This window comes from Pleurodeles waltl, chromosome 4_1 (assembly GCF_031143425.1).
Source record: "Pleurodeles waltl isolate 20211129_DDA chromosome 4_1, aPleWal1.hap1.20221129, whole genome shotgun sequence".
Lineage (NCBI taxonomy): Eukaryota > Metazoa > Chordata > Amphibia > Caudata > Salamandridae > Pleurodeles > Pleurodeles waltl.
The window spans coordinates 883751729-883895907 of record NC_090442.1 but is presented as its reverse complement, the minus strand read 5'-3'; positions in this window follow the sequence as shown (position 1 = coordinate 883895907).

Here is a 144179-nt window from a genome sequence, read left to right as displayed (position 1 = left end):
AGACTCAGATACCTCCTCCGATGGAAGCTCCCTGGTGGTGGCGGACACTTCTGTGACCACCCCAGCTACAGGTACAGCCACAACCCCCGTACCAGTACCACCATCCTAGCAGCCCCTCAGCAAGTTGCCCGTGCCCACTCACCCAGGAGGGTGGGCATCTCCTTCACCCCAGGCACCTCAGGCCCTGCCCCATTGAGCCCTGCTTCCCTGAGTGAGGAAGCTATTGACTTCCTGAGATCCATCTCTGTAGGGCAGCCAACCATTGTGAATGCCATCCAGGGGCTGGCATCCCAGATGCAATAATCTAATGCATTCCTGGAGGGCATTCACACTGGATTGGTGGCCCAACAGAGCTCAATCCAGGTTCTGGCCTCCTCTCTGATTGCAGCCATTGTCCCTGTTTCTACCGTCCCCTCTCCAACTACCACTTCCCAGTCCCATTCCCCTCAACCCCAACCCATCCCAAGCACACAGCCAGACGAGCATGCACACAGGACAACACCCAAGAGTGTCACAGGAAAACTCAAGCACCACACTTCATCCCACAGGCACTCACACAAACACCATCCAGTTGCAGACACAACAACATCCACTATTTCCACTGTCCCCCGCTTCCTCCTCCTCCACATCCCACCCAGTTATTTCCACACTCACACCTACATGCACTTCATCAACATACACTACCTGCATCATCACAACACCAAGCAGAGCACACACCTCACTGGCAGACACCTCTACAACAGCCATGCACACGTCCCCTGTGTCCTCTCCCACTGTGTCTGTCCCCCCTCCTAAAGTACACAAACGCAAGCACCCAGACACTCAACAGCCATCCACCTCACAACAGCATACAGCCCATGCACCAGCACCCAAATCCAGCAGACACCTCCAACAACCACTCCCTCATCCACCGCTCCCATAACTTCTCCCTCTTCCTTCCCCAATGTCCCTAAAAAGCTTTTTCTTTTGACCATTGGCCTCTTCTCTACCCCTCTCCCCCGTCCTGCACTTATGGCCTGGGTATCACAAACCCAGCCAAGCACCTCAGTCACACAGTACGCGGGCCCAGTTCCATCCGCACCTACTCATGGTGGAAAGGATTCCAGGCCATATATAGTGAAGGGGAAGGAGCCTGCATCAGCCAGCCGAAAGGGGAAGGAGCCTGCACCTGCATCCGAAAGGGGAAGGAGCCTGCACCAGCAGTCAAGAAGGGCAAGGAGCCTGCAATAGCAGGCAAGAAAAGGAAGGAGCCTTCACCTGCCACCTGAAAGGGGAAGAGCCTGCACCAGCAGGCAAGAAGGGCAAGGAGCCTGCACCAGGAAGCAAGAAGGGCAAGGAGCCTGCACCAGCAGACAAGAAGGACAGGGAGCCTGCACCAGCAGGCAAGAAGGGCAGGGAGCCTCCACCAGCAGCTGTCAGAGAACCCCTACCACCAACCGTGGCTGTGCAGCCATCCGAAGGTGCAGGGGCTGTGCAGGAGCCTCCCATGAACACCAACAGCACCACCACAGTGCAGCCATGTGAGGTGCAGGGGCTGTGCGGGAGCCTCCCGACACCACCACCAGCACCACCACAGTGCAGCCGTCACCGCTGACGGACGCAATGTGATCCTGCCTCTATGGACTGTTGTGCGTCCTGTCCACTCCAAAACCAATTGGGAAGATACCCACTCGAGAGACTGTGGCCTATCATTCTCCCAGAGCCAAGCACAGGGCATGTTTCCCCCTCCAGAACCAGTGGGGAAGATACCCACTTGAGAGACTGTGGCCTATCGCTCTCCAGGCTCAAGCACAGGGCATGTTGCCCCCTCCAGAATCAGTGGGGAAGACACCCACTCGGGAGACTGTGGCCTATCACTCCCCAGGACAAAGCACAGAGCATGTTGGCCCCTTCAGAACCAGTGGGGAAGACACCCACTCAAGGGAATGTGGCCTATCACTCCCCAGGACAAAGCACAGGGCATGTTGCCCCCTCCAGAACCAGTGATCTTGTTTCTGCTTCCGGCTGAGGTGGCCCCCCTCCCCCTGAGGTGCCTGCCTATTTGCCAACTGATGACCCTGCAGTGTTCTCTCTATATTGATGCAGGTGACAAGTGGGGCCTTGGACTTTGCCCTGTGGCCATGTGGCCCACCCGAGCTGAGGACTGGGCAGTGCCACTTTTTCTGTACATTTGTAAATATCCGTAGCATTGGCTAAATTATTATTTATACTGTGTTGATCTTATTACAATCACTTTGGTACATTCCTGTTGTCCTTGCATTATTCAGCTGATTCAGGGGGATTAACTTGTTTTCTTGTGCAGCTGGTTGTGTGTATGGTGTGTGTGTGTGTGGGGTGTGTATGGAGCGTGTGTTTGTCACTGCTGTTTTCCTCCCACCCTCCCTTGTGTGCTAGGCAGGTGTACTCGCCGTCGTCATCTTCGCCGGCGTTCGTGGTGGAACAGAACGCAGAATATCATTGGAAATACATGCAGTTCTGGTTCCATGGTGGCGTGGTTCTTCCCTGTGTCTCTAATGGTGAGTCCTTTGACTTCTGAGCTGTGTTTCCACCAGGCTTTTGATGTTGTTGGTACTGCCCTGAAAAGGTGGCAGATTGTCTGGTCATAATTTGGTGGGCGGAACTTTGACTTCTGCCTAGCTGTAGGCGGCTACCGCCGTGGTGCATGTTGTTTCCGCCCTGGCAGGCGGTGTGGTATATTGGCTGTCTTTCGGAGATCTTTCGGCCATGGTCATAATTTGGCAGTAGTTACCGCCGGCCTGTTGGTGGTATTACTGCCACTTTTTCACCGACCACCAGGGTCGTATTGAGGGCCATAATCTTCATAAAGTGGTAATAAATAGGGGGAAATATCAAACCTAAAACTTACCTGTATCTGAAGGCATAACACAGAACACAGCCAAAGTGTACTTAAAACAGCATGGCTGCCTTTAGCTTTTGTAAAGGCGGTCATTAGTCAGTCAATTAATGACTTGTCATCGCTATGTAGAAATGCAGGCTGTAGAAAGCAAAGTCCAGTCCTTTCACTCCCAGCACAGAAGCAGCAAGCCACAGACTAGCACAATAAAGCCTCAGTGCGAGGGAGATTTGCAGTCCCTCCTATTGCACCCAGCTCTTCTTCCTTGCAGAATGTCCTCAGTCCAGAAGAATTCTAAATCTTTGTGCCTGTGATGCTATTATTTTTGTTTGACCAATGACTTTGTGTTTCACCACTGCGCATATTAGTTGCTCAATGTTCACCAGTAGCACATTATGGCCCTCATTCCAACCCTGGCGGTCTCTGACCGCCAGGGCGGAGGGCAGCGGAAGCACCGCCAACAGGCTGGCGGTGCTTCCAGGGCTATTCTGACCGCGGCGGTAAAGCCGCGGTCAGAAAAGGGGAACCGGCGGTTTCCCGCCGGTTTTCCCCTGGCCCAGATTCCGACCCCCTTCCCGCCAGCCTGTTTCTGGCGGTTTTCACCGCCAGAACCAGGATGGCGGGAACGGGTGTTGTGGTGCCCCTGGGGGCCCCTGCACTGCCCATGCCACTGGCATGGGCAGTGCAGGGGCCCCCTTACAGGGCCCCACAAAGATTTTCACTGTCTGCTTAGCAGACAGTGAAAATCGCGACGGGTGCCACTGCACCCGTCGCACCCCTGCAACTCCGCCAGCTCCATTCGGAGCCGGCTTCCTCGTTGCAGGGGCTTTCCCGCTGGGCCGGCGGGCGCCCTTTTGGTGGTCGCCCGCCGGCCCAGCACGAAAGTTGGAATGGCCGCCACGGTCTTTTGACCGCTGTGCGGTCATTCGGCGGTGACCGCATGACGGGCGGCGACCGCCGCCCGCCGCGGTCAGAATGACCGCCTATATGTTTTGTTCAGCCTAGCCGCCTATCTATATGTTTTGTTCAGCCTAGCCGCCTATTGGCTTTGACATGGCATTAGCCATTACTTTCGGTGTTCAATTTAGCTGCCTATTGGCTTTGACATTGCATTAGCCATTACATTCTGTATTCTGCCTATTGGCTTTGACATGCTGTATTCAGTTTAGCTGCCTATTGGCTTTGACATGATATTAGACATTGTATTTTGTATTCAGTTCAGCTGCCTATTGGCTTTGACATAATATTAGACATTACATTTTGTGTTCAGCTCAGCTGCCTATTGGCTTTGACATGATATTAGACATTGCATTTTGTATTCAGCTCAGCTGCCTATTGGCTTTGACATGACATTAGACATTACATTTGATATTTAGGTTATCTGCCTATTGCCTTTAACGTGGAGTTAGACATTGCAGTTGAGAATCCAAGCTGTATTTTTCCAAGCTGTCTTTTTCCACAAGATGAACCAAGCTGTTTTCTTCGCACAGCAGACTAGACATGATAAGAGAGAGTACATTTGGTGTTTTCCTTTCTGCTCAGGCTTGGGAAGAGGAAAAGTCTAGGAGATCTGGCCAGTCTCCAAAGGCTTGCGTAGTTTTCCCGAGTCTGAGAGGAGGGGGCACGCTGTTGTAAGGATGGCTCGGGCTTCAGAGAATTAGATTCGAATCTGCCTGACTTCGGGCTGGAACTTGGTGCCAGTTGCCAGTTGCCAGTCTCCCGTGTGGGTAGATAATCTCTTTCTCGCAGTTGACCGGAGTCATCAACTTGCAGACCCCAGAAAGATGAAGCTGTAAATAGTTTCTCACACGGTGAAGTATTTGTTTTGCTTTGCATTATATATATAACCTGCTGTGTACATTGCGACTGAGAAGTACTGTGATATATTTTGTTTTCATTGCTGCGACGTGTGCTTGAAATCTATTAATTCGTCTCTCACGAACTTGTGGGTGGGGAAGAATTAACAACAATAAAGGTCTTCTTTGAACTCAGAAGTGCATTCTTGATATGTTCTGTAAGCTCTGATAAGAGATAAGTAGGAAAGCAGAACATTTTGGTACCAGAAGTGGGGTAGGGTCAAATTATAGATTTCTACGTGCACAATTTAAAAGTGTAATTGTTTTTTGTTGTTTGGAGAATTACAGAAGCACGGCAGACCATGTTTGAAAATGCATGTGTAGTTAAACTGCCTGATGGTGCTGTGAGAAACATGTTTGTTTGTTGTGATGAAGCATATTTAGAAAATGTGCCTTTTGGAAGCAATGATGTTCCTTTTGTTTTTGACAGAAGGGTTTGGATACTTTTATCTGCTTACAGAGAAATGCAGGAGAAATGTAGGCAGTTGGAACATGAAAATAAGAATTTACGTGAGCAAATTAGCCCGAATACATTAATGCAAGATAATGCTGAAAGTTATAAAACTGCTGTTTTAGAAGAATCTGTCTTTTCCCATTCCAGTAATGAGGGGGTTAAGACAGCTTGGAGCTACTCTGAGCCTCCGTGTGAGCCAGGTTTTTTGGCAGTCAAAGTGCATTCCTTAACTGATAACACGGACGGAGCTCAGAATGTGATTTACGAGTTAGCATCGCAAAATGCACAAGTAAAACGAAAGATTTTAGAGTTTTTTACTGTTTGCACCAAGCAAGAGACACCGAGTTTCATTAGCTTGTTTGATTTTTGGAAACAGAATAGTCCTCATCTGAGTGAAATCCTAACACTTTGGTATAACGTCAATATGCAGCTGCGCGCTTGTGATTTGGCAAAGGAAATAATTCAGACTTTAGGTTTCTGCGCAGTGCAAGAGGGAAACACTGATGTACATGTAAATCAGGAACAGGGGAAGAAAATAGTGCCCCTAGCTAGGATAATACACTGGATCTGGTACCTGCAAGACAGGGCTAGAGTACCACAGGTAAAAGAGTCACTAGTGAAATTGAGTGCACCATTTGAATTCGTGTCCACTGAGGATAAAAAGCATGTTTGTTTTACTAATGATTCATTAACTGAAATGTTGTTTTCTGGCACAGGAGAAGGAACAGCGTTGTACAATGTGTGTCAGATTTTAAAGCAAGAGCTGCGTGAGATGTGTCATTTTTACGCTGATTCTTGGTTCATTGCCAATGGTTTAGCCGTTTGGTGTTCCACATGGCTTGTACCTAACTGGTTCAATTCCGTGGCAGATGTTGAAGAGAAAAATTCAGAGAGAGAAGTGTACACCCAGAATTCTGACTTAGTGGGGATGGCTAAGTGGGTGCACCAGAAATGTGAACAGCTGGGAGAAAAAGCCACTTACAGGTGGGCAGAGAGGAGTGAGATGCACATTCCCCTAGATTTGATAAAAACTGTGCAGCACGCACAAGAGCAATCTTTCCCACAAGCAGTCACAGAGAGAGGAAAGTTACCAGGACAGATATGGCAAATTGATCAGGTTTTAGGGCAAGTGATTGCTGCAGATTACCAAGGAAAAATAAAAATTTGGCTGATAACTAGAAAAGAATCTGATTCATTCATACAAATTGGAGACAGAATGGCCCAAATTGTCAAAAGTGCAGTGAATGGAGGTTTGGTAAATAAGGAGTCTACCCCAGCCCTTCTGACAGTGCAAGAAAAGGGAAACTGTGGTGCAGCAGATAAAAACCTCTGTGCTGAGGTGTGGGTTGAAGCCCCAAGTGACCCTCCAGAATCTGCAGAAAATATAACAAAGGGCCCTAAAAACATCCTGCTGAATATAAAACAGGGAAAAGGGAACATTTCAAATGACAAATGTTATTTGCAAGAAAAGTCATACTTTTTTCTTTTGCAAATCCTACCACGTTTCGCCACTGTCCCTGAGTGTGCTGTGTGGTCCCCCTTCGGGTGTGTGCGTGTGGGGTTGGGGAAGGGACCGAACCCCCAACCTGAACCTGACTGAGTAAAGTACAAGCACCATGGATCCATTTTGCGCAAATGGCACCTTCAGTTCAAGTTCAACTTGTTTGATTGCATTCTTCCACTGGAACTAAGCAACCTTAACCGCTGACTGTCTGTGTTTTTCCGTGTGGAACTCTGACTTTCACTTACCTTCCAGCAAACCTTTCAGGTGGACCGTGCACCTTTACATGAGTAGTACTCATGCTACATCAAATTGTTATTTTAGAGACACTATAATCTCATTCAGAGTATAAAAGTTTCAGACTTTTCAGTGTAGATGTATCTGATGTGAAAGGTTATGGGATCTATATGTTAATCCACTTCCATTGCTTTACAGTGATTGCTTTGATCATTAAAATCTGATTTGCTGATAATGTTTTTTTTTTTGTGCTGATGTTTTTTTTTTTTTTTTGTTTGAAACAAGAGATATGTGAAACAAAAATTCATTGGTTATAGGGTGGAATGTGATGCTATTACTTTTGTTTGACCAATGACTTTGTGTTTCACCACTGCGCATATTAGTTGCTCAATGTTCACCAGTAGCACATTATGGGGGTGATTCTGACCTCGGCGGTAAAATGCCCTTACCGCCGGTCATAAGACCGCCATAACACCGCCGCGGCCGCGGTCAACCGCCACGGTCATTCTGACCCACAACGGCCAAACCTCCAAAAATCCGTCCTCCACTGCAGCCCGCCACATCGGCGGGCAGCGATAAACTGGAGATGACCAAACCTCCACCGTCACGCCAACAGAAATACGCCCATGCCATTACGACCCACGAATCCACCGGCGGTCATTCAAACGCGGTATTCCATTGGCGGTACACACCGCCGCGGTCAGAATACACACACATCACCAAAACACAGCCACATTGGACAATTTGAAATACACACACCTGATACACATACACACACCACTCCCACACAATCAACCAACTATAAAACACACACCCACATCACCCACAAACCCCTGCGACCAGAATTACTGAGAGAAGGAGAGAGAGACACAGCAGACAATTCAAAGCAAGACACACTGAGGCACACTACACCATCACACACACAACACAGTAGCACAAAGCACCACTCACCAACATACTTATCATCACATACACCACCCCACACCACACCCACACCACCCCATGGCACCCCAAAGGCACCCACGCTTTTCGGACCAAGAACTCCGGGTCATGGTGGAGGAAATCCTAAGAGTGGAACCCCAGCTCTTCGGCTCGCAGGTGCAGCACACCAGTATAGCCAGGAAGGCGGAGCTATGGCAGCGGATCGTGGACAGGGTCAACGCGGTGGGACAGCATCCCAGGAATAGGGAGGACATCCGCAAAAGATGGAATGACCTACGGGGGAAGGTCCGATCGATGGTCTCCAGGCACAACATCGCGGTCCAGAAGACTGGCGGCGGACCCCCACCCACCCCTCCCGAATTCACATCGTAGGAGCAAGAGGTCTTGACCATCCTGCATCCTCAGGGCCTCGCTGGAGTAGCCGGAGGAATGGACTCTGGTAAGTCCCATCTCAACTACTATATCCCCCCCACCCCACCAGCATGCCAACCCACACCCCCACCCTCACCCCCAAACCCCCAGCACATATCCTCCCTGACAATGTCTCACCAGCACAACCCACCCATCCCAACACCAACTCCTGCATGCCAACACAAATCATGGGCACCCATCACCTATGCATGACCACTGCACTAACCCCTCCCCCCCACTAAATACCCTCACAACACCTCCCTCAAGGGAATGCCTGCACTGGGGAACAAGGGCACCCATAACACGCACGCTATTGCACACACAGAAACAATAACCAAACTCTCTTACCCCATGCAGGACCCGAAAGACAACACACCAGCCAGGAGGGTCCAGAAGTGTCCATCCCACCACCGGAACAGGCCCACACTGAGGATAGCAGCTCTGTCGACAGTGAACCTGATGACCAGCCCGGACCATCGGGGACCTCTGGGCAGTCGGTTCCCCTCAGGCAGCTACAGGCCACACCAGACCCGACCCCCTCTGCCGACACCAGCACAGCTCCCACCCAGCGGGCCCATGCCTCTGTCTCTAGGACAGCTCAATCAGCGGTGTGTCCGCCACTACAGGGCACCCAGGCTAACCCAACACCCCAACAACAACAGGGACCTGGGGGCAGTGGGAGCGGGCACACCGGCCAGGGGACAGAGGCCGGGGGAAACCGGGCAGCTCGGAGGGCTGCTGTGCGACAGGGGGGGGAGGAGAGGCCCAGGGAACCCACTCTCCAAGAGGCCCTCACCACCATCATGGCAGCCTACCACCACTCCCAAGAAACGATGGCGACGGTACTGGCCAGGTTCACTGAGATCCAGGCACAGCAGGAAGAACGCTACATGGGGTTCAGGGAGGAGCTGAGAATCATCGGGACCGCAATGGGGACCATCGTCCTGGCCCTCCACAGGATAGAGGACGCGTTGCGGGACCATGGTGCACCACACAGGGCCCCTGTCACTAGGCCGGACCAGGAACAGCCTACCACCTCCGCCGGCGCTAGTGGACAGGAGGTCCCAACACCTCGACAGCCCCCCAGAACCCCACCTCCTGCTGAAGAACAACCACCCCGTAAGAGGAGCCTGAGACCAAAGAAAAAGACAGAGTAGGATGTCAAGACCCCCGCCAGCAGGACATACCCCCTGAACTCTTCCCACTGTCCCACATTGCCACCCTGTCCAACCATGAACTGCCTATGCTCCATCCTTCCCCAGGCAAAAGAACAATGCACCTGTGAGACTGAGAACTGGACTCTGCCATGGATATTCCTCCACCCCCACCCATCACCCTTGGAATCACATGTACCGATATCTAGCACTGTGAATAAATCACATTTTGCACAATAATCTGTTTTGAGTCATGCTGTCTTATTAACAAATGTATTACATATTACTGTTCAATTTCTGTTCTGTCAATTAGTCATGACAACATACCAATGTCAATACGCTGTATTTCATGGGCGAACCAAGCAGAAGTCAGGTACTGAGTCAGACAGCACTGAGAAGGGAAGGGAAAGGCAAAAATTACTGAAAAACATCTGTGGGGAACTACAGAAAGTACAGATGCAGGAGGCTAGAAGCAATTGGGAAATGGCGTGGGTGATTCTTACCTGGGTGTCACTGGAAATACTGTTGTGTCACTCTATCCCTATTGTCTGTGTCGTCCTCTGAGTCTTCCTCCTCTTCACTCTCCACAGGCTCCACGGCTTCTACAACACCACCATCTGGACCATCCTCCTGCAGGAAAGGCACCTGGCGTCGCAAAGCCAGGTTGTGAAGCATACAGCAGGCCACGATGATATGGCACACCTTCTTTGGTGAGTACATTAGGGATCCACCAGTCATATGCAGGCACCTAAACCTGGCCTTCAGGAGTCCAAAGGTTCGCTCAATCACCATCCTAGTACGCCCATGGGCCTCATTGTAGCGTTCCTCTGCCCTTGTCCGGGGATTCCTTACTGGGGTCAGTAGCCACGGCAGGTTGGGGTAACCAGAGTCACCTATTAGCCACACACGTTGTCTCTGTAGCTGCTCCATCACATTGGGGATGCTGCTATTTCGCATCACATACGCGTCATGCACTGACCCTGGGAACTTGGCATTTACATGGGAGATGTACTGGTCAGCCAAACAGACCACCTGGACATTCATCGAATGATAATTTTTTCTGTTTCGGAACACCTGCTCATCGTCTTTTGGGGGTACCAAAGCCACATGGGTCCCATCAATGGCACCAATGATGTTGGGGATGTGTCCAAGGGCATAGAAATCACCCTTCACTGTAGGCAAGTCACCCTCCTCGGGGAAAATGATGTAGCTCCGCATGAGTTTCATCAGGGCAAACAACACTCTGCTCAAAATCTTAGAAAACATAGGCTGAGACATTCCAGATGACATGGCCACTGTGGTCTGGAATGACCCACTGGCCAAAAAATGGAGGACTGACAAAACCTGCACCAGAGGGGGAATCCCTGTGGGTTGGCGGATGGGGGACATCATGGTTGGCTCCAGCTGGGCACACAGTTCATGGATAGTGGCACGGTCAAGTCTGTATCGAAGTATTATATGGCGTTCTTCCATTGTCGACAGGTCCACCAGCGGTCGGTACACGCGAGGATTCCTCCTTCTCATCGCAAGTCCCAGCGGACGGTGCCTAGGAAGGACAACATGGAGCACAGAGTCAGCCAAAACACAGGTACGTACAGACAGCTTGCACAGTTAAAGAATGGCAATGGGTTGAAAGGCGTGTATGTGTGGCAATGCAAGGCCTAGGCCTGTGTGTCGCAGTCAAAATTAAGCCATGTGGGCCCTTGAAATGGCGGCTGCCTGACCTGTGAAGTGGGACAATGGGATGTGAGGTCAATGCGCTGGCGGGGCACACCGTGGCGGTAGGCGGTCGCAGACCGCGGCGCAAAGCCGCATTGGTTAACATTGAAGCCTATGGGTTTCAGGAGCCAATAACGAAGTGCGCCGGCGGTCGCGGTACGCACCGCCGCGGTACGCACCGCCGCGGACGTGACCGCCATTTTCTATCTGCTTAATCACTCGAGACCTGATCATCCACAGGAGAGGACCTATACTGCAAGTGCTGCTGTGACCTCGGTCTGGAAGATACAATGGCTGCTGCGACTGGGGAAAGGGCCCCTGCCTTCACGTCTGAAGAGTTGGACAAGCTCGTGGATGGGGTCCTCCCCCAGTATGCGCTACTCTACGGTCCTCCAGACCAACAAGTGAGTACACCGGGTGCTAATGGAATGGGCTATGCCTGTGTGGATTGGGGTGGATGTAAGTTGGTGGGGTGGGGGGCGAATGAGGAGTGCAACGCCCGACAGATGAGAGCATGTGCCATATGGCAAAGTGGGTGGGGGGGGCCAATTACATCTAACATGCAGGTCATTGATGAGTTCCTCCTTTCCACCCTGTACATGTCTAATAGGTCAGCGCCCATCAGAAGATCGACATTTGGCGTGCCATCGCCAAGGAAGTCCGGACCTTGGGGGTCCACAACAGACGGGGCACCCACTGCCGCAAGAGGTGGGAGGACATCCGCCGCGGAACAAGGAAGACCGCAGAAACACTGCTGGGGATGGCCTCCCAACCTAGGAGGGGTGCCAGTCGCACCATGACCCCCCTGATGTCCCGGATCCTGGCGGTGGCCTACCCTGAATTGGATGGGCGCTTTAAGACATCACAGCAGACACAAGGGGGTGAGTATCAGCACATTCTCCTATCTTTCTGCGCAGTGGAGGCGTCTGGGTGGGGGAGGAGGGCTGTGGATGACATTAGGCCAGGGCGCTTTCTGTAGTGTAGTCCTCTCCCTTAGGCATGGCCCTGTGCCCCCGGCCCCCACCTCGGTAGGGTGACAAGTACAGCCATTGAAGGTCCAGCATCTCCCATGTGCGCGTTTGACGTCTCTTGGCCTGTTGTCTTAGTCAGTAGTACTGAGTAGTGTACCCCGAATGCGCGGCTTAGTGCATTAGGCACCTGTGTCTGTCCTCTCCGCCAACGGTGTTGACATTGCATGCACTCAACCTGGTCTTCTTTTTTCTCCCCCCACCCTTTCTCTTCATCTTCTTGTGCATGTGTGCATTAGCATCATCAGGCGGAGGAGATATGGCATCGGAGCACGAGGGAGCTGCAGGACACAAGGCCCCGGTGGGCCCAGGAACAGACACCGAGGGCACCAGTGATCCGGAGGGCGAGGGGAGCACCACGACGGGGACCGCTGGTGAGAGCAGCGAAAGCGACACGTCCTCGGATGGGAGCTCCCTAGGGGTGGCGGCAACATCCGTGCCCCCCGCCTCTACAGGTACAGCCGCCACCCAGCGCATTAGCCCCGCCCTCCCAGCAGCCCCTCAGTCTTCGCTCCGTGCCGGTTCGCCCAGGAAGGCGCGCGTCTCCTTCGCCCCAGGCACCTCAGCCCCTGCCCCTGTTGCCCCTGCTGCCCTCAGTGCGGAGCTCATTGACCTGGTAAGGACGCTCATTGTTGGGCAGACGACCCTTTTGAATGCCATCCAGGGTGTGCAAAGGGAGGTGCAACAGAGCAATGCGTACCTGGAGGGCATTCATTCGGGTCAGGCTGCCCATCAACGAGCGTTCACTGCTCTGGCCTCAGCACTGACGGCAGCCATTGTCCCTGTTTCAAGCCTCCCTCTTCTGACTGCCTCCAGCCTGTCTCTGTCTCCTGTTCCTCAGCCTATCCCATCCACACCATCAGACCAGCCTGCACACACCTCAACACCCAAGAGCAGCTCATCCAAACACAAGCACCACAGATCCCGCAAACACTCACCCGAGCAACACCCAGATGCAGACATGCCAACAGCCACTGCCACCCCTGTGTCCCCCTCCTCCTCGTCTCCCTCCTCCCTCCCTGTGACGTCTACACTCACACCTGCATGCACCCCAAAATCAGCCAGTGCTTCCATCACCACCTCACCCTCCAGTACAGTCCACACTCGTGCAGTCACCACCCCCACTGCCATGTACACGTCCCCTGTGTCCTCTCCCACTGTGTCTGTCACCCCCTCTTCCAAGACACACAAACGCAGGCAGCCACCCACCCAACAGCCATCCACCTCACGACAGCCTACAGCACCAGCACCTTCACCCAATGACAGCACACCTGACTCTCCTACAACCACCTCCTCTACCTCCACTTCCATCTCCACTTCTCCTACCTTTTACCTTGGCCCTAAAAAACTTTTCCTGGCTAACCTTAACCTCTTTCCCCCCGATGACCTCCCCCATCCATCTTCAAAGAGTCCCAAGAGCACCGCAGCCACCACCAGCCCAGCTTCGGGTGTCACTGTTGTGCCTGGGTTCTGGAGCCCACCCTTTGCCAGCAGTGACACATCGAGCTGCAGCAAGGACACGTCCAGCCCCCCCCCCGGCAAGAGGACCCGCAAAACCAAGGACCGCCGTGCGAGGACCGACAGGGCTGCCCCCAAGGAGCAATGTGCGGCCACTTCACCACCCACACCATCTGGGGGAGGCAAGGGCCCGAGAGCCCCATCAAAGGAGCGGAAGGGCAGCAGGAGCGCGGAGAAGGTGGACCCCACATGCCACATCCCAGCTGGGAAGGAGGACACTAAGGAGGCCAGGAGTCCGTCCCCGAAGGGTCCAGAAACGTCACGGTCCGAGGGCGACTGAGCAGGGAGTCGAGGCCAGGTCTGGCTCCCTTGACCTGCTGGATGAGCACCGCTGAACAGGGCCCGCGGTGCAGAAGCGCACCGCTGAACAGGGCCCCGCCGTGGAGAAGAGCACCGCTGAACAGGGCCCGCGGTGCAGAAGAGCACCGCTGAACAGGGCCCCGCCGTGGAGAAGAGCACCGCTGAACAGGGCCCGCCGTGGAGAAGAGCACCGCTGAACAGGGCCCGCCGTGGAGAAGAGCACCGCTGAACAGGGCCCGCCGTGGAGAAGAGCACCGCTGAACAGGGCCCGCGGTGCAGAAGAGCACCGCTGAACATGGCCCCGCCGTGGAGAAGAGCACCGCTGAACAGGGCCCGCCGTGGAGAAGAGCACCGCTGAACAGGGCCCGCCGTGGAGAAGAGCACCGCTGAACAGGGCCCGCCGTGGAGAAGAGCACCGCTGAACAGGGCCCCGCCGTCTCAAGCACCGCTCCGCTGGGCCCTTCTTCTCAAGCACCGCTCCGCTGGGCCCTTCTTCTCAAGCACCGCTCCGCTGGGCCCCACCGTCTCAAGCACCGCTCCGCTGGGCCCTTCTTCTCAAGCACCGCTCCGCTGGGCCCCGCCGTCTCAAGCACCGCTCCGCTGGGCCCTTCTTCTCAAGCACCGCTCCGCTGGGCCCCGCCGTCTCAAGCACCGCTCCGCTGGGCCCTTCTTCTCAAGCACCGCTCCGCTGGGCCCTTCTTCTCAAGCACCGCTCCGCTGGGCCCTTCTTCTCAAGCACCGCTCCGCTGGGCCCCGCCGTCTCAAGCACCGCTCCGCTGGGCCCTTCTTCTCAAGCACCGCTCCGCTGGGCCCTTCTTCTCAAGCACCGCTCCGCTGGGCCCCGCCGTCTCAAGCACCGCTCCGCTGGGCCCCGCCGTCTCAAGCACCGCTCCGCTGGGCCCTTCTTCTCAAGCACCGCTCCGCTGGGCCCTTCTTCTCAAGCACCGCTCCGCTGGGCCCCGCCGTCTCAAGCACCGCTCCGCTGGGCCCTTCTTCTCAAGCACCGCTCCGCTGGGCCCTTCTTCTCAAGCACCGCTCCGCTGGGCCCTTCTTCTCAAGCACCGCTCCACTTGGCCCCGCCGTCTCAAGCACCGCTCCGCTGGGCCCTTCTTCTCAAGCACCGCTCCGCTGGGCCCCGCCGTCTCAAGCACCGCTCCGCTGGGCCCTTCTTCTCAAGCACCGCTCCGCTGGGCCCCGCCGTCTCAAGCACCGCTCCGCTGGGCCCTTCTTCTCAAGCACCGCTCCGCTGGGCCCCGCCGTCTCAAGCACCGTTTATGGTTCACTGTGCCCACCATGCCTCCTCCTTGACCAGTGGAGACTGTCATCCACCTGATGGACTGTGGCTTTGCACTCCCCAGGATGGCCCAGTGGGCAGCCCACCCACTGTAGAGACATTGAGAGACTGTGGCTTTGCACTCCCCAGGATGGCCCAGTGGGCAGCCCACCCACTGTAGAGACATTGAGAGACTGTGGCTTTGCACTCCCCAGGATGGTCCAGTGGGCAGCCCACCCACTGTAGAGACATTGAGAGACTGTGGCTTTGCACTCCCCAGGATGGCCCAGTGGGCAGCCCACCCACTGTAGAGACATTGAGAGACTGTGGCTTTGCACTCCCCAGGATGGCCCAGTGGGCAGCCCACCCACTGTGGAGACATTGAGAGACTGTGGCTTTGCACTCCCCAGGATGGCCCAGTGGGCAGCCCACCCACTGTGGAGACATTGAGAGACTGTGGCTTTGCACTCCCCAGGATGGCCCAGTGGGCAGCCCACCCACTGTAGAGACATTGAGAGACTGTGGCTTTGCACTCCCCAGGATGGCCCAGTGGGCATGGTGGCTCCTCGTGGATCTGGCGTCGTGGACTCATGTGGCTGTGGTGCCCCCCCCTTCCCTTCCCCCTGAGGTGCCTGTAGTTTTTACATCTGATGCCCCTGCAGTGTTCTCTCCAAAGGACTCAGGTCTCCTGTGTGGGCTTTGCCCTTGTTTCTCAAGACTTTGGCCCACGGACATGCTGAAATCGTAGGTTGTGCAGGACTTGGTACTTCAGTTATACACTGATGTGTGTGTCATTAGTTTTGTTGTGGATATCTTTCATGGTTGTACGCTAATTTTCTGGAGCTTTTTGGTACATAAATATTTATTCCAAATATGATTATGTCCTAGCATTTTTCAGGGGTGTTTGGGTGGTGTCACTGTGACTTGGTGCGCTGCATTGGTGAGTACATAGTTGGGGGGGGGGAGTCGCATATGTGTGTGGCCGTAACCTTTCGTCCTCCCCCTCCCGTGTGTCGTAGGTGCAGTACTCACCGTTGTCGTCTGCGCCGGACTTCGTACTCGTGGTAGATGAGAAGGTAGACGAGAGCAGGTAGGATGTTTAATTCGGGTTCCATGCTGTCCTCCTTCCTCCTGGAGTGCGTAGTGGTGAGCGTTTTCCCGTCCGTAGTCTGTTTCCGCCGTGTTTTTATCGGCGGTGCTCCCGCCCCGGAAAAGGTGGCGGATTGGTGAGTTGGAATAGTGTGGGCGGTACATTGTCTGCCGCCTGTCTGTTGGCGGTGACCGTCGCGCTGTTTGTTTGTACCGCCGTGGCGGTCGGAGTGTTAAGGTGGCTGTCTGTGTTGGCGGTTCCCGCCAGGGTCAGAATCCCATATTTTTTACCGCCAGCCTGTTGGCGGGTTGGCCGCCGCTTTAACACCGACCGCCAGGGTTAGAATCACCCCCTATATGTTTTGCTCAGCCTAGCCGCCTATTGGCTTTGACATGGCATTAGCCATTACTTTCGGTATTCAATTTAGCTGCCTATTGGCTTTGACATTGCATTAGCCATTACATTCTGTATTCTGCCTATTGGCTTTGAAATGCTGTATTCAGTTTAGCTGCCTATTGGCTTTGACATGATATTATACATTACATTTTGTATTCAGTTCAGCTGCCTATTGGCTTTGACATGATATTAGACTTTGCATTTTGTATTCAGTTCAGCTGCCTATTGGCTTTGACATAATATTAGACATTACATTTTGTGTTCAGCTCAGCTGCCTATTGGCTTTGACATGATATTAGACATTGCATTTTGTATTCAGCTCAGCTGCCTATTGGCTTTGACATGACATTAGACATTACATTTGATATTTAGGTTAGCTGCCTATTGCCTTTAACGTGGAGTTAGACATTGCAGTTGAGAATCCAAGCTGTATTTTTCCAAGATGTCTTTTTCCACAAGATGAACCAAGCTGTTTTCTTCGCACAGCAGACTAGACATGATAAGAGAGAGTACATTTGGTGTTTTCCTTTCTGCTCAGGCTTGGGAAGAGGAAAAGTCTAGGAGATCTGGCCAGTCTCCAAAGGCTTGCGTAGTTTTCCCGAGTCTGAGAGGAGGGGGCACGCTGTTGTAAGGATGGCTCGGGCTTCAGAGAATTAGATTCGAATCTGCCTGACTTCGGGCTGGAACTTGGTGCCAGTTGCCAGTCTCCCGTGTGGGTAGATAATCTCTTTCTCGCAGTTGACCGGAGTCATCAACTTGCAGACCCCAGAAAGATGAAGCTGTAAATAGTTTCTCACACGGTGAAGTATTTGTTTTGCTTTGCATTATATATATAACCTTCTGTGTACATTGCGACTGAGAAGTACTGTGATATATTTTGTTTTCATTGCTGCGACGTATGCTTGAAATCTATTAATTCGTCTCTCACGAACTTGTGGGTGGGGAAGAATTAACAACAATAAAGGTCTTCTTTGAACTCAGAAGTGCATTCTTGATATGTTCTGTAAGCTCTGATACGAGATAAGAAGGAAAGCAGAACAGTGCCAGAGGTCTAGTATTTATTCCCATTTCTGCCTTTGAAGTAGGCAAACCTCCAAGAGAAGTCTTTGTAGTGCACAAAACCCTTCCTTTCCCTGCCCTGGGCCTGGACACACTGCAGGTGGTTGGAGGCTGCTTTGTGTGAGGATAGGTACAGCTCTATTGTGGTGCAAGGGTCAGTCCTGTCACCACTCAAGCTCAGTAAGACCCATTGGCCTGGTGATGGGCCATCAGGATATTCAGGGCACACCTCAGCTACCTTTCTGTGACTGTCTAGAGTGAATGCACAAACACCTCAACTGTCATCCTGACCCATATGTGTATTCCACAGACAGGCAGAAGCACAGAATGGTTAAGCAAGGAAATGCCCACTTTCTAAAACTGGCATTTTCAAACTTACAATTCTAAAAACAACTTCACCAAATGTTGTATTTTTAAATTGGGAGTTCAGAGACACCAAGATCCATTTCTCGATCTGCTCCCAATGGGAAATTACATTTAAAGTATACTTCAAGCCAATCCCCATGTTACCCTATCAGAGAGATGCTCCTTTCTATTATGAAAAACAAATTTAGCAGTAGTTCACTATCAGGACATGTGACGCACAGCAGTACATGTCCTACCTTTTAAATGCACAGCACCTTAAATATGGAACTGCCTGGGGCCTACCTTAGGGGTGACTTACCTGTAGTAAAAGGGAAGGTTTGGGCCTGGCAAGTGGGTGCACTTGCCAGGTCGAGATGGCAGCTTAAAACTGCATACACACACACTGCATTGGCAGGCCTGAGACATGTTTACGTGGCTACTCATGTGGGTGACACAATCAGTGCTGCAGGCTGACTAGTAGCATTTGACTTACAGGCCCTGGGCACACAGGGTGCACTATACTAGAGACTTACTGGTAATCAAATATACCAATCATGGATAAACCAATCACAAATACATTTTAGACAGAAAGCATATGCACTTTAGCACTGGCTAACAAAACTGTTTAAGCCAACAAAAATAGGTCAGGAAAAATAGGAGTAAACAGGCAAAAAGTTGGTGATAACTATGCAAAAAGGGCCAGGTCCAACAACTTTTTTAGGAAGGGCTGCAACATGTTACCATGCTTGTGGGGGCTATGTATGGATACCTGCCTTGTGGGGACTAACCTTTCCCAATATTTTTAAAGTATACCAATAACAGAAAAATGTCAAGAACAAATTCATGATACAGGATCCTGCTTCAAATTTGCAGAAATATTGGTATTTAATCACATACACAGAACCATGCTTGTGAGGACTTGAACAGGTGCTACTATCCTTGTGAGGACTTTGGTCCTCATTACAACCCTGGCGGTTGGCGGAGAAGCGGCAGTCTTACCGCCAACAGGCTGGCGGTAAAAATTTTGGAATCATGACCATGGCGGTTACCGCCATGGTCATCCAACACTTCTCCGATCAGACCGCCAGGGCGGAGACGACCGCTGGGCTGGAGACCTGGGCCTCCAGCCCGGCAGTCGTCACAATACCACCGGTGGTATCATGACCCAGCTGACCGCCATGGATTTCATGGGGTTAGAAACCGCCATGAAATCCATGGCGGTGAGGACTATCAGTGCCAGGGAATTCCTTCCCTGGCACTGATAGGGGTCTCCCCCACCTCCCACCCTGAGTCCTTCCCCGACACCCCCCACCACCCCTGCCACCCCCAAAGGTGGCAGGACCCCCCTCCCCACCCCTACCCCCAACATTACATTACACATTCACACCTGACACACAGGCAGGCACCACCAACACACATACCCGCACACACACCAACAAACATGCCAACAGCCACACACACAGTCATGCACACAAACCCACATTCAGACATACAAGCACAAATCCATACAGACATACATACAGACACGCACTCATTTCCAAACACACAACACCCCCTGCATGCATACACGCACTCACACCCCCCCTCTACATACACACACCCCCATGCACGCACACAACACACAACACCCCCCACCCCGTCCCCTAACGGACGATCAACTTACCTGGTCCGTTGATCCTCCGGGAGGGTACGGGATCCATGGGGGCAGCTCCGCCGCCAGCACCCCGTCAACAGAACAGCGCCACGCCGAATCACAGAACGTGATTCGGTGGGCGGTTTTCTGTTGACGTGGCGGTGGAGGTGGAGCAACCTCCACTTCCCCGCCAACCACCAGTATGACTGCTGGCGCCTCTCCGTCCGGAAAAGGACGGAGAGCTGCCAGCAGTCATAATGCGCCAAGCGGAAAACCACCTGCACTGGCGGTCTTCAGCACGGCGGTCCCTCGGCGGTCTTGTAAAAAGGACGCCGAGGTTGTAATGACCCCCTTAATCTATAATGACCATTGGTGATAGATTACAGTCGAAGACACGTCTAAATATTATTTTAACAACAATATACACAAATAACATCACAATCTTTCTCTATTTAAATGAAAAACATGTCCTTGTGATACACAAAAGATCAATTATGCTTATAAAATGTCAGAAAATATTATGCATTATGATTAGAGAAAAACATGTATAACTAGATTTAACCCACTTCTTAGTGTTCAAATCTTAGGAGAAAGGGAACTGACTCATAGACAAATTAACAGAGGGAATCAAGTAATGTGGTTAAGTGGAACCCATAGTTTGATTAGTTACTTACATTTTTGCCGAAGTAGCTATTGGACCACAACCCCCTAGGGGTAGCATGTCATTTTATTGTCTTCATAGGGATGGTGTGTGATGATACCCTCAGAGGATGTATGTGATCACTGCACAGGCATGGTAAGTGATAATGCCCACAGAGGTGTTATGTGATCACAGTAGCACCACAGTCTATACAGAGATAGTTTTTATAGTTGTGATGAAAGTAACCACAGAGGTAAAGTGGGAAGATAAATATAATCAAGCTCCCACAAAAATAGTGTATGACTATAGGCATCTTCAAGCCCTCACACAAATGGTGTGTGAATGTAATCATGTCTTAGTCGACACAAAGATATTGTTTGATTGCAACAATATTCAAGTCCCCACAGAGATAGTGTGTGGTAATGAAATGTTCAAGTCCACACAGAGATAATGTGTGAAGATTATTCTGAAATTGTATTTAAAAACAATGCCCAAATCCTCACATGCAGTGTGAATATACTGATGTTCAAGTACCAACAGAGATAATGTGTGATTAGAGGCATGTTCACGTCTGCACAAAGATAATGTTTGATTATTGAAATGTTATACCCCTCAAAGAGATGATTGTGGAGTCAATCTTATTCACTTCCCCTCAAAATATAGGGGCAGATTTACAAGAAAGTGACGCATCATAGATGCTGCACCACATTTCTTGCACCCCATTGCTCCCCCTAACAACACCATGTGTGTGCTGTATTTACAACATGATGCACCATCGCGCACATTAGGAGAATAGCGTAAAAAATGTTGGCGTTATTGTGGCACTTTGGTGGATTAGCACCTAAAATTATGGCACTAATCCACCAAAGTCAATGGAGGCCCAGTGAATACAATGGGAGCGTCACTTCAATGCCTGCCTAAGACAGGCATTACAAATGACATAAAAAATGGCTCAGTGAAATGTTGTAAATTTCATTGTGCTGTTTCTTTGGGCCTCCCTACATGGGAATGCCCCTTATATACATTATGCCAGGCACAGGCATAACATGGAGCAAGGGTTTACAAAGTGGTGCAATGCATGCATTATGCCATTTTGCAAATATGGGCGACAAAAATGCCTCCTCAATGCAATATTAGCATTAAAAGAAATTATGCTAATGTGGCGCAAGGGGCTTATAAATATGCCACATAGTGTTTTATTATATCGATGTTCTAGTACCCAGCGAGATATTGTACGGTTATTGTGATGTTCAAGTCTCCACAAAGATAATGTGTTAATATAGACACGTTCAAGTCCCCACAAAGATAGTGTGTGGTAATAGGGATGCTCAAGTCCCCACAGAGATAGTGTGTTGTCATATTGATGTCAATGTCCCACAGAAACAATGGCCCTCATTACCAGTTTGGTTGGTGGCAGCGGCCGCCCGCCAAATTCTTACACCCTTCAGGCCACCTGTGCGGCTTGAACCCTGCCGGCCCTATTAGGAGTTCACAGCAGGGCCAACAGGTGGAAAAAGCATTTCCTCCCGCCAGCCCTGCAGTGAACAGGGCTTTAAAATTGACACGAGCTCCTAATGGCGCTGGTGCCAATGTGGCGGTGCAGCGGTTGCAGCAGCACCCATTCTGCATTCCACTGCCCGTAATTCAGGCAGTGGAATGAGCAACAGGGCTGTGCGTGGGAGCCCCTACACTGCCCATGCCAAGTGCATGGGAAGTGCATGGGCCCCCAGGGCCCCCCCGATGCTCCCATTCCACCAGCCTTTCCATGGCGGTGTAAACTGCCATGGAAAGGCTGGTGGTATGGGGACTCATAATCTCCAGGGCTATGTTGCAAGCAGCGCTGCCCTGGCAGATTAAAACCACTGGGACCACCAGAGTGCCGGCTGGCGGTGTCGGTGGTCCGACCGTGGTGGATCCGCCATGGTCATAATGTCGCGGTCTCACTGCCAGCCTGTTGGCGGTGGGACCCCCACAGCAAGCCTGACGGTCATGCGACCGCCAGACTCGTAATGAGGGCCAATGTGTTGGGTGTACAGACAAAGTCTGAGTCATCTTACCAAAAGAGTGTGCTAATAATGATTTTCAAGTCACCACAGAGCTAGTGTGTGGTTATTGTGATTATAGTCCGTATGGAGATAGTGTGTGAAGACAATCATGTTTGAGTCTGCACTGAAATAATGTTAAAAGACAATGGGGGTCATGACAACCCTGGCGGACGGTGTTAAAGGTGCTGTAATACCGCAAACAGGCCGCCGGACAAAAAAAGGGAATTATGACCCTGGCGGGAACCGCCAACAAAGACAGCCACTTTAATACTTCGCCCGCCACGGCGGTACAGACAAGCAGCGGGGCGATCACCGGCAACAGACAGGCGGGAGACAATGTACCGCCCACAGTATTACAACCCGCCAATCCGCCACCTTTTCCGGGGCGGATTCACCGTGGATAAAAACACGGCGGAAACAGCTTTTGCAATGGGAAAACGCTCACCTCAACACATCCCACGAGGAACGAGGAATCCATGGAGCCGGAACTACAAATACTCCCTGCCCTTGTCTTTCTGCTCCTCTACGACCAACAGCTACGTAGGCGCAGCAGACAATGGTGAGTACTGCACCTACGACATGGGGGAGGCAAAAGTTAGGGGGACACACACCAAACACCCCCACCCCCACCCTCGCATATTACAACATACACACCAATGCATTCACAAAAAATCACAGTAACAACCCACAATCCCCCCGGAAGAATGAATACACAAAGCGAAAATCGGTCAAACAATATAATGTGCCAATATACATGTCATACAAAAATATACAGATATATATTTGAAAACCAGTCATAAGTATATACAATACGAGATGTAGTGCAGATATGTACACAACAATGTCCGTGCACCATCAGTCCAAAAATGCATGGGCGAGGCCCACAAACGATACCTGACCACAATCGGAGAGAACACTGCCGGGGCATCAGGTAGAAATACTACAGGCACCTCAGGGGGAAGGGAAGGGGGGGCACCTCAGCCGGATGACTGCAAAGCCAGATCCACAACGGGGCTCCATGCCCATTGATGTATCCTGGGGAGTGCAAAGCCACAGTCCCTCAAGTCTATACAGTGGGTGGGTTGCCCACTGTGCCATCCTGGGGAGTGCAACGCCACAGTCTCTCAAGTCTATACAGTGGGTGGCTTGCCCACTGTGCCATCCTGGGGAGTGCAAAGCCACAGTCTTTCAAGTCCATACAGTGGGTGGGTTGCCCACTGTGCCATCCTGGGGAGTGCAAAGCCACAGTCTCTCAAGTCCATACAGTGGGTGGGTTGCCCACTGTGCCATTCTGGGGAGTGCAAAGCCACAGTCTCTCAAGTCCATACAGTGGGTGGGTTGCCCACTGTGCCATCCTGGGGAGTGCAAAGTCACAGTCTCTCAAGTCTATACAGTGGGTGGGTTGCCCACTGTGCCATCCTGGGGAGTGCAAAGCCACAGTCTCTCAAGTCTATACAGTGGGTGACTTGCCCACTGTACCATCCTGGGGAGTGCAAAGCCACAGTCTCTCAAGTAGATGCAGGTCTCTACTGGTACTGGGGGGGACTGGTGCCCAGACTGGATGAGTCTCCCCGTGAAAGGTCGTGTCCTGTCACTGTCCCAGCTGCACATGGGATAAGGATGCCTGATGTGGCGGTCCATTCATTCCTACCCGGTGCATTGCCCTGTTCAGCGGTGCTTTGCCATGGCGGTTCAGGACTGTTCAGCGGTGCTTTGCCATGGCGGTCTTTGCCCTGTTCAGCGGTGCTTTGCCATGGCAGTCTTTTCCCTGTTCAGCGGTGCTTAGCCATGGCGGTTCAGGACTGTTCAGCGGTGCTTTGACATGGCGGTTCAGGACTGTTCAGCGGTGCTTTGCCATGGCGGTCTCTGGACTGGTCAGCGGTGCTTTGCCATGGCGGTTCAGGACTGTTCAGCGGTGCTTCGACATGGCGGTTCAGGACTGTTCAGCGGTGCTTTGACATGGCGGTCTTTGCCCTGTTCAGCGGTGCTTTGCATGGCGGTTCAGGACTGTTCAGCGGTGCTTTGCCATGGCGGTTCAGGACTGTTCAGCGGTGCTTTGATATGGCGGTTCAGGACTGTTCAGCGGTGCTTTGCCATGGGGGTCTCTGGACTGTTCATCGGTGCTTTGCCATGGCGGTTCAGGACTGTTCAGCGGTGCTTTGACATGGCGGTCTTTGCCCTGTTCAGCGGTGCTTTGCCATGGTGGTCTCTGGACTGTTCAGCGGTGCTTTGACATGGCGGTTCAGGACTGTTCAGCGGTGCTTTGACATGGCGGTCTTTGCCCTGTTCAGCGGTGCTTTGCCATGGCGGTTCAGGACTGTTCAGCGGTGCTTTGCCATGGCGGTCTTTGCCCTGTTCAGCGGTGCTTTGCCATGGCGGTCTTTTCCCTGTTCAGCGGTGCTTTGCCATGGCGGTTCAGGACTGTTCAGCGGTGCTTTGACATGGCAGTTCAGGACTGTTCAGCGGTGCTTTGACATGGCGGTATTTGCCCTGTTCAGCGGTGGTTTGCCATGGCGGTTCAGGACTGTTCAGCAGTGCTTTGCCCTGGCGGTCTTTGCCCTGTTCAGCGGTGCTTTGCCATGGCAGTCTTTGCCCTGTTCAGCGGTGCTTTGCCATGGCGGTTCAGGACTGTTCAGCAGTGCTTTGACATGGCGGTTCAGGACTGTTCAGCGGTTCTTTGACATGGCGGTCTTTGCCCTGTTCAGTGGTGCTTTGCCATGGCGGTTCAGGACTGTTCAGCGGTGCTTTGACATGGCGGTTCAGGACTGTTCAGCGGTGCTTTGACATGGCGGTCTTTGCCCTGTTCAGCGGTGCTTTGCCATGGCGGTTCATGACTGTTCAGCGGTGCTTTGACATGGCGGTTCAGGACTGTTCAGCGGTGCTTTGACATGGCGGTCTTTGCCCTGTTCAGCGGTGCTTTGCCATGGCGGTTCAGGACTGTTCAGCGGTGCTTTGCCAGGGCGGTTCAGGACTGTTCAGCGGTGCTTTGCCATGGCGGTTCGGATAAGGACATTGGTGTGTGGCATGACGTTCTCTACACTGGACATTGGTGTGTGGCATGACGTCTTTTACACTGGACATTGGTGTGTGGCATGACGTTTCATCATTGCCCAGCGGGGCTGTGGCAGCCGGGGCCCTCCAGGGCACTGACTCCGGCGGTGGCAGTGGTCTCCTGACCAGTGACGATACTTGGGCCCTCCTGGGCACTGACTCCGGCGGTGGTCTCTGGGCCAGTGACGATACTTGTGCCCTCCTGGTCAATGACTCCGGCGGTGGCGGTGGTCTCCTGACCAGTGACGATACTTGGGCCCTCCTGGGCTGTGACTCTGGTGGTGGTCTCTGGATCAGTGACGATACTTGTGCCCTCCTGGGCTGTGACTCTGGTGGTGGTCTCTGGACCAGTGACAATACTTGTGCCCTCCTGGGCTGTAACTCCGGCGGTGGCGGTGGTCTCCGGACCAGTGACGATACTTGGGCCCTCCTGGGCACTGACTCCGGCGGTGGTCTCTGGACCAGTGACGATACTTGTGCCCTCCTGGGCAATGACTCCGGCGGTGGCGGTGGTCTCCTGACCAGTGACGATACTTGGGCCCTCCTGGGCTGTGACTCTGGCGGTGGTCTCCTGACCAGTGACGATACTTGGACCCTCCTGGGCACTGACTCCGTTGGTGGCGGTGGTTTCCTGACCAGTGACGATACTTGGGCCCTCCTGGGCTGTGACTCTGGCGGTGGTCTCTGGACCAGTGACGATACTTGGGCCCTCCTGGGCTGTGACTCTGGCGGTGGTCTCTGGACCAGTGACGATACTTGTGCCCTCCTGGGCTGTGACTCTGGCGGTGGTCTCTGGACCAGTAACGATACTTGTGCCCTCCTGGGCAATGACTCCGGCGGTGGCGGTGGTCTCCCGACCAGTGACGATACTTGGGCCCTCCTGGGCTGTGACTCTGGCGGTGGTCTCTGGACCAGTAACGACGGTGTTGGCGGTTGTGTCTCGACCGCCGGAAATGATGGCGCACTTCTTCGCCGTGACACTCACAACAGGCTGGGGAGACTTCCTCTAGCCCTTCCCCACCTTTGGTGGAGTCACAGCTGACTCTCCAATCTCCTTGGAACCCATGTCAGTTGTTTTCCCACCAGGAGTCTTAACACGGTCCCGTCGTCCACTCTCCAATTTTAGAGCCTTTACGGGGGTGGGCTGCCAGTGCCTTGACTTCGGGTCCTACTGCCTGCCCTGGTGGCCAGTGCACTCCAAAAACCTTGAACAGGCACCACTGGTATTGGAGGCTTTTTGGCTGAGGCGCTATGACGGGCCTGATGAATTGGAGGGGGGTGGTGGGGGCAAAAAGGTCAACTTTACAGAGGGACAGTTTCTGGCAAACATTGGGATGGGTAGCTGGAGGGGGTCTGGGAGTGGAGGAAGAGGAGGTGGTTGTCGGAGGTGTCACTTTAGCTGTTTTGGGTGTAGGTGCAGGTACTGGAGGCTGTTGTGATGTGGATGGATGTTGGGTGAGTGATTGCTGGCGTTTGTGTGCTTTGGGAGGGGGCGTCACAGACACACTGGGAGAGGACACAGGGGATGTGTAAATGGCAGTGGAGGTGGTGAGTGCAGGTGAGCGGCTTGAGGTGCTGGGTGTCCTGGTGCGATTCATGGTGCCTGTAGATGTGGTGCATGCAGATGTGTGTGTAGACGAGACTGGGAGGGAGGAGGGAGAAGAGGAGGAGGGGGACACAGTGGAGGCAGTGGATGTTGCTGTGTCTGTATGTGTGTGTTGCTTGCGTGAGTGCCTGTGGTGTGTGTGGTGCCTATGTCTGCTTTAGCTACTTGTGTGTGTTGACTTGTGTGCATGCTGGTCTGTAGGTGTGCTTGGGATGGGCTGGGGTACAGGAGATTGGGTCTGGGTGGAGGAAGTTGGAGGGGGGAGGCTAGACACAGGGACAATTGCTGCCATCAGTGCTGAGGCCAAAGATTGCAGGGTTCGCTGAAGGACAGCCTGACCAGAATGAATGCCCTCCAGGAATGCATTACCGTGTTGCAACTCTCGTTCTACACCCTGGATGGCATTCACAATGGTAGACTGCCCAACAGTGAGTGACCTGAGAAGGTCAATAGCCTCCTCACTGAGGGCAGCAGGGGTGACTGGGGAAGGGCCTGAGGTGCATGGTGCGAAGGTGATGCCCACCCTCCTGGGTGAGCGGGCACGGGGCGAACGCTGAGGGGCTGCTGGGAGGGCGGTGCTGGTAGGGGAGGTGGCGGCTGTACCTGTAGAGGTGGGGGGCACAGATGGTGCCGCCACCACAAGGGAGCCCACATCGTCGAACGAGTCCGTGTCTCTGCTTGGTGATCCGGTGGCCGACGTGAAGCTCCCCTCGCCCTCCGTCCCACTGGTGCATTCAGAGTCCATGGTTTGGCCCTCCATGGCCATGTGGGATGCAGCTCCCTCGTGCTCCAGTGCCACTGTACCTCCGCCTGTTGATGTTGATGTACAAAAGGACAGGGAGAGCAGAAAAAGGGGGGGAGACAGAAGAAAGAGGGTTTTAGTGCATGGCATACCACTACCGTTGGCGGACAAGACAAACGCATCTGCCCCCGGCATTACGCCGTGCTCCTGCCCTCTGCACATGCATTTACTGGGATATGGCCTATATGGCAATGGTGGACATCTGCGCACATGGATGCCACAGGGGCAAATATACCTCAACTTGGCACTCTGATGAGGTGGGGTAGAGTGCGACATGGCCTACATTGCGGAGGGGCCTTGCCTACCTAACTCGCCCTGGCCTAGGGACACCCACAGCCCACCTCCCCCACCCAGACACCCCCACTGCACGCAAAGTCAGCAGAATGTGAGTTTACTCACCCCCTTGTGTCTGCTGTGATGCCCTCAAGCGCCCATCCAACTCCGGGTAGGCCCCCGCCAGGATCCGGAACATCAGGGGGGTCATGGGGTGACGGGCACCCCTCCCACGTTGGGAGGCCATCCCCAGCTGAGCCTCCGCCGTCTTCTTGCTGCAGCGGCAAATGTCCTCCCATCTCTTACGGCAGTGGGTGCCCTGTCTCTGGTGGGCCACCAGGGTCCAGACCTCCTTGGCGATGGCACGCCAAATGTCCCTCTTCTGGTGGGCGCTGACCTACATGAAATGCACAAGGAAAGAGGAACAGTCATTACCAACTGCACCGTCGTTGTGAGTGGCCCCCTCCCTCCTCTGGCCATGTGGCCCATTCATTCCCATGCATTCATGTTCTATGAACTCTGCCCCCTTCCCTCTTCCAACCAACCCTCTCCACCCAGGCATAGCCCATACAACGTGCTCCCTGTGTACTAACCTGTTGGTCTGAAGGACCGTAGAGTAGCGTATACTGGGGGAGGACCCCGTCTACCAGTTTCTCCAACTCCTGTGCTGTGAAGGCAGGGGCCCTTTCCCCAGACGCAGCAGCCATCGTCGCTTCCAGACCGAGGTCACAGCAGCACGTGCAGTGTAGGTCCTCTCCTGTCGAAGGTCAGGTATCTAGTGATGGAACAGATAGAAAATGGCGGTCACGTCCGCGGCGGTAACGTCCACAGCGGTAACGTCCACGGCGCCAGCGCACCTGTTCATTGGCTCCTGGGACCCATAGGGTCCAATGTTAACCAATGCAGCATTGCGCCACGGTCTATGACCGCCTACCGCGACGGTGTGCAACGCCAGCGCAGTTACCCCACAATCCCATTGTCCCAGTTTAGAGGTCAGGCAGCTGCCATGTCAGGGGCCCACATGGCTTCATTTACTACTGCGTCACACATAGCTAGGCCTACACTCAAAACACATACAGGAAGGGTTTTGTGTCTGGTGTAGTCTTGTGTGTGACTGTGGGTACATACCTGGAGGAATAATGACTGGTTCTTCGCTGTTGTCCTTCGTAGAGACCGTCTGCTGGGACATATGAGAAGATGGCGGAATCCTCCGGTGTACCGACCGCTGGTGGACCTGTTGACAATGGAAGAGCGACATGTCATCGTAACCTACAGGTATGACCGTGCCACAATCCAGGAACTATGTACCCAGTTGGAGCCAGACCTGATGTCACCAATCCGCCATCCGACTGGAATCCCCCCTGACGTGCAGGTGCTGTCAGTTCTCCATTTCCTTGCAAGTGGGTCTTTTCAGACAACTGTGGCCATGGCATCAGCGATGTCCCAGCCTATGTTTTTCAACGTGTTGTCCAGAGTGTTGTCTGCCCTGCTGAAACACGTAAGGAGATACATCATTTTCCCTGAGGTGGAGGATTTGCCTACAGTGAAAGGTGACTTCTATGCCCTTGGACATATCCCCAACGTCATAGGTGCCATTGATGGGACCCATGTAGCTCTGGTCCCCCCCCACAGGAGTGAACAGGTGTACAGGAACCGGAAGAGTTATCATTCGATGAATGTCCAGATGGTGTATTTGGCAGACCAGTACATCTCCCAGGTTAATGCTATGTTCCCTGGCTCAGTGCATGACGCCTACATCCTGCGGAATAGCAGCATCCCTGATATGATGGGTCAACTCCAGAGGCACCGTGTATGGCTATTGGGGGACTCTGGTTACCCCAACCTGTCCTGGCTATTGACCCCAGTGAGGAATCCCAGGACCAGGGCAGAGGAACGCTACAATGAGGCCCATGGGCGGACTAGGAGGGTGATTGAACACACCTTCGGCCTCCTGAAGGCCAGGTTCAGGTGCCTCCATATGACAGGTGGATCTCTATTCTACTCACCAAAGAAGGTGTGCGACATCATCATCGCCTGCTCCATGCTCCATAATTTGGCTTTGCGACGCCAGGTGCCTTTTCTGCAGGAGGATGATCCAGATGACGGTGTTGTAGCAGCTGTGGAGCCTGTGGACAGTGATGAGGATGAAGCTGATGAAGAAGACAACGACAACAGGGAGTCAGTCATACAGCAATATTTCCAGTGAGACACAGGTGAGAACATTTTCTTTTTTAACATTACATTAACTTTCACACGTCTACCTCTATCCTGTTTTTCGATGTAAGTCACTATTTGGTAACTGAGTTGTACCCTCCCATTACGGTTTCACAGGTGTGGTTACCTACGTGTCAACTGCTTGCATCCTTCAAAGGCTTGTGATGTGTGACATAGGTATGTTAGCTTTACAATGGTACACCCATTATGACACTGTCATTGATTATACATTTTTACTAAATCACAGACTGACTCCAGATTGTTTTGTGTTTCAAGGGTGTTTATTTAAGGGCTCAGAAATGGGAGGGGGTTGTAAAATAAGGATGGGTGATGGCGGAGGAATGTCCATGGCAGAGTCCAGTCTATTAGTCTCACAGGTGCACTGCCCATCTGGGCATAGGAAGTGGAGCTGGGGCAATTTAAGTATGGACAGGGTAACAAAGTGGGACAGTGGGAGGACAATCAGTGTGGTCTCATTTCCTGGCGGTGGTCTTGCCATCTTGCTCTGTCCTGTTCCTGGTTCTCAGGGACCGCTTGCATGATGGTTGTCCGTCTACAGGGGGTGGGGTGCTGGTGTGCTGGTCCTGTGACGGGGCGTCCTGTCCACTAGCGCCGGTGGGCAGTTCATCGTCCTGGCTAGTGTCAGGGGCCCCTTGGAGTGCCACGGTGTCCCTCAAGGTCTGCTGTATGTCCTTCAGCACCATTACGATGGTGCCCAGGGCGGAGCTGATGGTCCTGAGCTCCTTCCTGAACCCCAAATACAGTTCGTCCTGCAGGCGCAGGGTCATCCAACTTGTCCAGGACCGTCGCCATCGTCTCCTGGGAGTGGTGGTATGCTCCCATGATGGAGGAGAGGGCCTCGTGGAGAGTGGGTTCCCTTGGCCTGTCCGGCCCCTGTCGCACAGCAGGTCTCCCAGTTCCCCTGTGTTCCTGTGACTCCGTCCCCTGGACCGTGTGCCCACTACCACTGCCCCAGGTCCCTGTTGTTGTTGGGGTGGTAGGTTACCCTGGATGCCCTGTAGTGGTGGACACACCGCTGATTGACCTGTCCTGGGTAAGGAGGTTTGGGCCCGCTGGGTGGGTGCTGTGCTGGTGTTACCAGAGGGTCGAAGGTCAGTGTTGGGCTGTGCCTGTGCAAGGGGAACCGACTGTCCCGAGGCCCACGATGGTCCGGGCTGGTCATCAGGATGCAGTAGGGCAGAGCTGCTCTCGTCACTGTGTACCTCTTCTGGGGGTGGAGTGGTGTTGTCTGGACCCTCTGGTGTGGTGACGGTCCTTCGGGTTCCTGCAGGGGCATAAGAGCATGATTATTGCACGTGTGTGTGTAATGGTGGGCAATGGGTGGGTGTCTGTGTACCCCAGTGCAAGCATTCCTGTGTGTGGGGTTGTGTGATGATGGTTGGGGAGGTGTACTGGGTATGTGCAGTGGGCATGCTTTAGTGAGGGGTGTCCATGCTTAGTTGTGTCATGCAGGGCTTGGTGTTGGGATGGGTGGTTGGTGTCATGGGTACATTAGTGAGGAGTTGTAGTGATAGGGGAGGGGGTGAGGGAGGGGGTGTGTGATAGCATGCAGGTAGGGTGGGGGATATGATAGTTAAGATTAGACTTACCAGTGTCCCATCCTCCACCGACTCCTGTGAGGCCCTCAGGATGCAAGATGGTCAAGACTTGCTCCTCCCATGTTGTTAGTTGTGGGGGAGGAGGTGGGGGTCCGCCGCCAGTCCACTGTACCTGGAGACCGTTGAACGCACCTTCCCCCGTAGGTCGTTCCACCTCTTCCTGATGTCCTCCCTATTTCTTGGGTGCTGTCCCACGGCGTTCACCCTGTCCACTATTCTGCGCCATAACTCCACCTTCCTGGCTATGGATGTGTGCTGTACCTGTGAGCCAAATAGCTGTGGCTCTACCCGTACGATTTCCTCCACCATGACCCTGAGCTCCTCCTCGGAGAAGCAGGGGTGTCTTTGGCGTGCCATGGGGTGGTGTGTGTGATGTGTGGGGTGGTGTATGTGGTGATGGTTGTGGTGAGTGTAGCGGTGTGTGGTGTTATGTGCGTGGATGTTGTGTGGGTGATGGTGTTGTGTGCCTCTGTGTAGTGGGGTTGTCTAATCTGTGCTCTCTCTCTGTCGCCTTCGTCTCTATTTTTTGGTCGTAGGGGTTTGTGGGTGATGTGGGTGTGTGTTTTATATAGTATTGGGTGTGTGGGAGTGGTGTGTGTATGTGTATCAGGTGTGTGTATTTTGAATTGTCCAATGTGGCGGTGTTTTGGAGATGTGTGTGTATTTTGAGCGCGGCGGTGTGTACCGCCAATGGAATACTGCGGTTGTAAGACTGCCGCGTGGATTCGTGGGTCGTAATAGCATGGGCGTGTTTCTGTTGGCGTGGAGGTGGAGGATTTGTCTCCGCCAGTTTATCACTGACCCTTGTGTGGGTGTCTGAATTTCGGCGGATTCCAAGATGTGTGTCATAATAGCTGTGGCGGAATGCCACCGCGGCGGCGGTGTATTGGCGGTCTTCTGCATGGCGGTAAGTGCCTTTTACCGCCAATGTTGTAATGACCCCCAATGTTCCTATCTCCACACAGATAGAGTGAGATGATAATGATGCTCAAGTTGAAACAGTGATAGTAGATAATTATAGGAACATTCAAATCACAGAGGTGAAGGGTGAAGGTAAGCATGTTCAAGTCCCCACAAAGATAGTGTGTGATCATAGTAATGTTCAAGTTCCCACAGAGATATTGTGTGGTTATAAGGATGCTCAAATCCCCACAGAGATCGTGTGTGCTTATAGGGATGCTCAAGGGCCCACAAATATAGGCCCTCATTATAACCCTGGCGGTAAATGTCGCCTACCTCCGTGCTGGCGGCTGCCAACATACTGTATTGCGCTACGGGTATTATGACCCATACAGAGAAATCCGCCACTATACAGACACCCACACAAGTCCGCCAGACCAAAGGTCAGTGATAAACTGGTGATAGCAAAACCCTCACCGTTACGCCAACAGAAATACGCCCACAGTATCACGACCCACGAATCACCGCGGCAGTCTTTCAACCGTGGTAAACCATTAGCGGTACATACCGCTGCGCTCAAAATACACACCCATTTACAAAACACCACCACATTGGACAATTCAAACTACACACACCTGACACACATACACCCACCACACCCACACACTCACACCACTATAAAACACACACCCACATTACCCACAACCCTTTCAATGAAAAAAAGATTGCCAACAGAGAGAGATACAAGCCAGGAGCACCCACTCGATCTGAGCCAGAGAACACCATCACCCATACACCATCCACACACCTCACAGCACACACCCTAACACATCACCTCACACATCACCCCACACATCCTCACACATCCTCACACATATCACCCACACCACATCCATGACACCCCAAAGACACCCCAGGTTTTCTGAGGAGGAGCTAGGGGTTATGGTGGAGGAAATAATCCGGATAGAGCCACAGCTATTCGGATCACAGGTGCAGCAGAAGACAATTGCAAGGAAGATGGAGCTATGGCGGAGGATTGGGACAGGGTCAACACCGTGGGACAGCATCCAAGAACAAGAGATGACATCAGGAATAGGTGGAACGACCTACGGGGGAAGGTCCATTCCGTGGTTGCAAAACACCAGGTAGCCATACAAAGGACTGGCGGTGGACCCCCACCTCCTCCCCCACAACTAACAACAAGGGAGGAGCAAGTCTTGGCAATAATGCATCCTTAGGTCCTCGCAGGAGTAGAAGGAGGGCTGGACTCTGGTAAGTCACATATTAACTACTTTATCCCCCGCCACTGCCTGCATGCCATCACAAACTCCTACCCCTACCATCACCCCATCACTCCACCACCTCACACATACCCCACCATCACAACCCACCCATCCCAATACCAAGTCCTGCATGTAACACCAATGCATGAAAACCCATCACAGACCTGCATGGACACCCATCAATAAAGCATGCCCATTAGAGAGAATCACCTGGCTCACAAATTCTCCACGCACACAAGGCAAAGCTCACAGGGCAATCATAACCATACAGGGAAACACACCCATGCACAAGATGGCACACGCAGATACACTAACACTGCATTTGCATCCCCACAGGACCCCTCATCAATGTCACCGGAGAGGAGGTGCCAGCTACACCCAGTCCCCCCTCTGAAGAGGCCCACAGTGATGACAGCAGCTCCGCACGCCTGAATCACGATGACCAACCTAGCCCATCAGGGACCTCTGGACAGTGGGTTCCCCTGCCACAGTCACAAACCACCACAGAGCCTCCCCCCTCAGGAAACACCAGCACCGCACCCACCCAGTGGGCCCATGCCACTGTCCCCAGGACACGTCAATTAGCAGTGTGTCCACCACTACAGGGACCCCAAGCAACCCCACAAACCCAGGACAATCAGGGACCTGGGGTCAGTGGCAGTGGGCACATTGTTCAGGGGACAGAGGCACAGGACAACAGGTAAGCTGGGTGGACTGCTGTGCGACAGGGGGAGGACAGGCCCAGGGAACCAAGTCTCCAGGAGGCACTCACCAACATCCTGGGAGCATACCACCATTCCCAGGAGACCATGGGCCAGATACTTGCCAAGTTGCAGGAGACCCAGTGGCTGCAGGAGGGACAGTACCTGGGGATCAGGGAGGACCTCAAACACATCTACACCATCCTGGCCACCATTGCAGGGGTGCTGGCTGACATGGCCAACACCATGAGGGAGGCAGTGGTACACCAACGGGCCCCTGACACTAACCAAACCGATGAACAGCCTTCCACCTCCGCCGGCACTAGTGGACAGGAGACCCCACCACAGGAACAACAGGCCATCAGCACCCCAACCCCTGCAGAAGGAGAACCACCCCGCAAACGGTCCTGGCGATCCAGGCAGAAGCCAGAAAACATTGCCAAGACCCCCACCAAGAGATAAGACTCTCCTGATTGTCACCCTTGTGTCCCATTCTGTCACCCTGTCCACCTTGAACTGCCATTACTCCCCTTCCTATGCCCCACTGGACAATGTACCTCTGATACCAAGAGACTGGACTCTACCCTGGACTTTCCTCCACCATCAGCCCAGCCCATTGCTCATCCCCCCTCTACTTATGAGCACGTAAATCAACACCCTTGAAACAAATACTGATCTGGAGTTTGTCAAATGATTAAAATATGTTTTAGTTCAACATTATCAAAGCATTGCAAGTCAAATGTACAGTTAAATATACTTTGGAATGACCTTTGGTGGGCAGCAGTACACATAGCAGGAGCCAGAATGAGGCACAGAGATCTGAAAATAGAGATGCCGAAGGGTACAGTCAATGGCCATAGACATAGGGAAACAGGCTGCCATGTGCAATGTCCAATGGAAAACTGAAAAGTTAAGTGAAGTTACAATGTCTTACCTGTGTGTCACTGTAAGTACTGCTGAATTATATTGCTTCTGTTGTCAACATCTTCTTCCTCTTCCTCACTGTCCACAGGCTCCACCGCTGCCACAAGTCCATCTCCAGGCACATCCTCCTGCAGAAAAGGCACCTGGCGTCTCAAGGCCAGGTTGTGCAACATGCAACGATGATCTGGCACACCTTCTTGGGTGAGTAGTACAGAGATCCACCTGTCAGATGGATGCACTGGAACCTGGCCTTCAGGAGGCCGAAAGTCCTTTTAATAATCCTCCTTGTACGCCCATGTGCCTCATTGTAACGTTCCTCTGCCCTGGTCCTGGCATTCCTCACTGGGGTCAGTTGCCATGGGAGGTTGGGGTAACCAGAGTCACTTGCAAATATTGAGGGACAACTGTTAGACACACACTAACCCTTAGGGCAACCCCATGCCCAGACACCTACTTATACTGTGTTGTGACCTTGGGCTCACCTATTAGCCACACCCAGTGCCTCTGGAGTTGGCCCATCACATATGGGATGCTGCTATTCATCGAGATAAAGGCATCATGCACAGAGCCAGGATATTTGGCATTCACATGGGAGATGTACTGGTCCGCCAAACACACCATCTGCACATTCATAGAGTGATAGCTTTTTCTATTCCTGAAAACTTGTTCATTTCTCCGGGGGGGGGGACAAATGTCACATGTGTACCATCAATGGCACCAATGATGTTGGAGATATGTCCCAGGGCAGAAAAGTCAGCTTTCACTGTGGCCAAATCCTCCACCTGGGGGGAAATACGATGTAGCTGTGCATGTGTTTCAGCAGGGCAGAAAACACTCTGGTCAACACGTTGGAAAACATTGGCTAAGACATCCCTGATGCCATGTGTGAGAAAGTAGCCTCTTTCTAGCCTTGTTACCCCCACTTTTGGCCTGTTTGTGAGTATATCTCAGGGTGTTTTCACTGTCTCACTGGGATCCTGCTAGCCAGGGCCCAGTGCTCATAGTGAAAACCTTATGTGTTCAGTATCTTTGTTATGTGTCACTGGAACCCTGCTAGCCAGGACCACAGTGGTCATAAGTTTGTGACCTATATGTATGTGTTCCCTGTGTGATGCCTAACTGTCTCACTGAGGCTCTGCTAATCAGAACCTCAGTGGTTATGCTCTCTCTGCTTTCTAAATTGTCACTAACAGGCTAGTGACCAATTTCACCAATTCACATTCGCATACTGGAACGCCCTTATAATTCCCTAGTATATGGTACTGAGGTACCCAGGGTATTGGTGTTCCAGGAGATCCCTATGGGCTGCAGCATTTCTTTTGCCACCCATAGGGAGCTCTGACAATTCTTACACAGGCCTGCCACTGCAGCCTGAGTGAAATAACGTCCATGTTATTTCACAGCCATTTACCACTGCACTTAAGTAACTTATAAGTCACCTATATGTCTAACCTTTACCTGGTAAAGGTTGGGTGCTAAGTTACTTAGTGTGTGGGCACCCTGGCACTAGCCAAGGTGCCCCCACATCGTTCAGGGCAAATTCCCCGGACTTTGTGAGTGCGGGGACACCATTACACGCGTGCACTATACATAGGTCACTACCTATGTACAGCGTCACAATGGTAACTCCGAACATGGCCATGTAACATGTCTAAGATCATGGAATTGTCACCCGAATGCCATTCTGGCATTGGGGAGACAATTCCATGATCCCCCGAGTCTCTAGCACAGACCCGGGTACTGCCAAACTACCTTTCTCGGGGTTTCACTACAGCTGCTGCTGCTGCCAACCCCTCAGACAGGTTTCTGCCCTCCTGGGGTCCAGCCAGGCCTGGCCCAGGAAGGCAGAACAAAGGACTTCCTCAGAGAGAGGGTGTTACACCCTCTCCCTTTGGAAAAAGGTGTGAGGGCTGGGGAGGAGTAGCCTCCCTCAGCCTTTGGAAATGCTTTGATGGGCACAGATGGTGCCCATCTCTGCATAAGCCAGTCTACACCGGTTCAGGGATCCCCCAGCCCTGCTCTGGCACGAAACTGGACAAAGGAAAGGGGAGTGACCACTCCCCTGACCTGCACCTCCCAGGGGAGGAGCCCAGAGCTCCTCCAGTGTGCTCCAGACCTCTGCCATCTGGAAACAGAGGTGCTGCTGGCACACTGGACTGCTCTGAGTAGCCAGGGCCAGCAGGTGACATCAGAGACTCTTTCTGATAGGCTCTTACCTGTGTTGCTAGCCTATCCCCCTTCCTAGATGGCCAAACCTCCTTTTCTGGCTATTTAGGGTCTCTGCTTTGGGGAATTCTTTAGATAACGAATGCAAGAGCTCATCAGAGTTCCTCTGCATCTCTCTCTTCACCTTCTGCCAAAGGATCGACCGCTGACTTTTCAGGACACCTGCAAAACCGCAACAAAGTAGCAAAGACGACTACTGCAACCTTGTATCGCTGATCCTGCCACCTTCTCGACTGTTTCCTGGTGGTGCATGCTCTGGGGGTAGCCTGCCTCCTCTCTGCACCAGGAGCTCGGAAGAAATCTCCAGTGGGACGATGAAATCCTCCCCCTGCAACCGCAGGCAACAAAAGACTGCATCACCGGTCCTCTGGGTCCCCTCTCAGCACAACGAGCGTGGTCCCTGGAACTCAGCAACTCTGTCCAAGTGACTCCCACAGTCCAGTGACTCTTCAGTCCAAGTTTGGTGGAGGTAAGTCCTTGCCTCCCCATGCTAGATTGCATTGCTGGGTACTGCGTGATTTGCAGCTGCTCCGGCTCCTGTGCACTCTTCCAGGATTTCCTTCATGCACAGCCAAGCCTGGGTCCCCGACACTCTAACCTGCAGTGCACAACCTCCTGAGTTGTCCTCTGGCGTCGTGGGACTCCCTTTTGTGTCTTCGGGTAGACTCCGGTTCACTCCTCTTCCAAGTACCTGTTCCGGTACTTCTGCGGGTGCTGCCTGCTTCTGTGAGGGCACACTGACTTGCTGGGTGCCCCCTCTGTCTCCTCATCCAAGTGGCGACATCCTGGTCCCTCCTGGGCCACAGCAGCATCCAAAAACCCTAACCGCGACCCTTGCCGTTAGCAAGGCTTGTTTGCGGTCTTTCTGCGTGGGAACACCTCTGCAAGCTTCTTCACGACGTGGGACATCCATCCTCCAAAGGGGAAGTTTCTAGCCCTCTTCGTTCTTGCAGAATCCACAGCTTCTACCATCCGGTGGCAGCTTCTTTGCACCCTCAGCTGGCATTTCCTGGGCATCTGCCCACTCACGACTTTGTCGCGACTCTTGGACTTGGTCCCCTTGTTCCACAGGTACTCTAGTCTGGAAATCCACTTTGGTTGCTTTGCTGGTGTTGGTCTTCCTTGCAGAATTCCCCTATCACGACTTCCGTGCTCTCTGGGGAATATAGGTGCACTTTCCACCTACTTTTCAGGGTCTTGGGGTGGGCTATTTTTCTAACCCTCACTGTTTTCTTACAGTCCCAGCGACCCCCTACAAGCTCACATAGGTTTGGGGTCCATTTGTGGTTCGCATTCCACTTTTGAAGTATATGGTTTGTGTTGCCCCTATACCTATGTGTTCCTATTGCAATCTACTGTAACTTTACATTGCTTGCATTACTTCCTTTTGCTATTACTGCATATTTTTGATATTGTGTACATATATCTTGTGTATATTTGGCATCCTCATACTGAGGGTAGTCACTGAGATACTTTTGGCATATTGTCATAAAAATAAAGTACCTTTATTTTTAGTATATCTGTGTATTGTGTTTTCTTATGATATTGTGCATATGACACCAGTGGTATAGTAGGAGCTTTGCATGTCTCCTAGTTCAGCCTAAGCTGCTCTGCTATAGCTACCTTCTATCAGCCTAAGCTGCTAGAAACACCTCTTCTACACTAATAAGGGATAACTGGACCTGGTACAGAGTGTAAGTACCCTTTGGTACCCACTACAAGCCAGGCCAGCCTCCTACACAATGGCCACTGTTGTTTGGAAGGAACCACTTGCCAGGAAATGGAGCATTGACAGGACCTGCTCAAGAGGGGGGATACCTGTGGGCTGGCGGATAGCTGACATCAGGTCTGGCTCCAATTGGGCACACAGTTCTTGGATTGTGGCACGATCAATTCTGTAGGTTATGATAATGTGTCTGTCCTCCATTGTCGCAAGGTCCACCAGGGGTCTGTACACTGGAGGATGCCGCCATCTCATATTCAGCCTCAGCGCTTGCAGCCTATGGAAGAAAACGGAAGGGCAGAGGGTCATAGTCACACACTATTGCACTAATGATGATTTTGTTTCCTTTACAGAACTAGTATGTGAATCCGACAATCTGTTGCTGTGCCATTGTCTGCGGTGACGCAGTTAGGTGCCATGCCCTGTGCCCTCCTGAAATGGCGGCTGCCTGACCTGTGAGGAGGGACAAGTGGAAATGAGGTAATTCCGCTGGCATTGTGCGCCATCGCGGTAGGCCAATGACGATGTACGCCGGCGGTGACGGTATGCACCGACGCGGATGTGACCGCCATTTTCTATCTGTTCACTAACTTGCTACCTGACCTTAAACAGGAGAGGACCTGTACTGCAAGTGCTGCTGTGACCTGTGTCTGGAAGCGACAACGGCTCATGTGTCTGGGGAAAGGGCCCCTGCCTTCACTGCGGAGGAGTTGGAGAAACTGGTGGATGGGGTTCTACTCCAGTACACATTACTCTACGGTCCTCCTGACAAACAGGTGAGTACACTGTGAGCATGACGCGTGGGCTATGAATGTATGGAGTGCTGTGTGTGTAAGCCACATGTAGGGGGAGGCAGAGGAGTCCTGGCCAGAGTGCTGCATGTAAGGTGGTCAATGTATGTGCGTCAGGGGATGGAAGGGATCTGGTGGGCCATAAGTATGACAGTCCGGACGGTTGACTAATTCACTTTTCTGCTGTCTTTTCCATGCAGGTCAGCGTCCACCAGAAAAAGGGTATTTGGTGTTCCATTGCCAAAGAGGTACGGACCCTGGGGGTCTTTAACAGGCGGAGCACCCACTGCCACAAAACGTGGGAGGATCTGCATCGCTGGGCAAAGAAGATGGCTGAGGCCCAGCTGGGGCTGGTTTCCCAACAAAGAAGGGGTGCCTGTCGCACCATGACCCCCCTGATCTTCTGCATCCTGGCGGCGGCCTATCCAAAGTTGGATGGGCGCTTGAAGACATCACAGCAGCCACATGGGGGTGAGTACAGATTCAGAATCCTGACTTTGCGTGCGTAAAGATTTACCTGGGTGGGGGATGTGCGCTATGGGTGCCCCTAGGCCAGGGCGAAGATGGCAGGGTAGGTCCCTTGTTGGGCAGGCTCTGAAGCACTCCTACCCCAATAGTGTTAGTGGGCATCTACTACTGGGCAGGGTCCTGTGGGTTTCAGGTGTGCAGCTAATGCCGGCAGGCATATTACCCCATGGGCTGGTGACTATCTTAGTAACTGGTAGTGCATGGCCTAGTGCATAGGGCTGCTCCCTGTGTGTTGTGTACGCCAACGGTAGTGTTGTTGCTGGCATTGACCAAGTGTATCCTCTGTCTCTCCACCCCTTTATGTTTTGTCACCTTGTCCTTGTGTGCATTAGCATCATCTGGTGGAGGAGCAGAGTCACTAGCGATGGAGGGAGCTACATCCCACATGGGCCTGGAGGCAGAATCCACTGATGGTGAGGGCACCAGTGGGACGGAGGGCGAGGGGAGCACCACGACGGGGACAGGAGGGGAGACCACAGACAGCAACTGCTCCTCCGATGGAAGCTCTCTGGCGGTGGCGGACACCTCTGTGCCCACCCCAACAACAGGTACAGCTGCCACCCCCCCTACCAGCACCGCCCTCCCAGCAGCGTGTTTCCCGTGCCCGCTCACCCAGGAGGGTGGGCATCTCCTTCGCCCCAGGCACCTCAGGCCCTGCGCCAGTCAGCCCTGCTGCCCTCAGTGAGGAGGCTATTGGCCTCCTGAGAGCCCTCACTGTTCGGCAGTCAACCATATTGAATGGCATTGAGGGTGTCGAGAGGCATTTGCAACAAACAAATGCATACCTAGAGGGCATTCACTCTGGGGTGGTGGCCCAACAGAGAGCATTTCAGGCTCTGGTCTCAACACTGATGGCAGCCCTTCTACCTGTCTCTAGCCTCCCCCCTCCAACTTCCTCTACCCAGACCCAATCCCCTCAACCCCAGCCTATCCCAAGCACACCTTCAGACCAGCATTCACCCAAATCAACACCCAGAAGTGGCTCAGGCAAACACAAGCACCACACTTCATCTCACAGGCACTCACACAAGCACCATCCCCATGCAGACACACCAACAGCCACTGCCTCCACTGTGTCCCCTCCTCCTCATCGTCCACCTCCCTCCCAGTAGCGTCTCCACTCACACCTGCATGCACTACATCCTCATCCACTACCTCCATCACCAGCACGCCCATCACAACACACCCCTCACAAGCAGTCACCATCCCCACATCCATTCACACGTCCCCTGTGTCCTCTCCCAGTGTGTCTGTGACCCCTCCTCCCAAAGTACACAAACTCAATCACCCACCCATCCAACAGCTATCCACCTCACAACAGCATCCAGCTCATGCACCTGCACCCAAACTCAGAAGACAGACACCTCCTACAACCACTCCCTCTTCCTCCAATCCCAAACCTCTCCCTCTTCCCACCCCAGTGTCTCAAAGAAGATTTTCCTGGCAAACATTGACCTCTTCCCTATCCCTCCCCCCCATCCTTCCCCTCGGTCCAGGGTGTCCAGAACCCAGGCCAGCACCCCAGCCACCAAGTCGACGTCCGCTGTGGTACCTGCAACTCACAGAGGCTCAAAGGGGGCAGCCGTCAGGCCAGCCAGTTTGCCAGCAACCCCTGAAAATGACAAAACCATTCCGCCACCTGCCAAGGAGAAGAAGGGGACAGCATGCAGCAAGGCCAAGGAGCACAAACCACCCAGCAAGGCCTCCTCAAAAACTACAGCTGCCAGACTCAAGGTCACACCACCATCTGCCAAGGTGAGGAAGGGGCAGAAAACACCTGGCAAGGCACTTCAGCCGTCAGAGCCTGCAGGTGAAGGCCTGGTGGCTACCAGCACAACCGCCACCACCGCCACCTGCACCGCGGCCAGCAGTGCCAGCAGCCCCGCCACAAGCACCGCCACCTGCACCTCAGCGAGCACCACTACTGTCAGCAGCAGCAGCCCTAGTGGGCAGCCGTCTGAGGCTGCAGGAGAAGGGCTGGAGCCTCCCTCCACCACTGGCAGTACCGGCATCTGCACCATGGCCAGCACCGCTACCTGCACCACTGCTAGCACTGCCACAGGTCCCGCCACAACCACTGCCACCTGCACCGCTGACAGTAGGACCACTACCAGCAGCAGCAGCCCCAGTGGGCAGCCTTCCAAGGCTGCAGGAAGAGGGCTGGAGCCTCCCACCACCACTGGCAGCACCCCCACCAGCAACGGCAGTACCACCAGTTTGCAGCCTTAGCCGCCGCAGGATGGAGTCTAGCCCTGCCCCCATGGACTATCATGCAACCTATTCCCTGCAAATCTCGTGCCTCAGACATCCTGGTGACTGTGAACTGCCACACCCCAAGTGTTGCTTCACTTGGCACAAGGCCCCCTCCAGAACCAGTGGAGAAAGGCATCCACTCACCCCATCCTTAGCAACTTGAAGCACACTGGGCACAAGCCCCCCTTCAGAACCAGTGGAGAAAGGCATCCACTCACCCTGTCCTTGACAGGATGAAGCACACTGGGCACAAGGCCCCCTCCAGAAACAGTGGAAGAAAACATCCACTTGAGAGACTGTGGCTTTGCACTCCCCAGGAGCAAGCAGTGGGCAAACCACCCACTTTAGAGACTGTGGCTTTGCACTCCCTAGGAACAAGCAGTGGGCAAACCACCCACTGAAGAGACTGTGGCCTTGCACTCCCCAGGACCAAGTAGTGACCAAACCACCCACTTGGGAGACTGTGGCTTTGCACTCCCCAGGAGCAGGCAGTGGGCAAACCACCCACTGAAGAGACTGTGGCCTTGCACTACCCAGGACCAAGCAGTGGCCAAACCACCCACTTGAGAGACTGTGGCTTTGCACACCCCAGGAGCAGGCAGTGGGCAAACCACCCACTGAAGAGACTGTGCCCTTGCACTCCCCAGGACCAAGCAGTGGGCAAACCACCCACTGAAAAGACTGTGGCCTTGCACTTCCCAGGACCAAGCAGTGACCAGACCACCCACTGAAAAGACTGTGGCCTTGCACTCCCCAGGACATCGCTGTGGGCATTGAGCCCCCTCGAGGAGCAGTGGAGTTATTCCATCTTCCAGCCGAGGTCCCCCCCCCTTCCTCATCCCCCTGAGGTGCCTGTGTGTTTTCAAACTGATGGCCCTGCAGTGTTCTCTTTGTATTAAGGCAGGAGTCCAGTTTTGGCTTGGCCCATGATTTTTGGCCCAGTGGCCCACGGACATTTGGAAGGGACAATGTACGACCTTATGTTCATATTGTATATTTTTTCTAAATACTATTTTTCTATTCATTACGTATATCTGCCTATTTCTAATATATCACTGATTTAACTCAATTCCTTTTGTCCTTGCATTCTTCCAGGGGGCTACAGGGTGTAAATGTAATGTTGATGCATGTGTTTGTGTGTTGCATGTTGCGTCACTCTCTTTTTCCTCCCCCCTCCCCTGGGCTCCATGGTGTCCTAGTTCTTCGTTGAGTGTTGAGAGGTGAGTGGTTTCCCTTCTGTGTTCTGTTTCCACGGTGCTTTTGATGGTGTTGGTACCGCCCCGGAAAAGCTTTTGGATAGGCAGGTTGTGATGGGGTGGGCGGTACATTGTCTTCTGCCTGTCTGTTGTCGGTGACCGCCGCAGTGTTTGTTGCTACCGCCATGGCTGTCGGAGTGTTAAAGTGGCAGTCTGTGTTGGCGATTTCCACCGTGGTCGTGATCCCATTTTTTTTACTGCCAGCCTGTTGCCGGTATTACTACCACTTTAACACCGACCGCCATGGCTGTAATGAGGGCCATAGTGTGTTATTATAGTGATGTTCAAATCCCCACAGAGATAGTCTGTGGTTATATTGATGTCCAAGTCCCACTGAGACTATCTGTGAAGATAATCATGTGTCTATATTAGCATGTTCAACCCTCCAAATAGAAAATGAGTGATTATAGTGGTGGTCAAATCCCAGGAGAGATAGTTTGTGATTGTAGGGATGTTCAAGTTTTACGAAGATAGAGTGTGAAGATGACAATGTTCAATTACCCACAGAGATAGTGTATGATTATAGAAATATTCAAGTCCCCACAAAAATTGGGGGTAAAGATAATGTTCAAAACCTAAAAAGATAGAGTATGAAGATAAGGATGTTCGAGTGCAATCAGAGCTAGTGTATGATCATAGGAGCATTCCAGTTCCAACATAGGTGGTATATTAAGGTAATCATATGCACAAAGATAGTGAGTGCGCTATAGTGACATCAAAGTTTGCACAGGGATAGTGTGTGGCTATAGGGATGTTCAAGTACCCACAGAGATAGTGTGTTGTTTTAAGGATGTTCAAGTCCCCACAGAGATATTGTGTGAGTATATTGATGTTCAAGTCCCTACAGAGATAGTGTGTGATTATTGTGATGTTGAACTTCCACAGCGATAGTCTATGCTGATAGGGACGTTCAAGTCCCCACACATATAGTATGTGATTATGGGAATGTTAAAGTCCCTCCTAAAAATGTGTGTGTAGGTAGTCATGTTCAAGCCCCCACAAAGATAGTGTGGCCCATATTTATACTTTTTGACGCTAAACTGCGCTAACGCAGTTTAGCGTCAAAAAATTTAGTGCCGTCTAACGCCATTCTGAAGCGCCATGCGGGCGCCGTATTTATGGAATGGCGTTAGCCGGCGCTAGCAGACCGGCGCTGCCTGGTGTGCGTGGAAAAAAACCACGTAGACCAGGCAGCGCCGGCGTAGGGGGAAAATGGCGTTAGGGCGTCTTAAAATGGGGCAAGTCAGGTTGAGGCAAAAAAATCGCCTCAACCCGATTTGCGCAATTTTTTCGACGCCCAGACGCCATTTAAATGACTCCTGTCTTAGTAAAGACAGGAGTCATGCCCCCTTGCCCAATGGCCATGCCCAGGGGACTTATGTCCCCTGGGCATGGTCATTGGGCATAGTGGCATGTAGGGGGGCACAAATAAGGCCCCCCTATGCCACCGAAAGAAATTAAAATAAATAAAAAATTATACTTACCTGAACTTACCTGAATGTCCCTGGGATGGGTCCCTCCATCCTTGGGTGTCCTCCTGGGGTGGGCAAGGGTGACAGGGGGGGTCCCTGGGGGCATGGGAGGGCACCTGTGGGCTCATTTTGAGCCCACAGCCCCCTTAACGCCTACCCTGACCCAGGCGTTAAAAAGTGGCGCAAATGTGGGGTTTTTTGCCCCGCCCACTCCCGGGCGTGATTTTTGCCCGGGAGTATAAATACGACGCATTTGCGTCGCCGTCATTTTTTAGACGGGAACGCCTTCCTTGCATCTCATTAACGCAAGGAAGGCGTTCACGCAAAAAAATGACGCTATTTGCCCATACTTTGGCGCGAGACGCGTCTAACGCCAAAGTATAAATATGGCGTTAGTTTTGCGCCGAATTTGCGTCGAAAAAAACAACGCTAATTCGGCGCAAACGGAGTATAAATACGGGCCTGTGTATTTATAGCAACTGTTAAGTCCAAACAGAGATAGTGGGATAATGTATGCTGATAGGGACACAGATAGTGTGTGAACATAATCGTGTTCAAGTTCCCCTAAGACAGTGTCCAAAGATAATGGGCCAGATTCACAAACTCCCTATTGTTCAAAAAACAATTCATAAACCTATAATTGTAAATATTCACTGCTGCCTCTCCTATCTTTTCCATCGGGAGATCTTCACACTTGTAAATTTACTAATTAGTAGTGAATGTGGGAGGGGCCTTGGGAGCAGCTGAAAAAAAGGAATACTGACTACTAAATGGGACTGGTTTAGAGAAGAATGAGGAAGGGGTTTAGGTAGTACTAAGGAGCAGTTTAGGGAGCAACAGATACCCACACACAAAAAAATAAGCCTACTGTTCTTCACTGGCTGCACTTCTAAACTAAAGCCAAAAAGGATCAAAACAGTAATATGTCTAGTCCAGCTCAGACCTGTAGTAGGTCCAGCACTACACGTGGCCAACCGCTGGTACTGCAACACTCTTTCATAGAAAATAATGATGTTAGATACGTAAAATAGAATCCAACAGGATATGTCAAAATAAATTAATCTATTTTGACTTTTAAAAAAAATATATCCAAACTACAACTTCCAAAGGAGCAAGGGAGACTGGGGGACCTGGTGTCCAAACACTGTTACCTTGTTGCTCGACTCCAAAGGCCTGCCGCTGGCTAGCCCACTGTCAGGACATGGGGGAGATGGGGCCCAGAGCACTGTCAGAGAACTGTTTCTACCATGAATGGCACTTCCCTCTACCATGCACAGGCTGCTCCGGGCTGCATATACAAGTCACTGAAGGGGGCTACAAGCCTCTCCTGATGCTTAACTATACACACTAGAGACCTCTCTGTGTTCCAAAAGCACCTTCAGACTGGTGGCAGGCCATGAGGGAGTCAAACTTTTGGACTGTTGGAAATGTATTTCAAGAGGGGGTACTCATCTCATTTGATCTTCTCATTAAACAGTCGGGCCAGCCAAAAGTCATTCTGTAGTACACAGAAGCCTTCTTGCATGGCTAGAACAGCTGTGGGGAGTGACAACCTTGGAACTGGTGACTCATCCCGATACAAACACTTTACACAATGGGTACCGGGCAGGGGTTCATCTCATCGTTTGCCAAAGGCATCTCATACAAAAAGCAGGATTCATTAACACCACTTAGGCAGATGTCGGAAAGTCATTTTGCCCGTCCACTAACCCACAAAGAATAGACAGAGTGACTGCCTACCCATGTAAAGTCTCTCACAACTCAATTTCATTACTTACAACTTAATATGCTATATATAGCATACCTCTCACCCACCAAACTGCATAAAATATACCCTACAGTATCACCTAAATACCCCTAATGTCACACTCGTATGGCAGCCAAGAATCATATGTTTTGGAACGTGCAGCTTGCCCATACATTCTGGTCAGCCTGCTGCCTCCTGGACCTATACAGGTGCTGTGAGACAGGGAGAGCCACCAACCATTTTATTAACCTAGCCTTGCAGATAGCCAGGAGGGCGATTTGTAATGTGTTGTAAAGCCTCAGCACTACCTAGCATGGAGAAGTGGCAAAGCATGCTACTTCCCTAGGCCTTGGCGGAATCTACTGCGCTCTACGGAGAGGAATCTCATGGGTTGAGAAAGCATGTGTGAACTTGGAATGATCTACTTTTTGCATTCCTGTTAGAACATGCTAACAGTCACCCATATTGCGACTGCACAACCACATGTGCGCAGCCATGGGACACTGGACCAAACAGGCGCTGCTGCATCACAATCTACTTGCTTGTGAATACTGCATGGGGTCAGGCTCACAGTTTGGTTTCTTTTTTTGTTTGTTTTTCTTAAGGTTCAATGCCACTACTAAGGTTTAGTCCTATGACAATGCTCATCTATGTACTTGGTTTGCTATAATGTATGTCAAATGATATTGTGAATATAGTGGTGTATCTACTGCAAAGAAAATTCAATATTTATCAATATTGAAAAATAATAATTCTTTTGGTAATTTTATTTATATTCTCAACATTAAGTTTATCTGATATATATATTTAAAAATTCAAAATAAATGAATATATTTTAACACTATTTTGTAATGGGGACTGTTTTATATCCTGCCTTTTTTTATTTTCTATGGGATCTGTGTAGGAAACTGGCCCTTGTTGCAGTTAACCCCCCCACGTTTTGCCTGATATTGATGCTGCCTTGATTGAGAGTGTGCTGGGATATTGCTAACCGGGCCCCAGCACCAGTGTTCTTTCCCTAAAACTGTACCATTGTTTCCACAATTGGCACACCTCTGGCACACAAATAAGTCCCTGGTAAAAGGTACCAGTGGTACCAAGGGCCCTGTGACCAGGAAGGGTCCTAAAGGGCTGCAGCATGTGTTGTGCCACCCTAAGGGACCCCTCGCCAAACACATGCACACTGCCATGGCAGATTGTGTGTATTGGTGAGGAGAAAAAGACAAAGTCAACATGGCATCCCTCTCAGGTGTCATGCCCACAAAGCACTGCTAGTGGCATAGGTAAGTCACCCCTTTTACAGCACTTTCTACCGTTAAAAGTGTTTCTTGGAACCCCATGCTCCGTTACACCCAATTTAACTATTTACACCACTCCTACTTGTCCCCCTCCTGCGTTAAACGCAAGTTTCCTACATCAGACCCCACGTGCCCCCGATGCGCGAAACCAATAGTGGATTTTTATCATATGGTGTGGGATTGCCCACTGCTGGCGACGGCATGGCGACGCATCACAGAAACGGTTGTGGAAATTACTGACCATGTTCTGACACCAGACCCAGAGTCTTGCTTGCTGGGACTGCGCCGCCACACCAAAGGGGACAAACATCTCCATAGATTTATTGATCTGGCCTTCATAACCTTTAAACGTTTAATAGCAACTCACTGGAAGGCTCCACATGCCCCTAGCTACACCAAGTGGCTACACGACCTGCTTCAGAGGCCCAAACCCTGCAGCTTTTACAGTTCAGGGGGCTGGCAGATGGAGGCTTTGAAATCTGGGATGCCTTCATTGTGCACATTGAAGCTAAAAATAACACAGGTCCACCCTGAATATCCCGAGGCCATCGCCACACTAGACAGACACAAAATCCCCTCTGCCCTTGGGTTTTCAGCACCCTGTCGGTATGAATTCTTCAGCTCCCCTGGGGTGTGCCACACTGCTGCTCCTGTGTCTACCTGTATGATGCTATTGGGACTTCCTCAGCCACCCCAGTCATCTGTGATGTATACCTCATCACTCTACCAGTAATACCACTCAGCGCTGCTGTGCACACTCAGAGGGCAAAGAACTATACACTAATTCACTATAGCGCAACTTCTCCTAGAATCAAATGATGGCATCCCACCCCAACAAATTACACTGAAACACTAACTCTCGCTATGTGGCATAGTTAATTGTTGTTATTTCAATTGCACTATTTTTGATTAGTATAACCCTTATCTCTGTATCTACATCTTTCACTTGTTGCTACATGTGATTATCTCGCTCTACGTGACTGTATCAAAACTAATAAAGAGATTTTTTTTTTTATTTCACCCCTCTTGCAGGTCTTACATCCCTAAGGCAGGGTGCACTACGTACACCACAGGTGAGGGCATAGCTGCATGAGCAATATTCCCCTACAGTGTCTAAGTCCATTCTTAGAATATTGTAAGTGCAGTGTGCCAATATTAAGTATATGGTCAGGGAGTTTGTCATTACGAACTTCACCACTCCATACTGGCCTCACTGACATCTCAGCACAATAAACCCACACTGATGCCAGTGCTGGAATTATTCTAAAAAGCACACAGAGGGCATCTTAGAGATGCCCCCTGTATTTTACCCAATCCTCTAGTGTGGGGCTGACTTGTCTGTGCCAGTCTGCCACTAGCAGACAGGTTTCTGACCCAATGGGGTGAGCGTCTTTGTGCACTCTGAGACCGGAAACAAAGCCTGTTCTGGTTGGAGGTGTTTCACACCTCCCCCCTGCAGGAACTTTAACACCTGGTGGTAAGCCTCAAAGGCTTAGGCCTCCTGTTGCAGTGCCGCAGGGCACTCCAGCTAGTGGAGATGCCTGCCCCTCTTAAACTTAGGAAAAACAAGGAGGACTGACCACTTCAGCTGGGACCACCCCTAAGGTGTCCAGAGCTGAAGTGACCCCCGACCTGCAGAATCGTCCATCTTGGTTTGGAGGATGGGGACCAATAGGGTTAGGAATGTACCCCCCTCTCCAAAGGGAGTGGGCACAGGAAGCATGTAGCCACCCTCAAGGACAGTGGCCATTGGCTACTGCCCTCTGACCCCTGTAACGTCCCTAAATCTAGTATTTAAGGGCTTCCCTGAACCCAGTTCATCAGATTTCTATCGACCTGACAAGAAAGAAGAAGGACTGCTAAGCTGAACCCCCAGCAGAGAAGAAGGAAGACGCAAACTGACTTGGCCCCAGCCGTACCAGCCTGTTTGCCGCTTCAAAGTACCTGTACAAGACCAGCGATGCATCCTGTGGAACTAGTGACCTCTGTCCAGCTCCAGAGGATAGCCCTGCACCCCAAGGGACCAAGAACTCCCGAGCACAACTGCCCTGTCCAAAAAGAAACTACACCAAAGGATTCCAGAGCCTCCCCGGATCCATGAGGCCTGACCACTCTGCACCCTACGCCTACGGCTCGTGTCCAGGTGACCCAACCAGCTAGAAAGGATCTCCAGGCAATTCTGAGCAAGTGCCCACTTTGGGTTGACCTCTCCTGCACCTCACAACAATGCCTGGAGTGTGAATCCAGAGGATGCCCCTGACTGTGAAAACTCCAGATGAAGATATCCAATGCCTAAAGGTACACTGCACCCGCAGCCCCCCGGCCTTGGAGAACCCAACCACCAGTACAGCAACATTCAGCAAGCTGCCCTCCTACTTGTCCAGCCTGTGGTTTTCCCGAACCGACCCCCCCTGGACCCAGCCTGCAGCATCTAAGTGACCTCCAGGGAACCCTCAAAGGAAAGCATTGGGAGACCGATGCTCTGTTTGCACCCTGCACTCCGGTGCCCCTGTGCAGCTGAAGGTGTTTGTTTGGTGCTCCTCTAAACCCCCCAGGTCCACCCTACGAAGACTCGAGTACTTACCTGCCAGCAGACCTGAAAGCGATTGCACCCAGTCTCCATAGGAGCCCATGTTAAATTTGCCTCAACTTTGACCTCTGCACCCTGCTGACCCCTTGTTGCTGGTGGTGGGTGTTTGGTGTTAACTTGACTGTCGACTTCCTAACCCCTGGAAACAGGAACTGGAAGTCAAGTACTTACCTGTAAATCGTACTACGGCCCCCCCCCCCGGAACTGTTTCTGAAAATTGAAGTGTCAACTTTTAAAACAGATTATTGCCATTCTTTCTTAAACTGTACAATTTACTGATTCCAAACAAAGTGATATTGATTCATATGTGAAATACGTATTTATTAATGTACATACCTGCAACTTGAATCTTGTGGTTCTAGGAATAAATTAAGAAAATATATTTTTGCTATATGAAACCATTGGTCTTGAGTTAAGTCATTGAGTGTGTGCTTCTTCTATTGTCTGTGTGTGTACAACAAATGCTTTGCACTATCCTCTGATAAGCCTAACTTCCCGACCACACTACCACAAAAGAGAGCATTGTATTATCTACTTTAAACTCTATTAAGCCTCTGGGGAACCCCTGGACTCTGTGCACACTATGGGCCCCATTATGAGTCTGGTGGTTTACTGACCGCCAGACTCGCTGTGGCAGTCCCACCGCCAACGGGCTGGCAGTGAGGACCGCCATTTTATGACTGTGGCAGAGCCGCCACGGTCAGACTGCCAACATCCCAAGGCTGCCGCCAGCAGGCAGCCTGGCGGTCCTGGATGTCGTAATCCGCATTGGCAGCACTGCAAGCAGCACTGCCCTGGGGATTACAGGTCCCCATACCACCAGCCTTTCCATAGTGGTTACACCATGGAAAGGCTGGTGGAATGGGGGTGTCGGGAGCCCCGGGGGGCCCCTGCACTGCCCATGCACTTGGCATGGGCAGTGCAGGGGCCCCCATGCACAGACCCATCACATATTCCACTCCCCGAATTCCGGGCAGTGGAATGCGGGACGGGTGCTGCTGCGTCCCCTGCATCGCCATGTTGCCGCCAGCTTGATTGTGAGCCGGCTGCACTGTGAATGCCCCTGTTCACAGCAGAGCCAGTTGGCGGAAACGCTGTTTCTGCCTGCTGGCCCTTCAGTGAACCTGTAATAGGGCAGGCGGTGTTCTGCCCGCACTTGCAGGCAGGTGGCGGGATGAGTTTGGTGGGTGGCTCAGGCCGCCCACCAAACTTGTGATGAGATCCTATAACTCATTTTAATATAGTATATACAGAGCCAGCTTCTTACAAGCCAGTTGCAGTATCAGTTGTTTGCCAGGTGTGGTGTTGGACTTACTACTCCTCTCTTTAGCTGTAATAACGTACACTTGTAAATTTAGCTCCAGAAATCCAGTCGCAAAACATTAGTACTTCACCCACTACAAACATACAGTGGTTAGCCATTTACAAACCAGAAGGGGTCCTCTTTGTGAATGTTGAGAAAAACTTTTTTTAAGACTACACATTTAATTGTTCATTTAATGCATCTCATTTTCTTTCAAAGAAAATGGGTTTCATGTAAAAAAATGATTGCATTATTTAAAAGCAACTACAGGAGGCCACCTTCTCTGTGATGGCAATGATTCATAGTGGGTTGCAATTTTGCAACATACCTCATTAATACTCATGAGGTAGGTCGATTTGTGACCTACTGAGAATCTGTTTTTTGCAAACTGGCCTACTAGTACAAAGATCAGTTTGCAAAAACAGAATGGAATGGAATGGAAAAGTTGGTGCACAATTTGCAATGACTCATTCTTTATACATTTGGCCATGAGGGCCAGATGTATGACAGTGGTTGCAAAATACTGGTCACATTTTGCTACAAAGACATGGCCTGCACCTAAAAAAAATGTTTTAATGTTTTTAAATACCTTACCGTTACATGTTCATAGTCGGTAAAGATTACTATTTGGTTGCAAAACATTAATACACACATCTGTGAATCGGTATTTGGAAGATATTTTCCACATTTTGGTCACAAACTCAGATTGTAATTGTGGAACATGTTACTGAATCACAATTTGTGGTTTGTACATACGAAAAGCACTTGTGGTTGCAAATGACCCAATTCTGTAAATAGGGACATTTTTGCAACTGAGAAAAGGCTTCATATATCTGGCTCATTGAGACATGAGTGATATTCATTAGATGTATGTTTTGCAGCCTGATTATATGGGAAAAGAAAGTTTGTAATTGTCTCTGAATAACACTGATTTTCTTACATTGACCATTATGAAATATATTTTGGGATTCTACTCTTAACAAACCAAAAGCCAGTATTGAAGCATAGTGCAAAAATGTTTGCTCAATCATAAAAGAACCTCTTCCTCACTTATATGAATGCCATGTTTTGGACCAGCCATTATTTCTTGTCATTACTTGTCAATCCACTGCCATATCGTTTGTGGGGCAGTGAAACTGCAAAATGCCCCCCTTGTCATGGGAGAGAACCCACATGTTAAGGGGGGCATTGCATTCTTTATTTTCCAAAACAAAATCCAAATTTGAGTTTTTGTCTTGAGAAAATAAAAAAAAAATAAGTTTGCGGTGTGACTCCACCATGATGACGTAGCCGTCCATCAAACTTACAATGCATTGACAGGACCCGCTGTGATGGCGGTTCCTGACAGAGCTGGAGGTTTCTTCTGCCACCTCAATATTTGGCAGTTGGGACCTCCATCAGGGTGATGGAGTACTTTACTCCAACTCTCTGATAGAGTAAAACCCCATCTGCCAAACACTAAATAGGCTCATAAATTAAATATCATCTTAGAGAATATTATCTGTTTTGTAATTGTTGTTAAAGAAAACCATAACTGATTAACCATATAATTCTGATTCACTTTGACCCAGATTTACAAAAGAATTGGGTTCTGTGAAATTTTGCAGCACCTTTTTATGCAAATGGTAAAAAACAATATGTAGCAGCAGTTGAGCCTCGTGGGAGGGAGAAGGTGCGGGCGGAGCAGCACAGGGGGTCAGAAGAGCAGGGGGGGAAAAATGAATGAAATTTTAAAAAAACTTACCTGATTTACCGCGCCACCTCCGTACCGCTGCCCGCTCCTCATCTGCAGGGACAGACTCAGGCTCCCAGCCTGCCCTGCGTCCAATCCTACCGCTGCTTTCATGCTGCTAGCAGCATAATATCAGTGGTAGGATTGGATGCAGGGCCCTGGCTGGGCACTCCGAGGCAGAGCGGGAGCCTCTGCCTGCTCTCCAATCCGGCACTGCGCATGTATGCTTGGCATGCAAGAGACAGGCAGCCAAACATACATGCGCACCGCATCCCCCCTCAGTCCCTGTCACACCAGTGGCCCCACCCTTTGTGCAGTAAAAACATAATAAACATACTTTATCACATTTCTACTGTAAAAGCTTTGCAGCTGCTGCTTGTGAGGCGAACGCTCCTCTGCCATAGCGGCAAGCAATCGTGTAAATGATGCTCCTTGTCCATACCCAAAAGATGTATTTTAGAGTTATGCTGAGCATTCACGAGGCATACGAGTGAATCAGTGGCGTTTAGTATGAACTTTTATGGACCTTTTATTCAACATACATCCTTGAGTGAAACTTTCAATGCATTTGGCCAACAGGAATCTGTGTAAAATATGCAATTATGTGAAGACTGCATCATATGGCTTGGAATATCACGCAATATTCCCCTTAAATAGTTTGCACCTGGTTTTATTTGTGCTAGGCTTTCTCACAGCGCCTAGTCAAGCTAGTTAGTGTGAATCCTTGAGAGTCTGGGCCACTCCCTTCCTGCTTATATTATCGTGGTTGGTGGTCTTTGACACAAAGAATGTTTTCGATCTGAACTCAGCATGTGCAGGAAAACAGCCCACCCTATAACTGTGTGGAGAAGTACCAGTATAAAGTCTGATATTAGAATGTCACTGCTCCTCTCAGCCAGTCATTTTTGAAGCATGCACATATGCTACCTATAATGACCCTGTCTGTGAATATGTTTGTTATGTTGAACCTGTTCTGTGTGTGTCATCTCTGATGACCACACAATATCTGTGTGTGACACAAGATAATAACTCTGCTGCTGCCTATGCTATATGTACTCATTCTATGTGTATGAGGGAACTGTCGTTGATGATGGCTTTAATGTTTTGGTTCTGAGTGAGTTAGCGAAGACCTTTTCAAATATACAGAAGTCAAAACTATTGGTGCTTTTCAATACATTATTCCTTTGAGGTTCGAATAGGCATAAATGAAAAGTTTTATGGGGACTAGGCTCTCCATTCTATGCCACCCCAGTCTGCTTTACAACATGACACTCCAAGCCACTCTACTGTATGTCACACCACTCCACTCTATGGCACTCCACTCTTTGCTATTCATCTCTATGTCACTCCACTCCACTCTATGCCAGCCTACTCTACTCACGCCACTATACACTATTCCACTCAATGCCACTCCACTCCATGCCACTCCACACTATTCCACTCCACTCTACGCTATACTACTGTATTTGTACACCACATCACTTTATGCCACTCCATTGTACTCCACTCTATGGCACACTTTTGTACTCTACAACACTCTAGGGGCCAGATGTATCAAACTAATTTGCATTCACAAACTGTGAAAATAGCAAAATTCCACTGTTTGCAAATGCAAAATAGCCTTTCACAAGTTATGAAAAGCATTTGCAGTGCAATTTTAAGGAATCGCTAAACTAGAGGTTACCTAAAATTACAACTAAATTTTGCGAATCGCAAATTGTGATTCCCTAAATAGGAAATCTCAAATAGGGAATACATATTTGCGAGTACCTATGCACATGTATCATGCATTTCCTAAATGGGAACTGGGCATTTAGGAAATGCAATTACCACCAACTCCAAGTTTGTGGTAACCATGTGCAATTTTGAAAAATGCAATGAAATTGCATTTTTAAACTGCCATGTAGCACACACATCCTCCTAGGCCATATGTGTGATTTACATGTGCACATTTCTTTTCAGGGGGGTTGCATCAAAAGGGGTCCTAGGCCCCCAGCACCCTTGGATTTGCATTACCTAAGTTGCGAATTCCTAAAGAAATATAGGTTTACTGTACTTAAATCTACATATATTTATATCAATGATCCATCTTCAAGATATGTAGATCTGGAGTTAAGAATAGTAAATCTTTACTGGCCTACATGCAGTTACCTCCTTGATATTTTGGTTCTCAATATTTTGACTATGATTTTCTGATAACTCAATATTGTCTATTCCGGATGTTCCAGACTACAAAACACAGGATGCTAAAATGAAGTTGGGGCCCTCTATTTATTAATTTATGATTTTCTATAATACAAACTTGGTCCAAGGGCATTGGAGTGCTTTACAAGACAGCAAGACGTATTCCAGAGAACAAACATCTGGAAACAGCCAATTTGCTATTGGTAAAAAAAGGAATAGAAGTGTCATATCTGCGAATGAACAGTGCCAAATAAGAAGCTCTTCAGAAATCAATTAAAATAAAAGATCCATGGAGATAAGATAAAAAACAGAGTCAAAAAATGATGTGATAATTCTCGCTTTATTCAAAGTGTATCTCAAATAAGAATATTGTAAGAGTCTTTTAAACTTGATCTGACCAGTAGTTGTGTGAAGTGCTGGTGACAGGGAGTTCCAGAGCCTTGTTGCACTACAAGAGAAAGATTGTTTCACAGATCCTGAATGTGGGAAGTTCGAGAGGGAGGAATTCCACATTTTTTATTGTTGCTGGATGCCCAAGACTTCACATTTTCCAACTAGGTAGGAAGGTGTGAAAGGCCACGGCCCTCTCTGGCTTGATGAAAGGTGGTTTAGTTGCTGATCTTGCCTTCTGACTCAATTAATGGCTTTTAAAAAATATACATATCATTGGTCTCTTTGTTCTGCTTTTTTGTATATCTCTTGGTTACTGTGCACCTCTTTGCAATACTTACGGGACAATCTGGATTGCTTTTGTAGATAGAATCAAAGGGTACATCTTTACTCTAATTGCCTGATAGTCTGAAGGCCTTGCAGAGACTCTTGACTGCCAATGACTTGGTGCACTCGAGTGGGCGATTAGGATTTAGTTCAGTTTGCACATGGAAGGAGGAAGATAGTGCTGCAGATGATGCATTAGCTTTTAAAGTTGTGCTACTGCATCCATTTGGACTGATATACTGTGTGAAGCAGTACTTAATTTGTAAATAAAAACATGCTTGTGTCCAAAGCCCTCCTTCTAAAAACGTGGCTGCTGCAATTAAATGTGCTAACCCAGAATAATGAGGCAGCGTAATCCTGAAGCCATCTCGGGCCTCTTCAATCCATTTACAGCCACTTCCTGTCCCTTCAGCTCACTTTTGCAGCTTTCTGCTTTCTCCCATTGTGACGCTTTTTCATTTTTCTCTTCATCCATCTTTCCCATATGTGTCTTTTGCTCGCAGTAAATGCTTGAGGCAGACAAAAAAGTGCCGGCCCCCAAAATTAAGTGCTGGTGGCCCGCACTGAAAACCATAAGCACCAATTAAGCACTGGTGGGACGCCTCAGATAAGACTAAGGACTCATTTTGACTTTGGCAGTGGGACAAGCCGACCACCAAAGCAGCGGGGAGGAGGCTGCCGTCATGCTGGTGGCCTCCCCCAGTCTTATTACGATGTGTCTACTCGGCTGACCGGAAGAATCATCGTATTACAATGTTTCCACCGGTCAGCCCAGCAGAAACATTGCCACAGCATTGACCTTGACTCCTATAAGGAAAGCGAGGCCAATGCCGTAGCACAACAGCACCCTAGATTGCGCACTGTCTGCAGTGCAGACAGTGCTCATTCCCAGGGTGTTGCCAGGGGAGCCCCTGCACTACCCATGCCTTGGGTATCAATCAATCAATCAAACAAATTTCTTAAGCGCACTACTCACCCGGTAGGGTCTCAAGGCTCGGGGGGGTTACTGCTCGAAAAGCCATGTTTTGAGGTGCTTTCTGAAGGTTAGGGGGTCCTGGGTCTTGCCAAGGTTGGTGGGGAGGGAGTTCCAGGTTTTGGCAGCAAGGTGGGAGAGGGATCTGCCGCCGGAGGTGGTGCATTGGATGCGGGGGACAGTAGCGAGGGTGAGGTCAGCGGAGCGGAGCTGTCGAGTTGGTTTGTGGAACTTGATTCGTTCGTTGAGGTAGGCCGGTCCGGTGTCGTGGAGGGCTTTGTGAGCATGGACAAGGATTTTGAAAATGATCCTGAAGCTTGGCTGTGGTCCCTGCGTAGAGGGCGTTGCCGTAGTCCAGTCTGCTGCTTATGAGGGCGTGGGTGATCGTTCTTCTTGTTTCTAAAGGAATCCATTTGAAAGTCTTGCGTAGCATGCAAAGGGTGTTGAAGCAGGAGGATGATATGGCATTGATTTGCTGAGTCATGGAGAGAGCTGAGTCCAGTATGATGCCGAGATTGTGTGTGTGGGTGGTGGGTGTTGGGGGTGGTCCAAGGGTGGTGGGCCACCAAGAGTCGTTCCATGCTGTCTTGTTGGGACCGAAGATGATGATCTCATTTTTTTCTGAGTTCAGTTTGAGGTGGCTTGCTGTCATCCAGTTAGCGATGGCGAGGAGTCCGACGTGTATGTTATTCTTGGTGGTAGATGGGATCCTCGTGAGGGAGATGATGAGCTGGGTGTGGTCAGCGTATGAAATGATGGGTGAGGCCATGGGGGTGGATGATGTTGGCGAGAGGAGCCATGCAGATATTGAAAAGGGTGGGGCTGAGGGAGGATCCTTGGGGGACCCCACAGATGGTCTTGGTGGTTGTAGACCGGAAAGGAGGGAGGCGAACTCTTTGGGTTCTTTCGGAGAGGAAGGAGGTGAGCCAGTCCAGGGATTTATGGCGAATTCTGGCGTCGAAGAGGCAGTGCAGGGGGCCGCCTGTCTCACCTCAGTGGCCCCCAGCACTGGCTTTCTGCCAGCCTTTTCATAGTGGGGACCCCATAATGTAAAGGCTGATTGAGAGAGGACTTATAATCAGAATGGCAGCGTTGATCTTTGCCGTGGCTGACCACAACTCCGACTGCTGCCACCCCATCGGGGTCCATGATCCTGGCAGTGGCAGCGGTACCCTGGCGGTCCAACCGCCATGGACGTAATCTGGTGGTTGGACCGCCAGGAATGCTGTGGTCCTCAGACTTCCAAACTCATAATTAGGACCTAAGACTTGTAATATGATGGTTAATATTAAAGAAATGTAGTCCAAAACTGCTCATGATTTCTCAAGGAAAAAAGAAAATAGAGACCAGTAATATCTGAAATGCTTGCATCACCTCTGAAGGCCTCATGCACAAACTGCACTTTTGAGTAAGTTTACATCTTTGGGTAAGGTTACTACTTTTATGTATTTGCAAACTGTACTTTTGTAGTAACTTATAATTTTGCAGGAGGTCCAGGTATACACCCAGCACCCGACTGTTGAAAATAGAGGTAGGGACTCAAAATAAAATCCCTAGAAAATAATGTTGAATAAATTATTTAATTTGAAGTAGTTACAAATATATATGCATGTATATGAATTATAAAAATATAAATATAGTACAAATTTATTGCTTAATTGTAAAATATTTATTAAACTATGTGATCCTGAATTTACACCTTGGTCAAAGAATTGAGAGATTAATCTCCATTCCTTGTAGTGCTCCCTAGGAAGTCACATTCCGTGATGCAGGGCTGCAAACTAATCTAATTTTCCTGCTCATCATCTTTCACCTGCCCATGAATCTTGGCATAATAAAATCTTAGTGATGTCTTTCTAGTACATGTCCTCTTTTAGTTTACTCTAGGCCCGGATTAAATTTCATGTATTTTTTGGGAATTTCTAGTTATACTTATTACGTGAAATTTGTTTCTGAAATAACTCCATAAAACCATACCATGAAATTATGTCCCATTTGTACCAAAATTACATTACAGGAACAAGAGAGCATGGCAAACAACCAGTGTGCAAGCAGCTGTTGTTCTCTGAACTTTTATTTTTTTGTACAACAAAGCATTTCACACTAAAATATAATGCTAAATGCTGGATTTGCATTTTGTCTAATTATCGGTAATTTCTCTTGATTTTTGTGTAATTTTGCAGAGTTACACGAAAGCCAATTACACAACATTTACACACCCCACATTTAATTGGGACATCTAGGTCAGTATAGGCAGTTACAAGGAAAATAATTAAAAATGAGTGAAGCTACCTCAGGGTTTGCCATGCAATAATTCGATGGTTATCTAATGGTGACTGATGTAAAGGCAATGCCCAATCACCGCCTTTCTTAAACTCTGTTCCACTGAGAGAAGAGCTCTAAAACGCTAGAGATAGGGGCTGAACTGATTCAATGGCAGTGGGGGTCAGATGTTTGAGGAGTTCTCTGCAGATTGCTCCCAGCAATGCAGCTAGCATGGTATCACATCAGGGCATATGACTGTGAACAACCCAGTGCAATCTACTTCTAGGGCCCAGAAGAGTGAGGGGCAGATTTATGAAAAGTGGCACTGCACATAGTGGAGCACCACTTTTCTTGCACCCCCTAGCACCCTCCTAACACCATCATGTGTGCGGCGAATCTAAGACCAGCGCACCATGGTGGTTGTTAGGGAACTAGCAGCTGGTGTGGCTGCCACGATTTCACTTTTACAGGCTCGTTACTGGTGGCCTGGTCTCTATAAAGAGACAAAGCAGTATGTCCTTTGTTGTGACGTCTGTCAACAAATTAAAGCTTCGACGGCTAGACGCCCGCAGCAGACGCCCCTTCTGATTTCAAATAAACCTTTACAGTGTGTGTACTTGGATCATTGTGGTCCGCTGACACCAGATAGTGCATACAAATATATATTGGTTGCTGTAGATTCGTGCTCCAGATTTGTGTGGGTCTGGCCACAGCGCTCGGCTGACGCTCGGACTGTTATTAAAGATTTGCGCATCTTTGTCTATACATTTGCAGTTGCGGCTTTTCATTCGGACCAGGGCCCTGCTTTTGCCTCTAAGGCATTCAGAGACACCATGGCTTCATTGGGGGTCCAACTCCAGTTCTCGTCTCCATTTCATCCCGAGGGAAATTCTGTCGTGGAGCATTTAAATCGTGATTTAAAGCAATCCTTAACGGCCAGAGTTATAGGTACGGGTCGTAACTGGCTAGCCCATCTGTATGGAGTACAAAGAGCACTTAATAACTTGCCTAGAAGGTCCCTGGGGGGTCGCACTTCGTATGAGTGCCTGTTTGGAACACGTATGTATGTTCCTGATCTAGATGGTCCTGGTGTGGAGACGGCAGATACGCCCTTTGACATAAATGATCGTGTCACTGTTTTGCAGGATTTACAACAATTCAGTGAAGATAACTCTTCTGCAAGTGCTACCTCCACAGGAATTAAGGATGAGCTAGTAACACCTACTAGTTGGATACCCCGGATTGGGGATCTTGTGCGTGAAAAGGTCGCAGTAAAGAAAGAATTTGGTCCTTCTTATCGGGTGCGTGTCCCTGTGTTAGGGATTAGCGGTACGAGAACTGTAATTTTACCGCCGCTGCACGGGGCCAAAGGAAATCGCTTTTTTTCCATTGATAATGTCAAGTTACAACATGTGGCCGACTCTGCACAGCAGACCAAGAGGGACACCCAGTAGTTCCGGAATCCCTCTCACTACTGGGGAAGAAGTCCAGCTGCAGGTGATTTGCACCGATGCTGTTTCCTCTCCAAGCTTGGGGAGGGTGGAAGCTGATCTTGCGATTGTTCCACAGACGACGATTGATTTGGAATCTTTTGATCAATTTGGTGTACGTTCTAATGATATTTCTGAACATGTGGTTTATAGCGTCCCTAGGCGAGAGCCACCATCTGCTTCTTTGTTCACGGTTGCACCTTTTGCAAGAACTGCCTCTGGCTGCTTCAACGACACTGATGATACCGTGTCAGACTCCACGTCCTCTCTATCTTCAGCCAGGGGTCCACGTAAGCTGCTGTATTGGCTTAAACACACATATTTTGTTTTTCCTTGGAACTATTTGTGGCTTTTTATGACTGTAATGACTCTTTTCTTGTGGTTGGGATTTGTGGTTACTTTTTTTTTGGTAATACATGGTCATTTTCTTCCTGAACGATCTGACATTGAGCACGTGGAGACGGTGTTGAAACCACATTTTTCGTCTCATATGGTTCGAAGAGACATGTCCAATGTGAACATTTCTCCAATACCGATTCCGGATGGGATTGTCTGGGATAAAGTAATGCTTGATATATATGGTCCCACTGAATTGATTCAAGTACCGTATGTTCTCAAGTTATCAATGAATTATATCGTTATACCAGGCATTGTTTCTGATGATTGGGATGATTTCTGATTATTGGGATTGCAATATTATACTGTCTATGACGATGAAGATGCTTACCTATTTAGAGATAATCATGGTGACATGTTTTGCTACAATTATTATGGACACCACTTTATTCATAAAGCGAGTAGCCCTAAGTCGATATTTGAATATGTGCAATGGGAACATTGCCCGACTCTTCCACAGGGGAGTTCTAAAACATATTATGATAAATTTGCATATTTTTCTGGGCATAATCAACAGAATGCTAAGTCTTACTATTTTAAAGTTACTCCGTATGCTAATAAGCAAATGTTATTGACCAATACTAAATTACTGTATTCAAATTTGTTTGTATCTAAACTTTCGGTTGAGGGGTATGAATATTGGTCCAAGACTGTTGACTTGAAAAGTGTCTGGGGAACGAAAAATTGGCAAATGCGAGGCAGGGACACTTTATTTAGGGCATGTATTATTCCTGTCCAAATGATTTTCCTCAATGACACTGTGCAACAGACTAGCTGTTTGGGCTTAGCAACGATTGGGAATTTGAATTTGCCTGGTATACCTGTCCCTTCCAAATTGAATAATTGGCAGCGATATGTTAATGCTACGTTTAGTGAGTTGACACACTGGGTCCAGAATGGTACGCTTAACACTTCATTGATACATCCAGGCGGGTGGTTATTATGGCCCATAGACACTAATGGGTGTCATCAGCGTTTTGTCACCTCTTCAGGGGGGTTCAGGACTAGTAGGGCAGACCCTCGCTACATATCACCAGAACATGCTGATATCATTACTACATACAGCGTGGGGAAGCTTTGTCAGCAATGGTTGAAGTCATCCACGCTGGATGCAGTTAAGTCACATCTCATGTTACTGTCTAATGATACTGACTTACAAGATTTTTTGTCAGGACCAAGAATGCCGTGGAAGAAGCGTTTTTTATATGAAGTATATAATGAGATTTGGAAGCTTTCACAACAAGAGGCAGCGGCCCAGTTGAGACAAATTGATCAGGAAAATTTGATACAGGCTTTGTCTGTTGTGGATAATGGGATGCATACCCTTTCAGACCGTGATTACACAATTGACAACATTGTTTCCTCTGCTATAGACATTATTAAATCGGATATGTCTTCTTTATATCATGGGCAGAGTCAGACGCGGTCCATCATGCAGCTGGGTTGGACTCTACAGACCTTGAAGGCAGGTCGCGTCCCGTTTGACTCGTCAACAACAGCTGATGGCTAAAAAGGAAGCGACATATGTTATGTTAAATATTGAAAAAATGGAGAAACTGCCTTTTACGGTTGCTGAGATTCCGTCAGCTGAGTGGTTGATTCATGGGGTTATTAATCTGCCTATCTCCACTCTGCAATTTACTTCTTGTTTAAAGCACATTCCGGTGGGTAGATATGAACGGTTGGGAGACAGTTACATACACGAGGTGTGGGAGCTTCCCTTTCTATACAGATGTATTAATGGTTTGAGGGAGGTTTTTCTTAGCTGTAGCGAATGCGAAACTTCTGTCAGCCATTCCATGGTTTGTAAACAGCTGTCCTTGCACGGGGCATGTAATGTCTCGATTGCTAACTTAGCTTGTTATCTGAAGGGAGTTCCAGTCCCAGTAATTAAAAACACTTTCCAGGTGCTTTCAAACAGCAGTTAAGTCCTTCTTAACAGTGAACCCTGTTGTGGCATGCGTGCCGGAATAATTTACGTAGTCGTTGTCACCAAGGCCGTTACGTGCTGCGGGAATGTGTTGTTTCCCCCCACTCAGATTAGGGAGGTAGCGGACATCTGGCCTCATATTGCTACTTCCAAGGTAAATTTTGACAAGTTGAGTCGACTAAAGGCTCTATTGTTTCAAAAGCATGTGGCCCTTACATCTGCTAGCGAGACCTATGCACTTCATGTGGCAAGGTCATCAGCGGAAATACAGTCCCTTTTGAATACTAACTTTCCGAGTCACTTTGGTGAACTCGTGGGACGTATATTTAATGCATCCAGCACTGCTGGAATTGCACATTTTTTCAAAGCCATTGGTGTTGGTTTTGCTCACACCTTCTCTTCTATATTCGGTTTAAAACCTTCGGCTATTCACTCTATTTTCAGAAGCATTTTGGGGGGTTTCCCTATTACTTTGGCTTTATTGGCTGGGGTTTTGCTGTTGCTGCTGTTCTTCCGCAATGGCTGTCCCGCCGCGACGAGATCCCATATTGGCGCTCCCGTCAGCGCAGCTGTGTCGTGAACGCATGATGCAGCATTCTGGAGCAACACTCCTGGGACAATTGGAGTGTGACTGGTCTCTGACATTCCGGTCGGTTTTGGATTGTGTGCAACCCGTGTTTCGGTGCCTCTGGTGCCCGTTTGAACATGCACTGTCTCTCTGTCTCTCACTGCAGCACCCCCCCAGTGGTCGATGCTGATCTGTTGATGTTCCCGATTAGGGCTCATTCCCAGACTTGTGCACTACGGTTGCGTTTGCTTCGTGAGGCAGTTTATGAGATTCCCATCCTGGAGGAAGATGGTATTGTCTCATTCATAGGCTCTGCACGGGGTGCCGCCCTGCATGGTTTTGGGGCTTTGGAACACACCTGCTCCATGGTACTTTTTGGCGTGGATCTTCCGATATTGACATATATTGAAATGGAGGAACTCCTGCTTTCTATTGCTTCTGTCTGACAATTGGATTTTTTTTTTTTTATAAAACAAAAATTGTATATTGAATTTGGCTTTATCGTCACATGCTTCCCAAATTTATGACTTTGTTGTCCTCTGACCTTGTCGAAATATATATTTTGATGTATTGTTTATATCCGGAAAAAACAACAAGTGATGGACGGAATGCTGAACATTGTCAAACACTCACCCCCAGTCATAGATCTGGGTTTAATCCATCGTTCTTTTGCTCACCATGCCACCCCAGTTTGGACCCAGCCATATGCAAATCAGTCTTGACCCTGTTCCTCATGGGAACAGTCCAGACCGAACTGCCAAGCAAGGTCCTCACTGGACCGGAAACAAGCATCCTGGGACCGGTTTCGGGGTTTCACCCCTCATCAGCCAGGCTAGCTTGAATCCAGTGGCATGGGAAGCACGGGACCCACGTCTGGGCATACCCTTCCCACTTAGGGCGACAAAGCAAAAACAACAAGTGACGGACGGAATGCTGAACATTGTCAAACACTCACCCCCAGTCATAGATCTGGGTTTAATCCATCGTTCTTTTGCTCACCATGCCACCCCAGTTTGGACCCAGCCATATGCAAATCAGTCTTGACCCTGTTCCTCATGGGAACAGTCCAGACCGAACTGCCAAGCCAGGTCCTCACTGGACCGGAAACAAGCATCCTGTGACCGGTTTCGGGGTTTCACCCCTCATCAGCCAGGCTAGCTTGAATCCAGTGGCATGGGAAGCACGGGACCCACGTCTGGGCATACCCTTCCCACTTAGGGCGACAAAGCAAAAACAACAAGTGATGGACGGAATGCTGAACATTGTCAAACACTCACCCCCAGTCATAGATCTGGGTTTAATCCATTGTTCTTTTGCTCACCATGCCACCCCAGTTTGGACCCAGCCATATGCAAATCAGTCTTGACCCTGTTCCTCATGGGAACAGTCCAGACCGAACTGCCAAGCCAGGTCCTCACTGGACCGGAAACAAGCATCCTGGGACCGGTTTCGGGGTTTCACCCCTCATCAGCCAGGCTAGCTTGAATCCAGTGGCATGGGAAGCACGGGACCCACGTCTGGGCATACCCTTCCCACTTAGGGCGACAAAGCAAAAACAACAAGTGATGGACGGAAGGCTGAACATTGTCAAACACTCACCCCCAGTCATAGATCTGGGTTTAATCCATCGTTCTTTTGCTCACCATGCCACCCCAGTTTGGACCCAGCCATATGCAAATCAGTCTTGACCCTGTTCCTCATGGGAACAGTCCAGACCGAACTGCCAAGCCAGGTCCTCACTGGACCGGAAACAAGCATCCTGGGACCGGTTTCGGGGTTTCACCCCTCATCAGCCAGGCTAGCTTGAATCCAGTGGCATGGGAAGCACGGGACCCACGTCTGGGCATACCCTTCCCACTTAGGGCGACAAAGCAAAAACAACAAGTGATGGACGGAATGCTGAACATTGTCAAACACTCACCCCCAGTCATAGATCTGGGTTTAATCCATCGTTCTTTTGCTCACCATGCCACCCCAGTTTGGACCCAGCCATATGCAAATCAGTCTTGACCCTGTTCCTCATGGGAACAGTCCAGACCGAACTGCCAAGCCAGGTCCTCACTGGACCGGAAACAAGCATCCTGGGACCGGTTTCGGGGTTTCACCCCTCATCAGCCAGGCTAGCTTGAATCCAGTGGCATGGGAAGCACGGGACCCACGTCTGGGCATACCCTTCCCACTTAGGGCAACAAAGCAAAAACAACAAGTGATGGACGGAATGCTGAACATTGTCAAACACTCACCCCCAGTCATAGAACTGGGTTTAATCCATCGTTCTTTTGCTCACCATGCCACCCCAGTTTGGACCCAGCCATATGCAAATCAGTCTTGACCCTGTTCCTCATGGGAACAGTCCAGACCGAACTGCCAAGCCAGGTACTCACTGGACCGGAAACAAGCATCCTGGGACCGGTTTCGGGGTTTCACCCCTCATCAGCCAGGCTAGCTTGAATCCAGTGGCATGGGAAGCACGGGACCCACGTCTGGGCATACCCTTCCCACTTAGGGCGACAAAGCAAAAACAACAAGTGATAGACGGAATGCTGAACATTGTCAAACACTCACCCCCAGTCATAGATCTGGGTTTAATCCATCGTTCTTTTGCTCACCATGCCACCCCAGTTTGGACCCAGCCATATGCAAATCAGTCTTGACCCTGTTCCTCATGGGAACAGTCCAGACCGAACTGCCAAGCCAGGTCCTCACTGGACCGGAAACAAGCATCCTGGGACCGGTTTCGGGGTTTCACCCCTCATCAGCCAGGCTAGCTTGAATCCAGTGGCATGGGAAGCACGGTACCCACGTCTGGGCATACCCTTCCCACTTAGGGCGACAAAGCAAAAACAACAAGTGATGGACGGAATGCTGAACATTGTCAAACACTCACCCCCAGTCATAGAACTGGGTTTAATCCATCGTTCTTTTGCTCACCATGCCACCCCAGTTTGGACCCAGCCATATGCAAATCAGTCTTGACCCTGTTCCTCATGGGAACAGTCCAGACCGAACTGCCAAGCCAGGTCCTCACTGGACCGGAAACAAGCATCCTGGGACCGGTTTCGGGGTTTCACCCCTCATCAGCCAGGCTAGCTTGAATCCAGTGGCATGGGAAGCACGGGACCCACGTCTGGGCATACCCTTCCCACTTAGGGCGACAAAGCAAAAACAACAAGTGATGGACGGAATGCTGAACATTGTCAAACACTCACCCCCAGTCATAGATCTGGGTTTAATCCATCGTTCTTTTGCTCACCATGCCACCCCAGTTTGGACCCAGCCATATGCAAATCAGTCTTGACCCTGTTCCTCATGGGAACAGTCCAGACCGAACTGCCAAGCCAGGTCCTCACTGGACCGGAAACAAGAATCCTGGGACCGGTTTCGGGGTTTCACCCCTCATCAGCCAGGCTAGCTTGAATCCAGTGGCATGGGAAGCACGGGACCCACGTCTGGGCATACCCTTCCCACTTAGGGCGACAAAGCAAAAACAACAAGTGATGGACGGAATGCTGAACATTGTCAAACACTCACCCCCAGTCATAGATCTGGGTTTAATCCATCGTTCTTTTGCTCACCATGCCACCCCAGTTTGGACCCAGCCATATGGAAATCAGTCTTGACCCTGTTCCTCATGGGAACAGTCCAGACCGAACTGCCAAGCCAGGTCCTCACTGGACCGGAAACAAGCATCCTGGGACCGGTTTCGGGGTTTCACCCCTCATCAGCCAGGCTAGCTTGAATCCAGTGGCATGGGAAGCACGGGACCCACGTCTGGGCATACCCTTCCCACTTAGGGCGACAAAGCAAAAACAACAAGTGATGGACGGAATGCTGAACATTGTCAAACACTCACCCCCAGTCATAGATCTGGGTTTAATCCATCGTTCTTTTGCTCACCATGCCACCCCAGTTTGGACCCAGCCATATGCAAATCAGTCTTGACCCTGTTCCTCATGGGAACAGTCCAGACCGAACTGCCAAGCCAGGTCCTCACTGGACCGGAAACAAGCATCCTGGGACCGGTTTCGGGGTTTCACCCCTCATCAGCCAGGCTAGCTTGAATCCAGTGGCATGGGAAGCACGGTACCCACGTCTGGGCATACCCTTCCCACTTAGGGCGACAAAGCAAAAACAACAAGTGATGGACGGAATGCTGAACATTGTCAAACACTCACCCCCAGTCATAGATCTGGGTTTAATCCATCATTCTTTTGCTCACCATGCCACCCCAGTTTGGACCCAGCCATATGCAAATCAGTCTTGACCCTGTTCCTCATGGGAACAGTCCAGACCGAACTGCCAAGCCAGGTCCTCACTGGACCGGAAACAAGCATCCTGGGACCGGTTTCGGGGTTTCACCCCTCATCAGCCAGGCTAGCTTGAATCCAGTGGCATGGGAAGCACGGGACCCACATCTGGGCATACCCTTCCCACTTAGGGCGACAAAGCAAAAACAACAAGTGATGGACGGAATGCTGAACATTGTCAAACACTCACCCCCAGTCATAGATCTGGGTTTAATCCATCGTTCTTCTGTTCACCATGCCACCCCAGTTTGTACCCAGCCATATGCAAATCAGTCTTGACCCTGTTTCTCATGGGAACAGTCCAGACCGAACTGCCAAGCCAGGTCCTCACTGGACCGGAAACAAGCATCCTGGGACCGGTTTCGGGGTTTCACCCCTCATCAGCCAGGCTAGCTTGAATCCAGTGGCATGGGAAGCACGGGACCCACGTCTGGGCATACCCTTCCCACTTAGGGCGACAAAGCAAAAACAACAAGTGATGGACGGAATGCTGAACATTGTCAAACACTCACCCCCAGTCATAGATCTGGGTTTAATCCATCGTTCTTTTGCTCACCATGCCACCCCAGTTTGGACCCAGCCATATGCAAATCAGTCTTGACCCTGTTCCTCATGGGAACAGTCCAGACCGAACTGCCAAGCTTGTTTCCAGTCCAGGGAAGACCTGGCCTAGCAGTTCGGGCTGGACTGTTCCCATGGGGAACAGGGTCAAGACTGATTTGCATATGGCTGGGTCCAAACTGGAATGGCATGGGCAGCAAAAAAACGATGGATTAAACCCAGATCTGTGACTGGGGGTGAATGTTTGACAATGTTCAGCATTCCGTCCATCACTTGTTGTTTTTGCATTTGTCGCCTTAAGTGGGAAGGGTATGCCCAGACGTGGGTCCCGTGCTTCCCATGCCACTGGATTCAAGCTAGCCTGGCTGATGAGGGGTGAAACCCCGAAACCAGTCCCAGGATGCTTGTTTCCAGTCCAGGGAAGACCTGGCCTAGCAGTTCGTGCTGGACTGTTCCCATGGGGAACAGGGTCAAGACTGATTTGCATATGGCTGGGTACAAACTCGAATGGCATGGGCAGCAAAAAAACGATGGATTAAACCCAGATCTGTGACTGGGGGTGAATGTTTGACAATGTTCAGCATTCCGTCCATCACTTGTTTTTGCATTTGTCGCCCTAAGTGGGAAGGGTATGCCCAGACGTGGGTCCCGTGCTTCCCATGCCACTGGATTCAAGCTAGCCTGGCTGATGAGGGGTGAAACCCTGAAACCGGTCCCAGGATGCTTGTTTCCAGTCCAGGGAAGACCTGGCCTAGCAGTTCGGGCTGGACTGTTCCCATGGGGAACAGGGTCAAGACTGATTTGCATATGGCTGGGTCCAAACTGGAATGGCATGGGCAGCAAAAAAACGATGGATTAAACCCAGATCTGTGACTGGGGGTGAATGTTTGACAATGTTCAGCATTCCGTCCATCACTTGTTGTTTTTGCATTTGTCACCCTAAGTGGGAAGGGTATGCCCAGACGTGGGTCCCGGTCCCAGGATGCTTGTTTCCAGTCCAGGGAAGACCTGGCCTAGCAGTTCGGGCTGGACTGTTCCCATGGGGAACAGGGTCAAGACTGATTTGCATATGGCTGGGTCCAAACTGGAATGGCATGGGCAGCAAAAAAACGATGGATTAAACCCAGATCTGTGACTGGGGGTGAATGTTTGACAATGTTCAGCATTCCGTCCATCACTTGTTGTTTTTGCATTTGTCGCCGTAAGTGGGAAGGGTATGCCCAGACGTGGGTCCCGTGCTTCCCATGCCACTGGATTCAAGCTAGCCTGGCTGATGAGGGGTGAAACCCCGAAACCGGTCCCAGGATGCTTGTTTCCAGTCCAGGGAAGACCTGGCCTAGCAGTTCGGGCTGGACTGTTCCCATGGGGAACAGGGTCAAGACTGATTTGCATATGGCCGGGTCCAAACTGGAATGGCATGGGCAGCAAAAAAACGATGGATTAAACCCAGATCTGTGACGGGGCGTGAATGTTTGACAATGTTCAGCATTCCGTCCATCACTTGTTTTTGCATTTGTCGCCCTAAGTGGGAAGGGTATGCCCAGACGTGGGTCCCGTGCTTCCCATGCCACTGGATTCAAGCTAGCCTGGCTGATGAGGGGTGAAACCCCGAAACCGGTCCCAGGATGCTTGTTTCCAGTCCAGGAATGACCTGGCCTAGCAGTTCGGGCTGGACTGTTCCCATGGGGAACAGGGTCAAGACTGATTTGCATATGGCTGGGTCCAAACTGGAATGGCATGGGCAGCAAAAAAACGATGGATTAAACCCAGATCTGTGACTGGGGGTGAATGTTTGACAATGTTCAGCATTCCGTCCATCACTTGTTGTTTTTGCATTTGTCGCCCTAAGTGGGAAGGCTATGCCCAGACGTGGGTCCCGTGCTTCCCATGCCACTGGATTCAAGCTAGCCTGGCTGATGAGGGGTGAAACCCCGAAACCGGTCCCAGGATGCTTGTTTCCAGTCCAGGGAAGACCTGGCCTAGCAGTTCGGGCTGGACTGTTCCCATGGGGAACAGGGTCAAGACTGATTTGCATATGGCTGGGTCCAAACTGGAATGGCATGGGCAGCAAAAAAACGATGGATTAAACCCAGATCTGTGACTGGGGGTGAATGTTTGACAATGTTCAGCATTCCGTCCATCACTTGTTGTTTTTGCATTTGTCGCCCTAAGTGGGAAGGGTATGCCCAGACGTGGGTCCCGTGCTTCCCATGCCACTGGATTCAAGCTAGCCTGGCTGATGAGGGGTGAAACCCCGAAACCGGTCCCAGGATGCTTGTTTCCAGTCCAGGGAAGACCTGGCCTAGCAGTTCGGGCTGGACTGTTCCCATGGGGAACAGGGTCAAGACTGATTTGCATATGGCTGGGTCCAAACTGGAATGGCATGGGCAGCAAAAAAACGATGGATTAAACCCAGATCTGTGACGGGGGGTGAATGTTTGACAATGTTCAGCATTCCGTCCATCACTTGTTGTTTTTGCATTTGTCGCCCTAAGTGGGAAGGGTATGCCCAGACGTGGGTCCCGTGCTTCCCATGCCACTGGATTCAAGCTAGCCTGGCTGATGAGGGGTGAAACCCCGAAACCGGTCCCAGGATGCTTGTTTCCAGTCCAGGAATGACCTGGCCTAGCAGTTCGGGCTGGACTGTTCCCATGGGGAACAGGGTCAAGACTGATTTGCATATGGCTGGGTCCAAACTGGAATGGCATGGGCAGCAAAAAAACGATGGATTAAACCCAGATCTGTGACTGGGGGTGAATGTTTGACAATGTTCAGCATTCCGTCCATCACTTGTTGTTTTTGCATTTGTCGCCCTAAGTGGGAAGGCTATGCCCAGACGTGGGTCCCGTGCTTCCCATGCCACTGGATTCAAGCTAGCCTGGCTGATGAGGGGTGAAACCCCGAAACCGGTCCCAGGATGCTTGTTTCCAGTCCAGGGAAGACCTGGCCTAGCAGTTCGGGCTGGACTGTTCCCATGGGGAACAGGGTCAAGACTGATTTGCATATGGCTGGGTCCAAACTGGAATGGCATGGGCAGCAAAAAAACGATGGATTAAACCCAGATCTGTGACGGGGGGTGAATGTTTGACAATGTTCAGCATTCCGTCCATCACTTGTTGTTTTTGCATTTGTCGCCCTAAGTGGGAAGGGTATGCCCAGACGTGGGTCCCGTGCTTCCCATGCCACTGGATTCAAGCTAGCCTGGCTGATGAGGGGTGAAACCCCGAAACCGGTCCCAGGATGCTTGTTTCCAGTCCAGGAATGACCTGGCCTAGCAGTTCGGGCTGGACTGTTCCCATGGGGAACAGGGTCAAGACTGATTTGCATATGGCTGGGTCCAAACTGGAATGGCATGGGCAGCAAAAAAACGATGGATTAAACCCAGATCTGTGACTGGGGGTGAATGTTTGACAATGTTCAGCATTCCGTCCATCACTTGTTGTTTTTGCATTTGTCGCCCTAAGTGGGAAGGCTATGCCCAGACGTGGGTCCCGTGCTTCCCATGCCACTGGATTCAAGCTAGCCTGGCTGATGAGGGGTGAAACCCAGAAACCGGTCCCAGGATGCTTGTTTCCAGTCCAGGGAAGACCTGGCCTAGCAGTTCGGGCTGGACTGTTCCCATGGGGAACAGGGTCAAGACTGATTTGCATATGGCTGGGTCCAAACTGGAATGGCATGGGCAGCAAAAAAACGATGGATTAAACCCAGATCTGTGACTGGGGGTGAATGTTTGACAATGTTCAGCATTCCGTCCATCACTTGTTGTTTTTGCATTTGTCGCCCTAAGTGGGAAGGGTATGCCCAGACGTGGGTCCCGTGCTTCCCATGGCACTGGATTCAAGCTAGCCTTTCTGATGAGGGGTGAAACCCCGAAACCGGTCCCAGGATGCTTGTTTCCAGTCCAGGGAAGACCTGGCCTAGCAGTTCGGGCTGGACTGTTCCCATGGGGAACAGGGTCAAGACTGATTTGCATATGGCTGGGTCCAAACTGGAATGGCATGGGCAGCAAAAAAACGATGGATTAAACCCAGATCTGTGACTGGGGGTGAATGTTTGACAATGTTCAGCATTCCGTCCATCACTTGTTGTTTTTGCATTTGTCGCCCTAAGTGGGAAGGGTATGCCCAGACGTGGGTCCCGTGCTTCCCATGTCACTGGATTCAAGCTAGCCTGGCTGATGAGGGGTGAAACCCCGAAACCGGTCCCAGGATGCTTGTTTCCAGTCCAGGGAAGACCTGGCCTAGCAGTTCGGGCTGGACTGTTCCCATGGGGAACAGGGTCAAGACTGATTTGCATATGGCTGGGTCCAAACTGGAATAGCATGGGCAGCAAAAAAACGATGGATTAAACCCAGATCTGTGACTGGGGGTGAATGTTTGACAATGTTCAGCATTCCGTCCATCACTTGTTGTTTTTGCATTTGTCGCCCTAAGTGGGAAGGGTATGCCCAGACGTGGGTCCCGTGCTTCCCATGCCACTGGATTCAAGCTAGCCTGGCTGATGAGGGGTGAAACCCCGAAACCGGTCCCAGGATGCTTGTTTCCAGTCCAGGGAAGACCTGCCCTAGCAGTTCGGGCTGGACTGTTCCCATGGGGAACAGGGTCAAGACTGATTTGCATATGGCTGGGTCCAAACTGGAATGGCATGGGCAGCAAAAAAACGATGGATTAAACCCAGATCTGTGACTGGGGGTGAATGTTTGACAATGTTCAGCATTCCGTCCATCACTTGTTGTTTTTGTTTATATCCGGGGCATACTTTTATATTATTGGAACCACTTGCTACCGACAAGGGGAGGGTGTAGTGTGGTCAGTTTTATGTATCCTTTGCGCATTAGCTTCAGGCTTCAGGCCTTTGTGCATTTTGCCCTGGATGTATTCTGGCCCGTATTTATACTCCGTTTGCGCCGAATTAGCGTCATTTTTTTCGACGCAAATTCGGTGCAAAACTAACGCCATATTTATACTTTGGCGTTAGACGCGTCTCGCGCCAAAGTATGGGCAAATAGCGTCATTTTTTTGCGTGAACGCCTTCCTTGCGTTAATGAGATGCAAGGAAGGCGTTCCCGTCTAAAAAAATGACGGCGACGCAAATGCGTCGTATTTATACTCCCGGGCAAAAATCACGCCCGGGAGTGGGCGGGGCAAAAAACCCCGCATTTGCGCCACTTTTTAACGCCTGGGTCAGGGTAGGCGTTAAGGGGGCTGTGGGCTCAAAATGAGCCCACAGGTGCCCTCCCATGCCCCCAGGGACCCCCCCTGCCACCCTTGCCCACCCCAGGAGGACACCCAAGGATGGAGGGACCCATCCCAGGGACATTCAGGTAAGTTCAGGTAAGTATAATTTTTTATTTATTTTAATTTCTTTTGGTGGCATAGGGGGGCCTTATTTGTGCCCCCCTACATGCCACTATGCCCAATGACCATGCCCAGGGGACATAGGTCCCCTGGGCATGGCCATTGGGCAAGGGGGCATGACTCCTGTCTTTACTAAGACAGGAGTCATTTAAATGGCATCTGGGCGTCGAAAAAATTGCGCAAATCGGGTTGAGGCGATTTTTTTGCCTCAACCTGACTTGCCCCATTTTAAGACGCCCTAACGCCATTTTCCCCCTACGCCGGCGCTGCCTGGTCTACGTGGTTTTTTTCCACGCACACCAGGCAGCGCCGGTCTGCTAGCGCCGGCTAACGCCATTCCATAAATACGGCGCCCGCATGGCGCTTCAGAATGGCGTTAGACGGCGCTAAATTTTTTGACGCTAAACTGCGTTAGTGCAGTTTAGCGTCAAAAAGTATAAATATGGGCCTTTATTCCTTTGCTCGCAGCTTAGAGCCTCTGTGCACTTTGCTCTAAATGCTTTTATTCGGCTTCGTACTGTTATTTTTCAGATAGCCAGTTCTATGGTCTTGTTTTATTTTTTATATCACACTGTTTAGCCTACTTCAGCACTGGAGTTCTCCATAACACATTCCTGTTCACTCTGTGCTTCAGTCAAGGATACAGTCTGGTACATTGCCGATAGGCGTGGTAGGAGTTTAGTCTTTGGCATTCCTGCGTAGGGACATTTTGTGATCACGCTGACATGTTAGTTATAAAAACACTTCCTTGTCCCAATACACGCAAGAGGGAGATTCTGACCAGGGAACCACAACTAGACGCTGACTGCCTCGTTGCAGATACTGAACCAGATCACAGTACTTTGATAGTCTGAGTGACCACGACCACGACTTCCCTGAGAAGTTCCAAAGATGTCATGCGCTCGGCTGCCCAATCATCTCTTCCCTTTTGGAGAAATGAGGCACTGCTAGTTAGCCGGAGCAAAACCGGGTTTAGGGTGACAGAGGCCCTTCCAAGTGGGTCCGACTCAGTCCCCCACACCGTGAACGATCCTGCTGCCTAGAAATCCTGTATTCTCATTTAGGATAATGAGAGCCCACGCAACACTCTTACTAGAAATGTACTGTTTAAAAACTAAACACCCCTTTGTAGGAAAGTACCATCTTGCCTGGCATGTTACCCCCATTTTTCACTGTATATATGTTGTTTTAGTTGTATGTGTCACTGGGACCCTGGTAACCCAGGGCCCCAGTGCTCATAAGTGTGCCTGAATGTGTTACCTGTGTAGTGACTAACTGTCTCACTGAGGCTCTGCTAACCAGAACCTCAGTGGTTATGCTCTCTCATGTCTTTCCAAATTGTCACTGACAGGCTAGTGACCATTTTTACCAATTTACATTGGCTTACTGGAACACCCTTATAATTCCCTAGTATATGGTACTGAGGTACCCAGGGTATTGGGGTTCCAGGAGATCCCTATGGGCTGCAGCATTTCTTTTGCCACCCATAGGGAGCTCTGACAATTCTTACACAGGCCTGCCACTGCAGCCTGAGTGAAATAACGTCCACGTTATTTCACAGCCATTTTACACTGCACTTAAGTAACTTATAAGTCACCTATATGTCTAACCTTTACCTGGTAAAGGTTAGGTGCAAAGTTACATAGTGTGAGGGCACCCTGGCACTAGCCAAGGTGCCCCCACATTGTTCAGAGCCAATTCCCTGAACTTTGTGAGTGCGGGGACACCATTACACGCGTGCACTACATATAGGTCACTACCTATATGTAGCTTCACAATGGTAACTCCGAATATGGCCATGTAACATGTCTATGATCATGGAATTGCCCCCTCTATGCCATCCTGGCATAGTTGGCACAATCCCATGATCCCAGTGGTCTGTAGCACAGACCCTGGTACTGCCAAACTGCCCTTCCTGGGGTTTCACTGCAGCTGCTGCTGCTGCCAACCCCTCAGACAGGCAGCTGCCCTCCTGGGGTCCAGCCAGGCCTGGCCCAGGATGGCAGAACAAAGAACTTCCTCTGAGAGAGGGTGTGACACCCTCTCCCTTTGGAAAATGGTGTGAAGGCAGGGGAGGAGTAGCCTCCCCCAGCCTCTGGAAATGCTTTGTTGGGCACAGAGGTGCCCAATTCTGCATAAGCCAGTCTACACCGGTTCAGGGACCCCTTAGCCCCTGCTCTGGTGCGAAACTGGACAGAGGAAAGGGGAGTGACCACTCCCCTGACCTGCACCTCCCCTGGGAGGTGTCCAGAGCTCCTCCAGTGTGCTCCAGACCTCTGCCATCTTGGAAACAGAGGTGCTGCTGGCACACTGGACTGCTCTGAGTGGCCAGTGCCACCAGGTGACGTCAGAGACTCCTGCTGATAGGCTCCTTCAGGTGTTAGTAGCCTATCCTCTCTCCTAGGTAGCCAAACCCTCTTTTCTGGCTATTTAGGGTCTCTGTCTCTGGGGAAACTTTAGATAACGAATGCAAGAGCTCATCCGAGTTCCTCTGCATCTCCCTCTTCACCTTCTGATAAGGAATCGACTGCTGACCGCGCTGGAAGCCTGCAAACCTGCAACATAGTAGCAAAGACGACTACTGCAACTCTGTAACGCTGATCCTGCCGCCTTCTCGACTGTTTTCCTGCTTGTGCATGCTGTGGGGGTAGCCTGCCTCCTCTCTGCACCAGAAGCTCCGAAGAAATCTCCCGTGGGTCGACGGAATCTTCCCCCTGCAACCGCAGGCACCAAAAAGCTGCATTACCGGTCCCTTGGGTCTCCTCTCAGCACGACGAGCGAGGTCCCTCGAATCCAGCGACTCTGTCCAAGTGACCCCCACAGTCCAGTGACTCTTCAGTCCAAGTTTGGTGGAGGTAAGTCCTTGCCTCACCTCGCTGGGCTGCATTGCTGGGAACCGCGACTTTGCAGCTACTCCGGCCCCTGTGCACTTCCGGCGGAAATCCTTTGTGCACAGCCAAGCCTGGGTCCATGGCACTCTAACCTGCATTGCACGACTTTCTAAGTTGGTCTCCGGCGACGTGGGACTCCTTTGTGCAACTTCGGCGAGCACCGTTTCACGCATCCTTGTAGTGCCTGTTTCTGGCACTTCTCCGGGTGCTACCTGCTTCAGTGAGGGCTCTTTGTCTTGCTCGACGTCCCCTCTCTCTTCAGGTCCAATTTGCGACCTCCTGGTCCCTCCTGGGCCCCAGCAGCGTCCAAAAAAACCAAACGCACAATTTGCGACTAGCAAGGCTTGTTGGCGTCCTTCCGGTGGGAAAACACTTTTGCACAACTCTCCAAAGCAAGAGGGATCTGTCCACCAAAGGGGAAGTCTCTAGCCTTTTTTGTTCCTGCAGAAACCTCAGCTTCTTCTGTCCAGTAGAAGCTTCTTTGCACCCGCAGCTGGCATTTCCTGGGCATCTGCCCATCTCCGACTTGCTTGTGACTTTTGGACTTGGTCCCCTTGTTCCACAGGTACCCTAGATTGGAAATCCACAGTTGTTGCATTGCTGGTTTGTGTCTTTCCTGCATTATTCCTCTAACACGACTATTTTGTCCTTAGGTGAACTTTAGTGCACTTTGCACTCACTTTTCAGGGTCTTGGGGAGGGTTATTTTTCTAACTCTCACTATTTTCTAATAGTCCCAGCGACCCTCTACAAGGTCACATAGGTTTGGGGTCCATTCGTGGTTCGCATTCCACTTTTGGAGTATATGGTTTGTGTTGCCCCTATCCCTATGTTTCCCCATTGCATCCTATTGTAACTATACATTGTTTGCACTGTTTTCTAAGACTATACTGCATATTTTTGCTATTGTGTATATATATCTTGTGTATATTTCCTATCCTCTCACTGAGGGTACACTCTAAGATACTTTGGCATATTGTCATAAAAATAAAGTACCTTTATTTTTAGTATAACTGTGTATTGTGTTTTCTTATGATATTGTGCATATGACACTAGGTGGTACTGTAGTAGCTTCACACGTCTCCTAGTTCAGCCTAAGCTGCTCTGCTAAGCTACCATTATCTATCAGCCTAAGCTGCTAGACACCCTATACACTAATAAGGGATAACTGGGCCTGGTGCAAGGTGCAAGTACCCCTTGGTACTCACTACAAGCCAGTCCAGCCTCCTATACCCTTGAAAAGTACCAAAGACTCGTCCACACTTATCTCTTTGCCTGGAACATAGACCTCTGAAAACCGATCTACAAAATGATCAAGGACAGGCCTAATCTTAAAAAGACGGTCACAATCAGGGTGATCTTGTGGCAAGGCTAAAGCATTGTCTACAAAATGCAGCATACAAAGAAGAAACAAATAGTGATATTGTGTCATAGTTGCAGGAAATATAGCCGTTGCCATCAAGGGACTAGTAGACCAATAAGAAGCCAGTGACGGCTTCCTTATCAACCCCATCAAAAAAGTCAAACCTGAAAACTTTTTCATCTCTTCCAGATATGTGGGAACCCACTGAGTAGCTCTAGCCTGAGGCCTAAGTCTGGCAGCGTTGTCCCTCAAATATTGCTCTGCATACAAATTAGTCTGTTCCACAATCTCTTCCAAAAAAACATCGTCCATAAACAAGTGAAAGAAATTGACAGGCAAAATGTTTTCCGTATTGACTCTATACCCTGAGAGACCAGTAAATGCAGGTAACTGAGACTGCTCCATGTTTGGGGCAGTCCAGTTGTCAGATCTTCTAATAGGAAACCCTTCAGCCCCATGCTGCTGCACTCTTGGCACATCAATGTCCTCTTCTAAAACAGGCCCTTCATCTGCACTGAGAGTGGCTTCCTCATCAGAAGAATCCTCTTGGACAGAAAACTCACTGCCAGAATCTCTCACTTCCTCCTCTGCCTCAGATGCAGAGTCAGTCTCATAATCATGATCTTAAGATGACTCAAAATGCATGCCAACAACCTGCTGAACGGTCACTCTGCGGCTAGCCATGATCCTCACTAACAACAAATGGATTGCCAACGACAACCAGCACTAAAATAAGTAATAAACAAAGTGTAGCTTCATCACAAAGAGTTATGTACTAAAAAACTATACCACTCACTTGCCTGAAAAAGCTACTCACCAGCAACTACTCTAGTTGTCTAGTAGGGACAGGCACAGCAATCACCAATGCTATCCCACTAAAAAGAAAAAAGAAAATTACACATATGACAACACAAACATCATTGTGCTCAAATCTAAGGAAAATGTTACACACAATACTGCATTTAGTACACCACCTACAAACATGTCATTCATGCATGTCAACAATACTCCTTTGGAGTGAATTGCTTTCACTTACCTAAAACATGCAACTATGCAAACCGCAGGACAACCACTGCCAAAACTGCAAGAATCCACAGCACAGGAAGCAAAAGCTTTGAACTAGAACAAAAAGAAGAAATAATCTGTTATAATCACAAATACTTCGCCAGTTGACAAACACCCCGCCACCAAGAACTTAGAAATTGTCCCTGGTGCCTAAGTGGCTTCTGCCCCGCTTGGGGGCAGATGGGCCTAAATAAAATAGGCTGATCAACACCTCTGTACCCTGCTTGGGGGGGGGCGACCCTTGCCAGAGGGGGCAAAAGTGGGCGCCCCAGCATAAAAAACTAAGGGGAGCAACAAAAAAACTTCCCTCATGTCTTGGTGGCTGCTGCCCCCTTGGGGGGCAGATAGCCCTAAAACAAATAGCTGATCTGCCCCCAAGGGGAGCAGAAATGGTCATCAGTAATGTGCCCCCTTTGGGGAGCGACGCTTGCCAAAGGGTCCACCTCCCCACCCACACAAAACACACACACACAAGATCCCTGGTGCCTAAGTGGATTCCGCACCTCATGGTGGCAGATGGGCCTAAACAATAGGCCAAACTGCCCCCAAGGGGGGCAGAAATGGCCAACAGCTCTGTGCCCCCATCGGGGTGCGAACCTTGTCAAAGGGGGCACCCCCAGCACACAAAAAACAAAGAGAACCAAAAACAAAAAATCTCTGACATCTTGGTGCCTTTGATGGGCCTAAAAAAATAGTCCAATCTGCCTCCAAGGTGGGCAGAAATGGCCATCAGTAATGTGCCCACTTTGGGGGGCGAACCTTGCCAAAGGTGCCACCCCTTCCACACAAAACACACACACAGGATCCCTGGTGTCTAAGTGGATTCTGCCCCCATGGGCGAAAACAAAATTGGCTGGTCTGCCCCCAAGGGGGGCAGAAATGGTCAACAGCTCGGTGCCCCCTTTAGGGGGAGACCCTTGCCAAAGGGGACAAAAGGGGGCACCCCAGCATAAAACAAAAAAAAATGAACAAAAAGAAAATCCCTGGCGTATTGGTGGTTTCTGCCCCCCTTGGGCAGAAATGGCCAATACTAATTTTCTCCCTTTGGGGGGCAACCCTTGCCCAAGGGGTGCCCCCAAACACACAAAACACACACACATACCACATAATCCCTGGCTCCTAGTGGGTTTTGCCCCCCCCACCCGGGGCCGAAACATATAAAAAATGAGTTCCCCCTGGGCAGCGACCCTTGTCTGAGGGGTCGCTGCCCAAGAACATATTGAAAACAAAATCCCTGGTGTTCTAGTGTTTTCGACCCCCCATCGGGTCAGATTGGCTGAAAAAACGGCCGATCTGCCTACAGGGGGGGCCAAATTAGTATTATTAATAGGCCCCAAGGGGAGCGACCCTTGCCCAGGGGGTCGCTCCCAAAAATAAAACAACTACAAAATCCCTGGTGCCTAGTAGGGATTCCTAGGCCGCGATCATGGGCCCCGCCCGTGATCGTGGACCAGGAATCCAATGAAAACAGCCACAGGGGGAAACCACTTTCCTTTCCCCCTGTGTCTGTTTTCCCCCCAAAACCTCGCAAAAGAGAGAGACTTAGCAAACAAGTCCTCTCTTGCTGACGCGCTGGAAGCAAATGGCTTTCAGTGCGTCCTCAGCAGCTTCTGATGACGTCGGCGCGCTGTTAGGGTGCTGATGTCATCCGATTTCCGACGGGAGGGTTGGGGTTGAAGGAGGAAGGGATTCCCCTTCCATCCTCGACTTGGGGGTGTGGGTGGGAGGCCCATGGGGGGATGCAGGACCAGCTCGTCTCGGGCACCGAGGGGGTTAATACAATGAGAAAAGGTTAATTTGCAGAAAAATATTTAGATAAATAGAGGATTATGCAGCTTTGCATTTTGAATGTCTGTCCTTTCTGCTGCTAGCTTGTGTTTCTGTTGAGCAATGTGTGTTTAAATGCAAAGTGTGTTTAAGCCTGCTGTACAGCCTCCTGTCTATAGGGGCAGAGCTGAGCAAAAATATAAACACACTTGATGAGACACAGGTCCCCACAATGCAATTTTGTAAAACGTTGTAAAAATTGACACAGATGTTCCTGAAATAATTTTATGTCATTTAAGAGACATTGCCACAGTGCAACCAAGTTCCCACAGCGTGATTGTGTTATCACACCAAAGTCCCCACAAGGATAGTAACACACACACACACATACATTACCTACTGGCAGTCGCCAGTAGGTAGTTATAGTTAGGACCTTGTTTCCATAGAATGAGCACTTTTTGTTTTGCCAATAAAGTTTGGCACCGCTTGATAAATCTTCACAAACTTTTCAAAACTTATACTTTAGTCAGTTCTGCTGTTGTCTTGAAAGTTTTATCAAGTGAGGGCTGAGGAAAAGGGAAGTCGCACGACACATTTTTCCTATGCAGTTTCAAATAGGGATTTTGAATTCAAATCCAGCTCGAACCGCTAGACAGAATTAAACCAAATTTGCCAGAAAGCCAGATCTTGTTCCAGAAAGCATGTTTTTTGTGATTTGGTTTAAATGTATTCAGTAATTGTGAGATATTAGAGTTTAAATAATATAGACATCTAAGTACATAGATTCTCCACGGACCCAGCTGCCCCCAGGCTGATATCTGATTGTTTGCCAACACTGCAACAAGGAAGTGCTGGCAGCCATTTTGGGACTTGGCTTCAGCCATGTCCTACAAAAAAATTTTTTTTAAAAAGGGCCAGAGCAGGGACTCCCTTAACCCCTAGCCTTGGTGCAGGGTTCCCCAAGGGACTCCCCCAGGACTTAAAAGCATTTTTCTACTCAAATCATGGAAAACTCCGTGGCTGGATCTACAGATTTTCCGGGACTGTTTTTAAAAAAAAAGTGCAGTCTCAGACTTTGTTTCTTTCATTTGCCCACGGGTGGGCCAGATCCCGGGGGGGTTGGGGTGATAAAAAGGGAGGGGGAGCACGCAGTCCTTGGGACCGCCACCTCTCCAGGACAAAACTCAGTAATGAATGTGTGAGAGGGGCTGTGTGGCCCCCCACAGCCCCAGGGACTTCCACCTCCATGGGGCACTTCATATACATATGCTCGGAAATTTTAGTATATTAATGCGGGTGGCCCTCGCAGCCCAACCGCATCCCGGGGACTGCCACCTCCCCAGGGCAGACTTTAGTAAGGTAATGCAGGGAGCCCAGGGCAATTCATTTGAAATGAGGGGGGCGCATGCCCTCCCTGCAGCCCTGGGGATCGCCAATTCAGTGATGTCACTGACCATGTCACGAGTGATGTAATATGTGAGGTCATAAGAGGTGCATTGTGGGGGCGTAAGTTAGAATTTAGCTCAGGTAAATATAACTGCTGAATTTCACAGGTTTTGTACGAGTGAAATCTGAGCCTAACTATAACGTTCCTGTATTCTTTGTTTTTTTTCAGTGAATTTATGTACTTCACCCTGCTGCGATATTAGAATATACATATTTGCTTCAAGCAGTTTCATTTATTGGCTGAAACTCTCCTTTCTTTGGAATTTCATTAATCTCTTGGCAAAGTATTTCTCCAGTAGGCCGCCTGCAAAAGAGCATTTTTAACAGCACAGCGAATGTGCTCCAGTTTGTCCCACCCCAGAAGTCTAATTACATTCTATAATTAAATCTACTATTTCAGAGGGGCATTTTGTTTCACGTGTATGGGGATTACTCTTCTGCATTTACACACTTCATAAAAGTAATTTATTTGACTTGAATATGAGTAAAAAAAAAGTAATCAAGCTAAAAACATTTGCCTGGTGGGAAAAGATGCTCACATCAGCTCTTTGCACCTCTTTCCTTAATGAAGTGCCTATTATCTATTTCATACATTTGCTGCTTAATTAACAACGAAGCTTATGGAAAAAATGAAGTCATAAAATGCACAATTTAGGCGTCGTAAAAGCTCACTATATCATCCATAGATGCCGGGCCAGTTCTTCTCAGTGCGGACCCAAAACGTGGCGGATCTGCTTTTTTAAGTAGGGCTATAAAACTGCAGGACTTCACGTGATAAAAAAATTACTGACATCTGGTCCTGGGATACTTTTTAACTGCCCTTATATATGCTACCTTATATAAATAGGATGCATTATGAGCAAACGACTCACTTAATTGTATAGAAATGTAAAATTAATGCAGAGGATTAAAACTAAAAGTACCGTTAAAAGAAATAAGATGCCTTACAGTACATTTTGTTACCCGACCTTCTGCAGCAAAATAAGCTTTTGAATAAAAATGCTAATGTTCTAATATATAATTTTTCCATGCACACTTTTACGCCTGAGTGTATTATGGGTGTTCCTGATGAAAGCAATTTTAACGCAATGCCACTGTCTGCCGACTTCCAGATTGGATGGCTACCTCGAACCATAAATTGCTTATTTATGGCACACATTGACAGGAAAATGAGATTTACGTTATGAAGAATGCAAGCAATATTCATATATCCCAAGGGAGAGAGAGGAACAAGCGTTTCTGTGTTGAAATATGGAAGAAAAAAGGAAGACATCCCAACTTTGACAAATTGTCAATAGGTTTTCGAAAATTAGGAAATTAACACGTCTGTTATGTTATCATGATAGAACAATCATTGTCAAATCTTGCTTAAATGTGTTATGCCATGCAAGTACAGGCATGCACGAACACCCTGTGTCGATTTGTGCCATGTCTCTGTGCAACCTGCCGCTTTCTGTATCCTATGCAGCAGAAACACAAAGTTAAGGAATAAAAAACACAGGACACCGACATAAGTACTGGACTAATATGGCCTGACTATTGTTGAATAAAATATTATTATATTCTTAATATTGTTTACAAAAATATGACCCAACCTGAGATGAGTTAATAGAAAATCTACACCGAATGCAGCGATATTTTTGTGAATAGTGATTAGGTCACAATGTCTATGTCAAGTGATCATTCTTATAATCGGTGATCTGACATACAACTGACATAAAAGGCCCAGAAAGAGATAGGCTGTGCAGATACAGAGAACAAATAGTCTGTGCACACTTGTGCAGGTGTGTGCATGTTACAAATTAAAGGCAGAAATATTGGCTTTGCCAATTCTTGATGCCAATGTTTTTCCGTTTTCAGGGTTTCCAGATTTTGTCATATCCTTCTCCACTATAGAATGAGGAGGATGTGTTAAGATCAAGATTTTCCAAAGAAAGAAGAGGTGGTCTGACCAAGCCAATTTGAAAGATTTATACATTTGCTTTATTGTGGATTGGAAAGTTCCACTGCAGTCGTTGATTATTGTCCAATAGAGGAGGGATATGTGGCTGTTTACCTTTTAACCAGTGAAGGGTGAAATCTCCATGGAAAATCTAATCACAAAAGAAGGTGAACTGATAGCTGCAGTGTTTTAATCAAGGAAGCCGCTATTAAAACAATCTTTGGTGCCTTGTGGGCAGTGTAAGACTTTTGTAACCTCCACAGTGGAACACTGGAACTCGAAAGAATTTATTAAGTCAACTAGTTTGCATTGAAAAGACTCCTTGTGGCTAGCGGTAACATCCCCATCAGTTTTTCTGTTCTAATAAGATGGAGGAAATTGTATCATAATACTAGGATAGTGGTACGGAGGACTAGCAGGACCAGGTCTCTGTGAGTGAAAACAGTGTCCAAGGGGCATTCTTAGATGAGGGCAGATATGGAAGTTGCATTAGAGAGTCCCGACCTATATTTCATTAGGGTAGATGTGATGTATTGCATCAGTGGGTTTGGAAGAGGTGATTCTTCTGAGATTGCTTGGGCAGATTGGCCTTTGATTATGCTTATGATTCTAGCTCTGGAGACAGAGGTAATCGAATATACAGAGTATTGAGATGTTTGAGGTGTGCATTACATGTAAAGTACATGGAGGTATGATCTCATGCACTGGGGTCGGTGTGCTCTTCAGGAGTAGTTATGCAGAGTAAGACAGAACAGGGGACTGGGGTGTTAGGAGGGCAGTCAATGGGAGGAGACTGCTTGTCGGTGACAGATGGAGAGCATGGTTTGCAGACTTTGCATCATCCAATGGAGGTGATGAATCTTAAATTTTATGTCAAGCAGTTACATTTGGAGTGTGGATAAAAGATGGATTCTCTAGTGAGTAGTAAGTTGTTCTAATGAAGTAGGAGGCAAGCAATTGCATCTCACATGTGAATAATGTATAGGGATGCTGAGTCCGCCTATGGAAAGTGACTTTGTGTGCTGCTGTTTAGTTGTACCTAGGCTAAACTAGGAGGATGATTAACATACGGAGGCTGTATCAAGGGATGGTGGTGGCTACTCAAAGAGCTATTAGTTTGGTCCTTGACAGTGATCTGTTCTGTTTTATATTGTTTCATATTACAAAACGAGGGAACTGCACTTTGTATATTGTAATTTTTTAGGCATATATATGTCTTCCTACATTAGCTTAGACTTTATTACGTTTCGACTTTTTGACTCTTCTTATTAATATAATCGTTACTAGGTTGCACTCCTTTGGATATTCAAAACAAACTCTGATAAACCGGGGGTCTCAATGGGGTGTCTTCAGTACGTATTCCTGTAGTTATATTTGCAAATTAATGTCACTGCTTTGGAGGTTTGCTACTTGAGATCAATATTTTTTTCAGTTCCCTTATTTTTTATGCCTCTTATTCTGCTACAGTTCCTAAGGGCAGGTTCTTCTTTTTCTCAAGTAGTTTGATAGAGCGTTTCGTACTAATAAATTACCTGTATTTGGACGCTCTTGGGTCGATGAATCTTTTGACCAAGTGGGTCTCTCTTCACCCGAGATTAGTCAATTTAATCTAATCAATAATCAATAACGAACATAAGCAATGCCCTGATCAACATAACACTTCACAATTAATCCAGAAAACATTTCGACGAACCATGACCTTTCGGCCATGAATAACCACACCAGTTTATTCAAAGTTAATGAATTTATTTTCCTATATTAACAAAGCTAGCACGATATAAATATGTCTCAACACCAAATGATATATGTAAATGAACATTAATAGCTGCCCATAACGGCGAAAAAGATGCAATCTATGCAGCATTTGAATAACAATGCATTCGATAATAGCAACGCAAACCACTAAAACTATAATCTGTAATGAGCTAATTGCATACATTAGTCAGCATAACAAGGTCTCAAATTGCATTGTGCAACAAATGAATCCTCATCTAACCTCAAATTAGCATCTGCATGTGGGACTTCATGCAAAAACAATTTAGCAACATTGATTTGGAAAACTCCTAACTAGGGCTCTTATCAAAAATCAGCAGTTGGTTACCTAAAAAGAAACACAATGCAATTGTACATTTTCCTTTCATATTTACCAAATTCAATCAGCATTCAAGGAAGTCTTCGTCTCACAGGTACCGGTTTTCGATCAGCATGGGACGGGGCAAAGGGGCAGGGTGGACGGGGCAATTGCCTCACAGCGGCAAGATAAAAGGACAAAACTACTACTTTATGCAAAGGGACGAATCGAAGTTAAAGTCTCTAGGGCGAGAATTACTTAAAGTCTCTTTCTCTCGATTAGAGAAAGAATCAAAGTCTCATTCAAAATGGCGTCGAACATCAATTGGCATCGTAGAAGATGGCAAAATGACGAGGTCGGCAAGATGGGCCATAATGGCTGCAATGTCCTGCAAAATGGCGGGTAATGGCTGCTTTCTTCTTGTGCACCAGGTTTAAATATACAACAGTTCAAATCCAGTAGGGTCTTCCATTGGAGGGTTCATAGGTTGGCTTCAAATTGTCCAATCAAAAACAACAATTCACAAGCTTCTACCTAGGCATACATTATCCTTGGAGTCGGGAACGTAAGTTGCAACATATTTTACCAATTAACTCACTTTCAGAGCTTCCATTGTCTGCACCTGCAGATTGACCTTGGAGCAAAGAAGAAGATGCCAGGCTGGCACGAAACCTTAAAGATAAGCATGTGAACCGATCTCACTGGAAAAGTACAGCTTCAAGCAAGAATACACGTTTTTTTAGCACATTAGAAAAACACAATCTAAACCGTGAGACAAGGCAACTAGGCCGAAGCCTCCACTAAAGTTATGCTAAGTTAAAACATTTCAAACAAGCAAATCATGGTACACGTTCACGGTTATGTCAGATTAGTACAATTCTAATACATCACGTTATATAAAGCACGCTTATAAATGTTGGCGAACTACTCTAAGGGCACATTTGTCCCCGTACAATCTTTATTAGTTCGGTTAAAGTCACACTTGATTATTGCGGCACTACCTTTATGCGCTAATAAATGTAAAACCTTCGTTTCTGCGTCATCAGTCTCACTATGCAGAATGTGCTCCTGTGTGTAGTCCATTTTAATACCTCCTGCTGTCAATTAAACAGACTAAGGGAAAGATGTACCAAAGTTAGTATTTGCAGTTACCAACTAGCAAATTATTGCGATTTGTATCTGGTAATCGCAAACACATTTATACTAAAGTGTGTTTAACACTTTGTGAGATTCTCAGTGGGTCGGGAATAGATCTCCTTATTAACATTCATGAGGCAGGTCTCGGTTTGCGACCCATTGGGATTGGCAAAAGTAACAGGGATAGTGGACTGATGGGGTCAGCAGACCACCATGTCTGTGATTGCTTTCCAATAAAGCAATCTTTTTTTTTTTTTTAAATGCAGCCCATTTTCCTTAAAGGAAAACGGGGTGCATTTAAAAAAGAAAAATGTAAAGTTTTCTTTGAATTTTTTTAGAGTAGGCAGTGGCTGCTCTTAAATAAATATTTTTAATCCATTTGACATTCATTCTTTTTGCAAATGGGTTACCACCTACTTGAAGACAGTGGTAAAATGCGAATGTTTCGCAACCTCATTTCGGACTCAAAATATTCACACATACCAGTGCAATTTGGTATTTTGAACGGACACCCTAAAGATGCCCCTTCCTAATGCCAAATCGCAAACCCTATTTGTGATTCGGTAATAGGTTACTGAATTGCAAATAAGGCCTTTGTACTTTCCAAAATGCTTTTTTTCGTTCGCAAATGATTCTGTGAATCTGACGATTTGCGATCCACAAAAGATCTGTACATCTGGCCCTAAGTCTGTTAGTTGCCTTCCAATACATTCCGGTTTGCTGTTTCAGTAAAACCAGGGCCAGATCTATACATCTCCTGGGACCTTTCTTGCCCTGTGGTTGCATTATGCAGAAACGCATGTGTCTGCTCTATGCTTCTGCTGGTTGTCTCACTGACGAGCCTAACAACATTCTCCCAATAATCTAACAGTCTAGGGCAGGTCCAGGTCATGTGGTCTTTGCTTTCTAATCACATCTGAGGAACCTCAATTGGGCACCGGAGTGAAATCTGTTATACCTCTTGGGTGTAAAATTAGCTTGATGTATATTTACACATTTCTAGACATTTTAGAGGCATTATTGCCAATGGGTTTAATTATATCCAGAGCCCATCTAACCTTCAAATTGTCCAATGAACATTTGACTGATTGGCTAGTGCACAGTACATAAGTGTTACTGCTCTACTCCTGCCACTGGTTGTGCATATTAGTCCTTGATGTATTGGCAACTCATTATGGCCTGTCTTCCAGGACTTTTGTGTTGCAGTGCTAATTGAGCCAAATAGTAGGAAATGCCTCACTGGTAGCCTGTTATCCCTTAGTATGTCCCAAAAATCTCTAAGGGTCCCTACTTGGTATGTGTGCCCTAGCATCGCTATCCCTCTTCCAATCTTCCTTATGTAGCAGGCCCTGTATAGTCTCAAGGGGCAGTTTAAGATCGAATTGTGCACGTGTATGGGTTGCCTGCAAGGTTTGTACCAAACAAAATTTGAGTATTTTCTATAGACTCAATGCTAACTCTGGCCCTTACCAAGATTTTAGTAAGCTATTCATCAGCTCCATATAAAGTGGGAGGTTCGGTTGTTTCTCTTGTTGTGACTGTCACTCTCTCCTCCAACCATTTTGTTGCCCATTGCATCTGGTGCTGCTGGATAATAAAGCTCAGCTCTGGGTGCAGCTAGTCTGCTTTCACTCTCCAGGAGTTCTGCTTGGCTAATGGCACTCTGTATCTCTATTCACATCCCAGAACACATCTAAAAATATGTTAACATCACAAAAAATGTCCTTTGGTATTCTGATCAGGACACGAGTGTTGTAAAGTAATAGACCAGGTGCGGCAAGAACATTATTTATGAAAGGGCAGTTTGCTCTACCGTGGAAAGAGGCAATGTTTCCAGAAAGCCACCCTTCCTCTTGGTGCTGCAATAGACAGTTTTATGTTACCATCTAGCACGTCTGCCTCCGACCAGAATATAGGCATCCCCAAGTATCGTACTGTGGTTGGATTCCACTTCAGTTTATTGGCAACCTCAAACATCCCACTGTCTTCTAAGTTCTGACAAACGGGGAATGTGCTAGGTTTACTCCAGTTGGCTTTTAGTCCTGAGATCTTCTTGACTCATTCAAATACCTCTTTAACACCTTCCATGTCTATGGGTGCATTTTTTAAGAATAGGAACATGTGTTTTTGTGGTGATCCCTCTAGATGAGGATTTCTGTTACAGCAAGTTCTCCAGTGGTTCCACCGCAATGGAGAAGAGTAGCAGGGAAAAGAGGCACTCCCGATGTGTCCTTCTTCTAATTGTGCATGCCTTCGAGATAATTTGCCCAGTTCAAACATGTGCTGTGGGAACATTGTAAAGAAATGAGGTCCATACTCTAAGCTCACCTCCTAGTCCCATCATGGTCAACACTGACTATAGATATTTCTCCTGTTATGTTGTGCTGAAAGCTTTCTTGATATCAATTGAGTTTATTAGTGCATTTGGGCATGCTTTGAATGAGTGATCTTATTTAGATTTGGATTCATCTGCTTATGATCATCATGGTGTTGTGCCCCGGGATTAACCCACTGTGGAGCAACTTGGATAAGTAATCTTTGCATCAACAGCAGGAGAGTAGTAGTGGGAATTTTACTCAACAGTTTATAATTGGTTTTAAGCATTGAGAGTGGTCTGCATGACACAATTTTTGTTGAATCCCTACTCGTTTTTAGGAGGGCTACCATTACTGGCTCTCTAATTTGAAATGAAGACCATGCTCTCACCTGACCTCATCAGGACCGGTGCTAGTATATCAATGTATGTTGCATAACATTCTATGGGAAAGTCATCAGAACCTAGTGTTTAACTTTAGCCACATTCTTTAATGAAGCCATAATCTCATTTGCATTGTGCATGCAATTGCGCTACCTTTGCTGTTGTGATCCAATGGATTAACTATTATTCAGGCTTACTACACAAAGTGAGACTTCTAAACAGTTTCTTGTCATACACCCTCAAAGTACAGTATACACATTCCAACGTTTGCTCATTAATGCTTGATCTGCTGTACTCAAACACAAATTGCAGACCTCATCACCTATCACAAGCTGTACTCACTCTTCATCACAGAAACATGGTTTACCCCACATCTTAACACATCCTAGACGTCCTTCTTTTCAAAAGTAACAGCAGCCATTGTGTGAACCACTCACATAAGAAGGGAAGAGACCTCACCCTCATCCATTAGTAGTACAGATCATGCACCATAGGCAAACAAGCAATAGCCAACTCCATGGAGCTGCTGACATGCCATGTCCCACCCTCTGTAACTTAGACTCCACTGTCCACCTTAACCTCAGGCCTCCTCGGCAGCACAAGGACTTCTTTAATTAATTTTCAGATCTCCTCATCCATCTGACATGCCCACATCACCTTCTTGGGTGACTCCAACATTCTAGGCAAACCAAACTAAAGAAAGCAAAAGACAACCCCTTCTTCACCCTCATTGATACTCTTAATGTGGTACCGCATTTCACATAACCAAAACATTCCAAAGGCCACATTTTCGACCTCGCTTTCTCAACATCGCCAACAATCCAATGCAAACCACCCATACCCACCAGACTGGACAGACCACCTTGCCATCCCTATCTCCCTGGTCAGCCTCCTAACAACAAACTAGGGCCAACAGAAAAGAGAAGACCAAACCTTCAGATCCTTCAAAGACATCTCCATAGAAAGCCTAATGCTTGAACTCACCTCTCACCCTACCAACTCCACACCCAGCACCAGCACCTTTCTAAACAACTTCAGCAATTTTCAGACGGCTATGTGAATATCCATGCCCTAGGTACAATACATAAATGCACCCCAAACCCTTCAGCACCCTGGGACCATGCTGACAATATAGAAAAGTCACTCCACACAACATGCAGGCAGCTCATCATGTGAGCCAAAGGAATGTACTATCTCAACACCATCAATGAAGCCACCAACAGAAGCAGGACACTGTTCAAGACAATCAACACTGTTTCAAGCCCCTGTTGGATCCAATGTGTGGACTGTGGACACAATGTCATCCTGATGAATTGCAATGGCTCGAATAATTAGGATGGCTAGATGTGGAGTTAATTAATGAAATTCTACATGGAAATGGCAAGGTAGCCATTCTGGACCATCAAGCATCAAACTTAAAAAACAGGTTTCCAGCTTTCTGCGCTATGTGTATAATATATATAATGCACCTGCATTTATTATACCCTATAAAACACTTAACAATTAACTTGTTTTCATGTAATTGAATCATTTTTAGCCATTTCAAAGATACATAATAGCACATATTTCATCAATATTCACATTTAACTCATTATTCAATGGTCATATTCAATTGTACTCCTCAACCTAGAAAGGGTAAAAGTACTAAGCACCAAATCAAGTGAGAACCAAATACCCAAATGAACAAATTTGTATACCAGAAAAGCATTCCTATACTAAGAACGGCCTTATAGTACATAACAGATATAGGGTCACCAGTGCTAAGTTCAGAAAGTACATGTGGGGACAGTTCTAGGGTTATTGTGTACCCCACTTCAAATGCCTAGTGAAGTATATTTCCGATTACAACTAGGACTTCCCACAATTAGTAGCAGGTAGCGCTAGGAACCTTTTTTTTTAATTCTTGAATTCTTGAAAAAGCTTCCCAGGGCTTTCCATTATTGATTACAGGAAACCCTAGATGTAATGGTGCATTTAGTTATATAGGAATTGGTAGATTTAACCATTTGAGTTTGAAAGGTCACAAATTGAATGTGAGTTGCCTAAATTAATTAAGCTGGAAGTTGTTTGAAATCAGCAGAAATTTTGTTTTAGTGCATTTAGGTCTAGATGGTTAAACAGGAGGTTAATGCTGTGTGATCAGTGTTGTCCGAGACTAAAAGGTTTAGCAGGGTATTACCTGTCTACAGATGATATTGACGTCCTAGTTAAGTTAGTAGTTGCCCACGAGGTCTAACATTACATGTTCAGCGTTTCTGATCAGAACAGGCATTATGATGGCAGTGACTTGCATAATTCATAAGATGGTCTTACTCACTGTCTCTGTCCATTATAGCAGGCTCTATCCACTTCTGGGTGTTAAGAATTATCTACTCATGTCGTATTTTAGAGGTTTATTCTAGTACATACAGGCCAAACACAGAGTAATGTACGCTCCTGTTCCTCAATGATCTCCTCCCAACGCTGCCTCAACAGTTCACGATCTTGACATCACTACATTCCAAACTCCCCTGTCCTACGGTATTGTGGACAGGACAACCTCCAATCCTACACTCAATACCCTACGTTCCATCACAACGCATCCCCCTTTTTAAAAAATATGTTACGTTTTTACACGGATTTTTATGAGAAAAAAATATCTTCAATTATCTATGAGAGACTAAACTAGTTCTATAATAATGTTACATAAGCTTACATAAGACGTTACCTAGCAGTATAAGTGCATTTTTTTCCTCACACAAAAATTGCATTTTGAGCATTTTTTTTTCAATCATTGGATTCATAGTCATTTAACTTTGCTGGTAATTTTCCTTCTGCACCTATTGGATTTACCATTAATGTCTGCCATCTTCTTGTTTTTACTATTAACTTCTGTTCCATTCTGGGAAGTTTGCATAGATTTCTTATTACTGCTAGAAGTTTGTGTGTCCTCACCAGACGTGTATATTTCCCCTACGAGTGTTATCATCTCTACTCCCTACTTCCCGCTCTTCTATATGTTCTCTGATTACATCTTCCATCAACCAAGTGCTATTGCTCACTCCTACCATTCTCCTCCCCTTGTACGGTGACACTCGATTCAGGTGCCATAGCTTCCCACCATCCAGCAACACAACATTGCACAGCACTTCCCTACTTTTAAGGGTGGGCAAAATGTTCCTGCACCCTTCTTTTTAAAACCTGGTGCTCTCACTCTTACAAGATTTCCAACCTGCACATTTACTTTTTTACATTTGTGTTTGGCATCATAAGAATGTTTTGATCGTATCTTTTCTTTTTGACTGCTTCGGACGTCCTCTCACTCTTCCTCACCTTGAACATTCAACCCACATTGTCTTTTCGTAATGGAATCCTACCTCTCGTTATTTCAAATGGACTGTAAACTGTGAAAATACTAGGTGTTATTCTATACGACCATACTGTACTCCACACTTCTTTACTCTATGATAATTTAGAGCTTTTTGCCAATTGTATGCTATTCTTCAATACTCTGCTGAAGTGCTCAATTGCACCATTTCCTGCTGGATGGTAAACTAAGGTGGTAATGTGTTTTATTCCACATCTTACCAGAAATGTTTAAACTTGTCAGAAATGAACTGAAGGCCCTTGTCTGTTATGATAGCTTTCGGCAACCCTTCTCTCAAATGTTTTCGTTTTTTGTCTAAATAATTAACAATTGCCTGAAAATCAACTTTAGTCATGATTTTTATTTCTGGCCAATTCGAAAAATGATCTATCAATATGACAATGTATTTGGGCTCCTCTACTTCATATATGGGCCCCTTAATATCTAGAGCAATTTTCTCCTATGGCATGTCAGGACACTTGATGGGACATAAAAGAGGTTTCAATTTTGCCAAGGTTTTCTCCAATTCATTGCATGGAACACATTCTCTCACATTTTTTTTCTCAATTGCCACACACATTCCTGGCCACCAATATAGCTCCTTAACTCTATATTTTATTTTAGAAATATCTGAATGCCCCGCATGACAGATATCCAGTATTTTGTTTCTTAATACTTCTGGGGGAATGAGCCTGTCATTACGTAATACCTTGTCATTTTTAATGGATAACTCTTGTTTCAATTCCCAAAATACACATACATTTCCTTTCAGGTCATTCTTAGCAGGTCATCCTTCATTTAACAAAGTTCGTACTTTAGTTATATTTGGGTCCTCCTTAGAGGCCTTTTTTCCATTCTTCTTCTGGTTTTCCTTGAATCTCAACCACAATATCTGCCAAACAACGACTTTCAATATCATTCCCTTAGTGTCTGGTACCATCAATGGCATTCTATTAAAAAAATCAGCAATTTTGTTCATTACTCCCTCTACATATTGCACTTCGTACTCGTAAATTATACTTGTAAGTTTTGTAGACATACGAGCAATTCGCAGAGAATATTTTTAATAGTGGTTCCAGCCAACTTACTGTTCTGCTGAATGGTCCAGGTAATGGTCCTCAATATGAGTGCTTATCTTCTGTTAATTCAAACCATCTTTTAGTTTATGAATGATCGCAACTGCAAACTGATGTTGCTTTGGTTAGCTTGTCAAAGCTGTTACCTCACTCGTCACCAATTTGGTTAAGAATTCTCCACTCATGTAGTTTTTTTTTTTATATAACCAACTTTAGTACTTTTAATGAAAAATCACAAGGTGGCACAAGCACATTAGACATATTGAGCAATTTGCAAACGTCACGTATAGACACATATTTACGTACATTGTGATGCATTCTATAGAAGGCCGTTAGCCCATTATAGTCACATTTAACCATACTTTTACACATGATAGGAACAGTACAGTAGTGTTTACCTTCTCTCATATTTAGTCCCAGTCCCCAACCATTGAGACCAAATTGTATCAAATCTCCTTGGACAGCCCCTAGGTAGACTAGTCATTCTATTTTGATGCACCAATCCAGTCCCTGCCTCCACTGCGCTAGAGGGGGGACTGCTCAGCGCCCATCATGTGGCAATGTCTCTTTAAGCTATAAGCAGCACTATGCACAAAAATGTTTTGTGCATCCTTATGCCCTCAGCTCCTTCCATCACCCCCAGAAGAACCGCTAACAGGGAAGGCTCAAGGGTGAGCTCCAGCACCGCAGAGAGCTCTCATAAGATTTGCAACCAGTAGCGTGTGATGACTGGGCAGGACCAGGCTATATGAAAGAAATCAGCGGGTGTGTTGGCACATCTATTGCATTCCGAGTTAGTGCGCAGCCCTGCTCAATGGAGCCTGATAGGGGTTAGGCATGCACTGTGTAATTATGTGTTTGTATTAAGCATAGTCTGGCAGATATCTTGAGAGTGCATGATGCCATTAATGCGTCTCTTCAGTCATCTTCTTCCACTGGCCCAATCCATGTCTCCCATCGAGAGCGCAAAAGCTGAAGAGACGCCGAGGCATTCGATACTAAGGATCAATAAATTCACAACACATCCCCGGCGCCCAGGGCCCCTGTTGGACTTTTGCTTATGCAGGGTCATCCCCAGTCTTTTTGCCTCCTGCCTCCTATTTTTTTCTGACCTGTTGCTGTTGGCTTTTCAACTCTGAGCACTTTACCACTGCTAACCAGTGCTAAAGTGCATATGATCTCCGTGTAAATTGTATATAATTGGTTTATCCATGATTGGCATATTTGATTTACTAGTAAGTCCCTAGTAAGGTGCACTAGAGGTGCCAGGGCCTGTACATCAAATGCTACTAGTGGGCCTGCAGCACTGGTTGTGCCACCCACATAAGTAGCTCTGTAATCATGTCTCAGACCTGCCACTGCAGTGTCTGTGTGTGTATTTTTACACTGTAAATTCGACTTGGCAAGTGTACCCCCTTGCCAGGCCTAAACCTTCCCTTTTCTTACATGTAAGGCACCCCTAAGGTAGGCCCTAGGTAGCCCCAAGGGCAGGGTGCAGTGTATGGATAAGGTAGGACATATAGTAATGTGGTTTATATGTCCTGACAGTGAAATACTGCCAATTTCGTTTTTCACTGTTGCAAAGCCTGTCTCTCTCATAGGATAATATGGGGGCTACCTTTAAATATGATTAAAGTGTAGATTACCCTAGAGAGTAGATGGACATGTGGAGTTTGGGGTCCCTGAACTCACAATTTAAAAATACATCTTTTAGTAAAGTTGATTTTAAGATTGTGCGTTTGAAAATGCCACTTTTAGAAAGTGAGCATTTTCTTGCTTAAACCATTCTGTGACTCTCCCTTGTTTGTGGATTCCCTGTCTGGGTCAGTTTGACAGTTGGTTGTTTTTCACCTCACACCAGACAGTGACACAAAGGGAGCTGGGGTGTAACCTGCATTTCCTGATTAGCCATCTGTGCTAGGAGGGAGGGGTGGAGTGGTCACTCTCATCTGAAAGGACTGTGCCTGCCTCTAACAATGCCGGCTCCAACCCCCTGGTGTGTGTCTGAGGCCTTGCCTGGGCAAGGCAGGATTTCACAAGTAGGTGTGAGTCCCCTTTGAAGAAAGGTGACTTCAAAGACTAAAGTGGGTATAAGAAGGGCACCCAAATCTACAGACTTGAGAAACACTTCTGGAACCAAGAGGAACCTCTGCCTGGAGAAGAGCTGATAGCTGAGGAAGACGTGCTGCCCTGCCTGTGACTGTGCTTTGTGGAGCTTTCCTGCAGTGCTGCTTCTGCCAGAGTAAGAGGGCAAAGACTGGACTTTGTGTGCCTTCTATCTTGTGAAGAAATCTCCAAGGGCTTGAGTTAGAGCTTGCCTCCTGTTGTTTGAAGTCTCAGGGACAGCAAAGACTTCTCTCTGCCAGCACCTGGAGTCTCTGGAGAGACTCCTGCTCTGACAAGTGGTGCCCTATCCAGTCCCTGGGCCCTTGAAAGGAAAGCTGGTGGAAATCCAAGGAAATCGACTTCGGACGACTCCGGACCAACGCCGCTGCTGAATCCGGTAACGCCGCCTGCACCTGACGCCGTGACCTTCGCTGGAACGCGACACTCTTCGCAGGCCCGTCGCCGCAGCAGCCCCGCTGAAGTCCGTGACTCCGTGGAAGTCGCCGCACCACGTCGTGACCGACGCCGCTTGAAGTGCACGGATTCAACGTTTCGCACAGACGCCGCGATTCCTGACTTCGCGCCTCGGCTTGTTTTCACTCTTCACCAAAGGTACTGTACTTGGGGGTCTACACAACTCCGTGTCTGGCGCCGCTGGTGTCGGCTTGTTGGGAACGACTCCGTCACGACGCCGTGTTAACATCTCATTGAAGCATTTTTGTTTCTAAGCGCTATTTTTGAGTTTAATCTTTAAAAATTCATAACTTGACTTGTGTATGTTGGATTTTTGTCGTTTTGGTCTTGTTTTGTTTAGATAAATATTTCCTATTTTTCTAAACCAGTGTTGTGTCATTTTGTAGTGTTTTCATTAAGTTACTGTATGTGTTGGTACAAATACTTTACACCTAGCACTCTGAGGTTAAGCCTACTGCTCTGCCAAGCTACCAAGGGGGTAAGCAGGGGTTAGCTGAGGGTGATTCTCTTTTACCCTGACTAGAGTGAGGGTCCTTGCTTGAACAGGGGGTAACCTGACTGTCAAGCAAAGACCCCATTTCTAACATTGGTGATCAGCGGTTGGGATTTGGACTTGTATTTGTACTTGACATACAGTAATTAAGTGTACACTACTGTTTGAGTTCAGACCACTACGTGACCACATACTACTTGTTTGGTGATCTTTTGCTTTTTCTCTTAAGGACTCCTTTTTGTTTTACTTCCATGATTTTGCTGATCCCTTGACTGATTCTTTTTACTTCATTGGGAACTTATTTTCTGCCTTTGGAACTTTGCACTTGTGACCATCATGTCTCAATCTGGAGATGCAACAGCTGGAGCTGTGTTTGAAATGGAGAAACTGAAGGAGTACTCAGTTGCTCAATTGAAACAGTTCCTTAAAGATCTTGACTGTCCCACTGAGAGCTCCACCAGGGAGGGGGAGCTGCAAAAGGCACAGAGGGCCTGGGTGACAATCAAGAAGGCTGGAGGGCACACAGAGGAGGAGAATGTGGGTAGGGAAGTGCAGAGGATACACAGTGGTGTAGTGGAGGTACCTGTTACGCCTGGGGGGAGGGTCCCCAGGAGGGGTAGCAGGGTGTCATCCAAGGGTCTGACTCCTGAAGAGTTACAGGACAGACAGGCAGAGAGGGCTCACCGGTTCAAGGAGTTGAGGATGCAAAGGGAGAAGGAGTTGGAAGAAAGGAGGAGTGACTTAGAGATCAAAAAGAGGATTTGGGCTTATGAGCTCAAAATGAAGGAGCTGGAAGTCATGAGGGCTGAATCCAGCTGGAACGGTGGCAGCAACAATTTTATATCTAGTGCTGCTGAAGAAGTGCACATGCCCAGAGATGTGGTGCCCTACTTGAAGGAGGGAGTTAACACACACCAGGAGGTTCAGGGGTATGAGGTAGCTCCATTGATGCACAGGGTCCCTGAGGTGGATTGGGGAACTGGTATGGGGAGTCATATTCCTACTGGTGGGAGGGACACTCTACTGACTCTAGGTGAGAGTGACAGGGAGAGGGGTTCCCCCAAGGTAGAAGTCCTGGTTATGGAGTGTGAAGACATCCCAGAAGAGTGTGGGTTGAGTGTCAGGGACAGTCAGGTACTGTCTCACCAGTCTCAGGAGGGTGATGTGTGGTGCTTTTCCAAAGCAGAGTCACTGGATGGTTGGGTGAAGGGTACTTTGGTTAATTCATGTAAGGGGCTGAGTGATGTAATTGCTGGAGAGCATATGTCTAGTCCTTATTTTCTAGAGCTACGCCAACACCAAGTGGAGTGTGAGTTCTCTGACCCCAGGGAGCTTACAATGGAGGCAGACCTCTTGGTGAGTACCAGAAAGTCTGAAGAGGCATTTGGGGGGGCTCCTGAGAGGAGTGGTCTAGGTATTTCCCAACCAGGTGAGGTAGGGAAGGATTGTAGTGTCCCAGGTAGGTCCCAGTGTAATGGGATGGGTGAGGGACCCCATGTCCAGTCTCTGAGGAGAGGGAATGGGGATGGGCTGAAGTCCAAGGTGCCCGAGATCCAGTCCCAGGTCCTGGAGGGTTCAATGAGGGAACACCAGGAGGGGAGCCTAGCCTGTACCATAGGGCCATCTGTTGAGGGAGATCCCACAGTGTCAGGAGAACTTGGGGGGGCGGCTGTAGCCAGCGTCCCACCAGTTCTGGTGTCTGGCAGTACCACTCCTAGTGAGGGGGTGCAGTCCAGACAGAGGGTTGAGAGGGGGTTGCGGACCCCAGTGGAGAACCTGGAGGGTCAGGGGTCAGCTCTGAGAGCAGAGCCCCCCAGGAATGACCTTGGTAAGACCTTTTCTGGGTTGGGGGGAATCCAGACTCTGTCAGATGGGCAGAGGTCAGGAGACCTGCGCCAGCCAGACTCTTGTGTGGCCCTTGGGGACAGTGTGTCCCTTGAGGGGGGTAAGTGTGCCCCCCTGGAAGTCCTGGTTTGCCAGGCAATGGTTCAACCGCAGGGTGGTGACTCTGGGTTGAATGATCAGGTTCAGGGGGTAAACTCTGACCTGATGGGGGGTAAGTGTGCTCCCAAGAAAGTCCTGGTGCGCCAGGCAGTGGTTCAACCGCAGGGTGGTGACCCTGGGTTGGATGACCAGGTTCAGAGGGTAAACTCTGACCTGGTGGGGGGTAGGTATGCCCCCCAGGAAGTCCTGGGTTGCCAGGCAGTGGTCCAGTCTGTGGGTACAGACCCTGGACTGGAGGATCAGGTGCAGGGGGTAAACCCTGACCTGAAGGGGTGGGCGGTTTGCCCAATCACCCCCCCTGGTGTGATTTCAAGGGGTACTCTCCCTGAGGGGGGGGGGTGCAGAACCCTGAGAGTAGGGACAGGGGAGAAAGAGCCTCACCCCTGGCCCCAGTGCAATCTAAGGGTACAGACCCTGGATTGGAAGGCCAGGTTCAGGGTGTCCCCCCTGACCTGGAGGAAGGGGCTACTGCTAACAGTGCCCATCCCATGTTGTCTTCTGAGGGAGCCACTCCTAGTTGGGAGGTGCAGGACCCCAGAAGGGAGGGCAGGGGGAGGGAAGCCTCACCCCTGGCCCTGGTCCAACCTGAAGGTACAGACCCCAGGTTGGCGGACCAGTTGCAGGTTAACAGCCCTGCACTGGTGGAAGAATTGTGCAGGACTGCTTCTACAAGCACCCTGACAGTTTTTGACTCTGGGGGTGCCGCTTCTGCAGGGAGGGTACAGAGCCCCAGAGGGGAGGACCAGGGTCAGGTTGTCATCCCTGACCTGGTGGAAGAGAGAGTGGTCAAAGGGTGCCAGGTACCTGGGGCTACCGCCCCCCACTCTCCGCAGTCACAGTGGTTGGAGAGGCCTGAGGTCGGGCTCTCATCCCTGACAGTTGTCCGGGGCCACCGTGGCTTGCTGTCCTGGTGGACAGAGTTGCCCCTGGAGGGGGGACGAGAGTCACACCCCGGGGGTGGAGTGGGCAACACCACTGTGTTGGCCCTGGTGGTACTATCTGCCCTTTGCAATACATCTGTGAGCAAAGTAAAGTTAGGTGCTGCACAGATGGTGTCTGCAGATGTGGAGAAGGGTTCCCCATGGGTTAGCTTAATGGGCCCTGAGAGTATGGACAGAGGGATCCAACTGGAGTCAGGAAGGCGTAGAACTGGAACATGCCCCTGCTGTTGTGGGCCTGGGTCCTTGTTCTATCGCCCCAATCAGGGAAGTACGTCAAGGTATTGATTGTTCTCCCCTGGCTTTAGGCTGGTAGGGGGTCGTGTTGGACTTTTGCTTATGCAGGGTCATCCCCAGTCTTTTTGCCTCCTGCCTCCTATTTTTTTCTGACCTGTTGCTGTTGACTTTTCAACTCTGAGCACTTTACCACTGCTAACCAGTGCTAAAGTGCATATGATCTCCGTGTAAATTGTATATAATTGGTTTATCCATGATTGGCATATTTGATTTACTAGTAAGTCCCTAGTAAGGTGCACTAGAGGTGCCAGGGCCTGTAAATCAAATGCTACTAGTGGGCCTGCAGCACTGGTTGTGCCACCCACATAAGTAGCTCTGTAATCATGTCTCAGACCTGCCACTGCAGTGTCTGTGTGTGTATTTTAACACTGTAAATTCGACTTGGCAAGTGTACCCACTTGCCAGGCCTAAACCTTCCCTTTTCTTACATGTAAGGCACCCCTAAGGTAGGCCCTAGGTAGCCCCAAGGGCAGGGTGCAGTGTATGGATAAGGTAGGACATATAGTAATGTGGTTTATATGTCCTGACAGTGAAATACTGCCAATTTCGTTTTTCACTGTTGCAAAGCCTGTCTCTCTCATAGGATAATATGGGGGCTACCTTTAAATATGATTAAAGTGTAGATTCCCCTAGAGAGTAAATGGACATGTGGAGTTTGGGGTCCCTGAACTCACAATTTAAAAATACATCTTTTAGTAAAGTTGATTTTAAGATTGTGCGTTTGAAAATGCCACTTTTAGAAAGTGAGCGTTTTCTTGCTTAAACCATTCTGTGACTCTGCCTTGTTTGTGGATTCCCTGTCTGGGTCAGTTTGACAGTTGGTTGTTTTTCACCTCACACCAGACAGTGACACAAAGGGAGCTGGGGTGTAACCTGCATTTCCTGATTAGCCATCTCTGCTAGGAGGGAGGGGTGGAGTGGTCACTCTCATCTGAAAGGACTGTGCCTGCCTCTAACAATGCCGGCTCCAACCCCCTGGTGTGTGTCTGAGGCCTTGCCTGGGCAAGGCAGGATTTCACAAGTAGGTGTGAGTCCCCTTTGAAGAAAGGTGACTTCAAAGACTAAAGTGGGTATAAGAAGGGCACCCAAATCTACAGACTTGAGAAACACTTCTGGAACCAAGAGGAACCTCTGCCTGGAGAAGAGCTGATAGCTGAGGAAGACGTGCTGCCCTGCCTGTGACTGTGCTTTGTGGAGCTTTCCTGCAGTGCTGCTTCTGCCAGAGTAAGAGGGCAAAGACTGGACTTTGTGTGCCTTCCATCTTGTGAAGAAATCTCCAAGGGCTTGAGTTAGAGCTTGCCTCCTGTTGTTTGAAGTCTCAGGGACAGCAAAGACTTCTCTCTGCCAGCACCTGGAGTCTCTGGAGAGACTCCTGCTCTGACAAGTGGTGCCCTATCCAGTCCCTGGGCCCTTGAAAGGAAAGCTGGTGGAAATCCAAGGAAATCGACTTCGGACGACTCCGGACCAACGCCGCTGCTGAATCCGGTAACGCCGCCTGCACCTGACGCCGTGACCTTCGCTGGAACGCGACACTCTTCGCAGGCCCGTCGCCGCAGCAGCCCCGCTGAAGTCCGCAACTCCGTGGAAGTTGCCGCACCACGTCGTGACCGATGCCGCTTGAAGTGCACGGATTCAACGTTTCGCACAGACGCCGCGATTCCTGACTTCGCGCCTCGGCTTGTTTTCACTCTTCACCAAAGGTACTGTACTTGGGGGTCTACACGACTCCGTGTCCGGCGCCGCTGGTGTCGGCTTGTTGGAAACGACTCCGTCACGACGCCGTGTTAACATCTCATTGAAGCATTTTTGTTTCTAAGCGCTATTTTTGAGTTTAATCTTTAAAAATTCATAACTTGACTTGTGTATGTTGGATTTTTGTCGTTTTGGTCTTGTTTTGTTTAGATAAATATTTCCTATTTTTCTAAACCAGTGTTGTGTCATTTTGTAGTGTTTTCATTAAGTTACTGTGTGTGTTGGTACAAATACTTTACACCTAGCACTCTGAGGTTAAGCCTACTGCTCTGCCAAGCTACCAAGGGGGTAAGCAGGGGTTAGCTGAGGGTGATTCTCTTTTACCCTGACTAGAGTGAGGGTCCTTGCTTGAACAGGGGGTAACCTGACTGTCAACCAAAGACCCCATTTCTAACAGCCCCCATCATTATCTTGGCTTCCATGGGGCTGAATTCAGGGACAGAAGTGTCCCTGGGAATATAGATCACCAGTACAAGTCTCAGATGTAGAAATTTGTGGAATTGTGTCTTATCCAGGGCCTAGGTTTGTTGGAGTTTCTGAAAGGATATCATGTGATTGCAGTCCCAGACATCACCGACTACAGTAAGGCCCAAATTATTCCAGCTGGAGAATCCTTCTAGTACTACCAAATCCTGCAGCAGTGTCCCTTGCCACAACGGTGTGCACTGGGTGCTTTGGTTCCACAATCCTGTGTGTTTCTGGGCAAAGAGCCACCCTTGAAAGACCAGGCACATAATCTCGGGAATAGTCCTAGGGATAGGGTTCCAATACATCATACCCATGATTCTGGAAAACTCGATCGTAGAGGGCTCTAGGCGAAAGGTCAGATCATCGCTCCTTCTTTGAGCCATTCATTATTAATTAGCGTTTGTATAGCCAAGTGGTACAGATACAGATCTGCCATGCCTAAGCCACCTTCATATGTGTCACGCTGACATACATCCCAAGAGATGCGGCGCCTTCCATCATGCCAGATAAATGCACAGGAAACTGGAACCACCTCTCGGAACCATTGGCGGGGAGCTGAATGGGGAGTTTCTTGAGGATGTATAAGAAACACAGTGGAAATAGCATTTTGTACAAGACTATGTGCCCCATTACATTCAGAGGCAGTGCTTGCCATCACCCGAGATCAACTTTCACTCTTTTGACAATGCAGTCTTCCTTCCCCCAGTCCACCTCCACCCAGTAGGAAAGGCATCCTGACAAATCAGATGTGCTAGGGGTTCGATGGCGAGGGCAAAGAGGATAGCCCTGCCGCATCCCTCTCCCCACTGGGAAGGGGTCTGACAATATTTCATTAAAAAGAACCATGGCAGTTGGCTTCTGGTAAAGAATTTGCACCATATGATGGAAGGCATTTCCCAGACCCATTTTCCAGAGAACTAAGGGGGTCATTACAACATTGGCGGTAAAAGCCGCTTACCGCCGTGCAGAAGACCGCCAATACACCGCCGCGGCCGCGGAATTCCGCCACAGCTATTATGACACACATCTCGGAATCCGCAGAAATTCAGACACCCACACAAGTCCGCCACACCAAAGGTCAGTGTTAAACTGGCGAAAACAAAACCTCCACCTCCACGCCAACAGAAACACGCCCATGCTATCACGACCCACGAATCCATGCGGCGGTCTTTCAACCGCAGTATTCCATTGGCGGAATACACCGCTGCGCTCAAAATACACACACACATCTCCAAAACACCGCCACATTGTACAATTCCAAATACACACACCTGATACACATACAAACACCACTCCCACACACCCAATACAATATAAAACACACACCCACATCACCCACAAACCCTTACAACCAAAAATTAGTCACGAAGGCCAGAGAGACAGCACTGATTAGACAATCCCACCACACAGAGGCACACAACACCATCACCCACACACCATCCACGCACAAAACACCACACACCACTACACATCACTACACTCATCACCACATACACCACCCCACACATCACACACACCACCCCATGGCACGCCAAAGACACCCCCGCTTTTCCGAGGAGGACCTCAGGGTCATGGTGGAGGAAATCCTACGGGTAGATCCACAGCTATTTTGCTCACAGGTGCAGCACACATCCATAGCCAGGAAGATGGAGTTCTGGCGCAGAATAGTCTACAGGGTCAACGCAGTGGGACAGCATCCAAGAAATCTGGAGGACATCAGGAAGAGGTGGAACGACCTACGGGGGAAGGTGCGTTCTGCGGTCTCCAGGCACAACATCGCGGTACAGCAGACTGGCGGCGGACCCCCACCTCCTCCCCCACAACTAACAACATAGGAGGAGCAAGTCTTGACCATCATGCATCCAGAGGGCCTCGGAGGAGTCGGTGGAGGAATGGACACTGGTAAGTCAAATCTTAGCTATCATATCCCCCACCCAACCTGCATGCTATCACACACCCCCACCCTCACCCCCTCACCTATCACTCCAACTCCTCACTAATGTACTAATAACACAAACCACACATCCCAACACCAAGCCCTGCATGACACAACTAAGCATGGTCACCCCTCACCAAAGCATGCTCACTGCACATACCCAGAACAACCCCCTAACCATCATCACACAAGCCCCCAAACAGGAATGCTAGCACTGGGGTACACAAACACCCACCCATTGCACACCATGACACACACAGATGCAATAATCATGCTCTTATGCCCCTGCAGGATCACAAAGGACCGTCACCACACCGGAGGGTCCAGACATCTCCACTCCACCCACAGAAGAGGCCCACAGTGACGATAGCAGCTCTGCCGTACTGGAGCCTGATGACCAGCCCGGACCATCGTGGGCCTTAGGACAGTCGGTTCCCCTTGCACAGGCACAGCCCAACACTGACCTTCCACCCTCTGGTAACACCAGTACAGCACCCACCCAGCGGGCCCAAACCTCCATACCCAGGACAGGTCAATCAGCTGTGTCCCCACCACTACAGGGAACCCAGGATAACCCACCACCCCAACAACAACAGGGACCTGGGGGCAGTGGTAGTGGGCACATGGTCCAGGGGACGGAGGCACAGGAACACAGGGGAACTGGGAGGACTGCTGTGTGACAGGGGGCGGACAGGCCAAGGGAACCCACTCTCCACGAGGCCCTCTCCTCCATCATGGGAGCATACCACCACTCCCAGGAGACGATGGCGACGGTCCTGCTCAAGTTTCAGGAGACCCAGCGCCTGCAGGAGGAACAGTATTTGGGCTTCAGGGAGGAGCTCAGGACCATCAGCTCCGCCTTGGACACCATTGTAGGGGTGCTGAAGGACATACAGCAGACCTTGAGGGACACCGTGGCATTCCAAGGGGCCCCTGACACTAGCCAGGACAATGAACTGCCCACCACCTCCGCCGACGCTAGTGGACAGGACGCCCCGCCACAGGACCACCACACCAGCACCCCACCCCCTGCAGACGGACAACCACCACGCAAGCGGTCCCTGAGATCCAGGAACAGGACAGAGCAAGATGGCAAGACCCCTGCCAGGAAATGAGACCACCCTGATTGTCCCCCCACCGTCCCACTTTGTTACCCTGTCCATACTTAAACTGCCCCAGCTCCACTTCCTATGCCCAGACGGGCAGTGCACCTGTGAGACTAATAGACTGGACTCTGCCATGGACATTCCTCCACCATCACCCATCACCATTTTACAACCCCCCTCCATTTTTGAGCACTTAAATAAACACCCTTGAACCACAAAACATTCTGGAGTCAGTCTATGATTTTGTAAAATGTATTATCAATGACAGTGTCAAAATGCTTTTTTACTTGTTAAGGCAACATACCAATGTCACACATCACAAGTCCTTGAAGGATGCATGCAGATGACACACGTTGGTAACCACACCTGTGAAACCGTAATAGAAAGGAACAACTCAGTTACCAAATAATCCCATTAAATTACACACAGGATAGAGTAAGACGTGTGACAGTGAATGTAATGGTAAAAATGAAAATGTTCTCACCTGTGTGTCACTGGAAATATTGCTGTATGACTGACTCCCTGTTGTCGTTGTCTTCTTCCTCAGCTTCCTCCTCATCAATGTCCACAGGCTCCACAGGCTCCACAGCTGCCACAACACCGTCATCTGGACCATCCTCCTGCACAAAAGGCACCTGGCGTCGCAAAGCAAAATTGTGAAGCATCGAGCAGGCGATGATGATCTGGCACACCTTCTTCGGTGAGTAGAATAGGGAACCACCTGTCATATGGAGGCACCTGAACCTGGCCTTCAGGAGGCTGAAGGTGCGTTCGATCACCCTCCTAGTCCGCCCATGGGCCTCATTGTAGCGTTCCTCCACCCTGGTCCTGGGATTCCTGACTGGGGTCAATAGCCAGGACAGGTTGGGGTAACCAGAGTCCCCTAATAGCCACACACGGTGCCTCTGGAGTTGACCCATCATATCAGGGATGCTGCTATTCCGCAGGATGTAGGTGTCATGCACTGAGCCAGGGAACATAGCATTAACCTGCGAGATGTACTGGTCTGCCAAACAGACCATCTGTACATTTGTGGAATGATAACTCTTCCGGTTCCTGTACACCTGTTCACTCCTGTTGGGGGGGACCAGAGCTACATGGGTCCCATCAATAGCACCTATGACGTTGGGGATATGTCCAAGGGCATAGAAGTCACCTTTAACTGTAGCCAAATCTTCCACCTCAGGCAAAATGATGTATCTCCTAACTTGTTTCAGCAGGACAGACAACACTCTGGACAACACGTTGGAAAACATAGGCTGGGACATCCCTGATGCCATGGCCACTGTTGTCTGAAAAGACCCACTAGCAAGGAAATGGAGCACTGACAGCACCTGCACGTCAGGGGGGATTCCAGTGGGATGGCGTATTGGTGACATCAGGTCTGGCTCCAACTGGGTACATAGTTCCAGGATTGTGGCACGGTCAAACCTGTAGGTGACGATTAAATGTCGCTCCTCCATTGTCAACAGGTCCACCAGCGGTCGGTACACCGGAGGATTCCGCCATCTTCTCAAATGTCCCAGCTGACGGCGCCTAAGAAGGACAACAGCGAGGATCGAGTCAACTTTTTTCCAGGAATGTACCCACAGTTACACAGAAGACGACACCAAACACAAAACCCTTTGTGTATGTGTGTTCAGTGTAGTTCTAGCTATGTGTGAGGCAGAAGTAAATGAAGCCATGTGGGCCCCTGAAATGGCGGCTGCCTGACCTATAAACTGGGACAATGGGATTGTGGGGTAACTGCGTTGCCGTCGCGGTAGGCGGTCGTACACCGCAGCGCAATGCTGCATTGGTTAACATTGGACCCTATGGGTCCCAGGAGCCAATGAGGAAGTGCGCCGGCAGGGTGATGAGACGCACCGCCGTGGACGTCACCGCCATTTTCTAGCTGTTCAATCACTAGATACCTGATCTTCGACAGGAGAGGACCTACACTGCAAGTGCTGCTGTGACCTTGGTCTGGAAGCGACAATGGCTGCTGCGTCTGGGGAAAGGGCCCCTGCCTTCACTGCTCAGGAGTTGGAGAAATTGGTAGACGGGGTCCTCCCCCAGTACACGCTACTCTACGGTCCTCCAGACCAACAGGTTAGTACACATGTAGCACGTTGTATGGGCTAGGCCTGGGTGGAGAGGGCTGGTTGTAAGAGGGAAGGGGGCAGAGTTCAGGGAAGATGAATGCATGTGCCACATGGCAAGGGTAGGGATGGGGCCACTCACATAGGCGGTGCAGTTGGTAATGACTTCTCTTCTTCCCTTGTGCATGTCATGTAGGTCAGCGCCCACCAGAAGAAGGACATTTGGTGTGCCATCACCAAGGAAGTCCGAACCCTGGGGGTCCACCAGAGACGGGGCACCCACTGCCGGAAAAGATGGGAGGACATTCGCCGCTGGAGCAAGAAGACGGCGGAGGCTCAGCTGGGGATGGCCTCCCAACGTGGGAGGGGTGCCCGTCGCACCATGACCCCCCTGATGTTCCGGATCCTGGCGGTGGCCTACCCTGAGTTGGATGGGCGCTTGAGGGCATCACAGCAGACACAAGGGGGTGAGTACAACATCATTCTGTGGACTTTGCGCACAGTGGAGGGGTCTGGGTGGGGGAGGAGGCCTGTGGGTGTACCTAGGCCAGGCAGAAAAAGGTAGACTAGGCCCCTCCGTAATGCAGGCTATGTGGCACTCTACCCCACCGCAGTAGAGTGCCAAGTACAGGTATAGATGCCCCTGTGGCATCCATGTGTGCAGATGTCCACCATAGCCATGTAGGCCAGATCCCAAAAATTGCATCTGCAGAGGGCAGGAGCACGGCGTAGTGCAGGGGGCTGCTGTGTCTGTATTGTCCGCCAACGGTAGCGGTATGCCATGCAATCAACATGTCTTTCTTCTGTTTCCCCCCCCTTTTTGTGCTCTCAGCATCATCAGGCGGAGGTACAGTGGCACCGGAGCACGAGGGAGCTGCATCCCACATGGCCATGGAGGGCCACACCACGGACTCAGAATGCACCAGTGGGACGGAGGGTGAGGGGAGCTTCACGTCGGCCACCGGATCACCAACCAGCGACACAGACTTGTCCGGCTATGGGAGCTCCCTTGTGGTGGCGGCACCATCTGTGCGCCCCACTTCTACAGGTACAGCCGCCACCTCCCCTACCTGCACCGCCCTCCCAGCAGCCCCTCAGCGTTCGCCCCGTGCCCGCTCACCAAGGAGGGTGGGCATCACCTTCGCCCCAGGCACCTCAGGCCCTGCCCCTGTCACCCCTGCTGCCCTCAGTGACCTCCTCAGGTAACTCACTGTTGGGCAGTCGACCATTGTGAATGCCATCCAGGGTGTAGAAAGGGAGTTGCAGCACGGTAATGCATTCCTGGAGGGCATTCATTTTGGTCAGGCTGTCCTTTAGCGAACCCTGCAATCTCTGGCCTCAGCACTGATGGCAGCCATTGTCCCAGTGTCTAGCCTCCCCCTCCAACCTCCTCCACCCAGACCCAATCCCCTGTACCCCAGCCCATCCCAAGCACACCTACAGACCAGCATGCACACACGTCAACACACATGGGAAGCTCAGGCAAACATAGGCACCACACAACCCACAGGCACACACACAAGCATCACCCATGTGCAGACACAGCAACATCCACTGCCTCCACTGTGTCCCCCTCCTCGTCGTCTCCCTCCTCCCTCCCAGTGTCGTCTACACTCTCACCTGCATGCACTACCACTACAGGCACTAGGACTCGCACCAGAACAACCAGCACCACACCCTGCTCACCTGCAATCACCACCTCCACTCCCATTTACACGTCCCCTGTGTCCTCTCCCAGTGTGTCTGTGACGCCCCCTCTCAAAGTACACAAACGCGGGCACCCACACACCCAACATCCATCCACCTCACGACAGCCTCCAGTACCTGCACCCAAAACTCCTAAAGTGACACCTCCTACAACCACCTCCTCTTCCTCCACTCACAGACCCCCTCCAACTACCCACCCCAGAGTTCGTCAGAAACTGTCCCTGTGTAAAGTTGACCTTTTTGCCCCCACCCCCCCTCCAATTCATCAGTCCCGTCGTAGCGCCTCAGCCAAAAAGCCTCCAATACCAGTGGTGCCTGTTCAAGGTGTGGAGTGCACCGGCCACCAGGGCAGGCAGTGTGACCCGGAGCCAAGACACTGGCAGCCCACCCCCTGTAAAGGCTCTGAAATTGGAAAGTGGCCGACCGGACCCTGTGAAGACTCCTGGAGGCAAAACAACTCACAGGGGTTCCAGGGGGATTGCAGAGTCAGCTGTGACTCCTCCAAAGGCGGGGAAGGGCCAGAGGAAGTCTGCACAGCCTAGTGTATGCAGCACGGCGGAGAAGGGCGGCATCCTTCCCGGCGGTTGGGAAGCCACCGCCAGCACCGTCGTCACTGGTCAGGAGACCACCGCCGGAGTCAGTGCCCAGGAGGGCCCAAGTATCGTCACTGGTCAGGAGACCACCGCCACCGCCGGAGTCAGTGCCCAGGAGGGCCCAAGTATCGTCACTGGTCAGGAGACCACCGCCGGAGTCAGTGCCCAGGAGGGCCCAAGTATCGTCACTGGTCAGGAGACCACCGCCACCGCCGGAGTCAGTGCCCAGGAGGGCCCAAGTATCGTCACTGGTCAGGAGACCACCCCTGGAGTCAGAGCCCAGGAGGGCCCTGGCTGCCACAGCCCGCTGGGCAATGAGGGAACGTCATGCCACACACCAATGCCCAGTCCAGAGAACGTCATGCCACACACCAATGCCCAGTCCAGAGACCGCCATGGCAAAGCACCGCTGAACAGTCCAGACACCGCAATGGCAAAGCACCGCTGAACAGTCCAGAGACCGCCATTACAAAGCACCGCTGAACAGTCCAGAGACCGCCATGGCAAAGCACCGCTGAACAGTCCAGACTCCGCCATGCCAAAGCACCGCTGAACAGTCCAGACACCGCCATGGCAAAGCACCGCTGAACAGACCAGACACCGCCATGGCAAAGCACCGCTGAACAGTCCAGACACCGCCATGGCAAAGCACCGCTGAACAGTCCAGACACCGCCATGGCAAAGCACCACTGAACAGGGCATGCACCGGGGAAGAATGAAAAGCCCGCCACATCAACCATTGTTATCCCATGCGCAGGTGGGACAGTGACGGGACAGGAACTTCCACGGGGAGACTTATCCAGTCTGGGCACCAGTCCCCCTCCAGAACCAGTGGAGAACAGCATTGACTCCGTCTGTCCTTAACAGGATGAAGCACTCTGGGCACCAGTCCCCCTCCAGAACCAGTGGAGAACACCATCCACTCCGTCTGTCCTTAACAGGATGAAGCACTCTGGTCACCAGTCCCCCTCCAGAACCAGTGGAGACTGTTATCGACTTGAGAGACTGTGGCTATGCACTCCCCAGGATTGAACAGTGGGCAACCCACGCACTGTAGAGACTTGAGAGACTGTGGTTTTGCACTCCCCAGGATGGTACAGTGGGCAAACCACCCACTGTAGAGATTTGAAAGACTGTGGCTTTGCACTCCCCAGGATGGTACAGTGGGCAACCCACCCACTGTAGAGACTTGAGAGACTGTGGCTTTGCACTCTACAGGATGGTACAGTGGGCAAGCCACCCACTGTAGAGACTTGAGAGACTGTGGCTTTGCACTCCCCAGGATGGTACAGTGGGCAAGCCACCCACTGTAGAGACTTGAGAGACTGTGGCTTTGCACTCCCCAGGATTGAACAGTGGGCAACCCAGCCACTGTAGAGACTTGAGTGACTGTGGCTTTGCACTACCCAAGATTGGGCAAGCCACCCACTGTGGACACTTGAGAGACTGTGGCTTTGCACTCCCCAGGATACATCAATGGGCATTGAGCCCCGTCGTGGATCTGGCTTTGCACTCCTCCGGCTGAGGTGCTCCCCCTTCCCTTCCCCCTGAGGTGCCTGTAGTATTTCTATCTGATGCCCCGGCACTGTTCTCTCCGTGTGTGGACAGGTATCTTTTGTGGGCCTCGCCCATGCATTTTTGGACTAGTGGTGCACGCACATTGATATGTGCATATCTGCACTACTTCTCGGAACGTATATACTTTTGTATGATTTTCTAATATATCTGTATATTTTTGAGACATGTATATTGATACATTACAATGTTTTGGATTGATTTTGTTTTGTCTTTGCATTCTTCCGGGGGGGGGGGGGGGGTGTTGTTAATGTGATTTTTGTGAATGCATTGGTGTGTGTGTTGTAATATGCGAGGGTGGGGGTGGGGGTGTTGCTTGTGTGTCCCGTTGTCGTCGCCGGCGCAGGCGTTGCTCATCGTAGATGAGTAGGAATACAAGGGCCGGTAGGATTTGGAGTTCCAGCTCCATGGAGTCCTCCTTCCTCGTGGGATGTGTTCAGGTGAGCGTTTTCCCATTGCAGTAACTGTTTCCACTGTGTTTTTATCCACAGTGAATCCGCTCCGGAAAAGGTGGCGGATTGGCGGGTTGTGATACTATGGGCGGTACATTGTCTTCCGCCTGTCTGTTGGCGGTGACCACCGCGCTGCTTGTCTGTACCGCTGTGGCGGGCGCTGTGTTTAAGTGGCTGTCTTTGTTGGCGGTTTCCGCCAGGGTCATGATTCCCTTTTTTTTGTCCGCCGGCCTGTTTGCGGTATTACCGCACCTTTAACACCGTCCGCCAGGGTTGTAATGACCCCCTAAATCTAGGTATCCACAGTCTACAGAAGCAAACGTCTTTTCGAAGTCTATTAATAGCAGTGCCAGTGGGGAGGAAAAGATCTGTCAGTATGCAAGGGCAAGATGTAGCTGCCCTAGACAGTGCCGAGTCCCCTGGGTGGGTATAAAGCCAAATTGATCGGTATGGACCAACTGGCGTAAGACTGTCTTGAGGCGGGTAGCTAAGATAGTGGAATATTTTTTTATCTCTCCCTTTATTAAGGAAATGGGCCAGTAGGCAGTGCATGACATGGAAAGAGTTTGGGATTTTGGGAGTACTACTATTTTGGCCTGATCTAGTTCCCCAGGTAAAGAACCCTTTCGTAGTGCTTTGTTATAAAGATCGTGGAGGCGGGGTATCAATATCTCTCAAATTTAGAGTAATATTCGGCTGGATAACTGTCTGGGCTAGGGGTCTTACCAGGTTTCAGAGCCATGATAGTCTTGCCGATTTCCTCAGGCAATATAGGCTCATCCAGAGTTTAACTGATCATTGTTGGGGCAGGGAGATCTCTTATACGAGTGGGGCATCCCGTTTAATGGTTGGTCTGGAAACAGGCGTATATAAGTTCGCGTAATATTGGGCAAAAGTGGAGGCGATACCCCTGGGAGTATTCTGAATTGTCCCGGCTGCAACCCTTACTTCAGGGACCACTCGCCCCACCAGCGGTCCACAGGCCAATTAGTACAATAGTTTTCTATTTTTATCTCCCCAGCCTTATATACACACCTGCGAGGCACGCCATAGCAGCTTTGCCTCTTCGATAGAGAGGGTCTTGAGTTCCTGTCTCACCAGTTCTAGGGTCCTCTCACGGTGCTCCCCCCTTCCCAGTCCAGCTCTTGTTCTAGCAGCAGCGCCCCGGTTCAAGCCGTGTTATGTGTGATTGTTTCTCCTTTTCTGTCCTGCGCAGGACAGCTTTAGTGTGACCCCGGATAGTCACCTTGCCCGCTGCCCATAGTGCTATATTGGACTTGACACTGCCTGCATTTTCCCAGAAGTAGGGTTCTATTTCTACCTGGAGAGGGACGGAGTAGGCCGCATCCTGCAGAAACCAGGCTTTAAGGCACCAAATTGGCCTCTGAGTGGCATCTGGAGAGCCAGTAGTGAGGATCAGTGGTGCATAGTCAGAAATGCACTGTTCAAGTATCTGTGCTTGAGTGAGCAAAGGGAGGTTGATGGCCAGCATGAGGAACATATCTCTGCTTGCATGCGTTTGGTGAGCAGCTGAGGTATGCATGTATTGCCGGGAGCAAGGTTGGCATGTGCGCCACACATCGCACAAACCCAGACTCAGTAGTCATTTGTTAAGATGAGTGTACCACCTATGCCAGGTTTGCAAGGGAGGGCCTGCAATATCTAGATCAAAATCAAGGACGGCATTCATGTCGCCCCCTATGATGGTGGGGCCTGTGTGCATCTGGATGATTATATCTGTTAGTATAGTAAGGAATGCTTTGAATGCTGTGGGAGGGGCATATATACTAAGAAGGTTGATGGGGTGCCCTTTTATCATGCCCGCCAGGGCAATAAACCTCCCCTGGCAGTCAAGCCGCATTCGGTGCACCACCATTGTATAAGTGCGGTGTAGGAGTATTGCAACTCCAATGGCTCCACGTGCAAAGCCCGCATGGTACACCCAATCATAGCCGTAAAAAAATGGGCAAGCAGTCCCCATTAGATGTGTTTCTTGAAGGAGCAATACAGAAGGATGTAAAAGTTGTGAGTGTCGCAGGACAGCAGCCCTTTAGATTTTATCAAGGAGTCTGTTGACATTCCACAATATTATGGGACATAGGGGCCTTGGGGGTACAAGAGTAGGGCCCAGGAGAACCCCCGGATGAAGGATCCCCGAAACCCGATGAAGGAACCTATGATATGAGTATGAGCTTTCACATGGGTACTATTTGTGCGTATATATCTAAATACCACCAGACGGCAAAATACTAAGCAAAAGCTAATAACAGTACTTGAACTTGAATAATAACAAGTTTAAATATACATTACCCAACAGCACCCCTCCCCACACTTCCTTCCCCAAATGAAGAAGCATCTGTCACTCTTTAATAATGTCTAAAGTAACTCAGAAGAAAATCAAAGAATTAGATGGTATGGAGTGGTAGACCCCTCCAGGAAGTAGGATTTTTGTAGATGTGTTGCTTGATGACACCAGCAGCCACTACCTCATGGCTCCAAAGTCATTCAGACTAACTGTGATTGACTTAGTCTCTCCCCCTCAGGCCTGGGGGTCCAAGCTGGGTGGATCAGACTGCGAGATGCACAGGCATGAGGCGGCGCCGGCAGGACAGCAGAGATGGGCTGGACGATCTTGACAGTTGCAAATTTTCCACCTCCCACGGCGGGATCTGGTACGGAAGCATTTGGACTGGGCACCTTCTCTCCCGAACACCCCAGAGCTCTAGGCCGAGGGCCGGCCAGGAAAACCTGCCACCCCGGGATGTGGTTGGAACGGCCACTCCTCCATCACCCACTCCCATGCCACTTCAGGCGTGTCAAAGAAGTAAGCCTTCCGGGCATGCAAGACCTTAAGGCGGGAAGGAAAGAGGAGCATGTATTGCAGGTGTAAGGCTTTCAATTTCTGTTTCACTTAGTCATAGGAGCACCTCTAGGTCTGGACTTCGGGAGTAGCCCGGAAAAATTAGGATCTTTGAGTTTGGGAGGTGCACTCCTTCTTGTTGGCGGGCTTCCGTCAAGATACGGTCTTGGTCACTGAAATTAAGGAAACGGGCTAACAGGGCCCTGGGGAAGGCAGCCTGGTTCGCTGTAAGTGCTCTATGGGCTCGCTCCATGAGTCCAGTTTATCGGAGGGCATCCATGTATTGAGCTAGGCCTCAAGGAAATCTCCAGTTCGGGCGCCCTCGACTCCTTCCGGAAAGCCAATGAAGCGCAGATTATTACGTCTCAACCAATTTTCACCATCCTCTGACCAGCGCTGCAGCTCATGGGTGTGGGTGAGTAAGCGATTCATTTTAGTCTTTAGCTCTCGAACTTCATCTTCCACTGTGGAAACACACTATTCTGCTTCAGTGATACGTGCTGTGGCGTTTTTAAGGTCCTGTCATAACAAAGCTGTATCAACTTTCACCTCCCCAATTTTATGTTCAACTGCCATCTGCGAAGACTGAATAGCCTGTGGGATCTTAGCTGTGTCTCCTAGGGTAGAGGGCACATCTAACATTCCCTCTCTTCCCTGGGCCCCGGCTGGGGTAGTATATTTCCCGCTGTCACTGCTCTCAGTCAGCCCTGCTCTCCTACCCCAACGTCACAAATCACAGTGTTGCCACTGGGGGACCCCAGGCTCCTGAGGAACAGGCTCAGGCCTTTTGGCATTAACCACATGCTGCCACGCACCCTTAATGGTTTCTGTGACCTACAGCGTGTCCCATCGGGCGGCGGAATTCAATACTACTGTGCCTTTGGGCTATCCCAGACACTCCTAGGGCATGCTTCTTGGCCTCTTCCTCAAACGCAATTTCAGCACTCAACCACTCAGTTGCAATATATTGGGTGGGGTTCCTCACTGTTTGGGCCTCAGGCGAGCAGGAAGGTGTGGCCAATCCGGTGCTATGCAGCACAGCCTCTGGCCTAGGATGCTTCTGGTGTGCTTGGTCACCCCACCCGAGTCCACGGCTTCACATCTCCTTGTGCGCCAGGTTCACACACAATTCACAAAGGCCCACTATAGGTCGTCACCCCCCCCAAGCCACCGGCATCATCAAGAAGGCAGGGAGAGAGGTAGTGGGATCAGGGGGCAGCAGCCGATGTTTCTCTGTGTAATGTCTAAGCCGCTTAGCTTGCACCCTCGAGCTTCGTGGTCCAGCCGCCCAACGTCCCCGAGAGATCACTGGCACCCCGTGCCTCATGACCCAATCCATGCCTTCCCACTGCACAGAACCCTGCACCAAGGCAAAAGCGCCCTCCACAGTTAGTGCAGCCTCAATGCGGCGGGAGAAGCTCCTCTATTGCCGCCACCGCAATCCAGGTGGCCAGGATGGAGCGTCTGGCCCGGCCCTCCACTCGAGGCCCTGGGGCAGAGCACACCCGGCGCCTCGCTCTGTTCCTCGGGACCCGCTCCCCCTGCTCCTCACTTTTAGGAGGAATCAGCAACAGTTACCGATGCCCGGAGGGGCCTCAGAGCCCCGGCCACAGGGGCCTCCATCCAGTAGCGGACATGAGGGTGAGGGAGCAGCGTGCAGGCAGGCCGCTCAGTAGGCCACGGGGCAGGTTGACACAGGTGCGTCCTCTTCGTTGCCCCTGCTGGACCCCGTACCACTCCAGATGCAGTAAGAGGGGGGCACAGCACGAGCAGACCACCGTTTTAAGGGCTCAGCAGGCAGTTAAAACAGAGTGCCATGCAGCAGGTTACAGAGGGGTCAGGAGCACTCTTAGGCCCATATTTATACTTTTTGACGCACAACTGCGCCAACGCAGTTGTGCGTCAAAAATTTTACCGCCAGCTAACGCCATTCCAACACGCCATGCGGGCACCTTATTAAAGTAATGACGTTAGCCGGCGCTGTGCGTAAAAAAAAATGACTCACACCAGGCAGCGCCGGCGTATGAGAAAATGAGGGTTGTGCGTCAAAAAATGGTGCAAGTCAGGTCTGATGCAAAATTCAGGCCTCAAAGACAGGAGTCATGCCCCCTTGCCCAAAGGCCATGCCCAGGGGACTTTTGTCCCCTGGACATGGACATTGGGCATAGTGGCATGTAGGGGGGTCCAAATCAGGCCCCCGTATGCCACAAAAAAAAATCGGAAAAAAATACTTACCCGAACTTACCTTTACTTCCCTGGGAGGGGTCCCTCCATCCTTGGGTGTCCTCCTGGGGTGGGCAAGGGTGGCAGGGGGTGTCCCTGGGGGCAGGGGAGGGCACCTCTGGGCTCCTTCCGAGCCCACAGGTCCCTTAACGCCTGCCCTGACCCAGGCGTTAAAAAATGGCGCACATCAGGCTGTGCGCCATTTTTTAAGGCCCACCCCCTCCTGTGCGTCAAAATGACGCCAGAGTATAAATATGGGGCACAGGCCATAAGGTCATTTTTTGGAAGGGAATGCCTACCTTGCCTATAATTAACGCAAGGCTGGTTCCCCCTTCCAAAAAATGACGCACATGGTGGAATTTTGACGCCCACGGGGTCGGCAGTCAAAGTATAAATCCGGGGCAGGGTTTGCGCCACATTCGGCACAAACAGAGTATAAATATGCCCCTTAGAGTGCGACCACCATCTTGATGCCCCAAGCCATGCCTCCCTTATGTAGATTTTTAGAGGTTTATTCCAGAATATACAGTTCCAACACATATTCTAAACTCCTCTGCCCTACAGTATTGTGAAGAGGACAACCTACAATCATACATTCTATACCCTACATTCCATTAAAACACTGGGAGGAAGAGTATTTACAGTCATTCATTGATCAGGGGACTAGATGTTCATCAGATGTGCTCTCCCATTCACTTTGTGGTGGTCATACTTCTTTCCTTGAGAGTGCTGGTATAGTTAGGAAAGGAGAGGTCACAAATGATATTGATTATTCTTGTATGGAGTCCCTCCTGGTTTCTTCTTCTGCATCATCTGAAGAAGGGTTGGGTGTGGTTACTTTCAGGTCTCCCAGCTCCTTTTTTAAGACTAAGAATGTCTTCTATGACTTTCCTCCATTTTTTGGCTGGAGATACAGGAAGTAGGCTGACAAAGGAGAGGGCTACAACAGGAGAAGACAATCACAATCTCACCTTCAAGAAGGAAGATGTCCCTTAACTCACATTACCAGCAGTAAGCTTAATTTCAGGGATATCAAAAGACTGATACCAGGTCGTGTAGGGGCTTCAATATCTTCCTGTTGTCCTTGGCTTGGAATTGCCAATCACTACTCTTTCCCAACACTGGATTTCTACTAAGACATTTATAGATACATCAGGATAGGTTCAGGAGCTTGAGCTGGATGATCTACATTTCCTGTGTTTGAGGGTTCTCTTTCTCCTTATTTAGCATTGGTGCCTTGACAGGGGTACTTTCTGTGGTTTGAAAGGATTTGAAGGAAGCTCCTTTTGAGCCTTTGGTGGTAGCTGTTGTAGTTCACAGATTTTTGTTATCGATCTGCAGGAGTGCCATGGAGTTAATCACATTTACTTCCACAGAAGACCATGTCCCATATTTATACTTTTTTACCCAATTATTAATGGAATGACGTTAGCCGGCGCTGCGGACTGGTGTCCGTAAAAAAAAAATGACTCACACCAGGCAGCGCCGGCGTAAGGGAAAATGAGGGTTGTGCGTCAAAAAATGGTGCACGTCAGGTCTGAGGCAAAATTCAGGCCTCAAAGACAGGAGTCATGCCACCTTGCCCAATGGCCATGCCCAGGGGACTTATGTCCCCTGGACATGGACATTGGGCATAGTGGCATGTAGGGGGGTCCAAATCAGGCCCCCGTATGCCACAGAAAAAATCGGGAAAAAATACTTTCCCGAACTTACCTTTACTTCCCTGGGATGGGTCTCTCCATCCTTGGGTGTCCTCCTGGGGTGGGCAAGGGTGGCAGGGGGTGTACCTGGGGGCAGGGGAGGGCAACCCTGGGCTCCTTCCGAGCCCACAGGTCCCTTAATGCCTGCCCTGACCCAGGCGTTAAAAAACGGCACACATCAGGCTGGGCGCCATTTTTTAAGGCCCACCCCCTCCTGTGCATCAAAATGGCATGGGAGGATAAATAAGGCGAAGATGCCTTAAAGTCATTTTTGCATGGGAACGCCTACCTTGCATTTCATTAGCGCAAGGTAGGTTTTCACGTCCAAAAAATGACTCAAACTCCATAACTTTGGCACTGGACAGGTCCAACGCCTAAGTATAAATATGGAGTTAAGTTTGCGCCAAATTTGCGAGAAAAAAAATGATGCAAATCCAGCACGAACAGAGTATAAATATGCCCCTGTGTCTTCTAATTCTAACAGAAATCATAGTATTACACACAGAGAGTAAAAGAGTAAGGGGAAAAGAGAGAACAAAACTGATGGGAGGCTCATTACACTTGCTTCAGAATGGCTATGGAAGTCTGCAATGAAACAATACCAGATTACAAAAAGAACATAGTAAAATTCATATCATGTACAATCCTTTTACCTAATCACCTTAAGAAACAAATCCTCTAACTCAGCCCTTTCTAAAACTTAAAGCAGTCTTTCATTGGAAACAGAAGAAAATAATGTTTATTATCTGTCCTCTTGAAAATCCTTGTGGTGTAGTTTTTGTAATTGACTCTTAAAGAATTACTAGAGAGTTCAATGCGCATAAGTTCAAAGCAAGTTCAAGTCTTGTATATCCAGAGAAAATGCCAATATGTACAATGGGGTCGATGAAATCAGATGAGACACAAAGTGTGAAAAAGAAGGTGCCAAATAACCAAAAACATGAAAGCAAATAGTGTAAGCACAAAATAGTTACAATTATACAAGGCCTTGAAGTTAGTAATGATCATGAGAGTTATCTGAGTAGACAAGATAGTGCAAATGTAGGAAGTCAAAGTTCCAGTACGATCCTCCTACTGCGAGACACTGGTCTACTGTGAGACACTGGCTCTAGGATAATCCTCCAATAACTTCCAAACACAAACCGCATTGGAAAAGAAGAGACTCTGAATTCATTCTCCTTATGTATGTTCACTATCCAAGATGGCCACCATACACAGGCGTCTGGTATTAATGAGCAAGAGGGGCGTAATCCCGCCACCCTCAGGAAGAAAGAAGAAGTGGAGAATGAAAGTGAACACAGGACAGCTGAAAATAAATAGTGGTTGTTGCTCTGTAATAAAGATGTTTGATTCTGCGCTTTTTTTATTATGTGGGAGGGGTGAGGGGACTGGAAGAAAAGCCCAAGGCTTTCTACGCATGTGTAAGCTGATCGAGGTCATTCTCGCTATGGAGGCTTAAGCCAGGGCTCTGGCGATATAGTGGTGGGTGTGGTCAGTGTTCCATCAATCAATCAATCAATCAAAAAATGTATAGAGCGCGCAGCTCACCCGCGAGGGGTTCAAGGCGCTGGAGTGAAGAAAAAAGAAAATAGGGGGGTGCCGATTACTGTTTGAAAAGCCATGTGTTGAGGTGTTTTCTGAATGACAGGAGGTCCTGAGTCTTGCAGAGGTTGGTTCCAGGTTTTGGTGGCGAGGTAGGAGAAGGATCTGCCTCCAGCAGTGGCGCGTTGGATGCAGGGGGACTGTGGCGAGGGCGAGGTCAGCTGGGAGTGTGGAAGTTCACTCTTTCATTGAGGTAGGCTGGTCAAGTGTTGTGGAGGGATTTGTGTGCGTGGATGAGGACTTTGAAGATGACCCTTTTGTCAATAAGAAGCCAGTGAAGGGATCTGAGGTGGGAGTAGATGTGTTCATGGCGTGGGAGGTTCAGGATGAGGAGAGCAGCTGCGTTCTGGATCCTCTGGAGTTTCTGCTGAAGCTTGACTGTGGTGCCAGCGTAGAGGGCATTTCCGTAGTCTAACCTGCTGCTGATGAGAGCATGGGTGACGGTCTTTCTGGTTTCTATGGGTAACCATTTGAAGGGTTTTTGCAGCATGCAGAGGATGTTGAAACAAGAGGAGGTGATAGCGTTGATTTGCTGGGTCATGGAGAGAGAAAAATCTAAGATGACGCTGAGGTTGCGTGCATGGGTGGCGGGTGTTGGGAGTGATCCTAGGGCGGTGGGCCACCAGGAGTCGTCCCATATTGTTTTGTTGGGGCCGAAGATGATGATTTCAGTTTTGTTGGAGGTGGCTTGCTGTCATCCATTTGTCTGTGTCAAGGAGTCCGGCGTGTAGGTTGGTCTTGGAGGTTGTAGTGTTCCTGGTGAGGAAGATGACGAGCTGGATGTCATCTGGGTAGGATGTGATGGTGATTCCGTGAGGCCGGGGGATGTTGGGGAGCGGGCCATGTAAATGTTGAAAAGGGTGGGGCTGAAGGAGGACCCTTGGGGAACTCCACAGATGATCTTGGTTGCTGGGGATTGGAAGGGAGGGAGGTGGACTTTCTGGGTCCTTTCGGTGAGGAAGGAGGCGAGCCAGTCCAGGGCCTTGTGTCGGATTCCTGCGTCACAGAGGCGTGTACGGAGTATTTGATGGACGACAGTGTCGAAGGCTGCAGAGAGGTCCAGGAGGATGAGTGCGACGGTCTCGCCCTTGTCGACTCTGGTTCTGATGTCGTCAGTACAGGAAATTAGGGTGGTCTCAGTGCTGTGGTTCTTGCGGAATCCAGACTGATAGGCGTCAAGTGCATTGTTTTCCTCTAGGAAGTGAGACAGGCTAACTTCTCAGCAACCTTGGCGGGGAAGGGGAGAAGAGAAATTGGGCGGTAGTTCGTGAGGTCATCAGGGTCTACTTTGGTTTTTTTCAGGAGTGCAGTTACTTCTGCGTGCTTCCAGGAGTCTGGGAAGGTGGCGGCGTAGAAAGAGCTGTAGATTACCGCGCGGATCTTGGGAGCAATGGTTATGCTGGCCTTGTTGAAGATGCGGTGGGGGCAGGGGACTGAAGGGGAGCCTGAGTGGATGGAATTCATGTTTTTTTCGGTTTCTTCGTTGTTGGTAGGGGCCCAGGTGTGTAGTAGGTTAGGGGGGTGAGTTGTTGTTGGTCGTGTCGGTAGTGGGTGCTGGTGGTGTGAAGCCGTTGGGTATGTCTAAAATTTTGAGGTGAAAGTGGTTGGAGAGGGATTCGCAGAGGTTTTGTGTGTGAGTGGGGTCGATGTTGCAGGCTTTGGGTTTGGTGAGCTCTTTGATGATGGTAAAGAGTTCCTTGTTTTTATGTGAGTTACTGTCTATACGTTCCTTTTAGTAATCCCCTTTAGTGGTCTGTATGAGTTGGTGATGTTTGCGTATGGTGGTTTTGAGGGTGGAGAAGTTGGTCATTGAGGGTTCCTGCCGCCAAGCTTTCTCTGTTTTGCGCATTCACGCTTGGAGGCTTGGAGTTCAGTGGTGAACCAGGGGGCGTTCTTGATGTTGCGGGTGGTGATGTTTCTTCAAAGAGGGGCGAGTGAGTCAGCGCAAGTTGTAATCCATTGTGTGAGGTTATGGGCAGCAATGTTGGGGTTGTTGGTGTTGGGGGGTTATGTGCGAGTTAGGCGTTCAGGTGTTTTGTGGGGATCTTGTCCCACATGCGGTAGGGTGTGGTGTGTTGGTGGTGTGTGGGAGGTTTCAAGAAGGAGAATTGGACGCAGTGGTGGTTGGTCCAGTGGAGTTCGGTGGTGTGAGTGAAAATTATGTGGTTGCTGGAGGTGAAAATCGCATCTAGCGTGTGTCCTGCTGAGTGGGTGGGTGATGTGATTAGTTGTTTGAGTCCTAGGTTCGTGAGGTTGTCTAGTAGGGATGTGGAGTTTTGGTCATGGGGGTTCTCCAGGTGAAAGTTAAAGTCACCAAGGAGGATGTAGTCTGTGGAAGTGAGGGAGTGGGGGGTGATGGTGTCAGCGATGGCGTCACAGAAGGGGGGGTGGGGTTCTGGTGGTCTGTAAATGAGGGTTCCTCTGAGGATGGTGATGGCGTTTATGTGATTTAGGAAGTGCAGGTGTTCTGCGCTGTCTAGGGTGTTGTGTATGTTGGTGGTGATCTTTATGGTGTTTGTATGTATAATGGCAATGCCACCTCCTTGTTTGTTTAGATGATCTCTACGATGGATTTTGTAGCCTTCTGGGATGGCTGTGGCTATGTCGGGCTCAGATGAGGGATTCATCCAAGTTTCCGTGAGGTAGGCAATGTCCTGGGAGTGTGATGTGATCAGGTCCCAGAGTTCAATGGCATGCTTGTGTACGGAGCTGGTGTTTAGGAGTATGCAGATAAGGCGGTTGCAGTGGCTGTTGGTGTTGTGGTGCGTGATGGTGTTGGTGTGGGGGGGTGTTAGTGTTGTTGTGGAGGATGTTAGTGTTGCTGTAGAGCGTGCTAGCATTGTGGGGCGTATTGGTGTTGGAATAGGGTGTGTTGGGGTTGGTGAGGATCGTGTGGGTGTTTTTGGTGTTGATGTTGTAGAGCGTGCTGGCGTTGTTGTGGGGCGTGTCGGGTTTGGCGTGGGGAATGTGGGTGTTTTTGGTGTTTGTGAGGGTGCTGGAGAACCGGCATGCATAACATGAGAAGGGTCCATGTGTGTGCTTGGGGTTGGCTTGGGCGCAGGTGGGGTGCAGACCTGGGTTGAGGGAGTGGAGCGTGGTGGTTGAGTAGTGTTGTCTAGGGGGGACAGGGTTGAAAGGACCAGGGGGACTGGTGGTGGGCGCAGTCCAGGCGCAGACGGGCACAGACGGGCTTGCCTGTGCTGTGCCTCCATCGCTCCAGCGGTGCAGCAGCTGCCATTAAGAGGGGGAGGTGGGAGGGTGGAGCAGCTGGGAGGCGGGAGGGAAGGCCAATGGGTGTGCGAGAGGGTGGGGCTGCAGGGGACGCAGCAGCAGGGAGAGTGTGACCTGCAAGAGCCAGTAGAAATGGGCAGAGATACTTGCGCAGAGAACTAAATACAGAGGGTCCACGGGGGCAGAGAAAAGCAATGCAAACAATGCAAAAACAAGCACAATGGGTCAGACTAAGAAATATGCTTTAAGATTTCAACGAAAAACGGAAAACAAACACTTGAAAAACACGAAGGAATACGTATGCAACAACAGGAAATGCCTACCACTAGGCACCAGTGATGAGGTGCAGGCAGGTGCCTGAGGGTGGTGGAGGGCCTTGAACTACTGTCCAGGAATTAGGTGGTGGGATCAGGGGCATGGGGGCAGGCTGGTGGAGCCAAGTGGACTCCTGGCCAGAGTTCCATTGCAAGTATACATTTCCTTTTTGGGCATTATTGTAATAGCCCAGGGGGTATTTAGAGCAGTGCCATTTATCTAAACGGCCGGGGACGATGCAGTCATCAAGGCAATGATAGAGTGGGTTTGTCACTGACCTCTGTATTCCACCCATGAACAGCTGTAGGTCATTGTGAGTGGCAGGCAGGGGCCTAAGGGTGGAGTTCAGTGTGACCTTCTTCCAGATTAAGCAAGCAGGTCTGAGCATGATGAACTTTTTTACTTTTGTTCATTCTTGAGTCCCATCACCACAGTTTTTCTTTCAAGAGTTTGCTGTGTGAAGTTGAGTAACCAGCACAACAGCAGCAGGTGAGCTCGGTTTTTATTGAGCAGTGTACACTCTTTTGCAGTGCTGTTTGTGTCAACCCTGCCATCCCTCCTGCCAGGAGAAGGGAAACGCTTCAGAGTTTGCTGTGCGCTGCTCATGTGCGCTCAGGGTCGGCAGTAGATCAAAGCGGAGCCCATGTGGAAGAGTAGAAACCAGCAGAAATGTGTTTGTTGTCTCAGAGCAGCAGGCATTTCAGCTCAATTTGAATTTGTGTGCTGCACGAGCCTACCCTGCTCTTCCTCATGCCAGTTTCTAAATGCAGTGCCAGCCTGAGGCAGCACTGCCCCTACAGTCACCACAGACTCCTGTGTAATGAATCCTCCAAGTCTCAACAAGGCAAGGCATTCAATAAAGCGACACCACTCATTTAACCAGGTGCCTCTCATCATTCTGCACTGTAAGTTTAAAATAGAAAATATATATATGTGTGTATATACATATATATACATATATATATATATATATATATATATATATATATATATCCCGAAATGCACGAGTGAGCACGACTAAATTAAGTTACAGTTTTGAATGTACGTTATTTTCAGAATCGTTCCAGCTCTACTAGGACAGTAGTGAAAATGACATGCACAATTCCCTTCAGGAAACCCAAACCGCTAGCACAAGGAAGGCCTACCATACAAAAGAGATCATTCAATCCATAATCTGAATTTTCGCTAATAATTGTGTGGCTTTAAAGTAATGAATGCAGGCATGAAAAACTGTATGAAAACCATCTATGACATGTCAGATGGTGAAATGTTTGCCTTGTACAACTTCATACATCTCTATTAGGTAGTACTCATATAATTGTGCTGGGGTGTAATATGCTCCGCCAACAATTATAATGAATGAGCTTATGCTCACCATTTTAATTAATTGAAATGATGTGCAGGGTAACGTGTCCCATGTGACGACTCCTTTTTATATATAGGGGGTCATTCTGACCTCGGCGGTAAAAGCCGCTTACCGCCGGTCAGAAGACCGCCACAATACCGCCGCGGTCAGCCGCCACGGTCATTCTGACCCACAACTGCCAAACCTCCAAAAATCCGACCGCCATTGCAGTCTGCCACATCAGCGGCCCGCGATAAACTGGAGATGACCAAACCTTCACCGCCACGCCAACAGAAATACGCCCATGCCATTACGATCCACAAATCCACGCGGCGGTCTTTCAAACGCAGTAGTCTATTGGCGGTACACACCGCTGCGGTCAAAATACCCACACCTTTACAAAACACTACCACATTGGACAATTTGAAATACACACACCTGATACACATACAAACAACACTCCCACACATCCAATACAATATAAAACACACACCCACATCACCCACATACCCCTACGACCAAAAATCCGAGACGAAGGAGAGAGAGACACATCAGAGAATAGAGAGCCAGACACACAGAGGCACACTACATAGTAGCACAAAGCACCACACACCAACACACTCATCACCACATACACCACCCCACACCTCATCCACACCACCCCATGGCACCACAAAGACACCCACGCTTCACGGACCAAGAACTCAGGGTGATGGTGGAGGAAATCCTAAGAGTGGAACCCCAGCTCTTCGGCTCGCAGGTGCAGCACACCACCATAGCAAGGAAGGCGGAGCTATGGCAGCGGATCGTGGACAGGGTCAACACGGTGGGACAGCATCCCAGAAATAGGGACGACATCCGCAAACGATGGAACGACCTACGGGGGAAGGAAGGTGCGCTCGATGGTGTCGCGACACAACATCACGGTGCAGAAGACTGGCGGAGGACCCCCACCCACCCCACCAGAATTCACATCATGGGAGCAAGAAGTATTAAACATCCTGCATCCTGAGGGCCTCGCTGGAGTACACGGAGGAATGAACTCTGGTAAGTCCTATCTCATATACTTCATCCCCCCCCACCCCACCAGCATGCCAACCCACACCCCCACTCTCACCCCCAACCCCCAACCCACCATCACACATCATCCCTGAGAATGTATCCCTAGCACAACCCACCCAACCCCTCACCAACCCTTGCATGCCACCACAAACATTGGACACCCATTACCTAAGCATGACCACTGCACATACCCATCCCCCCCACAAACCACCCTCACAACACCACCCACAAGGGAATGCCTGCACTGGGGGACAAGGGCACCCATAATTCGCACGCTTTTTCACACACAGAAACAATAACCATACTCTCTCACCCCATGCAGGACCCGAACGCCAACACACCGGTCAGGAGGGTCCTCAAATGTCCATCCCACCCCCGGAACAGGCCCCCAGTGAGGACAGCAGCTCTGGCGACCTGGAACCTGATGACCAGCCCGGACCATCGGGGACCTCTGGGCAGTGGGTTCCCCAAACACAGACACAGGCCACAGCAGACCCAAACCCCCCTGGGAACAACAGCACAGCTCCCACTCAGCGGGCCCATGCCTCTGTCTCTAGGACAGGTCAAGCAGCGGTGTGTCTGCCACTACAGGGCACCCAGGCTAACCCAACACCCCAACAACAACAGGGACCTGGGGGCAGTGGTAGTGGGCACACTGTCCAGGGGACAGAGGCCCAGGCAAACAGGGCAACTCGGAGGGCTGCCGTGCGACAGGGGGGGGAGGAGAGGCCCAGGGAACCAACTCTCCAAGAGGCCCTCACTACCATCATGGGAGCATACCACCACTCCCAAGAGACGATGGCGACGGTACTGGCCAGGTTCACCGAGATACAGGCACAGCAGGAAGAACGCTACATGGGGTTCAGCAACCAACTCACCACCATCGCTACCGCCATGGGGAGCATGGTCCAGGCCCTCAACAGGATAGAAGACACGTTGCGGGACCATGTGGCACCACACAGGGCCACTGTCACTAGCCAGGAACAGCCTACCACCTCCGCCGGCGCTAGTGGACAGGAGGCCCACACACAACGACAGGCCACAAGAACCCCACCTCCTGCTGAAGAACAACCACCCCGCAAGAGGAGCCTAAGACCCAAAAAAAAACCAGAGTAGGATGCCAAGACCACCGCCAGCATGAGATACCCCCAGAAGTCATCCCACTGTCCCACATTGCCACCCTATCCAAACTCAAACAGCCCCTGCTCCGTCCTTCCACATGCATATGGACAATAGACCTGTCAGACTGAGAACTGGACTCTGCCATGGACATCACTCCACCCCCACCCATCACCGTCATCATATAATGTACCATTATCTGAGCACACAAAATAAAACAATTATTGCACAGAAAACCGTTTGGAGTCATGCTGTATTCTCAAAAAATCGTACAACACATAACAGTTCACAATATGTGATGTCAGTTAGTGATGACAACATACCAATGTCAATACGCTGTAGTACATGGCCAAACCAAGCAGAAGTCGGGCTATGAGTCATTAAGCACTGAGAAGGGAAGGGAAAAAGAATATGTTATTTAAAAGAGCTGGGGGGAAATACATAAAGTTGAGATGCATGAGGCTCTAAGTAACTGGGAAATGGCGTGGCTGAATCTTACCTGTGTGCTACTGAAAATACTGTTGTATGACAGCTTCCCTGTTGTCTGTTTCCTCACCGTCGTCTTCCTCCTCTTCACTCTCCACAGGCTCCACGGCTTCTACGACACCACCATCTGGACCATCCTCCTGCAGGAAAGGCACCTGGCGTCGCAAAGCCAGGTTGTGAAGCATACAGCAGGCCACGATGATGTGGCACACCTTCTTTGGTGAGTACATTAGGGATCCACCTGTCATATGCAGGCACCTAAACCTGGCCTTCAGGAGGCCGAAGGTCCGCTCAATCACCCTCCTAGTACGCCCATGGGCCTCATTGTACCGTTCCTCTGCCCTGGTCCTGGGATTCCTCACTGGGGTCAATAGCCACGGCAGGTTGGGGTAACCAGAGTCACCGATTAGCCACACACGCTGCCTCTGTAGCTGTTCCATCACATAGGGGACGCTGCTATTACGCATAACATACGCGTCATGCACTGACCCAGGGAACTTGGCATTTACATGGGAGATGTACTGGTCTGCCAAACAGACAACCTGCACATTCATAGAATGGTAATTTTTCCGATTTCTGTACACCTGTTCATAGTCATTTGGGGGTACTAATGCCACATGGGTCCCATCAATGGCACCAATGATGTTGGGGATATGTCCAAGGGCATAGAAATCACCCTTCACTGTGGCCAAATCAGCCTCTTCTGGGAATATGATGTAGCTCCTCATGAGTTTCATCAGGGCAGACAACACTCTGGACAGAATCTTTGAAAACATAGGCTGAGACATTCCAGATGACATGGCCACTGTTGTCTGGAATGAGCCACTTGCAAAGAAATGGAGGACTGATAGAACCTGCACTAGAGGGGGAATCCCTGTGGGTTGGCGGATGGGTGACATCAGGTCTGGCTCCAGCTGGGCACACAGTTCATGTATAGTGGCTTGGTCAAGTCGGTATCGGAGTATTATATGGCGTTCTTCCATTGTCGACAGGTCAACCAGCGGCCGGTACACGGGAGGATTCCTCCTTCTCCTCGCAAGTCCCTGCGGACGGTGCCTAGGAAGGACAACATGGAGCACTGAGTCAATCAACTCACAGGTACGTACAACATAGCTTGCACAGTACACGAAAATGTTTTGACTGCTATGTTTGTATGTGTGCAAATGCAAGGCCTAGGCCTGTGTGACGCAGTAGAATTTAAGCCATGTGGGCCCTTGAAATGGCGGCTGCCTGACCTCTAAACTGGGACAATGGGATGTGAGGTCAATGCGCTGGCGTGGCACACCGTGGCGGTAGGCGGTCGAAGACCGCTGTACGAAGTCGCATTGGTTAACATTGAACCCTATAGGATTCAGGAGCCAATGACGATGTGCGCCGGCGGTCGCGGTACGCACCGCCACGGTACGCACCGCCGCGGGCGTGACCGCCATTTTCTATCTGATTAATCACTTGAGACCTGATCATCCACAGGAGAGGACCTATACTGCAAGTGCTGCTGTGAACTCGGTCTGGAAGTGACAATGGCTGCTGCGACTGGGGAAAGGGCCCCTGCCTTCACGTCTGAAGAGTTGGAGAAACTCGTGGACTGGGTCCTCCCCCAGTATGCGCTACTCTACGGTCCTCCAGACCAACAGGTGAGTACACTGAGTGCACATTGAATGGGTAATGCCTCTGTGGAGTGGGGTGGCTGTCAGTTGGTGGGGTGGGGAGAAAATGAGGAATGCAACGCACGACTGATGAGAGTATGGGCCACATGGCAAGGGTGGGGAGGGGGGGCATGTACTCCAAACATGCAGAAATGTGACGTTTTCTCTTTCCCACCCTGTACATGTCAAACAGGTGAGCGCCCATCAGAAAATCGATATTTGGCGTGCCATCGCCAAGGAAGTCCGGGCCCTGGGGGTCTACACCAGACGGGGCACCCACTGTCGGAAGAGGTGGGAGGACATCCGCCGCGGAACCCGAAAGACCGCCGAGTCACTGCTGGGGATGGCCTCCCGACCTAGGAGGGGTGCCAGTCGTACCCTGACCCCCCTGATGTCCCGGATCCTGGCGGTGGCCTACCCTGATTTGGATGGGCGCTTGAGGACATCACAGCAGACACAAGGGGGTGAGTATCAGCACATTCTCCTATCTATACGGGCAGTGGAGGCGTCTGGGTGGGGGAGGAGGGCTGTGGGTGACAGTAGGCCAGGGCGCATTCTGTAGTGTAGTCCCCTCCCTTAGACATGGCCCTGTGCCCCCGCCCACCACCTCTGTAGGGTGCCAAGTGCAGCTATCCATGGTCCAACATCACCCATAAGCGCGTCTGTTGTCCCTAGACCTGTTGGCCTAGTCAGAAGTACAGAGTAGTGTACCCCAAGTTCGCAGCTTAGTGCATGAGGCACCTGTGTCTGTCCTCTCCGCCAAGGCTATTGACAAGGCATGCACTCAACTTTGTTTTCTTTCTCCCCCCACCCTTATTCTTTGTTTCTTGTGCATTAGCATCATCAGGCGGAGGAGAATTGGCGTCGGAGCACGAGGGAGCTGCAGGTCACCAGGCCCCGGTGGGCACTGACACAGACACCGAGGGCACCAGTGATCCGGAGGGCGAGGGGAGCACCACAACGGGGGCCGGTGGAGACACCAGCGACACGGACACGTCCTCGTTTGGGAGCTCCCTAGCGGGGGTGGCAACATCTGTGCCCCCAGCAACAACAGGTACAGCCGCCACCCAGCACACCAGCACCGCCCTCTCAGCAGCCCCTCAGTCTTCGCTCCGTGCCCGTTCGCCCAGGAAGGCGCGCGTCTCCTTCGCCCCAGGCACCTCAGCCCCTGCCTCTGTTACCCCTGCTGCCCTCAGTGCGGAGCTCATTGACCTCGTGAGGACGCTCATTGTTGGGCAGACTACCCTTTTGAATGCCATCCAGGGGGTGCAAAGGGAGGTGCAACAGAGCAATGCCTACCTGGAGGGCATTCATTCGGGCCAGGCTGCCCATCAACGAGCTTTCACTTCTCTGGCCTCAGCACTGACGGCAGCCATTGTCCCTGTCTCCAGTCTCCCTCTTCTAACTGCCTCCAGCCTTTCTCTGTCTCCTGTTCCTCAGCCTATCCCATCCACACCATCTGACCAGCCTGCACACACCTCAACACCCAAGGCCAGCTCATCCAAACATAAGCACCACAGAACACACAAGCATTCACCCAAGCAACACCCAGTTGCAGACATACCAACAGTCACTGCCACCTCTGTGTCCCCCTCCTCCTCGTCTCCCTCCTCCCTCCCTGTGACGTCTACACTCACACCTGCATGCACACCAACATCAGCCAGTTCTTCCATCACCAGCACACCCTCCACTACAGTACTCACACGTGCAGTCACCACCCCCACTGCCATGTACACGTCCCCTGTGTGCTCTCCCACTGTGTCTGTCACCCCCTCTTCCAAGACACATTAACGAAGGCAGACACCCAAACAACAACCAACCACCTCACGACAGCCTACGTCTCAGTCACCTGCACCCAAGGACAGCACACCTGACTCTCCTACAACCACATCCTCTTCCTCCACTTCTATCTCCACTACTCCTACCCTTTACCCTGGTCCAAAGAAATATTACCTCACAAATGTTGACCTCTTTCCCTCCCCTGACCCACCCCCTCCATCTGGGAAAAGTCCCAAAGGCACCTCAGCCACCACCAGCCCAGCTTCCAAGGTACAAGTGGTGCATGGAATATGGAGTCCACCCTTTGGCGGCAGTGACACTTCACTGAGCAGCAAGGGGACTGGCAGCCCCCCCCCAGGCAAGAGGACCCGGAAAGTGAAGGGCCGCCGTGAGCGGACTGAGACGGCTGCCCCCAAGGAGGTGACTCAGGCCACTTCACCTGCCACAACAGCCAGGGGAGGCAAGGGCCCGAGAGCCCCATCTAAGGAGCGGAAGGGCAGCAGGGCGGAGAGGCCAGCCAGCAGGAGCGCGGAGCAGGAGGGCCCCACACGCCCCATCCCGGCTGCAAGGGACGACACCAAAGAGCCTAGGACTCCGTCTCCGAAGGGGCCTGACACTGCACGTTCGGAGGGCGAGTGAGCAGGTTGTCCAGGCCAGGTCTGACTCCCTACACTGACTGGAAGAACACTGCTGAACAGGGCCCCGCCGTGCAGAAGAGCACCGCTGAAGAGGGCCCCGCCGTGAAGACAAGCACCGCTGAAGAGGGCCCCGCCGTGAAGACAAGCACCGCTGAACAGGGCCCCGCCGTGCAGAAGAGCACCACTGAAGAGGGCCCCGCCGTGAAGACAAGCACCGCTGAAGAGGGCCCCGCCGTGAAGACAAGCACCGCTGAAGAGGGCCCCGCCGTGAAGACAAGCACCGCTGAAGAGGGCCCCGCCGTGAAGACAAGCACTGCTGAAGAGGGCCCCGCCGTGAAGACAAGCACCGCTGAAGAAGGCCCCGCCGTGCAGAAGAGCACCGCTGAACAGGGCCCCACCGTGCAGAAGAGCACCGCTGAACAGGGCCCCGCCGTGAAGACAAGCACCGCTGAAGAGGGCCCCGCCGTGAAGACAAGCACCGCTGAACAGGGCCCCGCCGTGCAGAAGAGCACCGCTGAAGAGGGCCCCGCCGTGCAGAAGAGCACCGCTGAACAGGGCCCCGCCGTGCAGAAGAGCACCGCTGAAGAGGGCCCGCCGTCTCAAGCACCGCTCCGCTGGGCCCCGCCGTCTCAAGCACCGCTCCGCTGGGCCCTTCCTGTCAGGCACCGCTCCACTGGGCCCTTCCTGTCAAGCACCGCTCCGCTGGGCCCGCCGTCTCAAGCACCGCTCCGCTGGGCCTTTCCTGTCAAGCACCGCTCCGCTGGGCCCCGCCGTCTCAAGCACCGCTCCGCTGGGCCTTTCCTGTCAAGCACCGCTCCGCTGGGCCCCGCCATCTCAAGCACCGCTCCGCTGGGCCCGCCGTCTCAAGCACCGCTCCGCTGGGCCCTTCCTGTCAAGCACCGCTCCGCTGGGCCCCGCCGTTTCAAGCACCGCTCCGCTGGGCCTTTCCTGTCAAGCACCGCTCCGCTGGGCCCCGCCGTCTCAAGCACCGCTCCGCTGGGCCCTTCCTGTCAAGCACCGCTCCGCTGGGCCCCGCCGTCTCAAGCACCGCTCCGCTGGGCCCTTCCTGTCAGGCACTGTTCAGGGTTCACTGTGCCCACCATGCATCCTCCTTGTCCAGTGGGGACATTTATCCACCTGATGGACTGTGGCTTTGCACTCCCCAGGATGGCACAGTGGGCAAGCCACCCACTGTAGAGACTTGAGAGACTGTGGCTTTGCACTCCCCAGGATGGCACAGTGGGCAAGCCACCCACTGTAGAGACTTGAGAGACTGTGGCTTTGCACTCCCCAGGATGGCACAGTGGCCATGGTGGGCCCCTCGTGGATCTGGCGTCGCGGACTCATGTGGCTGTGGTGCCCCCCCCCTTCCCTTCCCCCTGAGGTGCCTGTAGTTTTGTCACCAGATGCCCCTGCAGTGTTCTCTCCAAAGGACTCAGGTCTCCTGTGTGGGCTTTGCCCTTGTTTCGCTACACTTTGGCCCACGGACATGATGGATTCGTAAGATGTGCAGGACTACTTGCTTCAGTTATCCACTGCTGTGTAAATAATTTGTTTATCAGAAGAACGTTTTGATGGATGATAATACTTTTCTGAGACTATTTTGTTCATAAATATTTATTCTCAATTTGGTTATGTGATTGTATTTTTTACGGGTGTTTGGGTGGTGTCACTGTGACTTGTTGCTCTGCATTGGTGTGTACATCTTGGGGGGGTCGCATATGTGTGTGCCCGTAACCTTTCCTCCTCCCCCCCTCCCGTGTGTCGTAGGTGCTGTACTCACCGTTGACGTCTGCGGCGGAGTTCGTACTCGTGGTGGATGAGCAGGTAGACGAGAGCAGGTATGATGTTCAATTCGGGTTCCATGCTGTCCTCCGTCCTCGTGGAGTGCGTAGAGGTGAGCGTTTTCCCGTTCGTAGTCTGTTTCCGCCGTGTTTTTATCGGCGGTGCTCCCGCCCCGGAAAAGGATTGGTGAGTTGTGATAGGGTGGGCGGTACATTGTCTGCCGCCTGCCTGTTGGCGGTGACCGCCGCGCTGTTTGTTTGTCCCGCCGTGGCGGTCGGAGTGTTAAGTTGGCGGTCTCTGTTGGCGGTTCCCGCCAGGGTCAGAATTCCATTTTTCGGACCGCCAGCCTGTTGGCGGGTTGGCCGCCGCTTTATCACCGACCGCCAGGGTCAGAATCACCCCCATAGTGTTTCATTCCAGATTTCTGTGTGTATTATTTTTTCCCAAAACTCTGCATATATCTCCATCTCACTCCCCATACCCTTTGTGAGACCTAAAGCATTTTGTGGGTGGTAGCACTTACTTCTTGCAGAAATGTTTTAGCGCAAAATACAAGGTGTGATTTTAAGGGTGTGTCAGGTGAGGAATTCACACGTTCCACATTAGTAATTCTTGTGTGTTTAACTGAATTGTAAAGAATCAATTATAAATCTATTCTGAAACAGGCCCAATAACTGTCACATAATCTTTTAACCACTGAAGACTTTCAGGTGTTTTCCAATAATAGTTTTTTTCCCATTCAGTGGTATCATGCCAAGGTGCTATAGATCTGAAGAGTGGCTGGTTAATAATGGAAACTTCACAGCTGGTGTCTTGCTTGTGAGAACAGCCATATTTTTTTATAGTAGGCGTTTCTACACTCCTGTACGCCTTTACAAACTCAAACTTACACAAAATGACAATTGTTGGCGCTGCCACACTCAGCAGTACTGACTTTCATGCGTTTTTTTCTTGTACATCCCAATCTACTTTTTGGTCCATAATATGGTTTTGCATTTCAGCAATAGCTCAGATCTCCTTACCAATATCATGTGAATTACTGTTTTTGGGTGGCATACATGACATTTGGAGTTCATTAAAGCCTCTTGGAAAACTAGTGGACCTCTTGCTTTCTATTGCATTCTCTATTATTAATTCTAACCGAAAATCCCTGGAGAACATTACTCTCACACAGTGATGGAAATCTGTATGTTATCATCATAGACTTGACAGCTACAAGCTTGATTCAACAGGAACTTTCTTCAAATGTCATCAGCTATGGTTGCCATTAAGTAACGATCTCTCACGCACTGCAAAGGAAATTGATTTTTTGCCTCCTTATTAAAATGTCAAATATATTTCCTGTTTTTCCTCTTATATATACTTATTTCATCGTATATTCACTGTAACTATTATCTATTACCTTTTTCTCCACAGAGCTGTCACTTGATTCTCTTCTCTACCCCTATAGCTCTTCTCCCTCTCCCTTTCTCTTTCTTCTTTCTTTATTCAAACTCAGGGTCTTTGATACTTTTTGCCGTATATGCCTAATTCATTTACATGTTTAATATGCATTTATAAGTACAATATTCTTTATTCATATAGATCCACAACTGCATATCTCTGCTTTCGCAATGTTAAGTTTGTGTTCTTGTATTTGACTAAATAAAAAAACATCTTAAAAAAAAGAACAGCCACATTTTCAGTGAGTACCTAAACATGAAGTGGTCTATGTTTGGTGGTACATTATTGGCATTAGTGATTACACTTCCACAAATGTCCATTCTGTCTAGCCGGTTACCTGTCATCACATTATCAAAACTGCTGCAGCTCATTGAATTCACACCAGGAGCATGCCCATGATTGGGTTGAAACATCCATTTTGAACTCCAAAGTAAGCACATTTACCCTCTGAGCTATATTTCAAACCTGGTTTGTAGTCTCTGGTGGTTACATGAGTACATCGTTGGGAAATCAGCAGTAAGGCCCATATTTATACTTTGTTTGCGCCTGATTTGTGTCATTTTATTTTTTATGTAAATCCAGCACAAACTTAACTCCATATTTACATTTTGACGCTAGACCCGTCTAGTGTCCTAATATTGGAGTTAACGTCATTTTTTGCCTGTGAAAAACTACCTTGCATCAATGAGATGCAAGGTAGGCGTTACTGGGCAAAAAACGACTCTAAGACCCTTGCGCCTTATTTATCATCCAGTGCAAAGATCACGCACGGGAGGAGGAGGGCCTTAAATAAATGGCGCTAAGCCTGCTTAGTGCCATTATTTAACGACTGGGTCAGTGCAGGTGTTAGGGGACCTATGGGACATTTTCCATGGTCAGAGACCATGGAAACAGCCCACAGGTGCCCTTCCCTGCACCCAGGGACACCACCACCCACCTCCACCCACACCTGGAGGACACCTAAGGATTGGGGGACCCATTCCAGGTAAGTCCAGGTAAGTTTTTTGATTATTTTTTTTTAAGTGCCATAGGGGGGCCTAACTTGGGCCCCCCTACATGGCACTGTGCCCAATGACCATGCCCAGGAGGCATAAGTCCCCTGGGCATGGCCATTGGGCTTGGAGGCATGACTCCTATCTTTACTAAGTCAGGAGTCATGTCCATGGGGGTTGTGCGTCAAAAAAATTACGCTAGTCAGGTTAGAGTCATCTTTTTTACTCTAACCTGACTAGCACCATTCTTTCACGCACACTCTCTAGTTCGCCCTATGCCTCCCCTACCCGGTTAGCATAATTTATTTTGATGCTAACCGGGCCTTAGCGCCGGCTTGCGCCATTCCTTAAATATGGGGCTCGGCTGGCGTCCAGGAATGGCGCTAGCCGGCACTATACTTTTTCCGTCAAAAAGTATAAATCTGGCCATAGTTTGCTGGGCATGATTTAAAAATGTCCATGTTTATTTGGGTCCTCTGTACTACAACCTACACTTTTGGGCCTTCAGTGAAATGCATATATAAAAGAATGATCAGCTTCAATTCATCATACTAGTTCTGCAAATAGCAGTAGTTTCTGACTTCCGCTCACAGGCATGAGTTCTTTGATACTTGCACTTGTAAGAATGATTTTACTTATGTTTCCTTATTCTAAGAATCAGCTTTGTTGAGATGGCTACCTGCATGATAGCCATTATTTTGTTTTCACATAGGTAGCACAGTGCCAACAGAAAACTGCATCTTGATTTGTTGGTGGCAAGTGCATGCAGATGTATGTGACTTTCCATTCCATATAACTGCACTGGAGTTTTAGCCCTTGGCAGCGCCATTTTTCCAACCAGTCTGTTTTGAGGGGCCCGTGCATGACATATATACAGGAAAATATGAGCTACAGTTGAGGTGCCTATTTTTGTCAGTGGGTGGGTTTGTGCTAGGTTTCTAGATTCCAAGGTATTTTAAAAAGAAAGCAAAGTAGGTAATACACTTTGCATATTTTTTGGTATGCTTCTAATATTTTCTTGAAACTTATGCTGTAAAATGCCTCATTTGGATCTGATTTTATTGAAAATTGTCTTGTGGGGGACAGTTCCCCACAGTCCTGCCCCCTTTTCCAGTTTGGACATACTGGTTATAATCACATATTACGTCTGAGTATAAAATTTATGCCTCACCACTTTTATGCCACCATATCTGATATTCCGCTTCCTGTGAGATTCAGGTTAGGTTAATTTTATTAAGTACATTCCTCACTGCACTCGCCAACTTTCCCCCAATCTTGAGCATGCTTAGATCTAGCTCTCCAACTTAGGTCAGCATTTAACAAACACCATTTAGACTTGTTATTTCCTCTAACATGACAATTATTAACAGCAGCAGATGGTGTGAAATTCTTACATTTTCTCTTTGTTGCGATTTCATCAGTCAATGGGTTGAAGAATTGGGGGCTTTGTCTGAGAGGGCACCCTATCTCAGAAAATGTTCTCATAGGCATCGTTTCTGATGGAGTATTACTGTTATTCCCAAAGTGGTTTAAGTCCAACATTTGGCATACTTAGATTTCTAAATGGGGGTCACTCAGTATAAGTGGGTTTTTTTTAGAGTCTTAGGCCCATATTTATACTATTTGAAGCAAACCAGCGCCAGCGCTGGTTTGCGTAAAAAAACGTACCGCCGGCTAACGCCATCCTACGCGCCATGCAGGTGCCTTATTTAAGGATTGACGTTAGCCGGCGCTGCGGGCTGCTCAGAGTAAAAAAAAAGACTCAAACCAGGCAGCGCCGGCGTAGGGGAAAATGGGGGTTGTGCGTCAAAAAATGGTGCAAGTCATGTTTGAGTAAAAAATCATGGCTCAAACCGGACTAGCGCCATTTTTTGATGCACACCCCCCATTGAAATTACTCCTGTCTTAGCAAAGACAGGAGTCATGCCCCCTTGCCCAATGACCATGCCCAGGGGACTTATGGCCATTGCGCACAGTGGCATGTGGGGGGCCCAAATTAGGCCCCCATGCCACTTAAAAAAATAAAAAAATAATACTTACCTCAACTTACCTGTACTTACCTGGGATGTGTCCCCCCATCCATGGGTGTCCTCCTGGGGTGGGCGAGGGTTGCAGGAGATGTCCCTGGGGGCAGGGAAGGGCACCTCTGGACTGCTTCCATGGTCTGAGACCATGGAAGTGAGCCCACAGGTCCCTTAACGCCTGCCCTCACCCAGGTGTTAAAAAAGAGCACACATCAGGCTGAGTGCTGTTTTTTAAGGCCCGCCCCCTCCTGTGCAACAAAATGGCACAGGAGTATAAATAAGGCGCACAGGCCTTAAAGTAATTTTTTGGACGGGAACGCATACCTTTCATGTCATTAACGCAAGGTGGTTTCCCGCATCCAAAAAATGACGCACATTGAGGTTTTTTGATGTCCGCAGGGTCGGGCGTCATAGTTTAAATATGGGGCAAGGTTTGCGCCGAATATGCGTCAACATTTTTGATGCACATTCGGCGCAAACAGAGTATAAATATGCTCCTTAATCTGTCCTTCTGACTTATGGAATGACTAGAAAAGAGGATAAGAATGTTAACACCCACCAGAAGTCTCTGAATGTAGTCCATTAAATGTAATTATATGCTGCAATATGTTCCCACTACTGGGAGTGGCTAGTGGAGGTCGACCAGTGGCATGTCTGCCTCAAGAGCAGAGGCCCTGTCTAGCATGTCTGACAAAGGTTTGGAGAGCTGTCACCTGGGCCATTATTTATGCCTTTCTTTTTCACAAACAACTTCTATAGTTAGCAGGGATTGAGAGACTTTGGAACAAGCTTAATTCAGAACAGGCATAATTTTTTTTTATTCAGGATGCAATAGAACTATTTATACAAAATTAAAGTTAATATTTTGAAAGTTGAAGTACATCTGAAAAGTACTTCTGTAATTAATGCATATACAGCTCAAAATCACCTTCTACATTTTACAACAATTTCTAGTCACTTAGGTTTGTAACATGTAACTGCGATAAAATGTATTAGAGACTCCTAATAATAACAGGGATTCTTCTGCTACTCCTATGCAGTAATGTCTGTTATTCCTTTATTCCTTCATAAATGGTAGATTGAGGTCTAGCATAAGTGTTCCAACAGAAGGTCATCAATTAAAGAAAAAAAAACAGCTAGAGACTTCTGTTAGGTCTCTTTCTGGTGAAAAGAAATAGCAATAGTAGTCTCTTGACTTTAGGCCCGGATATATATTTACTTTGTCTCCTGCGTGGCTCTCTTTGAACTGGTTCCTGAAAGTAAAGGATGAGAGGCATCAGTATCAGAATCAGGATCCCACCATCTCTTTAAAGTTCCCTCACATTATCCTATGTAGTTGTCCAAATGTGCAAGAATAAAAAGCATGAATACAATAGTCAGGATTCCAGAATCTCTGTCAGTCTTTACAAAGAGAATGCTTACACACGAAAGAGGGAAGATTGGGACCCCCTGTAGGTAGTTCTTTTTACGCACTTGGTTGATTGATGTTCTGACCATACCCTTCCTGATTTTTTCCTCTTTCTGACTTGGTATAAACGCTGTGGCCCTGCCCTTTCTAAAAAGATGTCTTGCCATCTCTGATGGTGTTCTACTAAGGCTGCCAGTAGCGTGCCAAAGCGGTGTCTATGAGCGGTAAAAGGTATGTGGAGGAGAAAAGGACCCCTCTATTTCCAATGTGTTTGGGAATTCTTGAAGCACACTGCTTGTAAATTCACCCTGTTGGACTTAATGTGCAAGGAATCAGAAAAGACACACTTGGATCTGTGTGTCTCTGGGAGCTTTGGAGGGCAACCTCCTTGCCTATCATTAAAATTCACCTTACCTTCAGTGAAGGTAACCCCATAAATCATACACAGCTGATGACCTAATGGACTAAGTGGGTCATTACGACCCTGGCGGTTGATGGAGAAGTGTCGGTTTTACCGCCAACAGGCTGGCGGTAAAAAAATTTGAATTATGACCATGGCGGTTACCGCCATGGTCATCCGCCACTTCTTCGATCAGACCGCCATGGCGGAGATGACCGCTGGGCTGGAGATTTGGGTCTCCAGCCCGGCGGGCATCACAAGACCGCCGGCGGTATCATGACCCGGCTTACCGCCATGGATTTCATGTGGTTTGGAACCGCCATAAGCACTATCAGTGCCAGGGAATTCCTTCCCTGGCACTGATAGGGGTCTCCGCCACCCCCCACCCCATCCCCCGAGTCCGTCCCCCCACCCCCCTGCCATGCCCCAAAGGTGGCAGGACCCCCCTCCCCACCCCTACACCCGACATCACAACACAACACACACCCGACACGCATGCAGGCACCACCAACACACATTCCCGCACACACAAACAAACATGCCAACAGACACACACACAGTCATACATGCACACCCTCATTCAGACATACACGCACACATCCATACAGACAGATATGCACACATTTCCATTCACACTACACCCGCATGCATACATGCACTCACACACCCCCTCTACATACTCACATGCACACCCCCATGCACCCACACATCACAGACCACGCCCCCACCCCCTCCCCTAACGGATGATCAACTTACCTTGTCTGATGTTCTTCCAGGAGGGGACGGGATCCACAGGGGCTGCTCCGCCGCCACCACATCGTCAACAGAACACCGCCACGCCGAATCACAGAACGTGATTTGGTGGGCGGTGTTTTGTTGACGTGGCGGTGGAGGGGCAGCAACCTCCACTTCCCCGCCGCACGCCAGTATGGCTGCTGGTGGCTCTCCGTCCAGAAAAGGACAGAGGGCTGCCAGTAGTCATAATTCGCCGAGCGCAAAACCACCACCACTGGTGGTCTTCAGCACGGCGGTCCCTCGGTGGTCTTGTCAAAAGACCGCTGAGTTTGAAATGACCCCCTAAGTCACCTGAAGTGCACAGCATGAACCCAGGTACAAAGGGTTCTGTATAGAGGGTGAAATGGCACCTAGTTATCCCATGCTATCTCAGATTAGTAGTGAGGCCCACATCTCACTAAGGTAATGATCCTAGCCATTGCAGACATGTCAGTCTTAGATTGTGGGGCACAAATGTTCTGAAATGTAGGTGCTATCAACCAGTCTCACTCCTGAGCACACATTCAAGGTTTGTGGCAATGTCAACCACCTTCAACTGTAAGCAGAAGAAGATGGGGCAGAAAAGGGGTTTTGAAAGTGTGTGGGCACAGGACAAGCACTCCTGCTGTAAAATACACAGTGAATAGGAAGGCTTTATTGATCATGACCTTTATATCAATTTAAAATGCCTTTGTGTCAGTCGATAGTGGATTTCTGTTGAAGAAATTGAAAGCTGTTGCGCTAGACATTCCACTTCTGCATGTGATGCAGGTCCTCGATGAAGCCACCATCACAAAACTCCAATATGGGTCTGCTGGCCAACTAACTAGACTGTTTGATGTGAGGGATGAATCCTCGCACCTCCTCTTTTCACCCTATGAATTATTTAAACCAATTACTCTGGGAGGCCGTGATGGACGTATCACAGTTAAATGGGGACCCTTCAACCTTGTTACTCTTGCAAATATCACAGTACTGATAGTCAAGACTGAGCAGGTTGTTTACTTCCTCCTGGAGAGACCAGAGGTTTATTGGAGGACTAACCTCTTAACACTACTGTGATAAAGCT